At 37.7% G+C, this 144,179-nt stretch overlaps 1 long non-coding RNA gene across 1 annotated transcript; it reads left to right on the top strand.

The window, feature by feature from the left end:
- The first annotated feature begins 35,380 nt into the window (after window positions 1–35,380).
- LOC117086167 lies at window positions 35,381–128,122 on the top strand. The gene is made up of 3 exons (XR_004438225.1): window positions 35,381–35,454; window positions 38,734–38,860; window positions 127,726–128,122. It is a non-coding gene; the product is annotated as an uncharacterized LOC117086167 (long non-coding RNA).
- Window positions 128,123–144,179: the final 16,057 nt, after the last annotated feature.

Here is a 144,179-nt window from a genome sequence, read left to right as displayed (position 1 = left end):
ATATTTGTGGGGTGAATATATAAATAAATGAATATGGATAAGTGTGTTCATATTAGGTCAAATGTAAAGTTGAAAACTTCAAAAACAGTATCAAGCATTAAAATCTTTTTCTCATTCGATCTTTTAGCTTCTTCAAGGGAGGAAAGCAGTGAGAAAATGGCCAAAAAAGGAACTAGAGGAGTAAGCCAGCAAGTACTCAAGATTTGAAGGGAAGAAAGGAGAAAATATACTGTTTGTATTATTTGAATATGAGGCTTTAATGAATTTGAGAGCGTTCTCATTGAATGCACTGTTCTTTTGAAAGAGCAGAAATTTCTGCTTTTCAACTCTGCTTAAAAGATGGGCTTCCTGCCATACTCTAAATATTCCCAGATTAGTTCTTTGTTGGCGAATGGAAGGCAAGGCGTTTCCTAAGTGAGGGCCTTCCTTGGAAGAGTCTCTGCCTCTGGTTCCCTGTAGATGGAAGCTGGGAGCTAGGAGCAGCAGACCTCCAACTGATCTCAATTGCCCTGAGTTGCCCAGGGAGGAAGACTGATCTCTCAGTGGTGAAGGCCCAACCATTTAGTGCTTTATAGACCATAGACTATTGCACTCAGAAGCAAATAGGCAGGCGGTACTGAATGCACAGTACTGATGGAATGTGCTCCCTGCAGCTCCATCCACAGTAGCCAAACGACCCCACATTCTGCCCCGGCTATAGCTTCTGGATATCTTCCAAGGGAGAGCAAGTCGCTTAACCCAAACAACAGCATGAAGTTGTACTAAGCCCAGTGTCACTTTCTAAGTTAGGACCAATTATTGGATGGGAATCATGGAGTCTTACACCATTCAGAAATTATTTTTAATTAGGATGCCTCCCTGCCAAACAGTAAAGTTATTAATAATGCTGTAAGCCTGCCAAACACGTTTGGACAAGTTTGTTTTTTGAAAAATCAGAAATGCTCTTGCTCACGTCTTAACAAAGCTTTCAAAAGAACTTTACAAACACAGTTTTAACAGCTCAGGTGAAGTTATATTTTAAAATTTCCACAAGTACATCATAATTTGCTAATTATACACAATGTCTATAGCTTTCCTATATTATTATTTTTACTACCCTATATGTCAATGAGGATTCATACACATGGTGATGTGGTGATATTTACACGTGAATGTAACAGTGCATTGAAATAGAATCACTTTTCCTTTAATCTTGGAAAAGTTAAAAAATGTATCCTTCAAAAATGGGCAGAAGGCTCTGTTACCATCCATGACCCAATGATCTCTTCATCATGTTTGGCTGTGTTATTATCTAAATGCAGAAATAGGGCTGGGCACAGTGGCTCATGCCTGTAATCCCAGCAATTTGGGAAACAGAGGCAGGAGGATCCTTTGAGGTCAGTGGTTCAAGACCAGCCTGGGCAACACAGTGAAACCTCATCTCTATATAAAAATAATAACAAATATGTACAGTAATAATAGTATCCCCTTGTCTTATGCTTTCAGTTTATGTTACTTCCGCAAGTTAATAATCACAACAGCCTTGGGAATTCTTTTCCTCCATTTGCAAAGGAGACCAAGGCTCAGAGACTTTAAATACTTAGGCCACAAATATTAAATTGGTGGTAGGGACAGGGCTGAACTGCAAGTCATCTGACGAATCTCCTCACTGTTCTGGGCCACCTTCTTCCCAGTGTTCGCTGTGACTCTGTGTCTGTTTCTCTTAGCATTTTTTAAATTTATTTTTCTATTTATTTTTCTATTTATTTATTTATTTATTTATTTATTTATTTAGAGATGCAGTTTCACTCTTGTTGCCCAGGCTGGAGTACAATGGCACGAGCTCGACTCACTGCAACCTCCGCCTCCCAGGTTCAAGCGATTCTCCTGCCTCAGCCTCCCGAGTAGCTGGGATTACAGGCATGCACCACCATGGCCAGCTAATTTTCTATTTTTAGCAGAGACAGTGTTTCTCCATATTGGCCAGGCTGGTCTTGAACTCCTGGCCTCAAATGATCTGCCCACCTTGGTTTCCCAAAGTGCTGGGATTGTAGGCATGAGCCACTGTGCCCTGTCCCACATATGGTTTTTGAGCACTTGAAATTTGGCTGGTCTGAATTGTGGTGTTTTGTGAACATAAAATACATACCACCTTTTGACTGGGTGCCGTGGCTCACGCCTGTAATCCCAGCACTTTTAGAGGCTGAGGCAGGCGGATCACAAGGTCAGGAGATCGAGACCATCCTGGCTAACACGGTGAAACCCTGTCTCTACTAAAAATACAAAAAATTAGCTGTGTGTGGTGGTGGTTGCCTGTAGTCCCAGCTGCTTGGGAGGCTGAGGCTGGAGGGTGGCATGAACCTGGGAGGCGGAGCTTGCAGTGAGCTGAGATCACGCCACTGCACTTCCAGCCTGGGCGACAGACGGAGACTCCGTCTAAAAAAAAAAAAAAAAATACATACTAGCTTTTGAAGACATCATAAAAAACAATGTAAGCTATCTCATTAACAATTTTTATGTTGATTACACTTTAAAATAATATTTTAGAGGTATTAAGTATATATATTAAAATTAATTTCACTTGTTTTTTCTTTACTTGTGAAAATGTGGCTACTAGGAAATTTAAAATTACACATGCAATTTATAGTATATTTCTATAGGGCAATAGTGCTCTAGATATATCAGAGACAAGACATGGTTTTGTCCTCAATAGAGGACAGAAAAGGTTTATGTATGTGAAACAGTGACTGGGGGCAGGTTGTATCTGCTTAAGTGACAAGTGATTGGCAAAAGAAAACAGCATTTCTGAGTAAGCTCTAACAAGGGGGAGACCACTGTGGTTTGCAGCACTTGGGGAAAGTCAGATGTTAAGGGTTGCAAGTGAGCGTTGAATGAGATCAGTAAAGGGAGGTGATACGACCACTGTCAGTGCCCAGCCAAGGAAAGGAAAAGAAGAACAAATGGTAATAGGATGATTAGAACCCTGGCTCCCCAATGATCACAGGAAGGGTAATTACTACTAAGGAATGAGAGGGAATGAGAGGTTTTTTTTTTTTTCCTACTTTTCTCTCTAAATCCCTATTAATCAAATGGTGGCAAGTAAAATATGCAACATTTTAGGAGGCCCTGTGGCACATGCCTTTTATTCCTTAAAAGAAATCACATTTGTTAGCCACAAGTGGCGTACTCTCTGCCTGATTCTCTCTTTCAAATTCAATTTATCCAGTTTTTTTTTATTTACCCCCCACAAAATCACCCTATCTGAAACAGTTTTGCAAGTCGTTATGGGCTCTCAATGTGATATGGCTCATTGCTCCAAGCATTTGTCAAAATTTCTACAAGTAAAGAGATAACCTAAGGACACAAAAATTAACACGTGCTAATTAATCACTGATTCTAGTCTTGGTTATGGAATCAATAAGAAAAATAGCTCAATTTTTAAGCTTAAATTTAAAAAGACATACTCAGAAGAGGTGTAACTGATAATCTGGCTTATTTCAATATGAACATGTGCTGAAACCATATGTCAAAGAGAACACCAGAAACATTTCCCATAAGGAATGTTTTGTTTTTAAATTTGGAATCAAAATGGTAGAGTGAAAGCTATATTTCATTCTACTCTGAGAGAGTCATCTAATTTATAGGAAACACCAAAATAACGAACTTGTTTCTGGGTTATCGGCCTCTTAATCTTGTATATTAATTCAGGTAATGCACCAGTACCACTATCTTCTATTTAATTATTTTTATTTATGTACCATTAAGCTCCATTTTCACTGCTTGGGGAGTATAAAAGAAGGACGAACCCAGGGTATTTGGGCAGCGCCATCACCTCATTTGCAATCCTCAGAAGACCCTTTTCTTGGTGGAGAATACAAATGACAGACGTTGACATTCTTTAAAAGTCGTTTTTACTTTTTTAATTAGGAGTTTCAGGCAGGCCCTTCTGCTTGAACCCTTAACATTTTCAGACACTTCTGCCCCACTTCTCAGCCGACTCTTCCTAAGTTTGTGCTGAATACATACTTGATTTGCAAGAAAGCTGCTTTCAGGCCCTTTCATAGTCGGCGATAATCCCTTGGTAATTACAAAGTCTTTCTCTGTAACAATAGGCAAATCCAGGAGGAATTTGGTAGCTGTGCCTTGTACGGAAAATTGTATTTGGACATCTCTGCTGAATTTGCCTCCCGTGGGCCGCAAACTTAGAAAACAGTCCTGCTAGAAATGCCAAAAGAGAGGAGCTCAAAGACTTTTATGACAATAACTTTATGTCCGTGGAAAACAGTTTAATAAAGTAGGGCAAACCAACTTTAAATGAAATGGCTCATTTACCAGTGGAAAAATTCTAACTATAAAAGGCTCAGTATAGGATAGCAGATTCCAAACTACTCAACCCTCCACAGATAACAATTTCTCACCCTAACAGGTTTCAAGCCACGGGGACTTTGTACTTCTCTCCCGTCCTTTGCTTTCCTGAAATCGTTTGCACACTTTTCCTCTTTTTTCTTCCTGTTTTTCTTTCAGTCACTGACATAAAATCCATATTACAAATTCTGTACTGCTACAATCTCAAGAAGATCAAAATAATATTTATCTACCTGCTCTGTTTGGCTATTGCAATTTATCTTGCTACTATGCATCACTAATTGGTCATAATTACTGATTTAGGTTAGAGTTTTATAACACATGCTTTTCTTTTCTTTTGTTACAAATCAAATAAAATATATGCTTCCCAGTACCTCATTACTTTGCTACTTTAGAAAATTTTTAAGCCCTCACCCAAATAGTGTAAAATGTCTCTGAATCATTTTGTTCTAATGGCAAATACATGGCACATTTCCTACAGATATCATGAGAACGAATGCTTGAGATCTAATATGTAGGTAGTGAAGAATGTGGGGCTTTTGCTCCCCTACATTAAGGTAAATTTAAACAGTTTCAATGATATAATAAAGGACTGGCTCAAATCAAGAGAGTAGAAAGCTAAAAGATGCCATTTCCTGCTTTGGGGCATATGCATTTTTTAAATCTCCCTAATTAGACTGTGAGTTTTTGAGGAACTGATTAATGTACTTTTCTGTCCTAACTTGCACAATATCTATGCACTGAGCACCACACATGAAACTATCCACTTCATGCTTTCTCATTACACTAAGGATTTCATGTCAATATTATTTCTCTGACAATTAGAAATACATACAGAAAAATAACACACTCATTCTTTTTAAAGGATTGCAGATAGGTAGTCAGGAATAAAGTATTTTGTTCCTGCATCATGGTAGGATAAAGTAAATGCCGAGATTTTCAGACAGATGATGTATGAACACATATATTAACTTCACCTTGTAGTCCTAAGAGTCTTTCTTTGACATTCAAGGGGCATGCCAATAATCCTAATAAGAATATTGAACTATATGCACACATACAGCTTTGGGGAACTGGGCCTTGTTTGGTCCTTTGGATCCTCAGAATTTCCAGGGCACCATGGCAGATTTTTCAAGGAATCACAAAACTGTAGGATGGGTACCAAAGTCCCAGGCTGATGATGCTCAGGAACATATCCAGACTCTAGATTGTAAGATTAAAGAAGATCTAAATTCTATATAACAGAGGGTAAGTCAAGGCCATGTGGCATGTCCTTGGTCAGTTGTGTCCCTATTCACCAATTAAGATGATATGAAGAAAACAGTACAGAACTAAATCCAAAGCAAGCATAGAACCAGATAAAGGGTTAAATCTAATTCTTAAACTTTGAGGGATATGATCGGAGTAGCAAAGAAAAACATTTACTATAAGCATTTATATATTCAACCCAATGGGCTTTTCAAAAAACCATTGAAGAGGGGAAAAATGTACAAAAATATGTTTTCATTGGCAAATGCTTGTTAAATCTCCTAAAGCAAGTTTTTGCTTTACCACCTGCTTCCAGTGCTTCCAGAGTGCTCAGTTCAATCCTGTAAATTGGTTGAGGTGGGAAAAAAATCAGTTCCTTAGGTCCTTATAAACTTTTCACTTTTTATTTTTAGAAAAAAAATATTTTTCAAAAACTGCAGGTGTGAGGAAACCAATATTGAAAGTCTCCTGTGAACTGTTTTATACGTTTTCCCATCAGAGTGCCCTTGGTCTAAAACAAATTGGATGAGAAAACACAAACCTTCAGATATTCAAAAGCTTATTACAGCTGAAAATGAGTAAAACATTATAGCAACAGGCCTATTAGAATAGAAAACAGATCTACCTTGTGCTCAAATGTGAAAGTAACACCATCAAAACCTCCAGAAATGAGCAAATGTGTGCCCTAGCCTTCTGCATGGGCTCTCGTTTAACCCACACTTTAATATAGTTTCAGTTTTTAATTTTAATTACTAGTTATGGAGCAATCAAAGTCTTTATTTGTGAGAAAAATTTCTTAAGATAATACAGATGGGATGTTTATCTTATTCCATATTTCCATGCGTAAGGATTGCAGTCTCTCCCAAAATCCTGTTGCAGGTCAGTGTAGACATCCAACATTGTTATTATATTTAACTTTCCAAAATAGAGAGATACACCTTCTGTTTTCTAGAAGTACAATACACATATCTAGTGCAAGATTTTACTCACATGCAACCAGTATTTGTTTCTGATAATCTAAAGGGTAAAAAGTAATTGAAATCTATGTGTATATATGGATTCAGGTATTTGGGAAAGGCAAGGCACCCAGCTAAAATACACATTAGGATCTTTTGTTCTAACTCACATAGAGAAGGAATATTTGACTCCACAAGGATAAAATTTCTAGGTTTCAGAAAGAAATGTATCCTATTGACAGATTTCTCACACACACGTGTGCAGATCCACACCTTGCCTTTCAAATAAGCATATGAATAATAAAAATAGATCATATCATTTGCCATGTAGGTTCGCCCAGACTTGTAGTAGATACTTAGAGGAGAAGACGAGTCACAATGACCCACACTCAAGATTAGAGCTTCAAAACCTAGTGGATTCCAAACAGCCCTCTTGCTTCTTCAGGTTTCTGAGACTCTTCCTTTCATCTTCTCTGTTGAGTTCTTATGGAGTTGGAGGTGGTTATTGTCTACTCTGAATATATTTTAATCACAAAGTAACACTGATTTCTCTAGTCTCCTGCATACAGTTTATTTTCCAATAATTCGGTTTTTCACTGTATTTGTTTTCTGGAACTCTTTCAACGGTTTCCAATCAGTTTTGAGCATGAACATACATAAATGCAACCCTGAGACGAATTTGAAGAATAGTGGGAAGACTTTTCCTAATTATGGCATGCTATATTCTGCATGTGTTTTGTTTGAGACAGGATCTCATTCTGCAGCCCAGTGATATGGTTTAGCTCTGTGTCCCCACCCAAATCTCATTGCAGCTCCCATAATTCCCACATGTTATTGAAGGGACTCAGGGAAGATAATTGAATCATCCGGGCAGTTCTCCCCGTACTGTTCTTGTGGTAGTAAATACATCTCATAAGACGTGATGATTTTATAAGGAGAAACTCCTTTCATTTGGCTCTCTCTCTTTGCCTGCTGCCATCCCTGTAAAACATGAGTTGCTCCTCCTTGCCTTCTGCCATGATTGTAAGGCCTACCCAGCCACATGGAACTGTAAGTTCATTAAACCTATTTTTCTTCCCAGTCTCAGGTATGCCTTTATCAGCAACATGAAAACATACAGTAAACTGGTCCCAGTAGAGTGCGGTCCTGCTGAAATTATACTCAAATATGTGGAAGTAACTTTAGAACTGGGTAACAGGCAGAGGTTGGGAACAGTCTGGAGAGCTCAGAAGAAGATAGGAAAATGTGAAAAAGTTTGGAACTTCCTAGAGACTTGTTGAATGGCTTTGCCCAAAATGTTGATAGTGATATGCAGAGTAAAGTCCAGGCTGAGGTGGTCTCAGATGGAGATGAGGAACTTGTTGGGAACTGGAAGAAAGGTGACTCTTGTTAAGTTTCAGCAAAGAAACTGGTGGCATTTTGCCCCTGCCATGGAGATTTGTGGGACTTTGAACTTGAGAGAGATGACTTAGGGTATCTGGTGGAAGAAATTTCTAAGCAGCAAAGCATTCAAGAGGTGACTTGGGTGCTGTCAAATGCATTCAGTTTTATAAGGGAAGCAGAGCATGAAAGTTCAGAAAATTTGCAGCCTGACAATGCAATAGAAAAGAAAATCCCATTTTCTGAGGGGAAATTCAAGCTGGCTGCAGAAATTTGTGTAAGTAATGAAGAGCTGAATGCTCATCCCCAAGACAATGGGGTAAATGTCTCCAGGGCATGTCAGAGGTCTTCATGGCTGGGCTTCCCAGCACAGGCCTGGAGGCCTAGGAGGGAAAAATCATCTTGTGGACCAAGCCCAGGGTCCTTCTGCTGTGTGCAGTCTAGGGACTTGGTGCCCTCTGTCCCAGCCACTCTAGCCATGACTAAAAGGGGCCAAGGTACAGCTTGGCCATGGCTTCAGAGGATACAAGCCCCAAGCCTTGGCAGCTTCCATATGGTCTAGCATTTCTAGCAGCCTGTGGGTGCACAGATGTCAAGAACTGAGATTTGGAAACCTTTGCCTAGATTTCATAGGATGTATGGTAATGCCTGGAAGTCCAGACAGAAGTTTGCTGCAGGGGTGGGCTCTCATGGAGAACCTCTGCTAGGGCAGTGAGGAAAGGAAATATGGGGTGAGAGCCACCACACAGAGTCCCTATTGGGGCATCGCTTAGTGGTGCTGTGAGAAGAGGGCCACCGCCCTCCAGACCCCAGAATGGTAGATCCAGGTAGATCCATGTGCCTGGAAAAGCCACACTGGAAAAGCCAACACCAGCCTGCGAAAGCAGCCAGGAGGGAGGCTATACCCTGCATAGCCACAGAGTCATGGAGCTCTGTGGGAACCCATCTCTTGCTTCAACATGACCCACATGCAAGACATGGAGTAAAAGAAGATCATTTTGGAGCTTTAAGATTTGACTGCCCTGCTGGATTTCAGACTTGCATGGGGCCTGTAGCTCCTTTGTTTTGGCCAGTTCTCCCATTTGGAATAGATGTATTTATCCAATGCCTGTACTGCCAATGTATCTAGGAACTAACTAACTTGCTTTTGATTTTACAGGCTCATAGGCAGAAGGGAATTGTCTTCTCTCAGATGAGATGTTGGACTATGGACTTTTGAGTTAATGCTGGAATGAATTAAACATGTTTGAAAGGCATGATTGGTTTTGAAATGTGAGGACATGAAATTTGTCAGGGGAGCAGGGGTGGAATGACGTGGTTTAGTTCTATGTCCCCATCCAAATCTCATCTTGTAGTTCCCATAATTCCCATGTGTTGTGGAAGGGACCTGGTGGGAGATAATCAAATCACAGGGGGTGGTTCTCCCCATACTGTTTTCATGGTAGTAAATAAGTCTCTCGAGATCAGATGGTTTTTTAAGGGGTTTCCACTTTCACTTCTTCCTCATTCTCTTCTTTTGTCTGCTGCCATGGTGAGATGTGCCTTTCACCTTCTACCATGATTGTGAGGCCTCCCCACCCACGTGGAACTGTGAGTCCAGTAAACCTCTTTCTTTTGTAAATTGCCCAGTCTCCAGTATGTCTTTATTAGTAGCATAAAAACTGCCCACCCAGGCTAGAGGGCAGTTGCACAATCGCAGCTCACTGCACCCTTGACCTTCTGTGCTCAAGTGATCCTCCCACCTCAGCCTTCTGAATAGGTAAGACCAAAAGCATGTGCTACTGTGCCTGGCTAATGTTTTTGTATTTTTTTGGTAGACATTTGGTTTCACTGTGTTACACAGGCTGGTCTCAAATGACAAGGCTCAAGTGATCCGCTTGCCTCAGCTTCCCAAAATGCTGGGATTACAGGCATAAGCCACCATGCCCAGGCTGTCTTGAAGGTTATTAAAGAACAAAGAATGTTAGAATTGGAAGTAAATTCTAAATATTTCATGTTGAGATGAGAAAACTGAGGCTTAAAGGAACTAAATGATATTCTCAAAGTTAATAGCAACTGAAAATACCATAAAGACTTTTTGAATCATTACTTAATTTTTCTTCTATTATAGCCTCCCTCACTTATAACAGTTCAAATAAATGCAATGCATATATGCATATGATAAATATTTATCATTGGGTAATTTATTGATACTAAATTTCCACCAAATAAATATTGATTCCTTGTGCCAGTGTCGATGTGATGTGCTTTCTGATAAATAAAGCCATTTTCCTGTGAAAGACAAAGCCATGTCTCTCATATATCTGAAAGTGGCCAAAAAGAAAATAGATATTCTCTATTAACATTTACTGAAAACCACAAAGAATATAGTATTATAATCACTATGCATAACTCCTTACAAGTTTTAGTAAAGATACTTGATTTACAAACTTGCTTACCACCAAGTCCCATCCATGTCATTGACAAAATCATGAAGAGTAGGAAACCAGAGACAATCCTGGAGCTGCCCCTTGTATGTTGTTAGCCTCCTACCTTGATCCCTGTGGCTATTTTCCCTCCCACCTGGTAAAATAAGTCATTTGTGTACTATTTTGCATTGGCCTATGTATTTAATGAGGATCCATTTAGCATTTGTTGTGCTGGGTTTACTGCCAGGAAATGGAGAATTAGGGCAGTGACTGGTAGAGCCAGGAGAGCTGTCCTTGCTAATAGGGATGTCAAGGGAGTGGCTTGGGCTGGGAAGGATGAGACGGTGTCAATGTCAGAGCCAGAGACTTGTGTCCCATGTTTCATTAGAATAACATGCTGGAATTCAGAGAACGAGTCAGGAACCAAGAGGCTGAAAAATTAAGATTGGCTTGCGCATAGAAGGATGTCTGAGCAAATCCTTGATACAAATGAACCTGCGGTGAATCTTTTCCACGTTTCTTGAGTAGGTTGGTGGAGCACCTGATCCATTTAAAGACTCCAACTACTGGCCACAAGGGAAACAAGGATGAATAAGACACTGGTTTCAGTTTAGTGTTTGAGGAAGAAACATGTGGGAAGACAACCCACAAACAAGTAGCGGGGACACACTGAGGAAGGCACTCCTTGATGTGTGAAAAATGACACGGATGTGGAGGAAAGGAGTGGAAAATTGTGCCAAGACATCTGTGCCAACTTCCTATTGCTACTGTAACAAACTTAGAAGCTGAAAAGAACACACATTTACAGTTCTGGGTGAGGGGTCAGGAACGGGTCTTCCTGGGCTAAAACCAATGTGTTGGCAGAGCTGTGTTCCTGCCAGAGACTCTGGGTAAGGATCAGTTTCAATGACTTTTCCAGCTTCCAGAGGGTGCCTGCCTCCCTTGCCTCATAGACCTCCTCTGTCTTCAAAGCCAGCAATGACAAATTGAGTCTTTTTTATTCCACATTGCTCTGAATTGGAGCCTCCTGCCTCCTTTTTCACTCATGAGGACCCTTTTGAGTACTTGGGTCCAAGAAGCTAATCCCAGAAAACCTTCCCATGTCAAGATCTTTATTCACACCTGCAAAGTATCTTCCTTTTGCAGTGCAAGGTGGTATATTCATGGGTTCCGGGAATTAGGATGGGGACATCTTGGGGAAGGGGACACTACTCTGTCTACCACAGAACCAGAGGAACTTGAGGTGGCCCAAGAAGACTTCACATGAGATGATGTTGGTGGTATCTTGTATGATAAGGAGATTTCCACACAGATTGCGTATGTGTTAGGGAAGGGAGAAAGGATGGCTTCCATGTAGAGGGAGGCTTACACAAAATAGAGTCAAAGTTTTTCATCCATTGCTTCCTTGTTAAATATACACTCTGCCAAATAAGCAAACTGGTCTGACATTCCTAGTCGTAGTGCTCTTTCTCACATCTGCTACTCTCCTGGAGGTTTTCACAGATTAATATCACATTTCCATACCCAGCCACATACTAAGGTTAAACCAGCTGATCTATTCAAAGGTTTCATTGTTTTCTCTCTCTTTAAAGCCGAATACAGTAATTTTTCTTGTTTAGAGTTCAAACAATCTTTTCATTATTCACAAGGGCTGAATAATGTAATAACTAGAAATAGTCTTGAAATACAATCAGCCTCCTCCTTAAGTCAACAAAGGTTTCCATCCTCTAATCCTGTTGATGTGCATAGGCTATTTTCAAAGTATTCATCTCCTTCAGTGGCCTACTTTGAGTTCGAAACCTCCCATCAGGCCACCATCAAGGAAGGGGTTGACTGAATGCAATCCATTTTTGTTTGCTTTTCATATGAAGGGACAATATTCTCCAGTCTGGGTGAGGAGTATGTGAAGGTGAACCAAAAGCAGAATAGGGAGAATGAGGAGCAAGACTTAAGCCCATGATTATCCATTCAGACTGTCAATAAACTGCTGCCTCCAGCCTGCTTCATCAGACTCCCTTTACAGAGTCCAGGTTTGGGGACATTCATAGCCAACTCCGTACACCCATAGCATGGATTTATGCCAAGGACTATCCTGAAACAGAAATGTCAGGGGGCCTGGAGAGTGTAATCAAAGCTGCCTCCATTGCACAACTCAAAACTAGTCATCCCACTCCAGGCCATAGCTGATTCAAGCTATCTGATGGTTCCAAGTTAGGTTGGATCCATTTTTCCAGGTGTAGGCAGCAGGATGTCTAAATCTGAGAGTGACAAAGAGGTTTCTCACCATTTAAGGTTCTCAGATCAAGCTAGATAATTGCAGTGTTCCCCTGAGAGAGTTGATATTTGGTAGTAGACTTAAACCTGTCTATTCTTAACTATCCCTCAGATACGAGCAAGCCACAAATTTAACTAAACCTCAAAGGTAATGTGACTAACGTCAAGGGAGGTACAGTAACACAATGCGGTTGGGGATGGTTTCCAAATCCTCCCTCTTCAATGTTATTTTACACATATTCCTGTGTTTTTTCATTGCGGAAAAAAAGTCTCCTTGATAGATATTATTTAGGAATATTTTTATGTTGCCTTTCTATAATAACATATTTCTGTTTCTTTTGTGTTTTGTCCCTCTGAATATGTCCCTACACTCTTGTGCTATTTCTTTGGATCCTTTCCTCAGTGACCTAGCCTAATTTCCAAGGATAGTTGCATTCCCACTTGCTTTTCAGAATTCTTATTGCCCTGATTTTTGCAAAGTTTGTATTTTTCTATTGTCTTAGTCTTTTCTATGCATTGGGAATTTGAGCTATCATAAAAGTTTCCCTCGAAAAGCAACAACGCCGAGAGAATTTATTTAACAAATCATCCAGAAAGATTGCAAAATATATCCTATGACTATTTGCATCTCAACATTCATGGCAGTGTCCAAGGATGTCTGCAGAACCCTCAGCATTTAAGCAAAAACTAATATTTAAAGAGTGCCTGTCACCTGCCAAGCCCTGTGATGAGAGCCAGGGATGTAAGTGTGAGATCTGAGTATAAGATGAGAGACTTAAGGATGAGTATGATATGGTCCTTGCTACAAAGAAGAAAGTCCAGAAAGGACACCGATATGCAAATAGTTATAATGCAATGTGATAAGTGCTTTTACAAATGTATGAACTAACTCCTTTGGGAAAGAGATAGAGGAGCAATTAATTCAGCCTGAAGTCATTCAGGGAAGCTTCAGATAAGAGGTCACATTTCAACTGGGCCTTGAAAGAAGAGGGGGACTTCACCAGGGACTTAAGGACATTGAAAGGATGGAAGGGAAAGAGGGAAAGTATATCACAAGTAGAAGGATCAGCATGAACAAGGGTTCAAGAAAGTTCAAGGCTCAGTCCCTGGCACATGATTAACTCTAATAAGTGTCTTTGAATGAGTGAATGAATATGCGTTTGAAGACGTCTGCAATCTCACTCTCACATCTCAAAGTGTGGGTGTTTAGGTGTCAGAAGAGGGAAATCTTGTTGTGGCTGATTGCACGCTACTTCCAGGGATTTTTAGCTTGAGTCCCTCTGCTGTGGTGACCATCATTGCTGTGGAGGTAGAGGTCCTCTAACAAAAACTCACTTTCTTTCCTTTTTGAGGAGTAATGAGGAGGGTACTGCAAAGGAATTACAACCTTCACATTACTTAACTTAGCACCTGTAACCTCTTTCTGTGCTAATGGGAAGCTGAATGCCAATGATGTAAACCCTCAATTTGTAGCCAGATGGTTAATAACTAGCTAAAGTGGAAGGAATGGGTGGGGCATGCCAGGTAGTCAAAACAGCAGAATAAAAAGGCTTCTCCGAGAAAGAGACCTTGCAAAGTGGTCCTGGTGGCTGAACTGCAGAGAATAAGGGAAATACAGTTGTAGTGGCTCTAGACCAAAGAGGCAGTGGCCAGGCCTTGCAATACTGTGGAGAACAAGTCAAAGACAGAGGTCTAACAGAGATGAGACAATTTGAAGTGGGTTAAGTAGGAGTTTACTATGAAAGGGTTCCCATTTCAAAATAAAAATTACTCCGCCCCATGAAAGGCTGCGGATTGGGGGTTGGGACTTCAGTGGATGGTAGGACAGGAGTCTAGGGCACTTATTCCATCAACTGGAGAGGGTAGCTTGAAGTCGGGGATGGCAGTGAAGTTGAAGAGAGATGGACAGATTTGAAAGAGACTTAGAAGATAAAATAGAAAGTGTAAACGCCTACTACATATTTAAATATTTACTAATATTTGTCAAAACATGTAAATAATTATAATTAGGATGTTCAGTGATTCCTCAACCCTTTCAACAAATATTTAGTGAGTACCAATTATTAGTCAACTAAATGTGGCCAAGGTGCTGAGGACACAGCTGAAGCCAGATATAATGGAATTTATATTTATATTCTGGTGGACAGGCAATAAGCAATATAATATAAATTTATGTTTATATCCTGGTGGACAGGCAATAAGCAAATAGGATAGGATGATTTCAGAGAGTGCCGAGAAGTGGAGCAGCAAGACACCACTTCCAATCAGGTGGTTAGGAAAGGCATGTCCCACACCTGAGGCACCTGAGCGGCAGGAAGTCAGCCATTTGGGGGTGCACAGAGATTCTCTCATCTTCAAGTTAGATTTCCTACCAATCTCCTTATCGTCTTGCTGATCTCTCTCTCTTTCTTTTTTTTTCAGGCCTCAAAACAAAATTTTTTTTCCACACTTGTCTATGTTCTCAGGAGTCTCTCTACATTTAACTCCTCTGTGCCATAGCAGTGAAACCACCAGGGACCATAGGACATTTTGCTTCCTTTTACCTCAGGGGCAGAAGGGACTCCTATTAGCCTTGAAAAAATTAAAAAAGAAAAACACAAACTCATCTCAATCTCCACCACACAAATCCTTTTAAAAGCTGTTTGTTTAAACAGATTCGTGTTAAAACTGATAAAAACTTTACAATCTATTTTCTTTAAAAAAAATTCAATTAACAGTTTAGCATACATTGAATTGCTGATTAATATAATGATGTGAACACCTTAGTAGTCTTAGAGTTATTTTATGGGAATACCAACTGTCTGGAGAAGTCATTTTTAAAAGGGTTATAGTTTTAAACTTATAATTCTGACAATTTTTAGAAATTTGTTTTTAGTTACTCATTTATCTCTTTTTAAAAGTTATTCTAAGTTGAAATATTAGAGATGTTGCATATTAGGGGTTAATGATGCTTGAAATTCTTAAGTTTGAAATCTGCAAAAGATAAATGTTTAAATCAGTCTTTGTACACACGTATATCTATATAGATATATCTTCATACATAGATACTATATTTTTATTTAGCAAGTACCATATGGTATCTTAGAATACAGTGAAATTGCTTGGACTACTTCTATTATGGTGTCTGTAGTGTTCATTCTAATTTTCCATGTTCTTGTAGAGAAGGAATCTGAAACCTTGAGGGAAAAGAAAACATACAAATGCTATTAGAGTACACATTTTTGAGCAGCAGGAAGTCAGTGGTAAGTGTCAGAGATTGATCAGGATTGTGTTCTATATATAAACAATTGCCATCAGGTGTACCGTGGTACTAGGTCATCCATGCACCCAAGCGGTAATTTGAGCAATTTAGAATTTCAGGCAGCCTAGAGAGAGAATAAATTATTGAAAAGTTTAACTTCAAGTGTAAAATGTATCTTTCTGGCAGATTTCTCATAGAAACAGATTCTGTCCTCTCATATTAATTTAGATTTGTTTATTGAATCAGATTTTTAAATAATTTACAACACACACACAAATGTGTTGATGTATCATTTGTTAAGCAAAATTACGAGGTGACCCGTCAATGGAGAATAGATGTCCATATATATTTGGTGTTTTCTACCTACAACAGGCCATACAGTAAAAATGAGAAGAGCGGCCGGGCGCGGTCGCTCAAGCCTGTAATCCCAGCACTTTGGGAGGCCGAGACGGGCGGATCACGAGGTCAGGAGATCGAGACCATCCTGGCTAATACGGTGAAACCCCGTCTCTACTAAAAAATACAAAAACTAGCCGGGCGAGGTGGCGGGCGCCTGTAGTCCCAGCTACTCGGGAGGCTGAGGCAGGAGAATGGCGGAAACCCGGGAGGCGGAGCTTGCAGTGAGCTGAGATCCGGCCACTGCACTCCAGTCCGGGCGACAGAGCGAGACTCCGCCTCAAAAAAAAAAAAAAAAAAAAAAATGAGAAGAGCTTTGTTACTGAAGTAATGTTGAGTTTTCACCAAACTTTGCTATATTTTTTATATTGTTGAAATCATATCAAAATCAATAGAGATATAAGCACTGACTAAAACCATGGCTACAAGTTTCTTATTTCTAGATGGCTACTCTAAATCCCACTGACTTTATTACTGAAAAATAGTTAAGAATTCATTCTAGAATCTAGAATCTCAGCTAGATTACATCTTTATTAGCTTGGAATCTACTTGAATCAAATGGAACATTCTTCACATTAGAGAATTCACTATCTGGCAAAGCTTGCTGGATCTCTTCAGACACATTCTTTTCTTTTTTCCTTTATATTAGAGCTCCAAAGTTTTAAACTATATGATTACCTTTCTAAACCTCCCTTGGAAATGTGACCACATGACAAAGTGATGACTAGGACTATCCGAGCGGAAATGATGTGTGTGCTACTCACAGGGTGCACTCCTAAAACGAACAGGCTGTCCTGCACTGGCTCCTTCCCACTGGCTGGGATGCAGATGTCATGTCTGGAGCCGCTGCTGCCATCTTGAACCTAGAGGTGAAAGCCTCTTTTTCCTTGTAGCACATGGCTGTTACATGAGAGACTGATAAATTTCTACTTTTTAAATTCACTCAATTTGGGGATCCATTTAGTCTATATTCTAATATATCCCTCTGTATCTACATCTAGCTCTCTCAGATGTTCCTGACTTCAAAAATCCCACTCTTTATTTTATAATTTATGAAATTATCACTTTGATTAGGAATGAATTTTGATGGCCGGGCATGGTGGCTCATGCCGGTAATCCCAGAACTTAGGAAGGCTGAGATGGGCGGATCACACGAGGTCAGGAGTTCAAGACCAGCCTGGCCCACTTATAGTGAAACGCCATCTCTACTAAAAAATACAAAAATTAACCGGGCATGGTGGAGCATGCCTGTAGTCCCAGCTACTTGGGAATCTGAGGCAGGAGAATCGCTTGAACCTGGGAGGTGGAGGTTGCAGTGAGCCGAGATCACACCACTGCACTCCAGCCTGGGCAACAGAGTAAGACTCTGTCACAAAAATAAATAAATAAATAAAATAAAAAATAAATTAATTTTGAACCATTTACATGAATTGTTAAATTTGTTATATTTTTTTACAGTCTCATGCCCTTCAGATGCAAATGAATGCTCTATTGTTTTTAAAACTGAAATGCACTCTTGCTAAAGTTTTGGGGAAATATGGAGATGCCAGAAGTACACACACGGATTCATTGTGTGACTGAAATTTAGCTTTTCAGGAGGGTGTTTTTGACATTCAGTCTGCCAGTGTGTCATAGGACAGGTATGAAACCACGAATCATCTCAAAGGGATCTTCTGTTTACTACGAGGCCATGACAGGACATTGGAACTAATCAGAGAATGAGCAAGATAGGACAAGAAAAGATGTGCTAATGATTCAAAACTGGAAACAAACATTTCTTCTTCGAAAAATGCTGCCATATCATTTATAGCTTTTGGACATCAAATTGTGATCTAAATCGTATTAATAGACACTCACACCCTTTGTTTGCTTTTAAAATGGAAAACTCTGTGAGGTCAGGGCCCGTGTTTATTCCATTTATATTACCAGCATGTAACAGGAAGTCCAGGTCACAGGGACTTAGAAATGTTTGCTGAATGACTGAGTTAATGTCAGACTTTTTAATGCCACATTTCTCATTGGAAGCATCTTGTCTCTCTTTGTTCTGCAGAATGGCATCATAAGAGACTATGAGAGTGCAGAGCATACCCAGAACATTCTGAGGCTTATGAAGTGAGAAGCTGAATTTGAAAGAATGGGTAGGAAGGGAGATGGAAAGATAACCATAAAAATTACTCATGCATGGGATGTGGAGCAGCAAGGTTTATACTAGTTGATGCAAGGATGACCTAGAATCTGAATAATTAAGTAAACAGATCATCTAATGACTCCACAATTCTACTCTTGTGTATATACCCTCAAACATTGAAAAGAGATATTCAAATAAACCCATGCACATGTGTTTTCAGCGCCACCTCAGTCACAAGAGCCGAAAGGTGGAAACAACTCAAATGCCCATCCATGGAGCAATGGAGAAACCAACCATGGTAGTTCCATGTGGTATATTCCATACATATACAAGGGAATAATATTTAGCCATGAAAAGGAATAAAGTGCTGATAAATGTTACAATGTGAATGAATCTTAAAAACATTATGCTGAGTGAAATATGCCCAACATCGAAGGTCACCTATTATTTCATTTATGTGACAGACTCAGAATAGATGCATCCAAAGGAAAATAATGCCAATTGGTGGTATCTAGGGGCTGGGGGAAATGGGGAGAAACTGTTCAATAAGTAATGGGTTTCACTTTGGTGTGATGGGCACGTTTTGGAACTAAATAGAAGTTGGTCTTGCATGTTGTGAATATGCAAAATGGCCCTCAGTTGTTCACTTCAAAGTGGTTAATGTGATATCATGTGGATTTCATCTCAATAAATTATTTTTTTAAAAGATAACCTATGCCTTGGATTATCTTAGAGTTTCAATCAATAGTTTTTGAAGAAAAAACTTTTTTTCATCCACATCAGAGCAATTCTACCATTATTCCTTTATGTTATTCTGTTTCTTGACTATATTTATATCACAGTTACAATTATCAGTTCATTTCAAAGTGGGGTTCTAGATTTTCTTAATGAAAATATTAAATTTTTTAAAGTATGAGACTGAAAAGAAAATCATTTCGGGTATGATTAACGAGAGGTAGCTGAACTCGGGAGACCTCATAAGCATTTCAGTGGCTCTTTGGGAGATCCTATGGTGCAGACAATGTAACCAGAACCCAGAACGGGGCCTGCCCAGGGCCGCTGGAGATCAGGTGCTGCCTCTCCTGTGAGCAGAGCATCACTGCCCTCCTGCCTTACGCAGGTGGCTGTGTCCTCTACCCCAGACTCCAGGGAAGGTTTCTTCTCACTGTTACTCTCATAAAGGAGTTGGAAGATCCTGCTCACTTTCAAGGAAAGAGGCAGTTCATGAATTTTCATCAGCTGCACAGATGCTGATACGGTCAAGGGGAGTTTCCACACCTCCTACTCCCTGAGAGGCAAAGTCGGAAAAGGGGGCATTTGTGAGTTTTACATTTTCAGTAAAGCTGTCAAAATGAATTAAGCCTAGTAGGGGAAGGGAAGCAATGTTTTTGAGATGAAGGTTACAAATAAACAACTATCTGTGTCATTAATATAATTGTATAACCACAAACATTTTTACCAAATAATAATGGGCATGGGAAAAAGTAAGTTGGTTTCTAAAGAAATTGTTCATACAATTTATCTCTGAATGCCTTGAAATGGAGAATGATTTCTGTTTGGGTGCCCTGAAGACCAGAGCTGCTATGTATACTGATCAAATTATCCAGATAATGGCTTTACGAGAGTATTGGCTAGAGAGTCTACAGTGCAAATATAATGAGAATGATCATAAAAATAATAGATTATACTGCTTGAATGTACACTATGTCAAGTGATTTAACTTCATTATTTAATTAAATAAGCATTCCTTTCTTGTATAATCTAGTAGCTAAATGCACAGAGCCTGGAACCAGGCAGTGTTTACTTTCCAACTTTAACTTTTACTTAATCATAGCTCACTGCAGCCTTTAACTTCTGGGCTCAAGAGATCCTCCCACCTCAACCTCCTGAGTAACTGAGACTACAGGCATGCACCACCACACTTGGCTATTTTATTTTTTTGTAGAAACGGGGTCTTGCTGTGTTCCCCAATCTGATCTCAAACTCCTGTCCTCAAGTCACCCACCAGCCTCAGCCTCCAAATGTGTTGGGATTACAGGCATAAGCCATCATCCAGCCTCTTCCTTAATCTTTATGCCTCAACCTCTTCATCTGTAAAATTGGAATAGCGACTATACAGACCTCATGGGGCTGTTGAGAATTTAATGAGTTAATATAAATAAAGAGCTTAGAAGGGTGCCTGGCACACAGCAAGCGTCACATAAAATGTAGCTATTGCTATTATTCCTTAAAAGAAGCCTTGTCATTGGATTTGCTAAACCTTGCTTGACATATATAAATAAATCAAATTAGACATTAGACATGGGAATTTTTGAGAAACCACGAGTTTTCGTACCCATCCTTTACACTGTACTGTAGTTATGACTCTGAACTTGCTGCTTTGGCGATGCCCCTTGAATGACCCAACCCTTTTCCTGCCTCTTGCAGAGAAAGTTCCCAGGGAAGGAAGCTCACAAGAAGACTGAGAAAGCAGTCATTTTTTATTAAAGGAGCACTGACCAAAGCAACTTCCAGAAACACAAAATCTCCCATGATTTCTTTGAGACATTTTTTTTTCTGCAATTGCAGATGTCATTTCCACAAATTTTCATTTTGGCATTTGGCACATGCCTGTTATTTGAAAGCAATATTGCACATGTGCTGGCTGTTACTGTGACTTTCTTTGGGGACTGCTTCACACAAATTAGGTGAGAACTTATCTTTGTAAAAGAATGTCTGTCACTGACAATTACGGTGATGCCCAGCCAATGCCCACAGTGCAAATACAGAACGTCAACATGTATTTCTCAAGTTTTGTGATACAAGGAGGAAACATCAGGCTTGAATGGAAAAAAACAAGCTCCATCTTCCAACTGCCACAATTGTGCCCCTATTAGAAATGGTGGGGTCTGAATTCCATTAGTTAGCATAAGTCACATTCGAATAAAGAGGTGAACAAGCCACAATCCACCGCCATAAAATGGGTCACCGCTTTAATGAAAGAGGGCCTTGTTCTTAATTTATTTGGATCCCAAATCAAATTATGTAGTATTAGAGCCTTTTTTTCTTTTTTTTGGACTTAGCAGTCTTTTTTTGTTGCCTTGGAAAGGCTTGCTTTTGTGCTGAGCTGTTCAACTGAAGGTCTTTGTTAAGACGATAACCAGGACTTTTAGGCTCACACACAGGCTTTTTGCAAACTTTTCTATGGAATATTTTAACATACATAAGCAACCTTGAAATGTGTGCTTAAGGTTTGAGTTGAAGATGAAAGCCGAAACTCAAAGTGATGTTTAGTTTATTGATATTCACAGTGACAATTTTAACGTGTTTCTGGAAAACTTGGTATGAACCTTGGCCTTTCAAATTTAAGGTTAATATTTTTAAGTCAAAGCCCTAGAAGCAAACATTTAAAATAAGACTTTTTCTCCCATCATATTTGACATTTTCCTTGCAATTTCGTGTACAATTTTTGAAAGCTATAATGTTACATACATAATGTCCCAAGTAAATGTTTACGTAATGTAGAAGGTGATACATGCAACAATATTTTGGAAGGCATTATAAAGTTTTTAAATATTAACTTTAATATTTTAATGTTCATTCATGCAACTCTTTGAAATTCTGGCTAAACCAGTGGATTAGAAGAGACTTCGAGAGAAAATCTTTCTCATTAAGACTATATAGTATATAGTATAAGACTCTATACTATGTAGTATAGAATTTAAGTACTGTTTTGTCTTGTTTTCTCTTTCTGGTTCTGGGGACTAGGATAATTGCTCTGTTGGGCTAAGAGGAAAAAAAAAAAGGAGTTCATCTTCTCTTTTCTCTACCAGCTCCCGTTTCTCTGCCAGTATTATGATCACACCAGTAGCTTGCTTCATAGCAGGTACAAAATAAAGCAATTTCCTCAGCTACCATCAAAGGCTATCTGCAGGGTGTAGAATAACAGCAGCAGCCTCATCCTAGGATAATTTTGTGAATTCCACTCCCACTCATGCAGTAAAAACTCAGCTAGTAGCAGCTAATAGTAGCTAATAGTTATTGAGTGCTTACTATATGCTAAGTGCTTGCTTGGATTATTTCATCCAACTCTTGCACAATTAGCAATTCCACTCCATTGCCACAGTGAAACTAGGCTATATTACGGCTGTCAGCAGCTGATATATATTGAGCATTTACTATGTGCTAAATGCATTCCTTGCATGATCTCATTTAATCTTCACTCCAACCCTCTGGTCTTGTAATCACAGATGATTTTAGTTCTTTGTGATTTTTTGGGAGAACACAGTCCCTTGTATATACTTCTCCACATCATGGAGGTCTGGTTCGTACTGAGATGCAATTTGCAAACAAGATGGCCAAGAACAAGATGAAGAAGAAATAAAAGAAAGAAGAGGGAAGGAGGGAAGAAAGAAGAAAGATAAACTGCTTTATCAACTGCCTTCTAGGAGGGAAGACCCAGGCTTCATTTCTCTTAATTCTCATTGTAACCTTTAAGTGTGGTGTGTTTAGAAGCATGCTAAGGTTACATAATTCCACCAAGTCTCTATGACCTGCAAGTGAATTGTCAAACAATAGCATCCTATGTGCAAATCCCTGGGTTCACAGGCCTGGCAGACCCTTACTGCCATTGCCTGGCACTGGTGGGAATAGGCTGAGCCAAGGACTTTCCTCGAAGACAGGAAGTGTAGCTGATGTCATAAGACCCTATGCTGGAGAGGAGCAACGGGAAGAGGATGGACGTTTACATGTTGAAAGCACTTTTGCCTGCTGGGGTATGGCATGCCCAGGAGAGGACAGCCATAGACACGACCTATGGCAGCTCACTCCACAGGAGCCAGCCCACCGGTTTTACAAAGCTCTGGCACTCAGTTCCTTCATCCCACCCACACATTAGAGAGGGCCAATACCATGTGGACTCTCAGGCACATATCCTTTCCCCTTCCTTTGCCTCTGTTTGCTGTGTTTTTCTCATGCGGTCATTGTAGTACCCATCTTAGCATTGGCAATGCCTCTATTTTCCTTAAAGAAAAAACTGCATTGCCTCTGGACTTTGAGCTTCTTGAGAGAAGGGACTTCCTTTATTTATTAATGAATCCCCAGGACTGTTCACAGAACTTGTTGACCCTGTATAAATATTTGTTGGATTATTAACACCATTCAGGTTGAACACAAATGCTGTATATGAAAAGACAGAGGATAGCCACCAGACTAAGAGATGAGATGGGCTAGAAAAATATATATATACGCTGCTGTTTCTGCATATATTTCGGTGAATGCCTTGGGCTGAACTTTTGTGTGTGTGTGTGTGTGATGAAATCTTGCTCTGTCGCCCAGGCTAGAGTGAAGCAGTATGATCTTGGCTCACTGCAACCTCTGCCTCCTGGGTTCAAGGGATTCTCCCACCTCAGCCTCCCAAGTAGCTGGGATTACAGGCATGTGCCACCAAGCCCGGCTGAGTTTTTTTATTTTTAGTAAAGACAGAGTTTCACCAAGTTGGCCATGCTGGTCTTGAACTCCTGACCTCAAGTGATCTGCCCACCTCAACCTCCCAAAGTGCTGGGATTACAGGTGTGAACCACTGGGCCAGGCCAGCTGAGCTTTTCACAACCTTTCTTCAACCTTCCACATGCTGCTTCCTATTCTTCAAACTCCAACTGTAAGAGGGTGACCTTTGAGTAAGATCCGTCTTTGACGCCATGGCATTGTGTATTTCAGGGGCTAGCTGGGCTCATTGGCATTTGTTCCGTGATTTCCAAGGCCAAGTTGTTAGTCACTTAAAATAGGGCATCCATTTTTATTTTATACCCAAATCATAAAAGATTGCTTAACATTGAGAAGGCTTGCAGTGCTGTCTCCATAATCATCTCAGAAGATTTAAAGCACCAGAGGAAGCTGATAAATTGTGTTTAAAGCTAAGCATAAGCATGATCTAATGTCGACTGAATCAATTCAGTTAAAACATCCACCAGGAAACACTTAAAAAGGTGATGGCTTTCTATCCCTAAGCCCTAAGTAGCAGCCCTGAGTGGTAGGTTAAAATTAGAATTTGTTAAAAGTATGCAGTATGTTTATGAAGGGTAAGGGATATTTGAAAGCAATATTTAAATATTTTAAAAACATGTCTGATGCAGAAGAGAAGATTTCGCTTTCTCTTTAGAGTTACTGAGGCGCAAGATAAGAGTAGGAAAGTTCACCCGGCCATGTATATTTTACTGCAAACATGTCATTTTAGACATCTTTCAAAATGTATCTGCAATATGGAAAACAGTCCCACCGAGCTATTGTTTGGCATAGCTCATTGACATATTTATGTTTGCAAAATCAATCACATCAGGGCAACTATGAGTTTCCGGGCTTTTGTTTTTTTCTTATTTGAGAGAACAGAGTCTGGGAAATTTCAGTAAAGGTAAAAATAAAAGAAACGTGTGATGCATTTTGCCTATTATTTTGCCCTTAAAATTAAAAAAAAAAAAAAAAAAAGACAGAAAAAGTGAGAAAATCGGAGAATAATTTAGGGATCCAAAGATACCGTAATCAATGGCCAAAGTGTAACAATATAAGGATACTGAGGCATACCCCAGAAGCTGGTTCCAGGACCAGACTTTCATCCTACATGCTGTGAATTTCAGAAAGTCAACAGCTATTAGACCCTCCCTCACATGTCTCTTCTAAAATGATGGCAAGAAACACAGTTCTCTGCTTCTCACAACAGTCATGAGGATCCTATAACACACATAACATATATAAAAGCATTGGAAAACACTACAACCACCATCATAAGACTTCCATAGATAAACCGTGTTAAGGTTAACAATGTAAAACAATTATTGCTATTTAATTAGAACAAGCTATTGTCTTGGAAATTCCATGTAACTTGAACTTTTTTTTTCAATGTATTATATTTTTATTTCCCACACTCTGAAGAGAAGAGAAACACTTATTTGAAACGACATTTTTTGGAAAATCCTACTTGAATTTAATGTATCTTATATTCTCGCTCCACTTGGGGTAGAAGGAGGGTGGAGGGGTGAACGGTAAGCTTAACAAAAGCAGGCTTTCTTTTAAAATTAGAATCTCAAAGGAATAGATTTTTACAATAGTTACAATTCTTAGCCAAGATATAAATTTAATAATATAAGGGACAAAGGAAGGGAAGAATATTGGAATCATTATGCAGGAGGACTAGCAGAAGATTTTCTTGGAAAACAATGATAAAATGGAGAATTGTCTCCAGGCAGCAAGGAGTCGTATCAAACTCTACCTTGGGAAAGTTTTCCAAAGTTCTATTTCTTTACTTTCTTAAGCATCTTCTGGTATATCAATTCCAGCAATATTTTGGCAGCCTAAAATTACACCATTCTGACCTTGACATTAGTATTCAACAGCACTGATGAAAGAATGACAGCTTCTCCATCCTAGTGGGTGATCTTGCAAGCTTTTCCCTTCATGACTATGGAGTTTCTGTCAAATGTGCTTCCAGCTGAATGATCACATTCTTTTGAATTATGAAGTGGCTGCAAACTGTGCTAATTGGGTCCATACTGGTGTCACTGATAAGGATTAAACAGCCTTGATTATCGTAAGGTCACAAATATATGTAATTTTGCTATACATGTATATTCCTCTTAGCATAATCCATAACTATAGCCATGCAGAATTGTTTCATTTAATTAAAATGGTCATTAAAGACATTAAGATAAATCAGAGGCAAATCATAAAGAGACGAATGAAATAGCTAAGAGCAACTGTAATGCAAGGTTAGATATCGTGATTATTTTTTATTATTTATGAAGTGTGAACAGTATGCTTGGGAGTGCAGAAAATATTTAAGAGGGTTCCATCTTTGCCCAGAAGAATTGAGCTATAAATGCAGAAGAACAAAGACCAAATATCAAGCCACAGAAATGATGAGAAATAATATCTTGAACTAATGTAGCTTTCTTTCGTGTATTACAAAGCCTTTTCTACATTTAAAGACTTTTTCAATGGTAAGCTTCTAAAAGGCAGGGACAGGACTTGAAGAATTTTGTACTCTAGCCAGAATACTGTAATTTACTCATGGGTACTTATTAATGAATTACGTTAGATATAAATGTAACAGTCTGTATGAGATTTAGAAGACAGGAATGAACTTCTGTGACATAGTTCAGTGCTCTCTAGCCACAAAATTATGCTGATATTTTAAATTGGTAAAATTTGAATAGAATAGTCAAAATTAGTAAATTATTAAAATAAGTTATCCGCTACTGAAAGTCAAAGTGTAATAAATTATCATACTTTGTTAAGAAACAAATTTGCCTACTCAGTTGCTTCATGAATTTAATATGGGTATGTTGAGTACTCTCAGTAAATAAAGTTGTCATTGCATATTTTATGCAAAAAGAGGTACAGAAACCATATTTTAAAAACTTGAGATACTTTGCAATATGCAGGTTTAAAAAAATACTAACACTTGTTGTCTCAGCTTTAGTAGAAAAAAGAAATATGGATAAGACTATGGTTGCCTTTAGGTTCTCTGATCTCATAAACCCTCTGCTCGACCCCAGGGGTAACTGCTTTCCTGAATTTGTCCTTCTTGTCGGGGTTTGATATTTGTATATATTTTTATCTTCTCTATAAGCAACAGAGAGTATTTTATGTGTTTTATAATTTATAGAAATGATTTCTTCGTTACACATCCTTCAACTTGCTTTTCTCACTCAACATTAATTTGGGGATTATCAATATATCAATATTGATACGTGTAACTCTGGTTTATTCATTTTAGATTCTTTATAGTATTTCAATCGTCTCATCATTTGTTTCTTCAGTTAATTAAATATTTATTGAGCAACTACTATATTCCAGGCATTCTTCTAGGTGATGAAGACATAACAGCCAGTAAAACAGACAAAATGGCTGCTATTGGAAAGCTTACTTCTCAGGGAGTAGATTTCAATGGATGCATCTGTTCTTCTGTAGATGCTTTCAAGTTTTTATCATTACAAACAGCACTACCATAAACAACCTTAAACATAATTACTTGTGTGTTATTTAAGAGGGGAAATAAAAGAAGTGGGATACCGAGTTTGTCGGTGAGGACAACTCATAATACAAAGTGAGTAAGCTAAATTTACACACCCACTTGGGATATAAGGGAGCTCCCGCCTATTCACTTGGGATATAAGGGAGCTCCCACCTATTCACACTCCCCCAACAGGGGTCTTGTCAAACCTCTGAACTTTTTCCTCCAGATGGCTCTGTGATGGTACTTCAGTGGCATTTGCATTTTGTTGATTATAGGTGAGGCTGAACATTCACTGTGTAATGATGGTCTCTCCTCATTTCTCTCTCATGGCTTATCTGTTTGTATTTATGGTCTATTTGTATATTAAGTTAGCTGTCTTTTTCATATTGATTTTCAGATGTTTTATGTGCTCTGGGAATTAATTTATTGTTGCCCATATGGGTTGCTTTTGTCTCTGTGTGTGGCTTATATTTTTTCCTTTTTAACAATATACGGTTGTCTTGCAAAAGGTATTTATTTCAATGCAATGATAGTTACTAATATTGTTTGTTATGAGTCTGTATTCTTCATTCTTAAGGAAATTATCATTACCTCAATGTCATAAGACATTTGCTATATTTTCTAAATATATTAAAATTTGATTTTTCATATTGTATCTTTAATTCATCAAAAATATAACTTTTATATTTGAAAAAAGGGGCTAGGTTTATTTCATTTTTCCAGATGTGTAACTATGGTAGTTACTATGATGGTAGTTACTACGATTGTTCATCACTCCTCTCGTTCTCTTCTCTCTGGACCCATGAGAGGAGAGCTCTTTGGAAATGGATGTGTCCACGTGGCTTGCTTTGACCAATGGACTATGAGCAGAAGGATGTGTGTATACATTTAATGTAATGAGACTGGGTCCAGAAAACAAGCAGAGAATTGGCTTTCTGCCAAGGTTCCCTCTGAGCAAATTTGTAAAGTGGGTAAAGCTTTTTTGGATGTACCCATATCATTCTTCTGTCTCTGTCTTCTATTGCCTACCCGTTTGTTATCAGGTACTCTCTCAAGGGAGGGTATTATTAAAGCACTGTCTGTATTGACAAGACTTCATCCTCTGTACTTACCTCTTCACCCTCCACCCAAAAGCAAAGTATAGTAAAACAAACCTATCCTAAAATCCACTCTCCAAAGAACACCACAGTCTCCCAATGATAACTATTGGACAGGAAAATTACTAAGAAATTCACTGCTTCCTTTTTTCCAGCAGTGAGGTCATAGTGATAGGATATTTGCATTCTTATAGGGAATAATAAGTCTTCAAAAATCCACAGAAATGAATTTCAAAAGATTTGAATTTAAGCAGACTTTGTTTTAAAAACCAGTCCTACCACTTACTAGCTGTGTGACTTTGGACAAGCTTCTCAACCACTCTCTACCTCAGCGTTCTCATCTTTGCAACAGAGATAACAATACCTAGATGACAGTGTTGATACAATAATTGAAATCAAACGGACAATTCTGTCTGTTTTGAATGCTTAGTAGAGTGCCTGGCACACAGTAAGTACTCATAAATGAGGCTATATGTATTATCGTGTTATTGTTGCTCTTACAATTGTGGTAGTGATTGTGCTATGCTTTGAGGTTAGGGGAACAGATGTTTTAGGGCAGAGTACTTTCCTGATACCACAAGACATCCCTAATATCACAAGAGGCGGGCAGCTTTCTGCTTTGTCCATTGAGAAAAATTGTTTATTTGAGTATTATCGTTTTTGAAGGTTCAGAAGTAATACAAGGAGTTGAGGAACTGGCTATATATACACACTCACACACACACACACAACATATATATGATATATATGTGTATATATTTGGATTATATATGTGCATATATATGGATATATAGAGAGATATATTTCTGAGACAGGGTCTCACTCTGTTTCCCAGGCTGGAGTGCAGTGGCACAATCCTAGTTCTCTGTAGCTTCAAACTTCTGGGCTCAAGCCTCCTGAGTCAAGCCTCCTGACTCAGCCTCCTGAATAGCTAGGACTATAGGTACAGATCATCAGGCCTGACATATTCTTCAAACATTTCATTATTTGTAGAGAGAGGGTCGTGCTATGTTGCCCAGCCTGGTCTCAAACTCGCAAAGTGCTGGGATGACAGATGTGAGCCACTGTGCCCAGTCCTGGTTATTTATTAAAAGTAATCATTGCTAATTAACCTGGCAAAAGTATATTATTTTTAAAGAAGTAGAGATATTTGCAAACAAGTAACATTTTCACCATCTTTTCATTTTTCATCTACATTGATAACTAAGGCAAAAATAATCTGCTAACTTTCTGGAAAACTTTGTACCATTCTACCTCGGAAAAAAAGGTTTCCTTTCATAGGTCCATTTCACATCTTCCAAAAAAGGTGAACCTAGTTAGAGTTTTACATAATAAGAGGTGAAACCTGAAAGCTTTCATGAAAGTAATGAAATATTTTAGATTCTGATTTTATGTCACCTAAAAGGTTTTTTTAAATCTCAACTTTTTAGAAATAATTCTACCTACTTCAAAATTAGCCAAATAAAATTCCTTGTTTATGTGATTTCTTGTGGAAAGACACTAATCTAATCCTCTCCCTTTTAATTTCAGAGACTCATAGAAGTCAGATTATTTTTAAAGTTTATATTATCAACTGTTAAAGACTAAGCAAGATGTATTTCTAAAAATTGAAACAGGGACAGTTGAAATACAAGTCAATAAAAGATGAAAGTACTTTTAGTGATTAATTTAAATGACTAAGGGATTAAATTCATCCTAAGAACCAGTTAATGGTGCTGATTGTTCAGGTCTCATTATGCCATAAATTATTAATTTATTTTCAAATAAGGAACATGTGAGACTTAATTAATTTTTACAAAATATTTGATGATGTTATTATTAGAGGAAGTGTGGATCAATATTATTATCACTTTAATTATTCAGTGTGATTACAGCTTTCCTTAAATCTGCTTAGTTTGGCCTTAAGTTTTTCTTTTTTGTCTTTTTTTTTTAATGGAGTTTCACTCTTGTTGCCCAGGCTGGAGTGCAATGGCTCGATCTTGGCTCACTGCAACCTCTACCTCCTGGGTTCAAGTGATTCTCCTGCCTTAGCCTCCTGAGTAGCTGGGATTACAGGAGCGCACCATCACGCCTGGCTAATTTTGTATTTTTAGTAGGGACAGGGTTTCACCATGTTGGCCAAGCTGGTCTCGAACTCCTGACCTCAGGTGATCTGCCCACCTCGGCCTCCCAAAGTGCTGGGATTACAGGTGTGAGCCACTGTGCCCGGCATCATAACTTTTATGATAAGTTTTTATAATTTGGTCTGTATTGATAAGAAATAAGCAAGACCCGAAATCATCAATATCTTTATATTAATTCTATGCAAAAATTAATTTCAAGACCAAATACGTTAGCCTGAACTTGACTCACAAGTACTTTTGTGTTAATGCTTTACCTGTAAAACTTTCTCAGCTGACTAACATAATAAACCTAGGAATAATACTGTATATTGCTATACTACTTTTCAGTTTACAAAGTGCATTCTTGGGCATTAGTGTATTTAATCTTGGCAAAGTCTTTTGAGGTAAGGAGGAAGACAGGGCACCCCATTTCATAGATGAGATAACTGAGGCTCAGTGAATTCTCCTATAAACCAGGTTTATGAGCATTTCCAGGATGAGAGGTCATTTTTTTCTGATGCCCTGGAGCCCAGATCCCTGTGCATATTACTATGACAACTTAACACAGGAGTCTGTAAATGTGTGTATGTTTATGTGTGTGTGTGTGTGTGTGTGTATGTGTACATATTTCTTTCACCTATGACCAAAAAGGATAACCATAGTAAATACTTAAAGCATGCTTTTGCATGGTTTAAGGCATTTTATAGTCATTCATTAAGACTTTAATTTGGAGACATCAGCAAAGACAATAAAACTCACAAGACTAATTGCTAAATTAGAAGGAAGATGGACTTAAAGTTAAGTTTTACTTCTAATTCTTACTTGAATATACTCTTTTGTAATTTTAAGATACAAATTGGGAAAAGGCTGGCATATGATTCTTTTTACCCTGGAGTCTGCACTTTACACTTTGGGATGTGTGGAAACTAACTTTGTTTTTCGACAGGGCAAAAGAGAGTCCAGGAATCTTTATGTTGAGCCAAAGTCCCTTCAAGTTAATAATTATTATTTGTGTTTATACCAGAACAAAATAAAACAATAGTTTACTATATCTGAAAGATCGGCGAAGCTTAATATAGCACCAAGTCAGCCCTTGCTAAGAGATTCCAGATGGCCAGGGACTAGAGGCTGCAGAGGAAGCTCGGGGAAGCGTATTGCCCTGAATGCTACCACAGTTAATACGAACAGCATGACGGTGACATTACTTTCACTAAAAATGCTAATAATCTGGAAGGTTTGCATCACTATACCATGTGGACTTTCTTTAATATAATCTCCACTTCTGTTGGAAACGTTTTGATCACGATGAACATTAATTCTACTGCTTCTCATTTTTTTCATTTATGTTAAATGATTAGAAATACAAAATTATATGACTATAGTTGCAAAGGATATGTTTATAAGGTTCACTTAAATTATGAAAATATCTTTCATATAATACTAGCTTCTTTCCCTAAAAAGAATCAGCATTGAGTCTTCCTCCTTATTATCTTGACGAGTCAGCTTGTTAAATGGGTAATTTGCTAATGACATAATTGCACCTTGAAAAACTTCTATCACATATGCAATTGGTAAAGGATGCTTTTAATACTTGACTTTAAAAATTGGCCCCATCAGAGGTTGATTGATACAGAAAGTGAGGCAGGTATACTTATCATTGCAATGATACAGAGAAAACTGTATCATTGCATAGATGAGCATGCAAATAGCGTAAGAACTATGTTGGAGATGTTCAATTTATAAATATGGTGCTTAAAGTTTATTTTAAAATGTAATAATGCTTCTGCATCCCAGTCATCAAAGAATATCAGTTAAGTTTCCAGTAATTGAAAACAAACTAAATACATTAAATCAAAAGAACAATTGTGATCGGTGTAAGTAATAATTTTTCAGTTGTACCCTGTGAAACCTCAGGGATTTGATATTTTGAAAACAATCCACTTTTGTGAATAATGCTTATGCATTAATTTGATAGTGTATGGGCCCATTTAAAAGACTATGTTCTCTAACTGTGCTGACTCTCATCCATGACATAGACCACTCATGTCTGCACAAGACTTGGTGTTGACTTTACTTCCTGGAGCCTTTCAGTGACTAATGGTGACTCTCCTTAATGTGTTATTCTCCCTCCTGTAGTACAAACATGCGTAATCTTATTACCATTGGCATTTGCTCTTTGTAAGACTGTAATTATAACACCAGTCAAAGCCTCGTTCAAAATATTTCTGTTCAGTGCAGTTTTTCCAAGGTTAAGTTGTGATAAGTGGGGTAGAAGATGTTGGATCAATTTGAACACTATTGAGAGGGCTGCCGCATTTAGAGTTAAAATTAACGAGGATCCTATTTATGCTACTTCATCACAGCAACTCAAGAACACTCCTGAAAACGCATCTCTGGTTTTTGTTTTTTAATGAAATGAAGAGCTTCATATTTGCTAAGAGACATGCTGTTCAAGCCGCAGGGCCGGTGAGAGAGATGCCCTCACGATGAAGATAAGGAAAGGGAGAATCCGACTGGCAGCCTGGACAGAGCAAGGGAAAATAGAATTAACGGAGGTTTTTGAACCAGAGGAGATGTTTCAAGGTACAAGAAGGTCATATCAAAAAGGACAAGCAATGAAGAGATTCAAGGAGGCGGAAAGGCAGCATTAGGAAAGCAAGAACAGAAAATCATCGCAGCAGCCACATCCTGGAGCGAGATGATGGAAGGGGAAGCCAGGGAGCAGGTAAGATCGGTATCCAACTGCCATTCAATAATTCTTACAAGGAAGAATTCACTAAAGTGGAAGCAACATGGGGTGTGCCACCGGAGCCTGGAAATTTCGTGGTTTCTTTTTATTTATAGAGTATTTCCAAATTCCTTCTGGATGGACGCAAATTTTATCATGAGCCTTGGCAGGAAGTTTAACCCACAGATTGAATGTGTTACAAATTCATGAACAGAATATTTCAAAGGAACACCTCCCTCAGCTTTAGAACTATGAAAAAAAAGATCATGGGGATATCTTTTTCTTTCAGTGTTTCTCAAAAAATAATTTGTAAAAAATATTTTTTAAGAAACTTCTGATTAAAGGAGAAAAGAAAACAAAACGCAGGACATGGTTTTGGCTACATCAAGGCCAATTCAGTTTATAATTTTTGAGGTAGAACCAGGCAGCAGAGTGTCAAAGTTCAGAGCATGGACCACCCTAAAGTTGGAGGTAAATCTTGGCCCCATCAATTTCTAGTTGGTGGCTTGAAGCCACTTAAATTACTCACTGCTTCAGTTGTTCAGTTGTAAAATGAGGATAGTATTCTGCATTATTTAGTCATTATGAGAATTAAAGAAGTTAATACCAACAAAACCCTTGGAGTTGCACTCAGCTCATAGTAACACTTAATATCATCTATTAGTCATTAATAACTTTGTCATTCAAACCACGATTCAGCATCAACTCTGATTTTTATTCCTATTAGCAGCAACAATGAAGAAAGTTAGCACGTGTGTATATATATGTTGTGTGTACATGCATACAGCACAGCAATAAAATGTACATTGATAATGTATAAAACTCTTATTCTGACAGCTTTTTAAAAAATGCCATGGTTTGATTGGGGCTTGCACGTGTATTTTCATGTCATGATTGAATGTATCACACTTTTCTTTTAATTACAAAAAATCTAAAAACCCCTGTTCAAGTTGCTCATTATCAGTTTTCAGAGCAATATTAAAGGCCACAGTCCCAGTCGCTAAGCAAGTTCTAGGTATGAGAATAGTAAATTTAAATAGCACAATGTGGATAGGCTAGATAAAAGGGAGAACATTGCCACAGGCCATCTTAATTCACTTTTTCCTTTGAATTAAATCCTTGAGTCAGAGAGTAGAAGATGGAATGGTTGGGAAATTCTCAGTTATAATGTCAACGAGTTAAAAGGCTCACATATAGAATTCCCACCTGAAACTGTAGAAATCTTTATCAATGCTACCCCAGACTGGTTCCTAGAACTCTGATTAAAGTCATTTCATGTGCTGAGGTGGTGTTTGATAAAATCTAGGGGTTTCTGATGGCTAGCATCTATTTTATTTTGAACATAACTACTTTCCTAGTGACCTTATATAGGCCTGTTCAGTGAATTGTCAGAAGCTGTTGATATTAATCTTCTGGACCTACTGTAGTATCTGATATTGGTGCTGGACACATGAGTAGGGGCATAATACTTACATAGTACTAACCCGTGCCATGGCAAGGTAAATAGCCACTCCAGGAATCTTGGTAATTTTTCATTACCTGGTAGATGATTTGCCATAATTACATAAGACACAACAAAACGAGATGAGGAAACTTAGTGTGAATTATAAGAGATCTTGTAAATCTCAAGTGGAGAAATGAAGTATATTGGTAGAATCTAAAAGACAGCCCAAAGAGAATGTGGAAAGAAAACAAAATTTGGGAAAAATGAACAAAGGAACTCATGGAAATAGTATGTAATAATGTCATGAAAAATGAACCAGAGCCAATTAGCAGTCAGGCAGAGTTGTATTCCATTTAAAACATCACCACCAATATCACAATCTCAATGCAGCTATGTTTTCAAGACATAAGGCAAGTAGAGCCAGGACTATTAGTGTGCATCAGAAGGAAAACATACAGAACACTCCATTTATAATTCCAGAGATTGACAAGGTATTTAATGAAGCAACCAAGAGTTTTCAGTAGCTACAACCTCCCATGCCCTCCTCCTTCTGTCTGCAGGCTTTCATCTAGCTACCAAGGCTGAAGCAGTGCCTGTCCCACAGAACCATCACCCCTCAGAACTGAGCCTGGGTGTCAGCCGTGGCCATGATGGCTCCGTCTCTTTCTGTCACAGATCGTCTTTATAAGCCAGACATGTCAGTGCTATAAACTGATGAGGTAAGTAGTGATTAAGGCTAAGTGGATCTTGTTAATTCAGCAACACTTTAAAATAATTGAACATGAATAAAATGGCAAATTATAATCAAAGTCCTTTGGGAATATATTTGAAAGCTACATAATGCAACAGGAGTTCATCATGACTAATACTATTATAATTAATATTAAGTGATAAAATAATGACTGGCTTCTTATTCTTAGCTCAAATTGTCATGCTAGCAAAAGGATGCTTTCGCTTTGACATTGGAGTGAAGGGTGGGGACAAAGGCGACGGAGAACGAAAGCAATCATTTTGTATCACATTTTTTAAAGCTCGGCGTTTTTCCTTTTGAATTGCTTTGTTGGCTGATTCGGTATTTGGACCAGGACATTTTCCATCATGCTATGATGTTCAAAAAGAACAGAGATGAGGGTAATAACCTCCTGAAGTGAATTCTGAGGTTTTAAAGCCCAAATGTACAGGAGGCAATAACATGTTTGCTTTAAGAGCTTTTGAGATGTAAGTAGTGACCTTTGTGTTTCCAATAATGTCTGATAATTGAATGTAGACACTGCATATTGGAAAATAAGGTACTTGTAAGGCAAGGATCATATTCAGCTAGCCCTTATAATTGAGGGGCACAGTTTATCTGAGATTGTGAGCCCTGCCTCAAAGAACCTCAATAATCATAAGCAGTAGGGGACTGCCACTTTCCAGAGCGAGGGCAGTGCAATTCTTGCTGCAGGTCACTCGGAACAGAAATAGAGAAACAAACTGAAGTAGAAGGCGTTTTGCATGACATTGCCCCTGGGAAAATGGGGGGCCACATCAGATTCCTGAAGATGGAGTGAAAATCTGTGATGATGTTTTTAGTGTACTTTTGAAACTGATTATAAGCTAAGAATTAGGTGTTAGAAAAGAGAGGCAGAGTAGCACAGAATAAAAACATAAATTTTACAAAAAATTTTAAAATCACTTATAAAAGTAAAGCCTCTGAGAAATAGATGACTTGGAAGCAGGGAGCCTGTGCAGTTTTTCAAAGGGATGGATGCTTTTTGGCTATATAATACTGAAGATGGCTTCAGTTCTTCAAAGTAGGAAGTGACAGTACGCAATGATTTGTTTGTTTAATGACTATGATTTACCACTTCCCTGCAAGTTGTTTGTTGCCATGACACATTCAGGTCAAGAGAAATGAGCCCTCAGTTCAAATACAGGTCTCTGTCCTTTAGTGAACCACAGCAATGCAGCTTATCCATTCAGCAATTTTTAACCTCAAGGTATTAATAGTAGTTTCAGCCATGTGTCTCATATTCCATCCACAACCTTTTTGCTGAATGTACTTTAGGTATTACCTTTACTATGGTGTGTTGAATGGTTCAGCTTTCATTTAAACGGAATGGCTGTAGTTGCATGTGGGTTCACTTTAAAGCAACTGAAAAAAGAACTACAATCTCTGTTTTCCAATTTCAGAAGATAACCAACAGAAACACGCCATCTGAAACTCCCATTTACCTGGCTTCTGAAAAAAGAAATATTTCCTACAGATAAAGAACAAAATGTTGTGGTAGATTTTACAAGTCTAAATTCTTCTTTGTAACTAGACTGGGTGAGATGCTTTATACACGACAATTTAAACTTTAGCGTATTCCTTCCTTTTTGTTTTTTTTTTGTTTTGTTTTGTTTTGTTTTTTTGAAAGAGTGTCATTGTATCACCCAGGTGGGAACGCAGTGGCATGATCTTGGTTCGTTGCAATCTCCGCCTCCCGAGTAGCTGCGACTACAGGCATGCGTCACCATGCCCAGCTAATTTTTGTATTTTTAGTAGAGACAGGGTTTCTCCATGTTGGCCAGGCTGATCTCGAACTCCTGACCTCAGGTGATCCACTCGCCTCGGCCTCCCATAGTGTTGGGATTACAGGCATGAGCCACTGTGCCCAGTAATTATCCTCTTGAGTGCTCTCTTCAGCCCTGCAGGTAATCATTATGACCACAGATCATTTCTCCAGATTATTTTGATTGTCTAAAATCTAATGTCTTTACTAACTTTTTATGGGATCTTTGACCTCCTCGGCAGTGTCCTCAATTAATTGGAATATAGTTTTGAGCTGCTGGCTTGATCCCGTAAGGGGTTGTGCTTTTAAGAAACAATGTCAGCCAGGCATGGTGGCTCATGCCTGTAATCCCAGCACTTTGGGAGGCCGAGGCGGGCGGATCAAGAGGTCAGGAGATCGAGACCATCCTGGCTAACATGGTGAAACCCCGTCTCTACTAAAAATACAAAAAAATTAGCCAGGCATGGTGGTGGGTGCCTGTAGTCCCAGCTACTCAGGAGGCTCAGGCAGAAGAAAGGTGTGAACCCGGGTGGCGGAGCTTACAGTAAGCCAAGATCACGTCACTGCACTCCAGCCTGGGTGACAGAGCGAGACTCCATCTCAAAAAAATAAAAATAAAAATAAGAATAAAGAAACACAGTGTCATGTTCCATGTAGGTAAAGTTAGCAATTCATATTCTGCCTTAGTAAAACATCAAATGTTTCTTTTGTTTGTTTTTGCCTGATAAAACACTGTGCACAGAATGGCTAGTTAAGTATAATGATGAACTTTCTATGGTCATAAAGAGTGCGACCTTTCATGAGAACTCATTTAAAATAAACTAAAATGCAACACACACTTGGCATGGAACATCATATCTTTATATTAAATTTCAAAGACATAATACAAAAGAAACCCACCATCTCCAGTATGTTGAAATATTTCAACATATTGGAAAATATTGCTGAGCATGGGTTTGTGTTTCTTAAATAATTTTACTAATCACTAAATTAAAATCTCCATAAGTGGTACACAAACATGAATAAATCTTCTTCGAATAATACATTAAAATGTTTAGAGGAGAAAGGTATTGTGTCATTTTAAGAAAACTCAGATCAGTTTTTATTTTAGTAATTACCTACAAATGAATAATTACATTCAATATGGCCTGTAAAGACCCCAAGCTCCAACTATGATGTACAGAAAACAGAGCTCCAGGTCTGGACTAAAGATGTAAGCAAGCATCAGGCCCCAAACACAGAAATGTGGAACTTCGTGTAAATCGAGTATTCTTTTAGAATGCTTAGATGCCCAATTACAAAACTAAGTTCTATGTAGTGCAGTCATGCCAAAATGATCTCTTCCATGCAATGTTCTTTATACTGCAAGTTATCTCCTTCTTTCTATCTCTTAGCAGGTATATGAATAATCAAAAGACTGTCTTCCTCCCTTTTACCTCCCTCCCTATCTCCATCTTTCCTCAGACACCCACAGAAATTAACAGAAATCGAAGGTGTGGAAAGGATCTCAGACAAGCGAATCCATCACTGTTACTGTACAGATAAGAAATGGAGGCCAAATAGGATTAGGAACTTGCTCAGGACTCCACAGGTAATAAGACTCAGAATCCAAATACATATCTTCTGCTTGCTGGTGCATTGTTCTTTCTTTCTTTTATACCACATCATCTGATAGCCTTGCGTTCTCAAGGGCTTTCAATGTTTATTACTACAAGAATCAGGCCGGGCCACACTGTGTGCCATTAGAGCCCCACAGATTTTCCTCGGAGGGTCTTTTGTCATGTGTGCTTCACAACTGGACTCCCCACTGCAAGACTTGGTGGGGGCGGGGGGGACCTGTCACAGGACGGTGTCTGTGGCAAGGCTGGTAACCAGATTTTGATTTCAAGTATCCATTTAATCATTCTTTCAATAAATATTTATTGATCACCTATGGTTTACCAGACACTGTTCTAAATATCAGGCATATAGCAATGGACAAGAACACTTCATGGATTTGACATTTTCACAGGGAGAGACAGACAGTACACAAGCTAACAGAGAAAGAGAGAGAGACATACATACATACATACATACATACATATACACATACATACATAGATGCGAGAGATGGATGATTTATAGATAATAGGTATATAGGTAGAAAATAAATAATGAAAGATAAGAGAGAGATGGATGATAGATAATAGATAATTAGATGAAACAGAGATGAGAAGAGATGGATGATAGATAAGAGATAGAGATAGATGATAGAGAGATTAAAAATGTCAAATGGTGGTAACTTGACAACTCTATGGAGAAAAATAAAGCCAGGCAGGGAATTAGGGAGCTTAAGGAGTGGGGTTGCTATTTCTTATGGGTGCTCAGAAAAGGCTTCAGTGGTAGGGACTCTCCAAGAAGATGACGGAGGAAAAAGTAAACGAGTCATGCAACACACGGGCTTCTGGGGAGAGATGCAAACCATAACACCTACATTTTAAAGGTATCCCGCTGGCTATGGTGAGATAGACTGTAGAAATGCAAACAAAGAAGGAAAACATCTAATTAAAATGCTATTGCAATTCAGGCAAAAGTTGATGGTAGCTTGGGCCAGCGAGGTAGTGATGGCAATGTTTAGCAGTGGTAGAGTGTTAGATTCATTTTTTTTTTTTTTTTTTTTTTTTGAGATGGAGTCTCGCTCTGTCACCCGGGCTGGAGTGCAGCGCCTGGATCTCAGCTCACTGCAAGCTCCGCCTCCCAGGTTTATGCCATTCTCCTGCCTCAGCCACCCGCGTAGCTGGGACCACAGGCGCCCGCCACCTCGCCCGGCTAGATTTTTGTATTTTTTAGTAGAGACGGGGTTTCACCATGTTAGGCAGGTTGGTCTCGATCTCCTGACCTTGTGATCCGCCCGTCTCGGCCTCCCAAAGTGCTGGGATTACAGGCTTGAGCCACCGCGCCCGGCCGTTAGATTCATTTTGAAGGGAGGGGCAACAGAACTGGCTGGTGACAAGGATTTGGGATGTGAGTGAGAACAGCCAAAGAGATGCAGACTGGCCTTCCAATAGGATATGTCAGATAGGCCACTGGATATAAGAATCTGGAGTTCAGGAAAGACTTTCAGATTACAGCTGTAATGTTGGTTCTCATCAAATTTAAATGTAATTTAGCCATGAAACTGGACACTGTCACCTGGAAAGTCATGCAATACAGAGAAGGAATCCATGGATTGAGCTCTGGGACAATCTACAGTGTAGACATCAGGGAGATGAGGAAGAAACAGCAAAGTAGACTGGGAAGAAGAGGCTATGAGGTAAGAGGGGGAAAATCATGCATGAGTGGCACTCAAAATGCCAAGTGCAGAAAATATCGAGAGAAGGAGAAATTGATCACCTGTGTCGAAAGTTGCTCATAAAGTGAGTAAGGCGAGAACTGTGGGTTGCACAATCCATTTTGCAAAGAAATGGCTATTAGAGACTTGGCTTAGAAGGGCCTGGGGAGTGGTGGGAGCAACATCTGGTGTTTCCTGTGTTCTACAGAAAAAGGAAGCATAGGAGTTGGAGACAGAGATGGGATAAATGTCTTCTGATATTACTTCTGATACTACTAGCCATCCTACTAGGATGGCTAAGGAAGGCTTCTTAGAGGAGATGAGACCAAACTGGTCCTAAGCTTTGAACAGAACTTTGACAGGTAGATGTCCTAGAAGGAGCAGTGTTTCCAGTGAATTGAATTTTTTTGAGAAAAAAAATTACTGGTTGAAAGGTCAAGATGTGCTAGCATGAAGGACAGCACCTAGAGCAATGGTGTTAGATGACAAAAGGAGAGGTGTCCTTGGAGGAGTGGAAACACTGGGTGAGAGAGGAGGTCACACTATGGAGTCTGGGTGTTTTTCCTGCATCTGGAGGTATGGTATGGACAGTTTAGAACAGGATAGTGACACCATCTGATCTCAGGAAGATATCTCTAGTTCCAGTTCACTGGCTGGAGTTTCAGAAGAGAGGATGACTGCAGAGAAGCCAGCTGAGTTGCTGTCATAACAGCTCAGGGGAGAGATAAAGAAAGGATGAACTAAGGCCTTGGCTGTTGACATAAATCATAAAAAGCAAAGATTGAACAAAGTATTTTGGAGGTTTGAGAGGATTTGTTAACTTCTTGGATATACAGTAGGAAATGGGAAGACATTTGCAACCAAGGTGAGTGGAGATTTTGGTGATGTCGTTAACCGATGCAGCAAAGAGGACCCAATGAACAATGAATTTGAGGTCAGAACATTATAGCCCGACCTGTGCTGCTAAGGAGGTTTGTGCCATTTATTCATTATCTCTTCTCTCTGACCCTCACTCTTGACTTCAGTTTATTCACACACAAAAGAACGAAGAATTAGAGTCTGAGACCCATTTAGCTGCAGTAACCCATGATTTCAGCTCTAACAATAAAATTTTAGTCTTAGCCTACCAAGTTTGAAGTATCATTAAGAAATGGTACATAAACATCATTAAATACTGCATAGCCATAAAAAAGAATGAAATGTCATTTGTAGCAACATGGATGCAGCTGGAAACCATTATACTGAGCAAACTAATGCAGGAACAGAAAACCAATTAGCACAGGTTCTCACTTATAAGTGGGAGCTAAGCACTGCGTACTCCTAGACACAAAGATGGGAACAATAGATCCTGGGGACTGCTTGAGAGGGGAGGAAGGAGAGGGTTGGAAGGCTACCCATTGGGCACTACGCTCACTACCTTACTGACGAGGTCATTTTGTACACCAAGCCTCAGCAGCATGCGATGCACCACGTGATATGGTTTGGCTTTGTCCCCACCCAAATCTCATCTCCAATTGTAATCCTCAAGCGCCAAGGGTGGGAGCCGGTGGGAGGTGATTGGATCATAGCAGTTTCCCCCATGCTGTTCTCATGATAGTGAGTGAGTTCTCATGAGATGTGATGGTTTCATAAGGGGTTCTTCCCCTTTCATGCTCTCTCACTCCTGCCACCTTGTGAGGAAAGTGCTTGCTGCTTCTTCACCTTCCACCATCATTGTAAGTTTCCTGAGGCTTCCCCAGCCATGCAGAACTGTGAGTCAATTAAACCTCTTTCCTTTATAAATTACCCAGTCTCGGGTAGTTCTTTATAGCGCGTGAAAACAGACCAATACACCATGCAACAAACCTGCATATGTACCCATTGAACCTAAAAGTAGAAAAACATTTTACAAATAAAGATTTTTTCTCTTTGCACTTAAAAAAAAAAAAGAAATCAGTATGCAAATATTCAAAGGACATATAGAAAAGGGCTGAAGGAGAACGTCGAAGGGTGGCCAAGACTTAAAGATTTGAGGATCAAGTAGCTGGAGTATAGAAGGATCTAATTTAGGTCCCAGCTGTAGAGGAGAAGCCTGTCACAGTGTCGGCTTTCCGGAGCTGGAAAGGGGGTTATCTCTGGCAACTAGAAACAGCCTGAGTCTCCAGTGGCACTGGGTCACGCTTCCCTTCCACGGTTCGCAGTCCCTGCCAGTGTACACAGAGTTGCACGGCTTTACTTTGAGAAGCAGAGCCTTGGTTCCTTTAGGTATGCTGCTATGAAAGCCTAAGCCCATACGTATTTCAAGAGAGAATTAGGCTGAAGGACTTAAAAAGGAAGCTTTCTCATCAGATTTGCAGATCCAGTGATCTTCTGTCTTACTCATTTTTCAATCTGTTTGAATCCATGCCAGATCTTTCTGCTAACTCTAGCAGGGAACATACCCTTGGGGACATGATGCCTGGAACATAGTAGGTGACCAACAAATATTTGTAGTCTCCTGGTCAGATTGCTTAGAGGAGAATACTGAGATTAGAGAAATTGCTACTGCATCACCTCCTTTTTGCAGGAGGCTGGAAATAAACAAATAAAAAAGGCAACTAGATAGAGGCAAGTCCACACTTCCGCATAATGCTTTCTAGAATACATACATGAAAGATAAACAATAGATCAATAGATTCACAGACTAGAAAGGGAGTTCTTTTTCAGTAAAGTTAAACACACACACACACACACACACACACACACACACACAAGTAGATTTATTTCCCAATTCAATCTCTCCTTTAAATCTAATTCCAATATGGAAACACACACACACACACACACACACACTTATTTCCTAATTTGATCTCACTTTTAGATCTAACTCCAATATTGATCTAGTATCTTGTATATTCTCTCCAATGTAGTTCCACCCAACCTGTAATTCACATTGAGCCCTCATTAGTCCAATGAGAGGCTGACTCAGAGTTTCCTGCTAGAAACACACCTACACATTTCTGTTTATTGTGTTGTGCTTATAAACACAGACATTCCTGTTGCTAGTCTCTGCTTTCTTATTTCAGCTTTCCACTCCTACTTCTTAAATAAGGACAAAAATCTAACTCAATCTTCAAGTAATTTTACAAACAGGAACTGCTGTAGAGCTAAGTATGGGTGTGTTGATGAAACGGAACTGGTGGCTGGCAAGAGCAAGCAAGTGGTATTTGGAATGATTGTTAATCATTTCAGGAACCAAATCCCAAATATGCACAAGAAATGCAGCTTAGAGTTGTAAGGTCTAATGGGCAAAAGTGCTCGAAAGGTGAAGTGTGAAAGTTTGGATTGTCTTGTCAAATATGTGTGGCCTTTATAAACCTTATTGTTGAGAAGTTACAAGATTGGAGCAGGGTACAAACATTTGTCGCACACTTAACTGTGCAGCAAGCATTGTATATATTGACTATACGTGTGTGTGTATATATATGTATGTGATATCATTTATTATTTTCACTAATCTTATGTTGAGGTATTATGATTTTCAGTTTTCAAATGAGAAAACTGAGGTTCAAAGACATTAGTAACTTGCTCGAGTCACAGAATCAAGCCATGTAAATGCGGGGTCCAGTCCTCGTTCAGGGGCGCTGGCCACTGCAGGGCATTTGGGTAATCTACAGCATCACCTGAAAGCAATACAAGCTTGCTCCAGGACTTCTTGTCTTCAGGCACTTTGATCCTTGGGATCTTGTCACGCTACAGTGATTTCCTGGCAGGGAAGAACAATTAGGTTCCTGTGAAATATCCTGGCATCTGTCCATCCTCCATGAATGCAGCCTGACATAACCCCCCCTCCCACACACACACACACACAGCCATCACAGAAGACACACTGGGTTTAAGGCTAGTATCTTCTTTTAATAGTTAATTCTGGAAGCCTACCAAGAACTGCCATCATTTGATTTTGGCATGATTTCATTGATGCTTGTTGCTCATAATTTCATTATTCTCCAGATGTTAACATATTTTTGTGTGCAGCTAATTTTTCTTTTGCCAATTATCTCTGTCAGAATTGTAAGGCAATTATATTTCTGGTTATTTATTTGTATGTATATTTTACTAAAAAGGTACGCTCTGCGAGGGTAGGGAATGTGTTTTTGTTCAGTGATTACAAATTCATAGCACCAAAACAGTGCCTGAGGTGGGTGTGTGCCCAACAAATACTTGTCATTTGAATAAATAAGCAAAAAATGTACCTATAATTTTCTTGTTTTATGGAGGCTATGAAAACCGAATGCTTAAAAAGATTACGAATGGGCTGGGCACGGAGGCTCACGCCTGTAATCCCAGCACTTTGGGAGGCCAAGGCAAGTGCGTGGCTCGAGCCCAGGAGTTCGAGAACAGCCTGGGCAATAAGGTGAAACCCCATCTCTACAAAACAAATACAAAAATTAGCTGGGCATGGTGGCAGGCGCCTGTAGCCCCAGCTACTTGGGAGGCTGAGGTGAGAAGATCCCCTGACCCCAGGAGGCGGAGGGTGTAGTCAGCCGAGATCACGCCACTGCACTACAGCCTAGGTGACAGAGAAAGATCCTGTCTTAAAATATATATGTTATACCTATAATATTGTATATAATATATATAATATTGTATATATTGTAACACATATTATATACAATATATTTGTGTGTATATATACAAATATATATAATATATCTATAAAAATAGAGATAACAAATTGTCAGTTAATGAAGCATACAGACTAGAGAGGTGATGTAGATAAGAAAACATGGATTATTCAGCATACTATTTTTAATTGAAATATATATAGGAAGAATGTTAGCATAAGTCATTTTGTACTAATATTGTTATATATAATATATTTTATATATACAGTTTATATATAAATATATCTTATATATACATTATATATAATAAATATTATATATAAATATACAAATATAAAGTATATAATTATATATACAATATAACATATATTGTATATATGTTATATTATACACATTATACATTATATGACATATCATATACTATATATTATATATATTATATATTATGTATAACATAGTATCATATTATATATATATAATAAGAGATATATATATATAATATATATATATATCTCCAGCCACCAGCATGGAGGATGCCATGTCGAGGCCTGACATCCAGATTAGAGGACTGGGCCACAGCACACAGCAGCTGCTGCTAAGGTTAACAAGTAAATCTTCTGCGCTTGCAGCCTCTCCTCTAAATAAACCCAAATGCAGAGGTTTCAGTGTCCTGGATCAAGAAGTGGTCAGCTCAGTGCAGATCTCAGACTGAAGCAAGGCTCTAGAGAAGTTCCAATCAGTGCTTCCTGAGGAGGGAGGGGGCTGATAACATAACCCCGGGGTGTCCTTTTACTCCTGCGGGTGTGGATTCCTAGGATAAATGCTATGGACTCACTTATTATTAACAACAACCAAAAAAACTTTATTTGGGGAATAAGTTTATGAGTAAAAAATCTCTGTAAGCCTTCAATACAAATTCCTAGATGGCATAATATATATATATATATAAAATGTATTATGTATCTATGATTAGATGGTAATCGTATATATAGATGATTAGGTGGTATAAAAAAAAAAAGTCAGTGTTCATGCTTCTACCTGTAGACCATCAAGTGCAAAGTTTGAATCCAGAGGGATTTACTCCTTGGGTTGTACTCCTTGGGTTATACTTCAGGACTCTCATGTGTGATCAACTCAAAGAAAGCAAATCACTTCGTTTTTTCATTTAGCAACAATATTAGTAGAAAATGACTTATGCTAACATTCTTCCTATATATATTTCAATTAAAAATAGTATGCTGAATAATCCACATTTTATTATCTACATCACCTCTCCAGGCTGTATGCTTCATTAACTGACAATTTGTTATCTCTATTTTTCATCGCTCCGTAAGAGATGGAATTAATTTTTCCTACGTCTTCTTTCATTTTCTTGGCTAAACACATCCATTTTTAATGATTTCAAAATATGGTCTCTGTTAGTGATTTTTCTGCCTTAAAAGCTGAATCTTAGGTGGACATTTTGGACGCCTAGGAGGCATTTTTGTTCTTCTTGTTCAAGCTTTAAACTGTCCTTTTCTTTTCCATATGAGTGACTGCAACTCACATGATATTGGGCATAAAGTGTTTAAGAAGTACTGTCCAGAAATACTCCTGCCTGGGGACAGTAAATGATATTATGCGAAGTGTCATGGTACTGTGCAAATAGGGACTTCATTTTCAATCCAAACTGCAAGCAGGAAGAGACTCTTCCCTGTCAAAGGGGGTTTCAAACCCCTCATTAATAGAGTCCACAGCAGACTGGGCCAGCAGGAGAAGAAAAGGCAGCCACCAGCGTGGAGGACGCTGTGCCCAGGCCTGACACCCAGATTAGAGGACTGGGCCACAGCACACAGCAGCTGCTGATAAGGTTAACAAGTAAATCTTCTGCGCTTGCAGCCTCTCCTCTAAATAAACCCAAATGCAGAGGTTTCAGTGTCCTGGATCAAGAAGTGGTCAGCTCAGTGCAGATCTCAGACTGAAGCAAGGCTCTAGAGAAGTTCCAATCAGTGCTTCCTGAGGAGGGAGGGGGCTGATAACATAACCCCGGGGTGTCCTTTTACTCCTGCGGGTGTGGATTCCTAGGATAAATACTGTGGACTCACTTATCATCATCATTATTATTAACAACAACAACAACAAACAACTTTTTTTGGGGAATAAGTTTATGAGTAAAAAAAGTCTCTGTGAGCATTCTATACAAATTCCTAGATGGCATAGTAATCCTACTTCATTCATTACATCAAGATCATTTTTCCCAGAATCTTCAAAACGACCTGGGCAGAAGTTTTTCTGAGTATCCTCTTCCAGATCAGTATATTACAAGCTATAATGTGTCTGCGAATCACTTGGGGGCATTGTGAAACTACGGCTTCTGATTCAGAGAATCTCAGTGGGTCTTAGATTCTGAATTTTTAACAAGCTCCCAGGCGACGCAGAATCTTCTGGTCCATGGACCCGTGTTGAGTCTCAAGGCTTTAGGCGACGCAATCTTGTACACAACTACAAAAAGTAGTGATGCTGATCATAACTTCACAGAAACCCTTACTATACCCGGGAACCACTCCTCCCGAGTCACCCAAGGGTGCTCAACATTAGTTGGCATTTTTTGCGGGGGGTGAGGAGAACGGGAATTCCCTCTCCCATACTCTGAGGCTAACTAGGAAGGTAATAACACCTTCACAGGGTTTTTGTTCAGACTGACTGGCTGTGTATTTTTGCCCTTTTAAAATAAATGTTGGTATCTTTGGTCTGCAGGAGACAAAGGAAGTCACGTGACTTGGAGTTCCTGGTGGTGTCTTGAAGATGGCTGTTCTGTTTCTCAAGCAAGGAGGAGGAGAATAACATATGGATATATTGCCGGCTGCCCGTGCCATCTCCTGAATTGCCAGACCACGTTGTAAGGTTCAGCAGATGGCCGGAGCAGCGGGACGTGCCAAATGCTGCACTCCAGAGCCCTTCCGCAAGGTGCTTGTTCTGGGAGCAGTAGCGGAGCTCAAGAATATGCTTACGGCCCTTCACAAAGACAAATTATCTGGTTGCTCTTCAGATGGTGCTAGCAAAGTCATCGTATAGGGTAGATGATTTACCTCCGCTATGCACTGGCAATTCAACATTGTATTAGGAAAGGGAAAAAATAACTTATTGAAAGTTTTCAAAATATAAACTTTTTCCCCCGGAACTTGGGCAAAACGTGCTGATCTCTGATTAGTTCATTCCTTGCAACAACAGAGGAAATGAGCGCAATTTCCTGTCATGGATGAGGCCCTCACCTCGTCTCCTGCCTCCTCTCCCTCTGACGTTCTCTAGGCCCTTCTGCTTTGGACAATACGGCGGTGCCCTTCCATCTTGACCCGCCTTTCTGGCCACCATGTTTTTCCTCCGAGGTTTTGTGCCTTCCCACAATGCTCTGCCCTTCCCACAATGCTCTGCCCTACCTGGTTATTTAAATTTGACTCATTCTTGAAGACACACGTCTCCTAACTCTGCCTAGTAGTCTTTCCAACCTACAGTAATACCACCTTCCTCCACCCTTGTCAGATCCCATCATTTGGCAGGCAAGAGTGTCTCTTTGTGACAGTTCTTAATTTTATTTTCCCTCTGTAACTTCTCAAATGGACACGAGTTCTCCCTTCATTTAGCTTATAAGCTTCTTCAAAGTGACGAATATTCTTAGAATTTTCAAAAGCATGGCAGTCGATAAATACATTCTTACTTAGGTTTTGAAGTGAATCACAAGGCAGGTATAGACCGTGGCCTTCCTCCCAAGGCCCAGGGTCCCTGAGCCCTGTGTTCAGAACTTCAGCGCTCATGAACACAACACCAAAGACAGCAGCAAGGATGCCAAGACCGGGGCCCTGTTTCTCTTTCCTCCCAGCAATGGGATGAGGACAAACTTTTCTCCTTCTATAGTAGCTGTCTTGTTTTGCTTCTTGTTCTCTAAGGAGTGGAGTATGTGAACTGGGGGCAGCCATGCTTACACCTGAGGGTAGCAGATGCTGTTAATTGCCATGTCTTATTCTCCCATCATTACTCGGGAGACTTCTTTCTCTAAGAACTCCATGACCTGAGTCTGGATTTGTGTAGCACACACTAGATTCAAAAATATATTGTTAGTTGTCATAATAATGCTACAGAAAGCCATTATTTTGTTTTGAATCAAATTTGAAATCCTTCCTTGGAAAGAGCCCCCACTCAGTTCAAGCCAATTGGCTTAATATCTCCATCACCTAGTCATTCCACACAAGCCTTTTCCAAACTGTGCCATATTCTTGGAATGCTCTCTCTTTCTGTCTGCCAAGCTATCTCTCTTCTCTCATCCAAATAGCTCATGAAATCCCAGCTCCTGTACACAGTCTTCCAGAACTATTTGGAAAAGGTCTTATAGCTTCCCTCTGCACCATCCGGTGTGAGCATTAGCCACTTAAGGCTCTCTCACTCCTCACTGCTCTGCTAATGCACTTGAAATGGACACCAAGTTACATTGACCAATGTTTTGCATGACTCAGTTGTCTGCATCTTTTGCCCTTATAAACACTGTCTTTACATTCAGATTTGTTTAGGTGCATGGTCTACTTTTGCTGATTCTACAGAAATAAGACTATAACTAAATCTCTTCATACAGTGTTGAGTGTAATATCATGTAGACACAGATACTTAATGCATAAGGAGATTTCTCAGATTTGACTTTTTAATGTACAAAGAATATGGAACATATTTAATATTTCACAAGTCCACCAGGACCTGCCAGAGAACTCTGTTAGCCTTGGGCAAGGATGGCAATTTCCATGGGGGTTCATTTCTCAGATGGCTGTGCAGTAGCTGCCGTTGGTAGTAATTGTAGGCAGTGCAAAGGGGAATTAATAGGATGTCTTCAGCGCTGAGGAACAAGATCAGGAAAGGTCATTCTCTGAGAGGGAAATCTAGTAGGAGCATAGCATGGCTTAGAGTAGTAAGCTATGAGAGCTTCTCTTCCATTACAGAAGGATGAAGAAAGCAGTGCTAGTAACAACTGGAAAACCACCTTTGACTTGGCAAGTGCCTGGCACATAGTGGGTGCTCAGTGTGGATTTGTCAGTTGCAAAAAGGGAGCAGCTATTTCAAAAACAGCAACGTAAGCTACAACCTAATTGTTGCCTTCCACCCGATCTGTCTGAGGAAATAACTTGCTAACAGAATTTTCTGGGGGCTGTCTGAAAGGTTCCAGAGTGAGTCAAGGAGGAACAGGAAGTATCTATGTTTATCCAGCAATGGTCAAAAGAGAAAAATGCCCTCAGCAGAACCAGCTACATAATTCGCAGCACCCTGTACAATAAGAAAATATAGGGTCTCTTGTTTAAAAATTATTAAGAATTTCAAGACAGTGACAGCACAGCATTAAGCCAAGCACAGGGCCCCTGTAAGTCCAGCAACTGCCCAGGTTTCATGCCCTTAGAGATGCTCTGTCGGGCAGATGTGATTATTGTCACTACTTCTTGTCAGCCCTTGTCTTGATAATGCATTTATAGATAGAAGATTGAAAGATTAAATATAGAGATAAGCCATTATATTGAAAGACTAAATGATGGAACAAATCACAATTTTCCAAGATGTATAACTTATCTTGCCTCTCAGACTGCTATCTACCCATTCTTCGCTACCTCTACTACCTTCGTTTAGATCACTGGCCTAATCGGAAACCTGGACAAAATATCCTTCTTCCCAATAAATCTTTTCTGAAATAAGATCCATATGGGTCACAAACTCTGGTACCTTTTTACCAGAAGGGTGATTGTTGGAAAGGAAGAGCTCAATTTTATTCAATCTTCTTTCAGTTTCTACATTAGTCATTTGAGATTTTAATTCGCATGCACATTTGGTCTCTGCCTGCTTGTAGCTGTACATCTTGTGTAAATCCCTTGAATCTCTGTCCTTTCATTTTTGTCATCTGTAAAATGGGGATACTAAACTTCATCTCTGAGGTTGATTAGTATTAGGTTGGTGCAAAAGTAATTGGGGTAATATTTGCTGATGTCCTGTGTGTGAATCTTCTGGTGTAAACGATTCACTTCCTGGGAATGCCCCACACTCATAGTTGTGTGCATAAATCCTCCTTCTGATACTGAGTCAGTTAGCAGGTCTCCAGGTGTGCAATACTGAGAACAAGGTCCCTAATATCAATCTATGGAAGAGGCAGCTTGGGCAATTATCTGGCCTCCTCGCTCTCCCTATAACAGAATTTACCCATGAACGTCTGCAGACCTTGTCGCTGAGGAAGAAGGTGGGAGAAAGAACAAGGGCCTAAGACATTTCTGTCTCATTGCTCATTATCTGCAGTTGGGTGCTATCAACTGCAGTCTACTAACAGCCTATTTCATTTCAGGGAGGAGACCTGGATGAAAGAATGGTGGGGATTGGGTGAAGGTAGAAATAAAGAGAGATGGAAAACAGATTCCGCACTTTGACAAGCTGGATGCAAAGATGCTCTGGTCTATTTGACCAAAGTGGGGGGAAACACTTTTGTCAAACTGTCTGCTTTATTTACAGGCAGTGCCATTCTTGCACATCATTTGCCTCTTTGCATAAATGCTCTGTCTACATTTTTCTTTTTCACCGTTGGATGATCAGTGTCCAAGGCATATTTTTTTCTGCAACAGATTTATTTAAATTTACTGAACTCTTAAGCAGTCAGCTTACAGCAACTACTATAATCTCTTCTTCTTTACTCAAAACCAAAGACACATATCACACAAAGAATAATAAAAGTATACGGAGGATTAGGAGAATTTTGTGTCACAGTGAACAAAGCTCAGCTAGCATTATGCTTTAAAAATAATGGCTTTTCTGTCTCACGGGCAAGGAGAAATAACTTTTCCACCACATAATAAATTTATTAGCCTTTTTGACCTCATCATTCCTACCTTAACTTAGATACAGCATCAAAGACAAGAACATCTTTCGACAGTCATATTTCCAATTCAGCGTCTTTAACATTCACTGCTTGTTGCAGCTCCAAAGTTACTGCGTGAGCGTCACCTGGTGGTAGCTTTGTAGGTTGCGCAATGTAATATCACATAAAAGTAAAGGATGGGAGTTGGATTCTTTTTTTCACCACGCAAAGAACTTCCTAATAGGCAAACATGTCTTGAAATAATTGCCGTAAGTCAGGAGCCTGTAATACACCTTAAAAACAGTAAATAGTACATTCTTCCCTTTTATTGTTACCTAAATCCAGCCGTTTCCCTTTTTTTCACACCTTGCTGTTTCTGAGTGAAATCTCATTTTTCCTTTGCATCTTATTCCAGCGGATTCTCCCATACACTCCTAACCCCTTCAAGATGTAACTCTTCGTGTATTTCCTTCAGAAAGCCTTCCTGGTCTTGTGTCATTCAAGATCCCAAGCGAAACAGATAGCACACTAAAACTGGATTATTGGACAAGAGTTTAATTCTAAAAAGCACTGACAGAAGTGTGGGCAGTATAGAAGGAACCCACAAATGATATTGAAGAATTCCAAGAGTAGTAACCAGTGCCCCTACTACCTAGTTCTGAAGGCGCAGAGGGACAGTGGGCTGTGGGGAGTGGGTGGTCTGACAGGCAGGTGACCTCTGTAGAGGGTCCAGGTCTTCCCATCTCCTGTGGATATTCCTCACTGGCCAATCCCAACAGCAAACCTGAGATCAAGGGAAGCCAGTCCCCTTCGCCCATGGAGGCGTGGGCCATGGAGAGAAAGGCATCGACAGGAGGTGTGGGTGGGCTAACAGAAGGCATCCACCACTGTCCCCAGCCTGAACCCCTCCCCCCATCATCATGGGCATCCATGGATGATAATGCATTTATAGATAGAAGATTGAAAGATTAAATAGGGAGATAAACCATTATATTAAAAGACTAAATGATGGAACAACTCACAATTTTCCAAGATTTATGACTTATCTTGCCTTTCAGATCGCTATCTACCCATTCCTAGCTACCTCTACTACCTTCATTCAGTGCTGCTCTACCTCAGCATTTGTCTAGGTTAAAGGTGTGCTAAGGGTATGTTAATAGCATCTATGCTTCGGGTTCTGCTAGTAGGCACCCATTGTCATTTATCACTTATCATGGACCAGAAACTTGAGGATTCAATATAATAAATTAATGCTAATGAATATCTGCCATGTTCATGTCCCATCTTGTTTTTTTTTTTTTTTTTTTGAAGGGCATCTCAGACTTTACTGAGTACATTCTTTCTCTCTAACTCACTCTCTCTTGCATCTCTCCGTCTCTTGAAATTGGGATATCTTTGAAACGTGCACTCACTGTCTATTTAAGTAGGGGAAACATAGCAACAACTTTTTAAGTTCAAAACAGCAATGAGCAGCCTGGTCTTTGGGGGAGGTTTCATACGCAGGTTGGTAGATCAGTCCCAAAGTGAGGGGAATTTGCAAAATTAACATGCAGTCTTCATAGATATGCTGACACGGATCTGCAGGAATTTGCCCAAGTGGAAGGAAAGGGCCACTTCCAAGCATTTGAGAAAGTGTGTGTTGACTTTCACATATGTCTTGGAGCAGCTCACGATTTTTGACATACAGTGCAGTAACCTGAACAATGAAATTTTATCCTAATTATGGTCTTTCTTTGAAGAGACCACATATCCTATTCATTATCCCTAGATCTTTAAGTTTTCCAAAAGGTCTTATGAAATTCCTTTATTCATCTGTTACTTGCTGATTTGGTTTTGTTAAGAAGAAAACCAAATATTCATGATTACCATCAAAATAACAAATAATATTGATTATGCCACATTCAAATTTTTGTGTGATAATTAAAACTCTCTATATATGAAAACAAAACTGAACATGGGAAGTAACTCAGAAATTATTAGGCTATATTATAAGTGTCTCATAATTTGAGATTTTTAGGTGGGAAGAAATTTTGTAGAATACACATCATTCTATTTTTATAGAATTAGATCATTCATGCCTTGCACTTTATAAATGAAGAACATTAGATCAGGAATTCAATCACACAGTCCAAGACAGGGGCTAAGTAGTTGCACATTTAAAACCATACGCCACATAGCATGAGTCCTCACCCAGTGCTGAGAATATTAAAGTAAAATAGGACTTGATTATGTACAAGGGTGATTCTATTAATACAAAACATGTATTGGTGTTTTTTTTTCCTGAAGTAGAAAAAAATAGGAAGATTGAAATAATTTCCTACCTCTTTCTTCTCAACACATTTAATAACAGTGGGGGTGGGGGAGGGAAGAATGGTTTTGTGGTTCAGAGTCAGAGGAGAATAAACTCATATACTCCAAAACTCACCATCTATCAAAGTATTGCTCGTTTCTTGCAGACTGGAAACTGGGTAAAGAGGAAATTAGGGGCAGGGGGTAAGAAAGATGTTTTGGATGTGAAAGAGGTGTGTATGGATGTGTGGGTGCGTGCTAGTGTTTTGGGATCCTTGAGGGTCAGGGACCTCCAACGTGGTTGGCATTGGAAGCATTGTAAACTATGGAGCCTTCTCAAAGAGCCCATTACCAAGCTTGGCACGGATGGCAAAGGTGGCAGTGATATTGCAAATAAAACAAGCTGCCTGGGCAAGGATCAAAGGCAAGCATGCACCTAGCTCTGCGCCCTTTACTCTTTTTCTGGACTGCATAAGCCCTAGCGTGCTACCACAGCCCAAGGGCAGGAGAGGGCACTCCAAATTGACTGTTATTGGACTTCTTGTCAACCTTGATGACAGTGACCTCACGCTGGATTTAATCTGACTTAGAAAAATAAGAAAAAGGTGACTTTTCATGCACCCTGAGCACCATGGAGCAAGTTGTACCTGTTTAAGTGTAAATTTTCCATTGTTTCAATATAAAAGTTATTTTGACGGTTGAGGGGTGATGATAGCTCAGTACTAAACAGACCATTTCATTCACCAACTTTTATTTTTAGAAAGTGTCTTTTTTATTTTTAAGAATAATGTTTCTTACTGTACCATTTTTCTGGCCTACCTAAAAAGACAAAAAATGGATTTTTACAATTGTTTTTGTAGTAACATAAGCTCTTCAGGGCATAGGGTTTGTGCAGTGAATTGCAGCCCAGCATGAAATTTTACAGCTGAATTATGAACCCCTGCCAATAAAAGTTTACAACAGAACAGCCTGGCTCTTCTGGCTTTAGGAGCAGAGGTGGAGAAAATATACGTAAGCTCACAGATACTATTATCCTGGAAATATGATATTAATGATTGCACAATTTGAGAATAAAGAATTAAAATGTGTGAATGAATTAGAAATACTTGAGAGGTATGTCATTTATCAGCCAAGTCGTGTGCACATTATTTACTTTATACAAATGTAAACTCAAAATGATTTGACATCTCTTTCAATTTCATAATTAAATTAGAAGATTTGAGAATTCACAGGTTTTAAAATGAAACTACTATTGACTTTAAATTATCCCTGTTAAGAAGGAAAGTAATAGAATGAATAAATTAAACTCACACAACATACGGCAATGTTGTATCATTAATTTCCCTCCTAAAGAAAATTCTTTGCCTATTGAATACATTTATACCACAATTACCCGTGCAGTCAATATTTTAAAGAATCAAGGAGGTACATTTTTTGAACACAGAGATATGATTGGCTATACTCTATTTTGGAATAGGGTGGGGTGGAGCAGGGTAGGGGACTCAGGCAATCAAACAGAGCCATTAATACTTGCCAAATAGATTTAAAATAAATAAATAAGGTGCTCTTTTTTTTTTTTTTTTTTTTGGAGATGGAGTCTCACTCTGTCGCCCAGTCTGCAGTGCAGTGGTGGGATCGTGGCTCACTGCAAGCTCTGCCTCCCAGGTTCACACCACTCTCCTGCCTCAGCCTCCTGAGTAGCTGGGACTACAGGTGCCCGCCACCATGCCTGGCTAATGTTTTTTATTTTTAGTAGAGACGGGGTTTCACCATGTTAGCCAGGATGGTCTCGATCTCATCACCTTGTGGTCCGCCCGCCTCGGCCTCCCAAAGTTCTGGGATTACAGGCGTGAGCCACGACGCCTGGCCATGGTGCTCTATTTATTAAGTAACTAAAAATTCCTTGAAAGGTCCTAAATACAAACCTCCATAAATATAGCCGACTTTCTATGAGAATCACATCAACAGAATTGTGCTTCGATCTGCCTGACCTCCCCCGCCCCCAATCTTTTTCTTACCTGATGGTGATGTATGAGGACCAGGAATATTCTGGTGAGTAGGAAACATTCATATCATTAGTTCTCATTGCCTAACATCCAGGGCTTGTAGGAAAATGATGACCCAGCAGGTAGAGTAGGGAGGACTACTGGGGGTCATGAACTCCACGGACTCTGCCGTTTGCAATGATGGTGCTTATGCAGAAAGTCACCTAACTGCCGTCTGCCTCAGTGTCCTCCCCAGCACAGTAGGAACCACCACTCATCCTGACAGGGGAGCTTGGACTCACAGGGTCTCAGCTGGAAGAGGTGTTTAAGTCATCAAAGGGACGCTGGGAGGATTTGGATGGAATGTTATGGCAAAGCATTTTATAGAAATAAAGTGCTGCATGGTATATCCACATTGTTTCTAAGAAAGAGCCACTCTTACTATAAGCTATTAATAGCCAGAATAACTTATTTCACAGACAAAATCGGAATCACCACCATCACTAAATGATATATTTTCCCTACGTTCCCTGCAACAATGTCTCGTCTTCTCAAACTGCAGAGGAGTGTGCATGTACATGTTCATTCCTACGTTTAGTCGTCATCCAGTAGTTTAGTGCTTACCATGTTTCAAACACTGCTGGGTGCTGGAAATCCTGGTAAATACAACCTATCTTTACTGTCAAGGAGCTCACAGTCTTAGGTGAGGGAACACCAGCTAAGCCAACAGACACATCTGGGAAGTAATTACAGGGTGATGCAGAAATGCATAGAAAAGAACCTGATTAAAAGAAGAATGAGAAGAATGGAGGTGGGGGCTGCAGAGAAGAACAGAAGCCTTCTTAAAGGAGGTGTCAGCTGTTTAAACCGTTTGACATTTCAAGGATGAGAAACCCATTGATACAGGAAATGGGAGAGTAAAGGAACTGGATACGGCAACTTCTGGCAAAGGGAAGGGCCAAAGGCAGGAGAGAAAGCAGCAATCTAGGAGTTTTTCTTGAAGACAGTGGTATCTGAAAAATGATTAGCTTTGCATTCTACAAAGATAATTCGGAGGTGAATAGATGAGAGGGAAGGAAGAAATGAAGGAAACATATTGTTTACTTGTATGTTTCTGATTTCCTACAATGAGCATCCATTATCTAGACTTTTTAAATTTTAATGTTCAGGACCTGGTTGCAGTGGCGGTGAGAATGCACCTCTTAGATCAACTACAATGTAATTGACAAAGGGCTCCAGCTGCTGAGCTCTGAAATTCATCACAGCCTCAGCTCCAAGGCCAGGCTTCCCACTGGTGACTCCCGGTCAATGACTGAGCATGGCAGCATACAGAGACAAGTCAGTTCCTGGGAGCCCTAGCTTCCCCTCTTGGAGGACCATAACTCCCAGCAGCCTCTCTGCTTTTTTTTTTTTTTTTTTTTTGAGACTGCATTTTGCTCTTGTTGCCCAGGCTGGAGTGCAATGGCACGATCTTGGTTCACTGCAACCTCTGCCTCCCAAGTAAAACAATTCTCCTGCCTCAGTCTCCCGAGTAGCTGGGATTACAGGCATGTGCTACCACGCCCAGTAATTTTGTATTTTTAGTAGAGATGGGGTTTCTCCATGTTGGTCAGGCTGGTCTCGAACTCCGGACCTCAGGTGATCCGCTTGCCTCAGCCTTCCAAAGTGTTGTGATTACAGGCGTGAGCCACAACGTCTGGCTCGCTGTACCTTCTTTACACTGCAAGATGCCGTCTCCTCTCCCTTCTTCACTTTGAGTTAGACCAAAATACCACAGTCTGAAACTCTCCCAACCTCTCTGCTCCCTCCCCATTTTCAATCACATGTATTCCCCCAATAAAGTCCTTGCACATATCACTGCATATTGGCATCTACTTCTCAGAAGACATGTGCCACTATACTGGCATAGTATGGTTTATCAAATAAATACTCCCTATATAAATACAAAATTTTGGACGACTCGATATTAAAGTTGTCTTATTAATTCTCATTTTTATCCCAGTACCTGGCAAAACAAGATATCCCCGTGGTTTTGGAAGAATGACAAAAAGAATAAATGAGCCTAGTGTTGATCACGTGACAATGTTTTCCCTTTATAGTTCAAGGTGATATATTAACCATGCTAATTTTTTATGAATGCAACAAACAACTTGAGAAGCGATGAACTTTTTGATCGCTGAGAAGCTGTCTTGTCCAATGTGATTGGAACCAGTAGTGAGGCTGTTTAACTTTAGAAAGTCAGTTAAAAAGGATAAATCATAAAAGTGATTCACATCTTAATATTTTATTACCACTCAAAACATATTCATATGCATCTATTTGCCAACGTTTCATAGAGTCAAGAGCTTTTCTTGGAGTGGAGTTCACTGAATTGGCTTCTAGTGTTCTTCTTTTCCTGCATTAAACACACTCCTCATAAGTTGCCTGTAATTTGTGGTTGTGATTCCTTTAAAGTTGAATTGGAACTTCAGTCTGAGTCTCAATTCCATCCAGATTTCAATAATTTTCCCTAAGTATTTGGTAGTTTTCTTGCCTATACCTAATGTTAGAGTTTATATATGTCTGTGCATGTGACTTGGATTTACCAGCAGGGTCTCAATTTCCATGGCCATGTTCCCATGTGAAATAAGTTATAGTTAACCCTACTGATGACTTTAACCACTAGGCAGCAGAAGGAAAGGCATGGCTGAACTGGGGAGAAGCAGCTGAACTGACTCAGACAAGATAATTTCTTTCTTTCTTGTGAACCCAACCTGTCCACAGGATAGACACGTCTCCTGTCTCTTCACAGGCATACATTTTCCAACTCTGTGGTGAAGGCTACCAGTTGCCCAGAGCTATCTATTATTCCACAAGCATGCCTCTGAAATTCTGGAATGAAGTACCACTGTTATGACGAATAAAACCAAGATAGGTGTATGGAACCCAATGGTGTCACCACTGGGTTCCATACGCCTATCTCGGTCTTATTAGTAGTAACACTGACATTTTAATCCCCATCTGCCTAACTCCTGTGTCCTAATTTGGGAAGTCAAGAATCCACAACTCCAATAATCTTTATCAAGTCCTCCAAATTGACTTTATTGGAAACAATTGTTTTCACATGCATACTTAGTCTGTTACATAATAGTTAACTAAATGACACAGTTGCAGTAGAGAACGTCTGATAGAGACAGATTTGAGAAATTCGCAACTCACTGTTGCTAAATATTTCATCCAACATGTGGAAGTTCCAGTGAGAGGGCGTACTTGAAGGTCGCCTACGAGCCCGGAACATTCAAGAAGAATGAGCATCAGTCACTGTGCATTTTCAGAGGAAATAGAGAGTGCTTGTTCACTTAATGAGCTTAAGTGGAGGTTGCGTAGGAGAGTTTCTGCTGGACTTACATGGATGCATTACTGGCTGGCATAGTAAAATCCAGGGCTACCTGAGATCCAGCATCTTCCATCTGAGGCTCTCAGGCAGACTAGGCTATTCATATCTGGGTATTGTTTACGTGGAAGTCAGTGGTTCCAGTTTGGTTTTCTTTCCGTGAGAACTTGCTTTTGATATAGCTTTTTTCTTAAGGTTACCCTTGTGTGAACCAATTGAACTTGTTTTTAATGTATCCTAAGAGTTTTTACACAGTTTCTTCCAATGTCCATCAACACTTAGGATTCTACCACACCCTTCAAAGGTCCCTTTGGGGACTTTTGGGATTAAAAGTCCCATGTGGGCATTAAAATGTCAGTGTTACTATTAATAAGACCGAGATAGGGACCACGGGTCCCTTCAAAGACCAGTCCCTTCAACTACTTTTTTCGCCTTTAGCATTTTGAATCTTTTCTTCCCTGTAGACCCCATTTCTGGAAATTTCAAACATATTTTATTTCACAAATCTAAACATCCCCCCTTCATTCTGCCATACCTTTTGGACAGAACCTTCCAATCTCCCTACTTCTCTTCAAGGATGAACAGTGCACAGTCTCAAAAATCCCACCCTCTCTCCCAGAATTGCTGACGTGGTTCTTCTGACTGACCTTCCTGACACAGCAGGTCTTTTTCTTGTTATTCGTTTTCTCTAAGCTTCTTTGAACATGCGACTTGAATCCTCTCATCATTTATTCCTTTCAACTCCCAGTGAACATGATTGAATTATTCCATGTTTTCCTTCTGCTGTGACTGGGCCTTCCCCACCTCTTACTTACTTCTTCCACCTGCCAAGTGTGGCCAAGTTCAGTCAAACTGGCTGGGGCCGAACATTACTAGTCATATGACCTGGGAAAAAATACTGCCTTATTTGAACACGGGGGATAATATTCATCATTACTACACATTTATTATGAGGGTAAAATTAGCCAGTGTATTTAAAGAGCATTACACACTGATGCACAGCGAATGTTCAATGCACACAGCTAGACAAATAAAAGCTGACTTTTTTCTTAGCTTTTTGTTCTTTTTTCTTTAGGCTCAATCTTTAATAACATTTTTTTTTTAATCCTGAGTTCAAGGACTTCTGTATTCATGTCTCCTCGGTCTTCGTATTTAAGCCTGAATTATCTCATTTATAATCTAATCACGTTTCTACCTATAAAACATACCTGCTTCAATATTGTCTGCGCTATTTCTATTTCTGTCATAAACTCTTACATTAATCTTCCTTCCCAACTTTCTTTGAATAGCATAAGTATTTGAAGAATGAAACTATTTCTATGCTTCAATTGCTTCTCCAATATTCCTCCAATCTTGCTTTGAGAGCTTCAACACTTGCCCCTTGAATCCTGTCATAGCCTTTTAATTAATGTTCATGCCTCCAGCCTCCAGACCTGAAATCCATTCACTTTAATACAATCAATATTCATTGAATATCTATTATTTTCTATGCATGGTTCAAGGTCCCTGGGAGACGTCTGCAAACAAGACAGACAAAGTCCCCACTTCAAGGCTCTCTTGGTCCCATACCATGCCTCTCATCAAGGGTGCACCTCACAGCAGTCACCTGAAGCTCTTTCACTTGGAGCCTTTTTCATATCTGCTTTTTTTTAAGAGTCTGCTGGAATGCTGTGGCACAATCTTGGCTCATTGCAACCCCTGCCTCCTGTGTTCAAACAATGCTCCTGCCTCAGCCTCCCAAGTAGTTGGGATTACAGTCGCCCAGGCACATGTCACCATGCCCAGCTAACTTTTGTACTTTTAGTAGAGATGGGGTTTCACCATGTTGGCCAGGCTGGTCTCGAACTCCTGACCTTGTGATCCACCTGCCTCGACCTCCCAAAGTGCTGGGATTACAGGCGTGAACCACCACGCCTGGCCTCATATCTGCTTTTAAACATTGCACAAGTGATTGTGATGAGGTGCAGGGTGAGAAACATCAGTCTCTATCTTCCCTTGCATAGCTTTCCATCATCCTCCTAAGCCACTGTTGCTCTTGTGTTACTTTCCTGCCAAATAAAGTGCAGCGGCCCTTCCCTTGACACTAGCCATCCTGTCTTGGCCTTCCAGAATTCTCTTTCTTCTGTCCTCACTACATCCATTCCATCTTCTCAGCCCATTCATGTATCTGTGCCATTTCTCAAGCTAGATCCCACGCACCACACACCCTCCCTTCACATCTCCACGTACCGTGATTCGACTTGTAAGTTTAAGTTTCGCCCCTTCCACGAAGCCCTCGGAGGCTGTGAGCTGTGCTCATCTTTCCCTTCTGTGCACGCCATATGTGTTTGACAACAGAGCAGAAAAATACATAGAGGTGGCCTTTTCGTTCTCGGGAATTTTGGCTAAAGATCCAAAGCTGAGTATGCAATGATCTGGCGACCCAGTCCACCTCTCACTTCAGGCTAAAGCAGGAGAGGGACTGGAGATGGCAGGAAGAGGGGACTTCTCTGCAGAGAGTTGCTAGAGTGTGCATCACTGCCATTCACACACGGAGAGAAGATGGGGTTGGGGAAATATGTTATATATCTGGCTTCACCTCCCATCAAATGAGAGGGACTTCGAGACTAGGAGCACTTGTCAGAAGAGGAAGTTGCTCCTTCCCCCGGCAGGACCCTTGCTGCCCTGGATGCGTTTTCTGCTTTCCCACTTCAAAAAGCCCCACACAGAGCTCAGGAGAGAGCAATTGGAGGTGCTGGCCTGTTTTTCCAGAAGTCTATAAGGCCCAGGGGCTGGTGCTTCCTAGAAAAGCTTGCATGGGCAAAGGGCATGCTGGTGTTCCCTACCTTAGCACAATGAAAACAGTACCGGAGTGGCAGCAGCTCACATTCCCCAAATATGTCAAGGTCAAGTGGATACCAAGGGAGGAGGCTGGATTTGTTCTGCCCTGAGAGGAAGCTGTTCAAAAAGACTCCCCCTCCTCCAGAAGTTGGAGACTCCAATGGCAAGAGCTGACACGGGGTGAGCCACGTGCAAAAAGACTGAGGAAGGGGCCACAGCCAGCCCGCCCGAGTGGGCATTGTCCAAACCAGGGGACAGCGCAGTGGAAGGGCACCACTGCTTCTTTCCTCTCCCACCTCCAGCCCAGAAATTGTCCCAGGCAGAGGAAGGAGGAGAAAGTGTTGAAGAACGTGATGGAGAAAACTCCACTGTGGTACCCATGTCCACTACACATCCCTGAGAGCCTCAGTTGGGCCAGAGCTGGGGATGGGAGAAATTTTAAACTGAAGGAGAAGTTAAACTTTGCTTTAGATCGGACACAACACTGTTTGTTTATAACCCAAATGTGACCAGAAGAACCAAAAGACTTGGCTCAGGTTCTGTCCAGGGATGAGGAAGAATGAGTCAATAGAGTGGGTTTACAGGGTCAGTGATGAGTATAATTCAGGGATTTCTTGCTTTGTACCCTACCAAGTCCGGCTCTTCCAGTAAAATAGGCACAGATGTTCACGGATTATTTGATCATTTTATTTCACCAACAGAACAAAGACTGTCAAAGAAAAGGAACAGACACTCCTTATCTTCTTTTGAATTCTCCCTACCCCAGCACTCAGGCAGGGGGGCCCTCTCTTAGCCACTCTGGATTTATTGAAAGCTCACTCCCAGAACTCTCTTTGGGGTGGAGTCTATTTTTCATTAGCTCTACTTAATGTGAGGACCACAAGTCCCCTCTCCCAGGAATGCTCTTCCCAAATGGCACTTCACCATTGCCAAAAGAATATCAATAGCCCTTTCCTCTGGCCCTTCAGAAGATGCCTTCATTGAACCCTCAACACAGAGCCGGACCCCACTTGGGGATACAGAACACCATGGCCCCTGGTTGCCATTGGAGCACTTCCTGCAAAAAGCATATTCACCCTAAAGGCTTCCATGTTGTGTTATTGTGCTTTTTTAAAAAAAAAAAAAAAAAAAAAAAAAAAAAAAAGTTAAATTCTCGACTGAGAGAAAATGTATTCCTTAACAAGGTGCCAAAAAGGTTTCGTTAGACCACAAATCTACTCAAGTCAGAAGAGAGAGGCTGTCCTTCTCCATGACTCTTTGGCCCCTCCTTGGAAACGGGTGCATTCAGCGTCTCGCACACGCCTGTGAGGACGCTTTTAGGTTTGCCTTTCCCCAGCTTCTGCTTTTAGGTTGTGGAGCTCTCCATAGAGTTTCACACTTTATACATATTTTCTAATTTCCATTTTTATTTTTATAAATGATTCCCTAGAAGTTTGTCCCCACCCCCGTTCATTTCCCTTTCCTTCTTTTTATTACAGTTTGCCTTTTTTTTCCCCAGAAGAAAGGCTCAAAATAAATTATTCCTACTTATACTCCTTTAATTCTGAACAAAGTTGCTTAAATGAATGCAGGCATGCCTGTTCCAATTTATCAGCTGGGCTCAGGCAAAGGGAGGCCACGTTCTTGCTGTGTATTCCCCACAGCATTAGGTCAAGAGCAAGACATACCTACTATGTACCCAAAAAATTAAACATTAAAAAAATTAACAGGAGCAGCTGTGACTTTCTGTCCATTGGTTCTTCTCTTGACCACTGTCTGGAAAGACATCATCTGCTTTTAGATTGTGCTACATGCACTGTGAGAGAGTCTTTATAATAATTAGTCTCTCTCTGCCTCCCTCTGGCCACACACACAAGTTTTAGGGCAACTCTGAAACAGTGGTTGCTTATTGTCTTTCCAACCTACGCTGTCAGAAAAAACAAGGTCAGTCAAGATGAGGAAAGTGATGTGATCCAAGATCCAATATTATTATGTCCTCAGTTTTTGTTATTTTGGAGATAAAGTAATGCATATATTAGAGAAATAAGCAAGAGACTTAAGGCCTATGGAAATCAACTGAGTCGAGAGAGAGGTTTTTGGAACTGTCTCTTTCTCAGGTGAGTGAAGACAAATGATTACTTCTGTGGCTTTTGAGAGTCTCATGATACTTTTCGGTGCTTCTCAGAATTCTACTGAAAACTTGGTTAACAGGACAATCAGTTTTTCTAAAATGCACACACACACAGACACACACTCTCTCTCTTAACAAACACTTATTATGGTTGTAATAGAAGGGCCTTTTAAACAAATTAACACCATTTTATTGAGGTACTGAATAATAGGTAAGACCTGTATTTTCAGATTCTGCTCCAAATGAAGGCACCCTAGCAAGTGATGTAGCAGATGAGATGTGGACAGTATGTCAAGGCCCCATGAGATTAATGGGGCAATACATCGGATGGGATATGGTTTGGCTTTGTGTCCCCATGCAAATCTCATCTCGAATTGTAATCCCCACATGTGAAGGGAAAGAACTAGTGGGAGGTGATTGGATCATAGGGACCGTTTCCCCTGTTGGGAAACGCTGAGTGTTGGGAGAAGCTGAGGCAGGGCTTGCATGTCTGACATAATGTAAAAGAGTCTTGGAACATGGCTGGGATTGAGGGTCTAAAACCCCTCATGGCCTTAGGAACACCAAGCTCTGTGCTAAAGGGTGGAAGCCACCCTGACGCACCATAATCTAAGCGCAGGGCATAAACCCCTCGTGGCTTGGATGGAATCCAGGGCTCGTGGCTCTGGAATGTGTCTAGACTCGCTGGCTCCTTAATTCTAGCCCTTCCAGACTCCTAGACTGATTGTGTCTTAGAATGGGCCACATACAGGCTAAACCGTCACAGCTGTAAATCATGTGCTTAATGTAATGCTCCCTTTCGACCCCCACATTCTCACCACCTGTTTGTTTGTTTGTTAGATCACCAATAAATAGTCTGGGCTTCCAGAGCTCATGCCTCCATACTTAGTGATGGCCCCCTGGTCCCACTTTCTCTCTCAAACTGTCTTTTCTCATTCCTTTGATTCCACTGGACTTCATCGCCCCCATGACCTGGTGTTGGGTCTGATCACCCCAACATTCCCCCATGCTGTTCTCATGATTGTGAGTTCTCATGAGATGTGATGGGTTTATAAGGGGCTCTTCCCCCTTTGCTCCCGCTGTCTTTCCTGCCGCCTTGTGAAGAAAGTGCCTTCTTCTCCTTCCACCATGACTATCCTCCCCAGCCATGGGAAACTGTGAGACAATTAAATCTCCTTGGTTTATAAATTACCCAGTCTTGGGTAGTATTTTTTATAGCAGTGTGAAAACAGACTAATACACTGTGGTTCCAATTTCTATGCAAAATGGTCCACAGAAGATATCTGTAAGGTGGGTTATGTTACCCTTGGCAGGCTGTGGAGATGGATTAGGATGGGTGGAGGGAATAAAGGAGGCTGCTCCAGCTGTGTGGGTGTGTGGGCTCGGTAGGGATCACAGGCATAAGGTCAAGGAACTGAAATGGAACATGGGCTGTGTGGAGAACAGTGAGCAAGGGTTTGAACAAGTCACATTAAATAGCATGTGATGTGTAAACATGTCACTACCTCCCTCAACTCACACCAGACAAACACACACCTGAATGCCCAGCAGAAGGGTCTCCTAAGCTATGGAAGGAATAGAGAAAGATGTCAGAAACTGAAAGGATCCTATTGGTGAAGAAAACAGACGAACTTCCCTGTACTGGTAGAGGTTAGATTCTAGTTGAGCAGATATTACATAAGCAACAAACAGTATAACTATTATGAATTATATCTAGTTAATTATATCACAGATTGTCATAAATACAATGAGAAAGAAGATTAAAAAACAGATCAAGGTGAGAGCCTGGAAATCTTGAGGAGAGCAGCTGGGAATTTTACATAAGGTGACTTTCCTGAGAAGAAAAAGTTTGGATAAGGATTGGAAGGTGAGGAAAGAATTAGCCCTGCAGGTGTCTGTGAGAGAAAAGCCTGCCAGGTCACAGACATGATCAGTACACAAGTCTGAGGCAAGATCATATGTGGCCTTTGGAAGTCATAGAAGTTTCCTGAGTCAGGTAACAACCAGATTAAAGGTCAGTCTCTCTGCAAGTGTTCTGCATTATTTATTTCCATTTTCTCCCTTCCCCATATGGCATCTTCAACCTCTTCCTCTCAACTGGATTCTTTCCATTGATGTTAAAACTAGTATATTGAATGTTCTAATGTTTATCCTTCAACCCTATTCCCTTTTCCAGTTTCTGACATAACTCTTCTACTTCTTTCATAGCTAGGTTTCTCAAAGATGTATCTTCTCAAGCTGCTGCTTCTTCCCCAACCATCAGTCTCTCACCTACTCCATTCTCTACCAAATTCAGTTTAGCTTCTTGAAACATGATTGAATGTGTCAGAATTTCTCCATTACCCTACTAAAGCTGCTCTTTCAAAAGTTTCCCATGAACTTCATATTCCTAAATATGGTGGACACGCCTGCTTTCAATTTACTTGACCCATCAGAAGCAACTCCTATATTTCTGAAATTTTTTTCCTTGGCTTTCACTAAATCATACTCTTCTAGTTCTTCTCGCCCTCTCAGATCATTACTTCTGGGTTCACTTATTTTTTTCTTCCTCCTTCTCAACTTAATCAACAGTAAATGGAGTTCTACAGGTCTTGAGCTTGAATTCTCTTTGATTTGTACTCTACACACTCCACTAGGGCATTACTTCAGCTCCAGAGCTTTAAATACCATTTTCACCACAGACCTCTTCCCTGAGCCACAGAAAAATCCATCCAACTGCCTTTTTGACGTCTCCACTTGATATCTGACCGACATCTCAAATAAATGTAGCAAGTCTACAGCTCAACCCAGAATCATCCTCCTGACAAAACTTATCCCAAATCTATTCTATTTCAGGGCCTTGCCTTTCAATAAGTGCTACCTTTAGGCAACTATTTGCTCACATGAGAAATTAGGGAGTCATCATTGACACTTCTCGCTTGCTCTCATCACCTGTATTCAATTATTTTTAAAAAACACATACTTGATTACTTCTGCAAAACATCTGTTTCGCATCTGTCTACTTCACTCCACCTGAACAGCTCTAACCCCATGCCAAGGCACTGTCATCTCCCACCTTAAATACTGCAATATCCTTTTTACTTGTCTATTTTTACCCTTGGCCCCCTTCCATCCATTCTCCACACAGTAAGAACTAAAGTCATATCTTTAAAATGCAAAATGCATTACATTCCTTCCTGTGCTTAAGACCCTTCAGTTGCTCGTGAATTCAAAATCCATCACACGGTCTACAGAACCCTTCATGATCTAGCCCCTGTTTCCCCAGCTTGATCTTGAGCCACTCTGCTTCTCACTACAATTTGCTTGTTCTTGTGGTGTATTCTCTCTTTTTCCTTCTTCTCTCTCTCCCCTCATTCCCTTACTCTTCCCCCCTCTGCCTCCCTCCCTTCCTTTCTCATTTACTGAAGCACACAGGTATCTTTTCTTACCCAGGAATGATGGATAAATTGTTTCCTTTGAATAAAGTGGAATGTCCTTGTCTTTAATTCCCACAACCCCTCAGCTATCTCCTCATCCGTCAAGTCTTTCTTAAGACTCGTTAGGAGTATCTACTGATGCATAACAAACCATGCCAAAACTTAGTGGCTTAAAACAAAATTCAATTTATTTCATTACAAATCATTAATCTGTGCTGAACTCAGCCAGGTGATTCTTCTGCTGAACGTGCAGGTGACGGCTCATGGGTCCATATTTAGCTAATGAGTCCGCTGGCATGTGAAACCTTTTCCTTTCTATCCTATGCCTTTCCATGTGCTACTTCCACATGGTTTCTCCAAGCGGTCTCTCCAGCAAGACAGTAGGACGTTTGATATGCCAGTTTAGGGAGCCCAAGAGGGCAAAAGCAGAAGCTACCAGAACTTTTTAAGGCTAGCATCAGAAGTGGCACAGTCATGTCTGGCTTATTCAGTTGGTAAAGGCATGTTGTAGAGACTATACAAGGATGGGGATACGTAGAAGTGTGGCTCATTGGAGTCACCAATGTACCTGATTCTTGCAGTTCACCCTAATGGAATTAGCTGTTATTTAAGGGTTTGGAAGGATTACCTAGCCTGACAATACAGAAAGTAATAGGAACAAATTTGAAATTGATTTATGGACTTATTATCGTTTCCATACAGGAGAAAAAAGATAAGGAAATCCAATAATCACAGCATGTGTTTTGATCTTGGGGAATAAAGATTTGATTTCAAGGGAAGAAATGAGTCACTTTATTGTCTTGTTTACCAACGTTTCTACAAAATCTATAAAGTTAGAGATATTGACATTGTCCACATAATTAGCAAATGGTCACATTTCCAAAGGAAAGTTTATTAGACTGTTTTCAACTACAATTTAAACAAACACTAAAATGTTTGATTAAAGATAGTCTCTTAAACATTTTCAACTATACCTATTAAAATCTTCACCGTAATATTGAGGGATGATCAGTGTCCATTTCTAGGAAACACAAGGTATGCTATTATCATCATTATTATTATTATTGGTGTCTTCATCATTATTATTATCATGCCAGTTAGCAAGAGCAACCAGTGCAATAAGAAGGAAAATAAACCGGCCGGGGGTGGAGGCTCAGGCCTGTAATCCCAGGACTTTGGGAGGCCGAGGCTGGCGGATCACCTGAGATCAGGAGTTCCAGACCAGCCTGGTCAATGTGGTGAAACTCTGTTTCTACTAAAAATATAAAAAACATTAGCCAGGCTTGGTGGTGCATGCCTGTAATCCCAGCTACTCGGGAGGCTGAGGCAGGAGAATCGCTCGAACCAGGGAGACAGAGGTTGTGGTGAGCCAAGATCATGCCACTGCACTGCAGTCTGGGTGACAAAAGTGAAACTCCATCTCAAAAAAAAAAAAAAAAAAGAAAAAGAAAAAAGAAAGAAAGAAAAAGAAAAAGAAACAAGCAAACACACAACCCTGCAGTTCTCCTGGAATCGAGTTCGGGTTTCAGCCTCCTTGAGAAAAAATTAAATGCCTCAACATATCACGAAGGATGCTTATCTGTTGTTCTTTCATTCATTCACTCTGTGGCAAGTGGTTTGATGGTAGTTTTGTGCCTGGCACAGTGAGAAACAAGTCTCACATTTGTGTGAGACACGGAGCCCTACTTGCAGATGAGCAGGTCATGGGCTCATTTTCCAAGGAACTGTCTCTTTTAATTCTTCTTTGACACTTGTCTCGAATCCAACCTTATACAATTAAATAAACCTATCAGAGAAGCATGAAGAATGAAAATATAGAGGAGATAAAACCTATTGAGAGGTTTTTTAAAAACAGCTAGATAAATGCTTTATATATTTCAAGTCATAAAAGATTTCGTCATGGGTATTTAGCTCTATTTCTCACAATTTTTATGGAACTTGCAAGTTGCTGGGGAAATGCTTAAAGACCAAAAATGCCACTTGTAACTTTCTGTTTTTTTTTGTTTTTTTTTTTTTCCAAAGCCAATTTGGCTTCTTGAGTGTGTCAGAATTTCTGGACAATGTAGAGACATTTAGAGAATTATTAGCATTCTATTGTCACAACTAGAAACATCTCAAGGTGGTTACTGGACAGTCAATAGGTTAATAAAACAATCTTTGTAAAGAAAACACTATGTTTGAAACAAGTGTCTTTGTTAACAGTCTGAATCAAATATTTGATCTAAAGTGGCAAATATGTGAAAAATGGAATAAGATACATTTCTGTCATAGAAACAAATGTGGCATTGATATTTCATTATATGTTTGTACTTTACACATATATGATCTTTGAGAACATTCTCTTCTTAACTGAAAGGAAAATACTTATCATGGAAATGTAGATTTCAACTTCTTTTGATTAATCAACACTCGTTACTTTACCAATTCGTTTCTCTTCTTCAGTACCTGCCTAAAAGAAGCTCTAACTATATTGTGAAATAATAAAGTATGGAACACAAGGGAAAAACTGCTAACAGGAAATTCCCTTTAAGTCTCACATTTGGTTTTAGTAACACCTCTAAATATCTACAGACACTATCTTTAATCAAACATTTTTATCTGCAAAATTGAACTGGAAATTGCTTGTTAATGCCTAGTTAATTGCCCTTTTCTGTCCTAACAGCTAAGAAAAATCTCATTTCAGAATAGAATTAACTGGAAAATGATAATTCTTGGAATGTATGGCTCTTTTCTTAGTTTGTATCCAAACTCATCAAAGTTATTTCTGATCAAATTGAATAAAAGCGTGTGCTTTAAAGTCAGTCTTACTTCACTCAAGGCATGTATTTAGGCCAGCTTGTACATTATAAAAGGAAAAAGGCATTTTCTTGTCTTCTTTTCCATTTCTTTAATTATGGAAATCAGATTTTTCTTGATTCTGTCAAGAAATAGTGCTTCCTTTTCAGTGTGTCAGCTGAAGACAGTATATTAAAACACCATCTAACTCTTACAGAAAATAAATATTTACAAATCACTTCGTTCTTTACTGCATTTTTTAGGCTTTGTATTTCATTTAACTATATTTTGAAATAAAATCTTACCTAGCAGTTGGAAAAGAGATCACAGAGAATTTGGATGCTATAAAAAGGCATTTAGTCTCTCAGAGGTAGGACCAATCAGTGCACATAAAGGCGTTTTTTAGATTCAGAGTTAAAAGAAAGTAAAATTAAACAGAAACAAGCACACTTACACCTGCATATCTTTATGCTTATAAAACACACTTAATTATTCATGGAGGGAAAAAAGTATATTTTTTCTAGTATATTAACTCTGCTGCGAGCCATAAGATACTTATTTTTCTCTTTTTACCTCGAGCCTGTAAATCGCTTATTGCTCTGCCTTATAGCAATACATAAATCACATCCCAGACACCAGGGCTCAAGGTCCATTCTAAAATAACCAACGGGATTCTGTCCCTCCATGAAGTTTGCTTTGTGATATATTACATGTATAGAAGCTGGTGGTTTGGGATATAACAAATGTGTTTTAGAAAGTTTCCTGTGAACATTCCCTCATGAATCCATTCCTGGTCTTTGTTAGCTCAAGAAATCATAAAGGTTTGCCAAAGATAGGTTTAAATTTTTATTTGACCTTATAAACGTAAGTCCAAAAGAGTTTATGATGGATTGCAAACTCCTAAGAGAAAAGAGATTATGTTTCCATATGTCTCTGTGTTTCACAATGAGGCAGTGTGGTAAGATTGAAAGGAGATAAGGTTTTGGAATTAGAGTTGCATTGACTGGAATCTGAACTGAACCACTGGGTAAGTCACTTGGTTTCCTTGAGCATTAATTACCTCAAGGGTTAGGCATTCACTTCTGGCAATAGGGCTATCGAGATCTTCTTAAAAACTGTCCTCTACCCCAACTACTTCCCACTTATCATCTAGATATTTTCCACTAATCTTGCCCTATATGTCACTCATCAGTAAAAATTTCACTAGCTACCCCCTTGCTTATTCTAGAGGAAAATTTGTTTATACTCTCCTGGGACTCTCTATCTCCTATTTAGAGCAGGGACTGGCAAACTACAACCTATGGACCAAGTCTAGACTGTCACCTGTTTTTGGTAAACAAAATTGTATGAGAACACAGTCATACTCATTCATTCTATGACTGCTTTTGCCCTACCACTGCAGAGATGAACAGACGCAGCAGAGATTGTATGACTGATATCACCTAAAATATTTATTATCTGGCTCGTTACAGAAAACATGTGTTGTCTCCTGCTTAGATCATTATTTATTTTTCAATGTTGCGCTCTGTGTGAGGCTATTTATGAAATGACTCTCTCCCCTGTTGGGACGTAAGCTCCACTCTACGAGGAACCATGTGTCTTCTTGATCTTTACTGGTTCTTCACCGCCAATCAAGCACAACATCTGGAATCTAGTTACCATTCAACAAACGATGAACAAAGTAAATACATATGCAAAATAATGAATGAGTGAACCAATAGGTACATTTACTAAATTTTGAAATTACCCTAGCTATATGGTAATGAGCACAACATAAAGCGGATCACATTTTCATCCATCGTCAGAATATTAATACACAATCACTACAGATCTAAGCAGTTTAAGTGTTATAAATTACATAATTGTACATTCAGCATTGTGTAACCTACACACTACAGCTTGAAAGAGATCTTGTTATGAATGAGCTTTTCATGAAGCTCATACATTATGGACTTCATAAAGCATGCATAAATTATAATCATTTGTCCCATATTAAAAGTACTTTAGTGACATATGAATAATATGTAGGCAAAGGGTAAAGAACTAATTATGAAGGAATTCTTTATTTTTTATTCAATTCCTTTTGGTATCACCTCTGCTGTGTATCTGCTTCGCTGTATATGATGGCTCCCCCTCCCATATCTCTGCTTTGCATAAACAATAGATCAGAAAGCATTTTACAGTGAATGCCCAGCAGCTCCTGGCCTTGAAGAGCTTACTCGCCTAATTGTGCATCCCTTGTGGATTTTTCATAATACTTTACAGATCTAATTTAAATACTTTTACAAATTCATCAAATACATTCTCCGAGGCACATTTACTCAGCTTACTTTTGAAACTTCTAATGAATTCTCTCGATATGTAATTTTATACTCGGCATCATGATTTGAATTAAATATTATTGAACAAGGTGTTCATTATTGGATGTGAATTATAATTAGAATGATAGGCAACCTTAACTATGATAATAGTTTTAGTCAATTTCCTATGGGACTTCCAGTTTTCAATCCAGCACAAAGACCAATACCCTCTGCTAAAAGTCTGTTATAAGGGGTTACAAGTAAATTAAGCAATGTCAGTTTTAGCTGCTTAAAAGCTAGGATTAGCAGATACAATTTAACTCTTAAAAGGCAAATAGCAGGCTGTCATGGTGCTATAAATCAGCAGTGCAGGATAGCTGACCTGCTTTATACGCAATTTAGCATCCTGAAATTGAGAGATGACCTAGATTTTCCAAGAACCACATGTGAACCTTGTAAACGACTGCTGTACTGGTCGATTTCACACATACATCAATGCAAGAGACAAAGGTGGACTTAAAAAAATAACTGACTATCTGATACATGTTCTACTAAAATATGTTCATGTCTTTAATATTAGAAAGATATATCTCATGTAGATAAACCAAACTTCTTTCATAGTAGTGTTAGTGTGATGGAATTATGACATTGTTTTCAAATATTTTAAGTGTAATTACTGCACATAATATGCTAGATACATATGAATAAACGCGTCAATAAGCAAAAGGGTGCAAAATCTACTATAATCAGATGTCTTTGATTTACTTTTATCCAGTGGGTATTTCAACAGAAGATGACAGGAATCTCCAAAACATAGCGTTTCTCAGATCATTGAGGCCAGATTGTGAGGGGAGACTCTATCTTTCTAAGTACTACTTAGAAGGTAGTTTGTTATAAATGACCTATCTTGCTATAAATGACCTAGGGTGATGCCTTACACGTAATAGTTGTACATTAAATGCCATTTTCCTTTTCCCTTTGTGAATAATTACACATCAGTCACAATTGGAGGGTATATTAATGTCTCTACATTTTCTATACTACGCATTTTCATTTATAATGCAATCACCCTGTGTTAGATGTATCTTTGGCAGGCTGTGGTGGCTCACATCTGTAATCCCTGCACTTTGGGAGGCTGAGGCAGGTGGATCAACAGAGGTCAAGAGATCGAGACCATCCTGGCCAAAATGGCAAAACTCCATCTCTACAAAAAAAGAAAAAAATTAGCTAGGCGTGGTGGCATGCACCTGTAATCCCAGCTACTCGGGAGGCTGAGCAGGAGAATCACTTGAACCCAGGAGGCAGAGGGTGCGGTGAACTGAGATTGTGCCATTGCACTCCAGCCTAGGCGACAGAGTGAGACTCTCAAAAAATTAAAAACAAAAAATTGTATCTTTAACTGGACGGTATCTCAAAGCCATGTTCACTGGAAATGCACTTCAGGAATTAAAAAAACAAAAAACAGCTTCTGTCAATATGCTACTTTACTTTTCTAAAATCAGTATGTAATGACATGCTGGGGGCACTCAGGGGTTCGCTACATTGTAGTGGACCTTGGTCATGATATGTGTGGGGCACAGCCTATCAAAATGGTTTTAAAAACTAAAGCTGGGTCAGTTTATTTCACATCACTTATTTTCTGTATTTTTCCCAATGCATCATCAGGTCTATTCTTTTCTACCAGGAGCTTCCCTCTATGAGACACTGTGAGTCCAATCCAGAATTATGTCTGTCCCTTTCTCTCTTTCATTCCCTATCTTCATGCTCCCCCATCTCCTATAATCTCAATTTTATACCAGAATTCAGATGAAAACAAAATTACTCCCCCCATTTCAACAATATAGAAATGCTCTTTCCTTTTCTCACTGTGCGTGTGCTTGCTTGTATGTCCAAGTCTACATGTGTGTACGTGAATGTAGGCTACTGTGAGTTTGAAGAGACTAGAGGAGTCTTTTTTGGCGGGAGGAAAATCTGGGACTAGGTAAAAATGCCCCAAAGCCAACAATTGAATAAGCCATACGTAGTAATCTTCTAAACTAGTGAGGATTCATCGTGCACCGCTTAGCAGTAGATCAGGACATGTTTATCACTGTTTCTCACATTTAGAGGAAAAGGTTTCCCCCATTTGAAAGATGTAGGCTAATTAGCACAGGGAAAAATAGGAAGATTTTCTTTTAGCACATATTATATTAGATATGATGAGTGTGCTTATTTTCCACATTGCTTTTGTTGAAGCAAGAGAAAGGGATGCAGCGTCTGTGACCTGGGTTCATTTCTTTCACCCAGGGCGCTGGTGTCTCATATTTGGCCCCTGAAATTAAGGATTTTTCAGAATCACAAAAACACAAGATGCTTCCATTCTCACTCTCTTTTTAAAACTCCGTAAAGAGAGAAAAGAAATTCTGAAAATTCTAGCATAACTTCTGTTACCTGAGTTACCAGAAAAAATAAAACCTCTGCCTTTCTCTTCACAGCAGGGCCTCCAGATATGTGGCAGACAGCCCTAAAAAATTGTTTTAGAACTTACAGAAACATGGCAGACTGAGCTGAGGCCGACTCACTCACAATACATAGACGTGTTAGAAAAAATACAATAAACGCTTATTTTCTATACATAGATATAATCAAAGAAAGAATGAAAAATGTCTAGGTGCTGAAAATGAAGGAATAAACTCTAAGGCAGAGCTGTAAACATATCAATTGATGCTTCAGGGGTAAGGCTACAAATGGTATAGACTCCAATATGGCCCCTACTAGCTGAGAGCTAGGTGTTAATGTCCACACAGAGATAAAACTGGTCTCGCTCTGCACCAGACAGGGAGCTGGAAGAAAGACCCCTGTACAGACCCGAAATCCTTAGCGGTCTCTTTTTAAGGGGGAAATAGAAGCTCTCCTCCATCAGACTCTGGGAGGCGACAGGGAGGACTTTCATCTGCCCTGCCTCTGGCTGGAAACTGAAACCTCAGCTGTGCACAGATTAAAATCTGCTTTATAGGAACTATGGAGTAATAGATGCTAAATTGACAAATTAACATATAAAACTTGTCCCAGATTGGTGAAATCACTGGGATCTGGAGAGCAACAAGTGCAGAATTTCTCTGTATGTACTTTTACAGCTGAAAGAGTATGGGACTTCCACAAGACGGGGGAAGAAAACCTCACTAAAGATTAGGTCACAAAAACCATTTAACCATACAAGTAAACAAATCACTGTGAGGTCCAGTATACCAACAGACAGTCAAACAAATTCAACCCCAAGTGAACCTGAGATGGCAGCATAATCCTTTAGGACTTACACAATATTTGTGCTTAAAATGACTGCATATATAGAACAACAGATTCAATAAAGACAATTATAAATTTAAATAGGCAAATGTGAAAAAGAAAATTTATAAATAGGAAAAATATTTAAATTCACAACTCAATGAATAAGTTTTAAAGACATAAAATAGAACTTTGGAGAAAGTAATGAATTCGAAGACAGCTCTGATAAGAGTCCTTAGAATGGAGCCCATTTTGATAAGGAAATGGAAAATATGAGCTAGAGCCATGTAAGTGAAAGGAAGAGTCCAATGTGTATCTAATAAGCGTTCCAGACACAGACTATTATCAGTCTACAGAGAAGTAATATCCTAGGATATATTCACTGAGAATTTCTTATAACTAAGGGAAAACTGGATTCTAGGTACTGATCTAGATTAAACTTAATTCTTAGACCTTTTTAACAAAACTGTACATCGTTTAAAATGAAGAGAAAATGTTTAAAGCAACCAGAAGTTTAAAGAGGCTACACACAAAGGAATAAAAAATTAACCGACAGTAGACCTATCAACAACAACTACAGAGACCAGAAGACAAAGATATTCAATCTCCAAAAGACTGAGATATTTTTAAAACTTCATGAAACAGAAGGATAGGATCAAAATCAAAGCATCTTAAGACCTTTGCCTTGTTGAGGAAAATAATAGAAATAATGGTTAACACTTTACTCAAGTCAAGGGAGAATGCTACAATTTTAAGAGAAACCACTAAAGATTAATGATAATACTGATAACTTCCAGAATTAGAAAAAGAGAACTGAATAATTAAATCAATGAAATAACTGATATATAATAGAAAAGACAAAAAGTACAGTAAATAAAAATCTGTAATAAAATGGTAAAATCGGTAATAGAAACAAGTGAAAGAAGATTATGTCACTTATTTAAGAAACATATATTTTGAGGTTGAATTTTTTAAAAAGCATCAAGGATAAAGTTAAAATATATGTTACCTATAAGAAACAAACTGCAAAATAATGACACAGGCAAAATGAATCTAAAGACATACACAAAAATATGTGAGAGAAACACCAACTAAAAGAAAAAGGTGTGACGATATTAATAAAAGGCAAACTGACTTATGAAAAAATGCATGTTTAGACTAGAGAAAGTCTTTATTGATCATTTAAAAAAACAGTTCACAGGGAAAATATAACAACCTAGATCTTAAAAGCAGCCTCTCAAAGTCTGTGGAGCCAAATTTGTCACAAAGAAATTGACACAGAGAAATTGATTAAACCACAAACATAAAAATTTAGGAATTTCCAGCCGATAAGTACAGCATAGTAAAAGTGAAACTCATGAAGCTATGGAAGGTTTGAAAAAAGTTGGCAAATTGAACTACTGAACATACATAGAGTCTTGCAAGCAACAGTTAGATTATTCACAGATTTGTCAAAAGACCATTCACATACTACATATATATATATATATATTTTTTTTTTTTTTAAAGAATCTCTATATTTACCAAATAACCACAAAGAGATCACACTACTGGGCTACAATATGATGGTACTTGAAATCAATACCAAAAAGTAATACCCAAATAATCATTTATACGGAAATTTAAAAATCCCTACTATATAATTCATGGTTCAAAGAAGCAACTATAATGAAAATTAAAGAACATATAGAAATGAAAATAATGAATTGCTGCATATCAAAAATCACAGAAATGCAGCTAAAGAAAATTTATAGCTTATAATTCACCCAATAAAAGTATGATAGATTGAAAATTACCAAGCCACAAATTGACGTGTAGAGGAAGGTAGATAATAAAAAATAAACTCATGAAGGTACAGGAGAAAACCAACCAATAAGATCATAAATTACTTTTTTTAAAATTTGGGAAAGCACACAAAAATAGACAGTAAATAAGCAAAAGGAAAAACTACAGATATAAAAATACTGTTTTATTAGAGAAACATTCTGACATATGTATGGAAACTAAATAGAAATAAGACAAAATCAGTTTTCTTAGGAAATGCCAAGAGGTCAAAATTATTGAATTGGTAGAAATGAATAAACACTGAATAAATAGTATAAATAATTTTATCCCAATAATTAAAACTTAGAGAAAATAAAGAATGTTTTAGAAAAAGATGTTGTATTTACTGAATTTTAAAAATAACTATAATATTCAAGAACTACAACTATTACTTTAGTTGAACCATTTCTGAATATTTTGAAACCAAAAGCATATTTACATAATTTTAAAAATTTCAAAAACCAAATGATATACATCATCTTTTGCACATTATTCCAGAAAATAAAAAGACAGTATTACTCAACTGTTTTTGAATCTGAAATAATGTTATATATCAGCCAAGAACATTCGAGCAAAGGAAAATTATTAGTCATGGCTTTAAAAATTCTGATTAGCAAGCGAAATAAAAAAGACATTAAACTTATGCTACGACAAAGTAAAGATTTTCCCAGGAAGTCAAGAACTCTTTGACATTCAAAAATACATTAATGCATGTAAACACATTAACAGATAAAAGGAGAAAAACATGCAATCATCTAAAGAAATGGAGATAAAAATGTTTATAATATTAATGATTTCCATAGCAACTATTAGTAAACAAGGAAAATAAATAAGCTTTGAAAATTTGTTACAGGGAGTCCAGCAAAAGTCAATATGAAAACCATAATAAATGGAGATGATTTTAAAATATCTACTATTAACTCTCTGTTTAATATTGGGTTAGAAATAATATATATTTATAGTAAGCCAAGAAAATATATACTATGAGGATAAAATGCAAGAAAAATGTTTATTAATTACAGTTCATATGATTATCTTTAATGAAAGTCCAAGAAAATCTACACTCTCTACTAATAATAGAATTTAGTACAGTTGTCAGGCATAAAACCACTCCTTTAGACCAAGAAAAACCCAATAGATAATTTACTATGAAAATCTCATTAGCAAGAGTGGAAAGCCTTCTAAAATAAGCAGGAATCAATTTTAAAATAAGAAGTAAACAATAGTTACAAAGCAAAACATGATTATGAAAAACATAAAAAAAGGAAACTTTTATATTGGATGAGAGGGCCCTTACTGTTTATAATTAACATAAGTGCAATAAAAAATTTAAGTGTGTATGTGTGTGCAGATGTGACTGGTCAAGCTGATCCTAAAATTCATCCTTGGAAAATATAATCAGGAAAATACTGTAAAAGAGGGAGGAAAAGCAGTGGTCAGCTTTACATACATTTTCTGATTTTTTCTGTGCTTGAATTGTTTCATTATTTAAACTTTCAATTGTAAGAATATATTAACTAAAATCTGTGGAATTGGTAAAAGATTAGAAAAAATAGACCAAAAGAACAGATCCAAGGGCTTAGAAACATATCCATACATGTGTATGGAAAGTTTGTTTGTTTCAGAAATGGAACTGCATGGCCAGGGAAGAAGAAAAACTATTCAGTAAGTAACTCTAAAACCTGACTTATCCATATAAAAACGGTAACATTTGATCCCCATTTCACAAAATACATAAAAATGAATTTCAAATATCTTAGCAGATGCCATGGGTGCCCCATCCATATTCCCTTGGCATCAGATTTCAATCCATGCCAATGCATCCTATTCAAGCACCTGGTCTCTGCCTGTGGGCTTTTGTTCACCTAACTGGGCCAGACCAGAAGTGCCTGGAAGTTAATATCCCTGAGAGCAGCCCTCAGTCAATGACAGATGGACACGAGGCATTCCATTTTCTGCCCCTCAGGAAAGATAACTCTGATTCTACACTTTCTTCCAGGATTTCCCAGCGAGATTGAACCTCAGTGGCCCACAACGATAACTGGCTTGATAATGCCTCTTTCGTTGGTTTCTTTCCTTTCCTTGTTTAGCATTCTCATTTCTCTATCAGTGTTTTCTGGCTTCAGCTCCCATATAAACTTATTTTAATCTAATCATCACCTCGGGCATTGCTTTTAGGAGAATCCAACCTAAAACAGGTGGATTAAAGAGTTATAATACTTTCTGAAGAAATAAGACAAAATATAGTATTGTGGATGGGAATGAGTTTGTTAACTAGATATGAATGGAATTGTTAACTAGATATAAAAGGAAATACTTATAAACTTAGTCAAATTTGTAAATTAAATAAGTATAATTGAAAATATATATAAAAATTACAAAGGTAAAAAAATCTAAACACAAGATATTTTCTACGCACATAACTAAGAAATGATAAGCACAGAAAAAAAGATAGTATATAAATCAGCAGGAAAACCAATCACGACATAGAAATATTGGCAAAGGATATGAGCAGGTAATTCATAGCAAGGGCTTACAATCTACAGATGAAAATAGAAATTTCTCATTTTTTCAGGTAGGTCTACTGAAATTTAGAGGGGTAAAATAATTTCCACAAGGTCACATAGCTAGTAAATGGCAGAGGAAGCATTCACACCTAGATATATTTAAATCCTAAGCTTATACCTTTTCTACTCATTTCATTATAGCTTGTTAAATGTCTTCCCATTTCTTCTGCAACTTTAGGAGTGTCCAAGCTGAGAGATTAGGTTATATACTTAGGATTCAAGCAATCATACAAGGTATTTTTCTCCCTCAATCTTCCTACTTATGAAAAATCATAGGGATTATAATTATTCGGAACAAAAGTTGGTCACCTGTACTAACAAAGAAGCTTGACTAAATGGAATTAAACAATGGTTCCCAAGTGACACTTAAAGTCAATGTTTTAAGTGTCTTCGAATCTCCTGACCATTTCTCAAAAGATTTTCAAGTAAAAAAATCATTCATTTGAATTACATCCTTTTTTCTTATCTTGGATATTTCTTGGGATGAGGACAACCACCCAAACAAATACAAGGTAGGGGACATGCAGAAGTCAAAGGCTCAACAATCCAGAAATCTATCAAATTCAATAAGAGCTGATGGTTGCCTGGCTTTTAAAGAGCAGAATCTTACTAAAATTATAGGTAATATACATTTAATTCAACAAATACTAAATCATGTTCCGTATTTAAACATGTATAAGAGTTATTACTGGTCTAGAGGAAAACTCCTTACATATTATTTATTTATATTTTGAGTTCTGGGATATATGCACAGAACGTGCAGGTTTATTACATAGGTATACATGTGCCATGGTGATTTGCTGAACCTATGAACCGGTTACCTAGGTTTTAAGTCCCGCATGCATTAGGTATTTGTCCTAATGCTCTCCCTTCCCTTGTCCCCCAGCCCCCCGACAGGCCCCAGTGTGTGATGTTCCCCTCCCTGTGTCCATATGATAGTGAGACAATATAATAAAGACATATTTTATTTAGGAATAAAAAAATTAGAGTACATTTAATAAGAAATATACATAGCTTATTTAATAAAATTATGAAGACATACAGGGTAAAATTTTAAAAGCTATTAGTAAATGAGAAGACATCCCTTGTCATGTGATAAAAAATGTAATATGTTAACATGTTGATTCTCCCAAAATTAATCTATAAATTTAACAAAATCTCTTTAAAGTAAAAAAAAAAAAAAAAAAAAAAAAAAAAAAAAAAACAAAATGTATAAGAGGTAGTCCCCAATCCCCAATTGGGATTTAGCAGTTTCTTTTCTGCTAAGCCAGTAGTTAGAATAACATAAGTGCACAATAACTATAGGAAAAGGTAAAACGTGAGAATTATCAAATGAACGCACAAATCAAATGTGTTTGCAGTTTAGAGGACGAGTTTTTCATTTTGCTACTGATGTGATATTTTTTCAAGAATAAAAGTCAGATATTCATACACAGTGTTGCTGCAATCAGTTATGTTAAATACAGGCCAGCATCAGTAAGTGAAAAAACATCTGGCCCATACAAAATCCACGCAGTGGCATAACCTGCAGCCACTGGAAATATTATAGCAATGTAATTGGTTGACGTGAAGAATTATGAATTTCACATTAAAACTCATAGTGCCTTTCTGCTAATGAACATGTGTTTTCCATAGCACAGAGGTCTATGGCAAACCCAAAACTTGAGGTTAACACTTTCCTCTGTGAAATAGTCACAGAGTCACTTCTCCCTCTGCAAAAGAGATACCTGGAATAAGTCAGTGTACTTGTGATAGCTTATTGCTTTAGTTAATTATTGACCCAATCTCTTCTACTTTTAATTTATTCATTTCTTAATCCAATCAATGTTTATTGAGTATCTGCTCTATGCCAAGCTCCATTCTAAATGCTAGAGAGAAAGTATAGAATAGAATAGTATAGAAGAAAAGAACAGGATAGGATAGGATAGGATAGAGTAGAATAGAAGAAGAGAAGAGAAGAACAGAATAGGAATGTTTTCTTCATGGGGTATATAGTATATTATATCATCAGATACATGTATCCAAGTGCATATTGGTATATTCAGTAATGGAAAAAGACAAAATACTATGAAAAGGGATAATGGTGATTTATTATATATTAGATATTTAGAAGATGCCTGACAAATATCCAACTATTAACAAAAAGGAAGACAGATTGGTCCAAGCAAACGATGCACTAGGGTGTGTGTGAAGGTACAGAGGCAGAGCGGCTCTTGGAAAGAGTTTGGGAAGAGTGAGGTATAAAAGGAAGGAAGTATGGCTGGATGACAGGGTAGGTCAGCAGGGGTCCCCTGTGAAGGCCTTGCAACCAGGTTATAACTTATAAGTGCAATCAAAAGTCAAGAAAAGATTTTAATCAGAACATGATTGGCTAAAAGAGATCCTTCCATAGTGGGTTGGACAATGGGTTGGAGGGAGGCTAGAACTGAAGTGAGAAGCCAAATTAGAAAATTACAATACTTCATGGAAGAGAGGATGGTGGGTTAGCTTGCGGTCATGGCAGTAGATATGGAGAAGAAAAAAAAAAAAAATGATGGATTTGGGACCAAATAATTTGGAAATGGAATTGACTGGACATCACATTAGAAGTTCTCATGAAAGTGAGCTCAAGAATGGCTTAAACTATTTTCTAAGAATATGCCATCGTCTACTCCTCATACAATTTTAGTCCAATATAAACACTTTTTAATTAGAAATAGGCTACACATTTATTATGATCCTTACTCTACCATTCTTCTAGAATCAGCAGTAAGCCATTGTTAACAATGCTAATGACAACTTCTTTCTGAACTTTTCCTATGAGACCATAATCAAACTTTTTTGCCTTGCTATGTCTGCGGTGAAGCTTCTTCCTGATTGTCTTCCAAGAGGTCAGTCCAGGCAATGTTCTCTTTGACTACATTGACTCTCTCTCTATTCCTGCTTTCCAAGGTTCCTTGCCTTCCATACTACACCTTCTAGTTCTTTCTGTCTTTACTGACCATGCAATTCTCAATGGGGTGGCCATTAAATCAGCCTAAATCTAAAGCAAGTCCTGTTACAGTCATTTTTGAATAACTAATAATCGATTTCAGAAATACTTTTGCTGTTAGCCCCCAATAGACTCTTTAAATTCTATTGTTTAATGATAACAGAAGGAGCTCTAAGTCAATTGGGTACTAAGTTTAAAAAACCCTTCTTTCAATACCAATTACATTTCTAACTTTCTTTCAATGCATTTCCTTTATTCATCTGTTTTACTGAGACTGGCCCTGACATCAAGTGTTCAATAATTCACACAAAATATTTTTTTGCCATTTACTTTCTTGGTGGATGTATTGAATGGCTACTCTGTTAGCATATAGTCCCTCATTTTCATATTCTTGATTGAGTAATTACGTTAGACTTCCCCCAATAAAATGCATTTGATGTCTTCTGCTAAAATCACGTAAACAGTGGATTGGTTTCACATTCTGCACCTGACACCTCTCTTCTCACTCTAGGAAAAAGCATGTTAGCAACAGTCTTCAAAATTTATTTCAAATTTCTCATATGCTTATATGCCAAGCACCCTAAGTCTTTTATTGACTAATTTTTGTTCCCTAGCCAATCAGTAATATTTAATACATCCCAGACATTTTTCCTGAAAAGTATTTAATATATTCCAGATTTTTTCCTGAAACAATGAGTCAGTTCCTTGGGGTTGGTAATTTGTCTGAAATCCTAATAAACTGTATTTACTTAAAAAGTTTATTTACGGCCGGGCACAGTGGCTCATGCCTATAATCCCAGCACTCTGATAGGCCAAGGCAGGTAGAACACGATGTCAGGAGATCGAGACCACCCTGGCTAAAAGGTGAAACCCTGTCTCTACTAAAACAAAAAAATACAAAAAATTAGCCGGACATGGTGGCACACGCCTGTAGTCCCAGCTACTTGGGAGGCTGAGGCAGGAGAATCACTTGAACCCGGGAGGCGGAGGTTGCAGTGAGCTGAGATCACGCCACTGCACTCCAGCCTGGGCAACAGAGGAAGACTCCATCTCAAAAAAAAAAAAAAAGCTTATTTAGTTGACTGGTGAATCTACTTACATAAACATTTAAAGCTATTTAAATAAGCGAAATATAAAGAACAGATTCTGAAACAAGATCAACCATTTTATTAACTCATAAATTACCACGCTTTTGTATTCTAAGAGTTTTCAAAAATTATAACTCAAATATCCTTCTTTCCTAGAAATGACCTAGAAATTTTTAACAAGTCTGTAAACACCATATCAGCAAACACCAATCAGCAAAGCAGGTTGTTCTGTTGGGAAAATGATCTTGATGAATCTTTCATAGCATTTTCAAAATTGGAGTTCATTAAGAGCACCAGTTAAAAATATCAGTGTACATGCCTGTGAAGTCATGTTCACAGAGTTTGGACAGGGGCCTATCAGTCCATCTTTATAACAACTTTTCCAAGAGATGCTTCATACCAACATTTGGGAGCCACTGATTTAGCCTATGCCACTGGACAGATAAAATGACCCTGTAATAGATCACTAGAAACAAAGTAGGATTGATGTATTAATTCAAGAGAGGATTATACTGCCAATGCAAAGGAGATTTCTACATAAATCACATTTTTCTATATTCCAGCCCTTATAGAAAAACAGAAAGTGAACCTGTGGAATTATAGTAAAAATAAAAATCTTGTAAAAACCAACTCAAGAGTTATCTTAAAATTTTTGAAATACAGCATCAAACACTGAATTTCACACACTTATTTCATCAAAAAGATTAAAACATGGAAACTCGAACGATAGCTGCCTCTTGAAACCAAATGGCATTGTCTGTGATGGCGTGAAATTCCCCATCACCTAAAGAAGGACGGAGCCACAGAGCCGCTTGCTGAGAATATTGCCTGTAATTCTACCTCTCTCCCTTGCCCAGGTTTTATTATTGTGTAATCAAAAACATATCAAGTTATTCCACTGGTGTTTCTTTTCTATTTTTCTGAAATTTTCCTTTTCTTGTACAGGGTGATGAGCAAAATTCTAAGTGCAATCTCACTACATCTGGTAACCACACTTTCATAGAAGTAAAAGAACAGTTCTCCGCAATGAAACAGCTCCCTTTTCCCTATGTGCATTTGCAAGTAGCAATTTATTTGAAGGAGACTGGGGGTAACTACAGGTATTCTTTCGGGCCTTAAATTTGAGAGTTATCACCTACACTCAAAATGATAGCACCAACTTATGAAGAAGAAGGACCAATCTGACGCACAGTATATGTTTAATAAATGTTTGCAGAATTAATGGATGGGTCAGTGAATGAGATTTGATAGAAATTTATGAATTACAAAAATAAATTGAAGTTATAACGCCATAAATATGAAAACAAGCAAAGGATATCTAACGATCAAAGTCTCCAAAGCATTTGTGTATTAACTCAATGTGAGGAAAATGATAAGGGGGCAAAATTAAATTGCTTTTAGTCAAATGGCAAAAAATGAAAGTACCAGATAAACAGCAAACCAAAGTAAGTTGATTTCTGGTAAAGCTGAAAATGTATGTCCTGATTTTGAGATGGTGAGGTGGCAATACAAAGTTGAAGTTTATAGAAAGGTCAGAGTCGGAAAAAACACTTAAAATTTGTGTTCAATGTTTGTGTCCCCTGCGAGTCATATGTTGAAACCTAATCCCCAATGTGAAGGTATTTGGAGGCAGGGCCTTTGGCAAGGGCACAGCCTTCCTGAATGGGATTAGTGCCTTTAGAAAGGAGATCCCAGAGAGCTCTCTTGTTCCTTCTGACATGTGAAAACACAGCCAGAAGAGGGACCTCTGAGAACCAGGAGATGGGCCTTCGCTAGACACCAAATCTGCTATCACCTTGGTCTTGGACTGCGCAGATTCAAGAACTATAAGAAATATAAGCCACTCAGTCAATGACAATTTTGTGATAGCAGCTTAAATGGACTAAGACATGTATTAGTACGTGAGAAACTGCCATGTGCAAGATGCTGTGTGAAGCGGATTAATTAATCAACCCTCTTCATTATGCAAACCTTTGAACTGTGCCTGTTTTTCTCCCCATTTTACACGTAAGAAACTGAGGCTTGCTCAGGGTCATGTGGTGATTAGAACACACATATCACACGCAGGCAGTTAAGAACTTCTTTCTGAACATTTTTTAATAGACAACATAAAACAAGTCTGTTTGACACCAACATCCACTCTTCATCAATTTTTCGATTTTTCCACACTACCACTGCTTTTCTGGTAGAATATTTTGCAGAGTGGAGTTCAATGGAGTCCAGTGAAGAGAGAACTGTCTCTCAGGAGGCCAGGGTTTGGTTCTGTGTAGGCACCTTACAGGGGGCAACACCTTTCTAACATATATTCCACTGATAATTATGCCATGTGAATTGCTGGGAAATAAACATGAGTAGCTATAGGTTGTCTAAGTCTGTAGAAAAAAAGATCATAGTACAAATTCAAGGTAATTAATGTATGTTTCATGTGTATTTTTTTGCATTAAAAATAAATAAACCAAGGAGAGCTAATTTAATTATCTCTGTGGTCCCAGCATCCAGGATCTACAAAAGGGAGGGAGCGAGAGTTAATCCCATTTTCTGCTTTTCAAAGTCATATAAATTTTAATGTGATTTCCTACAGGGAAACACTGTTTAGAATACATTGAATATGTCTCTCTGAAAAAGCTTTCCTGTGTGTTTTCCTTTCACCCACTCCACTTAGCACTCCTACACTCTCTTTTGGAGTCTTTGTATCATTCTATGTTTGGACTTTAAAAGCTATACTGTTCCTAGATATTTAAATTTTCTCCGTGTCCATTCTATTTATTTAATATATAGAAATTTCTTTGATGTTTGGGAAACTTCCACCTTATATCTGAATATGTCATTAATAGTATATTCTCAGAAATATAATTATGTTCAAGTATTATTTTTTAATTAAAATGCATTGAGCAACAATTCTATGTACATAAACAGAAACAAGAAAATTTCAAAGCCTATGATTCAGATAGTAACAACAGTAGGCCAAGTGTTCTATAGCCCAGATCTGTTATACATATAAAATATCTTTTAATATCGAGTGCTGTCAAAGATATGGGGAAAGTAGCACTCACATCCACTGTAAGTGTGAACTTCAATGAGAAGAGTCACAACTACTTGGAGAACAATCTGACACTACTCATCCACATCACCTTGAAAATGTGTATATTCTTTGACCAGGTAATTCCACTTGTAGAAATTATTTAATCATTATTCTAAATATATAAAGATATGTATACTCAGATTTCCACTAAAGAACACTTTAAAATAGCAAAATATCCACAAGAACCATTGAATAAAATACAGTCATGTAAAATATATAACTGAAAAGAATGTCAGAAGTAAGGAAGATCAAATTAGATGAAACACTATACACAATATATTGGAAAGTGAAAAAAAAGCCAATTAGAGCATACATTGTACAGCATATTAAAAATTAGATCAGTACATGTTTGCGTGAGCATATGTGTATACAGTCATGTCCCACATAGTGACAGTTTCTCTCTCTTGGTGACAGAGCATGGAGCATTACAACTGCAGAGGGGATGGACCTCATTGTGTTGGTTGGAAGGGCGTGTTCTAGTGACTCTGTGTTATGTTTCTGTTGCCATGACACAACAGTACACTGTCCTACTTTCTTTCTCTTTTTTTATCAAAATAATGAGTTTTCCAAAAGAGAGTATTAGAACACTACTCATGTATTTTCTTCAGAACTGAAAAGTAATAAAATCACTTCTGAACCTTGCATATTTAATACCATGTAGAAATCGTTACATAGAAAAATATTATAAAATGGCCATCAGCCTTATAAACAGCTTCCTTCTACAAATTTTGATGTAGATTTGTCTACATTGGAGAACTTACTTGACACCATGATTTTCTATTGGTATATACACATGTAAACATATGATTTGACAACAAATAAATTATTCTGATACATTTCCCACTTTCCATTGATTATCTCACTTCTGGTCCAGGGCCATGAATCTAGGGTTATTTATTAGTTTTAACTGATCGATTGACTCTTAATTACTTAAAGGCTACATCTTGCTGTTGCTTTTTAAGTCAGGTAATGATGACTTAACTTTTCAAATAAAGCTTGCAAAGAAGGCAATGAGAAAAATGGTTTTTAATAAAAAGGCTCAAGCTTTTAAAAGACACAATTCAACAGAATTAGAGCATGCAATTACAAAATGTCTACTTCTTGAAACTGAATAGATTCCCCATCATCGCATTAATGTGGTTGTAACGTAGACTTAAAGCAGGGTTGAGATTGAAGATTTAACAAGGGTTCTCACACCAAATCAGCCACAGACTATCTTTTTAACAATGGAACCAGGAATAAATGCCTTTGTAATTTCGCTCTTGTTTTTCTGCTTCAGTTTCTACATCATTAAGAGTTTCTAGGCAGGGGGTATTATTGTCTCATGCTGGAGGCTTTTAAAGATTTCTTTCTAGAACAGCATCACACCTGGCAACTGCTGGGAGTTGGGTTATGACTTCCAGGTTTTATTCTCATCACTTCAGGTCTAACAGGACAACTAATAGGTCAAGTGGGACATTTGAAATGTAATTTTTTTAATTGCTTTAAGTACTTCTGACCAAAACCCATTAACCTTCCTACATCACTACCAGAAAAACAGGAAAAGACTCTTTAGAGGCTTGGCCATCCTGTGCCAGCCAAGTGCTCTGGCCTGTGTGGTACACCTGGTGGATCTGTGATAACGAGGAAAATGCCCTTTGTGGATGCTCACATTTTCCAGATTAGCAAGTGAGAGAATAACTTGATGTAAAAGGCAAGCATATTTTTGTTTGCTTTATTTTTTAACAAATTAAGTTTATATCTGGTTTAATTAGCTTATGTAATAAAAATATTTGAGGTTATTTTTGTCATGATTTTCCATTATCTCAGTTTACGAAGTAAATAGCTCTGGTTGAAATTCTAAAAGTAAGCATAATTATTTCAGCAAATACAAACGTGAGATTTAAACATATGTGAATATGATAGATAATTTGCATATGTGTCATATCCTTTCGTAGAAATTAATATATACATGTGACAGACATGAAAATCTGTACCTTGTTACAAAGTACCTAGGAAGGTGAAATTATTCTCTGTCTTTTCTTGAAGTCTCCTAAATAAAGACACTGAAGCACCACCCTCATGTGATTTAATGCCCTTCTTATGTTAGCCCCAGTCGCTATTTGGCTAAAGGTTCTGAACTAATTCATGGTAATCACAGTATAGATAGAGACATGGTGATCTTTGATGAACAGTTAAAAAAGAAAAGACTTAATTCAAACATATAAGAAACAGAACGTAGATAAAGTGTCCAATTATATGTAACTTTGAAAGTTTTACTAATTTTTCCTTGCATGACAAAGTTAATAACCTCAAAGTCTAAAGTGGCAATATCCTAACTAAAGCAATTTATAGACTGAAAATTTTGTGTGGAAACATAACATAGACCTCTAAATTATCCATTATGATTTTTAAAATGTTGGTGTGATCCTCAGTCTTTTGAATTGAACGTGCTGCTTAACATAAGCTTCTTTAATTAGCTAAGTAGATTTGCAGTCTCTCTTTTATTGGGAGAATTCCAGTTTTATGTCAGTTGTAACACTGCCTGTATCTAAAATCATTTGAAATAGCTGAGTTTGAGTTAGTCTCAAATAGTTTGAGTTAGTCTCAAAAATATTAATAGGTACTCTAATACTGCATGCATTATTAATACTGCCTAATGCTACATGCCGTCTTTAATACTTTTTGTGAACAATTAATGAATATTCATAAAACTGAATTGATATGGATAAACATGGATAAGGATCCTGTAAATGGATAGCGCCACCTATAAAATAAACATACTAAACATTAAAGTTAGAATATTTTAATCACAAACTACATTGACATAGTATTTTTTAAATCAAAGAACACTTCAAAACTTTGTAGCTGCAAGGTAATCTCTTAGTATTTAGTATAAATATGTATAACTGCTGATGAAAGAGAATTTCAACATAAATAATGAAAGGGATTCCATATTTATTTTTAGTAGCACCAAATTGATTTTAAATTTCAGGTTAAGTAATGAGAAGCAACAAGACTTTTTAAGACTAGGGGCTGTACACTGATACACCAAATTATTCTGATTCAGTAATTTTCAAATAGCTTAATTTTTTAAACCCTGACAATTTCCTGTGATTAAGTTGACATGTTTAACTGGACAATTAAATGTTTTTCTCTGCAATATAAAATGCCTCCTTTTCAAGGGAAATCTTGGTAGGTGTATATAGCACTTATGGTATTTTTTTTAAAAAAACTGAAAAAAGCACAGACTAAATACTAACTCAAAGACTAACCTTACCATAAATGCAGTATTTGTTTGCCAGGTGAGTATTGGATTCAAACCAATATGAAACCAGCTTCCAATGAAGTTCTATCATTTTAAAATAGCTGCCATTTACTTTTAAACAGTTTTGTGGAATTGGTCCAATTTTTTAACTGGGCATAATGGTTATAAGCTAAGTATCACCCTAAAATGTAAAGATAATATCCCAAAACATAAATGAAGATTTTCAAGGTAAATATAAAGATTGATTATTTAAGCTTTGTTGGTGCCTCCTAACACCTAGGCTACACCTGCTCTTCTGAAACAAGCAGGGGCATCCCACTATTATGTTTACCAAGAAACACTATTTTTTTTTTTTTTTTTTTTTGAGATGGAGTCTCGCTCTGTCGCCCAGGCTGGAGTGCAGTGGCAGGATCTGGACTCACTGCAAGCTCCGCCTCCCAGGTTCAGGCCATTCTCCTGCCTCAGCCTCACGAGTAGCTGGGACTACAGGCGCCGCCACCTCGCCTGGTTATTTTTTTGTATTTTTAGTAGAGACGGGGTTTCACCGTGTTAGCCAGGATGGTCTCGATCTCCTAACCTCGTGATCCGCCCGTCTCGGCCTCCCAAAGTGCTGGGATTACAGGCATGAGCCACCGCGTCCAGCCGAAACACTAATTCTTTACAATTTTTTTTTTTGTAATCAAATGTGTTAGTGTCCAGTGGTGTTAAGAGAAAGGATGTCATTTAAGTCCTCTTTTGTAGATTCATAAGGCCAAAAACATGAGTCCTGAGAAATCCGCCAATAAAAACAAAACAAATCCCTAAAACAAAACAAAACAAACAAAACAAGAAAATAAATAACCCCCATAAAATCTGCTCACATTATATGTTTTACCACAATTCCCAAATTTTTGACTAGATATAGTATCTGTCAGCTAACAGTTCAATATTTGAGGCCATACAATTCACAAATAATTTTTGAAAACTCTACAATCCGTTTGTAAGGCTTGCTGACATTTCCTATCTCATGAAAAAGGCTTATATGTCTTTGCTTTCTTTGATGCCATCCAGAATCCATACCCTGAGCATGTTACACGTGGTTCACGGAAATAACCTTTCCTACAATCTGTTTCAATGCTGCAGCCCTTGAATTCACCAAACATGCACGCATCTAGCTTCATGTATATAAAGTGCTAGTTTATACAGCTCCTTCATTTTCAAAGACTTTCACACATGTAGGAGCAAATACAAATTTGCAAATCTGGAACTCTAGACATCGGCAAACGAGTCAGTTCTTAGTATTTTAATTCACTGGCTCCCACACTAAAGCCCTGCTCTGGTAAACCGAGACCACACCCTATGCCTTCTTCAAGCTTCTGCACCTTTGCTAATCCCACCATGTTTCCTGGCATGGATGGTTTGTTCCCATCTATTTCACCAGGTCTGTGTCTTTTCCTCAAGCTCTATTTAAGGAAGCCTCACTAATTATACAAGCTTGGGGTGCTCTCTCCTTCCTCTTTATTCTACTAGTCCTTACACACTTTATCACTACTCTTAACTGTTTCTCTCAATCATCCATGAATATATGTTGACTATTGCTAGCTCTTTATTTGCATGCCTTTCTTCTGCCAATCACATCTCTTCTTTGAGACCAGAAACATTAATTTTTTTTAAGGGAGGACGGCTTCAAACATGATACCATATATACAGCAGACACCTAATAAATGTGGACTGCTGCTTATACTATTCATTTATTTATTCAATCACTTATTCCTTGAGAGAGTTAAACCCAATATTTATTGTCTATTTTCTTTTGCCAGGGGTCAGCACACTTTAGTTTAATGGCACAGCTAGTGTTCAAGCTCTAGTCTTCTGTTAGTCTTGCTGAAATGTATGGCATACCCTGCTGTTGCAGAGGAGAGGAAGGAGAAGTGGTAGCAAGCAGGTAAGTGTTTTGAAGGGATGAGGGCAACAGTTACTAAAGAAAAATATGAGAGAGAGATGCAGTAGCAGCCTTCAGCCTGTGCACAGAGTGTGGATCACAATTCTCTAATTCTCTGCTAACAGTCATCATTAATTGTTGACCAAACGAGACTCAAACTTTCCAGCTAATTTAGATAAGAAACTGGAATTCAGATGCAAATCTGTTGCAAACTGTGCTATCATTCTATAACAACCTAATGTTCTTCAAATGATTTTACATGTATTATTTAATAAAAATTTTATTTACATCAACAAATCAGAAGGAACAAGGGTATATGCTTGATCCAATCTTCCAGTGAAGAACTTAAGGAGAGTCTAGTAAAAGAGAGGAGAGTCTAATGAAGAACCTAAAATACAACCCTGCTATAATTAGACTCTCCATCTAGTGTCAGTTTCCTTTGAACAGTTTTATGCAGACCCACATTGTTGGTGTGAAATCCATCAAGCTCAAGGCTACCATTTATCTAGTCTATGGAAGTCATATCTTACTGAACAGAAGTCAGGCAATGTAAAGACTTAATGGACACTCCCCGGGTGTCCACTGTGCATTTGTAGAGATGCTTGGGAACCCACAGGATGTGCCCATGGGTTGTGAGTTATAAATTTCAACAGACTGAGATGGTATTTGAAATCCATTCTTCTGGTTATACTATACTTTGGAGAACAAGGAGAATGTTCCTTAAACAATGCAGACTAAAAGAATATCTGGATGTGTGTGTTTCTTTAAAGGTAATAACAATAATAACAATACGAGAGCAGGATTGGGAATCAGAGACACTAGTTTACAAACACCAGTTTACTGAGGCTGCTTCATACTAATAACTAAGTTCCAAAATGAGTCAAACTGAAATGGAATGCTGAACAATTAAGATTCTCTCCCCCTAAGCCCATCTCTATCATTTTATTAAAGGCTACTGGGAAAACCCTTACTGAATAACTAATTCTAAATTATATTTGATGAAAACAAATTAATGTAATAATTTTCTTTCTGAAATTAATTTAAATCTCTGTGGATGCTGCAACAAATTTAGTCTTTACTATGCATACAAAAAGTTATGAAAAGCCTTATTGCTCTCACTGCTTTAGGCAAAGATTCATTGTTTCACAGTCACTGGTAATGGCCATTATTTCAATTTAGCAAATGTGCTTCCATCAATCATTTTTGCCTATTTGCTTAAATATTTAAAATTACTTTGTATGTTGTCAGTAAAGATGACGCACTTGCTGAGATGCTATTGGTTACGATGTGTATTGTTTCCAAAAGGCCGTATTTTATTTCTAGAAATTCTTTCCCCTGTATTTTTTCTCCAACTTTATTCTTGCCATTGAATTCAATCACAGGAAACACAATCCTCATACATATTGTGAGGTTCAAATGTTGCTTTTAGTTGATAAGTGCAAAATGAATCATTTGCATTTATAATATGGCTATTTCATTTAAGTGACTACCCATATTTTGCTCTAGAAATATTTTGAATATAAGTTTGTCTACACTAAAATTGTCCTTGTCTTCCAGTTAATCAAAATAATGCAATTAGTAAGATTTAAAAATATATTCAATAAAAGCACTTTTTCAGGGTTAAAAATCCATTTATATTTCATCTAACAATAACACGGTAATATGTAAAATACAAAATAAACTGGAAAAATTAATTAAAAAGTCACAAATATCTTTGGTGGTGTGAGAAAAGCAACTATTGGAAATAAATACATTTGAATGTTAATTTCAGGGAAAAGGGGAATGCCTTGCGGTCAGCACAGTGGCCCTAACAGTCATGTGTCCTATAAATATATACTCAGGGCAGGGCCTTACAGTTGGGGAAGAGAAGAGTGGCCCCCCTCAATTCAACAACCCAGGACAACTTGTATAACCACAAGTTGAGTCCTTCAAGCTTTCTTGTTCTCTGTTTATAAGTTCCTGAAATGTTCTGTTGAAAAGACTGCAGATGAGCCTAATTTCAGATAAAGATAAAGGCATGGATGACCTTCATTAGGATTTCGGATGCAGTACCACACCTGGCCCCTCTAGGTAGAGAGGGCACCAGCGATTCCCTTAAGATCCCAAACATGGACACTTTTTTCCAACTTTTAAAACCAGCTGGACCAGAGGAATGGCCTTCACCCAGAGATGGAGACAGTCTGCTACAACGTCCTGTGAATACAGGTCCTCAAAACCTGCCCTGTTGAGGATGTGTGAGGGGTCCCCACCTTACAAAGGCAGGCTTCTCCTAGCTTTCCCCTGTTATTTTTGCCACTATTGACACAGGTGACCTCAACTGACTAAAGGCCCCCCAAAATGTGTGGAACAAGCACTGCTTACACACTCTTTCCTCCCTCCCTCCCCTGTTTCTTTCCTTCTTTCTTCCTGAAAATTCTACATTCTTGTGATCCTGGGTTGTGGGTTATGATCACACTGAAGCCATAAAGATCCATTTAGTGTCAAAAAGAACACATGACCTATTCAGAAAGGGGTAAGAAGGAAGATCAGGGAGACTTTTTAATGGCACCCCCTGGCTCACCATTATGTGCAGTTATCTACTCAATTTCATTCTGCTTCTCTTTTTCTCTCTTTTCTTCTCTCTTTCTTATTTCTTTCTTGCCAATGTTCCTTTTTACTTAGCCTCCCATTTTTCTTTTCTGGTTCTGATCATAAAGCCTAATACTGTGAGGTGGTTTTGTGTAGGCCCATTGTGTCAACAGAAAGGGAGGAAAATGTCTGGCTTCTGACCTGACCCCACAGTAAGCAGGAAAAAGTTAATATAGTAGTCAAAGTATCCAATTTCTCTAAGAGAATAATTTAAGCATGAAACCCAAAGGAGAAGGAAATTCTAAACAAGTATGAAACATTATGTTAAAATAGAAAAAATAGTGTTGAGATTCAAAGATTGAGTGAGTCATTGGAAAATGCTATAAATATGTACTTTATGGTTAGTATGGTAAAAAATAATACATTGAGTAAATCCATGTCATTTAATCTATGTTTTGTATTTGTAGTAATCAACACTGTATAACTAATTCCATTTACCCGAAGGGACATTTTCTAGATTTAGGTCTAGATCTAGCCCACCATATAAATAAAATTCTTATAAATTTGCCTTGCTTTGTGTTAAATGGTATGCATAGAGGACATTCATTTTAGTGTATGAGTGTGATTGGAACTTTATCCAAATGTTCAATGATTGTCTCTATGACTTTACCTTCAAAAGTGTCTGACCGATGTGCCCTAATTAAGAACTCAGAATAGCTTGCAAATCACATATTGAGATAAAAAGGTAAGCTTTTGTAGATGGATGGATGGATGGATGGACAGATGGGTAGATAGATAATACTGTTCTGCACATGATATAATGTTAATTTTATTTGAGGAAGGTCTGAATGAGAAAGATTAGTATATTTCATTTATTCTAGCTGTGAGTGCTTTCTCCAGTTTCCTGGATATTGATGAAATTATTAGTTCATTTCATGAACCTGTGTTTATATTTGATGGACATACGGAAACTACCATAGTATCTCCTGCTTCAGAGTGCTAATGGTGGCACTGGACACATGCTGGGTTTGTGTCTAGACTCAGGGGTGTTCAGCACGTTATCTGAGGCATTGACTTTCCTAGGCCTCAGCTTCATTTTCTACAGCCTGATAATCGCCTCCTTTCACCTGCTGAAAGAGCTATTTATAAAGGTTAAAATATGATGGAATTAGTATGCTTTCATAAAATCAAGAGTGCTACAAAAAAGCATTTCTTTTCATTTACTATAGCTTATTTATGTATTTGGCATGTTTTCACTGTAATTACAGGGAGTTTGCAAATGAAATAAATACTAATACATTGTTATTTTCTCAGTCACATGAGAAATGTCATATAGATTTTGAAAAAAATTAATAAGTTTCCAAATGTGAAAGAGAATGATGTAGTCTAAATATACTCTCTGATCATCATGATAAAGGATGTAATTCCCACACAGACTCTAGTAAACTCTACCAAACAATAGGGACATTTACTATTATTATTATCATTATGATTATCATTATGGTTCAGGTAATTGATGAAATGTTTTGTCACTGGTGATATACTAATGATAATTTAGTCAATTGAAATACATATAAAATAATTAAATTAATATGAATATATAATATAATTTTTAATATGATAGACTTCACGTGGTAGGAAAAAAATCATTGTATTATATATTTTATATTCTGACATGCAATTTTTCTAAATATTTTTAAATGACACAATATAACCAAAGGATACAATTGAAACATTCTAGGTAACATTTCCAAACCCATACTTTGTGGCACAGTTCTTGAGACATGATCTTTGTGGTATTTTACTGTATTGTCAGCACTTGGACAAGGGTCCTTGGAGAGGGCTGGGAGTATCCCTAGGCCCACAAGAGAGACACGGCCCCTAGACAGAAATGATCACACTTGGATATGTCACTTAGAATACCACAAATTATTCAAGCATCTAGACATGACAGGAGAGTATTTAACAAAGGTAGCTCCTTTTCCTTAGTCAATCTAGACTAACTTTGGGAGATAATTTTAGATGTAATGAAATGATAAACTCTTCATACTAAGGCTGAATTGTAAATTTTTCTTAGTCTTGATCTGTAGCCAGATGGAAAGTGGATTTTTTTTTTTTTTAAATAACAAAGCTGTTAAAGAGCCCAAGTGAGAAATAATCACACTTAACTATGGAGAGCTGGGTGCAAGATACATTATGCTTATGTGGTGTGTGAAGGTGAGGATATTGATACAGACAGAAAACACTCACAGGCCCTCTTTCGTCTAGGAGACATTTATATCCATTAAACTCTCAAGGCAACCGATGAGAAGTAATATTTTTGTTAACCATCAGTTCTAAAGTTATTTCTAACTATGAAATGAACCAATTTACAACTCTGTATATCTCAGTAATGACTATGTGCTTATTTAACCATAAAATCTATAAAACACACCCACAGAGACAAGCAATTCAACAGCAATAAAGTCCTAGAAATTAACGGAGGTGGTCGATGGAGTAAGGCTGAACTGGATCCCATTCTGATTCAGGTGAATACTGCACCCATTTGTCTGCAAAGTAACTTTTTCAGGCTCTCTTACAATTATCGCTCAGTGAAAGGGGACAAATTCCTTTGCCTTCAACCTTGGCTTTAATGACAGCATTAATTCGAATTCTCAGAACGTTGGTTTATTAGACAATAATGCACAGAGTCACTTCATCAACCCAAGTTAATATTCTTTGTATATTTACTTAGATTTGAGAAGAAAAGAAAAAGCAGGTAGGAAGTGTTAGATTTACTCCAAAAATAGTTTCACACCTGGCCTAGATAAAATGTGGATAGGGAATAAATTGTTGATGGAGTGTACTGTGGAGAGGCTGGATCATTAAGGTATGCTAGTGAACACTGTATTGCCAGGCTTAAAATTTTATGTTACACCATGGTAAAGCCGTGACACTGAAGAAGTTCCTTTAATTGTAGATTATTACAGTTTTACACACGATAGACACTCAGCTGAATAGCCCATTGAGACAACCCAAGGATGCTCTCAGAGGTTTCATGAATACATATGAAAGAAATGACCAAAAAATGACACGATGTAGAATTTGGAAAATGATGATGACTATTCTAGTAATACAATATTTAAACTGCGGGCTTTCAAAGATAATTTCTTACATGATGGTGTCCTTTTGTCATCTGAAATGCCATCAACAGAGTTTTTAATGAGCAATATCCAAGTCAAAGTGTGAAGGTGTTGCTTACCAACACTCCAGCCACTGCAGACACTGCTCATGTTACAGAGTAAAATTAATCAATTAAATGCTGTTTGATCTGATATAAAATAACACCAACTTCTCATTAAGTGTTGCCAAAGCTAAAAATAAAACTTCCTTTCCTCTAAGGTATCACTGTGCTACGGTAGATGTTACAGACTCAGCTCTATGGAGAGGAATTTTCTGATCTCCCTATCACAGGTTTTCTACAGGATGGGCTTCCTGTGCAGAGCATTTCAGTTTGGGGTTTGCTTTCTTCTATATGAAACCTCAGAGCTGAATTTGGTCACCACGCTGGCTTTTGTTTTGCTTGACGATTAATTGTCATAAAATTAATATTTTAGGCAGTAGTTTCTTTTGAACCATATAAACTTATTTTCTGGGAGAAAAGGTCAAAATTATTTCAAGGAACTCATTAATAACATGTCAGGTATATGAGACCCTTGGTCTTACTTCTTAAACGCCAATGGTCCATTTACCAGCTGAACACTGACAGTTTCTAATATTTCAAAACGTTGTCCAAAGTGTTGTTACTAATACTGTTACTGTTACTACAACTACTACTTCTAAAATTTCCACAAAATACAGAAAAATATTGCTTGAGAACTTAATCGATGAGTACTTTTCAAAATGTTTACAGGTAGAAGGACCTTCAATCCTCACAAGAATATTATGAAGTTAAGAATATCATCTGCATTTTACAGGTGAAAACATTGAAGCAAAATGCTAAGTCACTTGCAGGCAGTCAGTACTTGCCAGAGCTGTCAAGACAATCCAGTCTTATTACTTTGCGTGGGCACTCTTCATACCCAAGCTACTAGGACATTCATAAACCATGAGATAAGTTGTGTAGGTAAACAGACAATTGATTATGTAATATTATTTATTTTATATAATATTATTTATTTAATATTAATTATTAATATTTATTAATAAATTTTATTACTATTTATTAATATTAAATATAAATATTGAATATTAAAACTGAAAATGTACAATTAAAAACTTATGACCTAAACAACATATTATCACAGAGCAGGTTATATGTGATCACTGCCATCTTATTACATAAACAAAAAAATGAACACAGGCATACCTTGTTTTATTGCATTTTGCAGATACGCTGTTTTTTACAAATTGAAGGTTTGTGGCAATCTTGCATCCAGTAAGTCAGGGCCACTTTTCCAACAACAAGTGCTCACTCCGCATCTCTGTTATATTTCGGTAATTCTTGCACTATTTCAAGTGTTTTCATTATTATTATGTCTGTTACGGTGGTTTGTGATCAGTGATCTTTGATGTTCCTATTGTAATTGTTATGAGGCACCATGAACTGCTTCCAAATAACACGGCAAACTTCATCAACAAATGTGTGTGTTGTGACTGTCCCACTGACTGGCCAATCCACCATCTCCCTCTACTCCTATTTCCTGAGACACAATAATATTGAAATTGGCCAGGCACAGTGGCTCAAGCCTGTAATCCCAGCACTTTGGGAGGCCGAGGCAGGCGGATCACGAGGTCAAGAGACCAAGACCATCCTGGCCAACATGGTGAAACCCCATCTCTACTAAAAATACAAAAATTAGCCAGGTGTGGTGGTGGGCACCTGTAGTCCCAGCTACTCAGGAGGCTGAGGCAGGAGAATCACTTGAACTCGGGAGGTGGAGGTTGTGGTGAGCCGAGATCATGCCACTGCACTCCAGCCCGGTGACAGAATGAGACTCTAAATATATATATATTTCTATATATGTATATCTCTATATATAGAAATTAACCACTTAATAACTCTACAATGACTTCTAAGTGTTTAAGTACAAGAAAAAGTTGCATGTGTCTCACTTTGAATCAAGAGCTTGAAATGATTAAGCTTAGTAAGGAAGGCATGTCAAAAGCCAGATAATTTGAAAGGTAGGCTTCTTGTGCCAGTTAGCCAAGTTGTGAATGCAAATAAAAAAACATTTGAAATAAAAGTACTACTCCAGTGAAAATATGAATAATATAGTGAAACACCTTTATTGCTGATGAGAAAGTTTTACTGGTCAGGATAGAAGATCAAACCAACCTCAACATTCCCTAAAGCCGAGACCTAATCCAGAGCAAGGTCCTCTCTTAATTCTGTGTAGTCTGAGAGAGGTGAAGAAGCAAAGGAAGGAAAGTCGGAAAGTAGCAGAAGTTGGTTCATGAGACTTAAGAAAAAGAGCCTTCTCCTTAACATAACAGTGCAAGGTGAAGCCACAGTTGCTATTAGAAACTGCAGCATTTTATCTAGAAAAATCTAGCTAAGAGTATTGATGAAGGTGATGACACTAAACAACAGATTCTCAATGTAGATGAAAAAGGCTTATATTGAAGAAGATGCCATCCAGGACTTCCGTAGCTAGAGAGGAGAAGTCAACGCCTGATTTAAAACTTCAAAGGCAGGCCGACTCTCTTGCTAGGGGCTAACACAGTTGGTGACTTTATTTATTTCTTTATTTATTTATTCGTTGATTTATTTAGAGATAGAGTCTCACTCTGTCACTCAGACTGTAGTGCAGTGGCCCGATCTCAGCTCACTGCAACCTCTGCCTCCCGGGGTCAAGCAATTCTCCTGCTTCAAACTCCCTAGTAGCTGGAATTACAGGCACCTGCCACCACACCTGGCTAATTTTTGTATTTTTAGTAGAGACGGGGTTTTGTCGTGTTGGCCAGACTGGTCTCGAACTCCTGATCTCAGGTGATCCACCCGCCTCGGCCTCCCAAAGTGCTGGGATTACAGGCGTGAGCCACCGTGCCAAGTCAGTTGGTGACTTTAAAATGAAGCTAATGCTCAGATCATTCTAAAATCCCAGAGCCTTTAATAATTATGCTAACTCTACTCTGTCTGTGCTCTATAAATGGAGCAACAAAGCCTGGATAATAGCATGTCTATTTACAGCATAGTTTACTGAATCTTTTAAGCCCAGTGTTGAAACCTTCTACTCAGAAAAATACAATCCTTTCCAAACATTACTGCTCATTGACAATGCACCTGGTCAAGATCCCTGATGGAGATATACAAGGACATTAATGTTATTTTCATGCCTGCTAATACAACATCCATCTGCAGCCCGTGGACCAAAGAATAATTTTGACTTTCAAGTCCTCCAATGTAAGAAATACATTTCTTAAGGCTATAGCTTCCACAAATAGTGATTCCTCTGATAGATGCTGGCAAAGTAAATTGAAACCTGGAAAGGATTGACCATTGTAGATGCCATTAAAAACATTCATGAATCATGGGAGGAAGTCAAAATATGAACATTAACAGGTGTTTGGAAGAAGTTGTTTCCTACCCTCCTGGATGCCTTTGAGGGGTTCAAGACTTCAGCAGAGGAAGTTACTGCAGATATGATGGAAACAGCAAGAGAACTAAAATTAGAAGTGGAGCCTGAAGATATGCCTGAATTGCTGCAATCTCATGATCAAACTTGAACAGGCGAGAAGTTGCTTCTTGTGGATGAGCAAAGAAAGTGGTTTCTTGAGATGGAATCTATTCCTTGTGAAGATGGTTACATTGTTGAAATGACAGCAAGGATTTAGAACATTACGTAAACTTAAGTTGTTAAAGCAGAGGCAGGGTGTGAAAGGATCGATTCCAATTTTGAAAGAAGTTCTACTGTGGGTAAAATGCTATCAAACAGCATCTCATGGTACAGAGAAATATTCCATGAAAGGAAGAGTCAACTGATGTGACAAACCTCATTGTTGTCTTATTGTAAGACATTGCCACAGCCACCCCAACCTCGAGCAACATCACTGAGACCAGTCAGCAGCCATCAACATGAAGGCGAGACCTTCTGCCAAAAGATTACCACTTGCTGAAGGCTTAGGTGATTGTTAGCATTTTTTAGCAATAAAGCATTTTTGATTAAGGTATACAATGTATACTATTATATTTAGAAGTAATGCTATTACATACTTAATAGACTGCAGTATAGTGTAAACGTAACTATTATGTGCACTGGTAAACCAAAAAAATTCATGTTACTCGCTTTATTTCCATATTCACTTTATTGTAGTGGTCTGAAACCGAACCACCAATAGCTCCCAAGTATGTCTGTATTTAGCTGAGGCCCCAAAAAGTGAAACTATTTTCATACTGTCAAATATTTAATTAGCAGAAGGAACAATATTAAACCCTCACTCTCAATGATTGATTTATCTTCATTGAATTATATTACTATTATTAATGTGTTTCAGGAAATTTAATTCATCTCCAGCAAGTTTTGATCATGTGAGACAAGCAGCCTCTAAATGGCTCCCAGTGATCCCCCATCTCTTGCTATTCATGCCTTTATGTGATCTCCCCCTGAGTGTGAACTGGGTTTATTTACTCGTTTCTAATAATAAAATATGGTAGAAGTGCTGGAATGTCATTTCCAATATTATATTGATAAAGAACCATGGCTCCCATTTTAGGTATGCATATTCTCTCTCTCTCTCCTCTCTCTCCTCTCTCTCCTCTCTCTCTCTCTCTCTCTCTCTCTCTCCCTGCTCCCTCCCTCCCTCCCTCCGTCTCAGCCCTCGCTCTGGAGGAAGCCTGATGTCATGTTGTGACTACCCAATGGAAAGACTCAAGTAGCAAGGAATGATTCCCATCCCATACACCCATTAGTGAGTGTGAACCTGAAGATGACCAATAGGCATGGGGTGGGCATGGAAGAGGATCCTCTCCTGCTCAAACCTTGAGATGACTGCAGCCCTGGCCAACGTTGTGATTGCAGCCTCACAATAATTTTGAGCCAGAAACACAGAACTAAGCTGCACCCAGATTCCTGACTCATGGAAACCCAAGTTTTGGCATCCTTTTTCTAAATGTAGCAATATAGAACTAATACACCATGCACATATTCCAAGTATAGTACAGAGACAGGCATAGAAACATAAATCAAGTGCAAATACACTTAAAACAGCACGCAGTCAAGAATAGAACACTACTACACTAAAGTCAACACAAATTTTTATCCCAAACGATTTCAACTCCTGCCAAATCAGACCAAAAATAATCTTTATTTAAAAAGTATGTCTAATGAAAGATTAATACACAAAAAGTGTTCTTCAAGAAGATGGTACAATGCTTAAAGGAGAGATTCTATTTATTACAACTTGGAAACAGCCAAACTACGCCCCGCCACCAATGTAAGAATAAATTCCTTCCTATAACATTCAAAAATTGGCCAAGTACATGTTCCTGCCTTTATGAAAATATAGCCAGGGTTAAAGAAGTATGGTTTTTACAATTCAATATAGGCTGCACTCCTCTTCTACAGTAAATGTTATATGATTGTCTTGTTACATTGAAAAAATATATTTAGTTGGCAAGATATTTTGATAAGGAATCACTGCTCCCATCCCAACAAAATTAATCCCTTTTTTTTTTTTTTTTTTTTTTTTTTGAGACAGAGTCTTGCTCTGTCACCCAGGCTAGAGTACAGTAGTGCGATCTCGGCTCACTGCAACCTCCAACTGTTGAGTTCAAGCAATTCTCCTGCCTCAGCCTCCCTAGTAACTGGGTGTGCCACCATGCCTGCTTAATTTCTGTATTTTTGGTAGAGATGGGGCTTTCACCATGTTGGTCAGGCTGGTCTTGAACTCCTGACCTCAGGTGATCCGTCCACCTCAGCCTCCCAAAGTGCTGGGATTACAGGTGTGAGCCACGGCGCCCAGCCAATCCCTAATAATTTGTACTATATATCTCTTCATTATTATTATGAATCCAGCATCATTTTTCTTGTTTTTGATCATTTGCTTTTAACATTTAACATTCAAAGTAGAAATATAAAGTAGATCTCTGTAAACTAAATGACATCTAAAAGGTGCTTGTTCAATCCTTCATCATTTCTTATCACACTTGTGGATTCATAGACAGACAATGGATTTCATCCCTAGGGACTGTCTTCCAAAAATTACTGCATTGTAAGTAATTTAAAAAAACACCCAAACCATAGTAAAAGTTTTTGCCTATATCCTAGACAAATAACATTTCAGAAGAAGGGAAAAGTATTTATCCACAGCATCTAAGTTTGACTTTTTGGGAACTTTGTTGGTAAAGTTCAACATATGTTTTGAGCTGAAGTTATGAAGAAATCCTGTTATTCTTGATCAAGGTTATTACTAGACAGACTTTTAAAAATAAAACATTTATTTTTGTTCTTCTATAAAATCATAGTAACAATATGGAGATGGTATAGTGAATGCGATGAAACAGTTTTGGATCCATTTACACTTTGTCTGCTGGAGTCTAGAGTCCTACACTTTCAAGATGCCTAGCCAGGGTCTGAGTGCAGTTGGCCAGACAGGAATTGCACAACAAACTGGTTCAGAATGTCATTGCAATGTCTCAGACACTATCAATCTTTCTCATTACACAGGTATCTGGTTCTTTAAACTTACAGACTGAAATCCTTAAAATGAGAATGGTAATTGTTTCTTTTAGATCATCTTATAGAAGGAGGAGATAATGACAATGCGCTTAAGAGAATGACCAAGGAAGGTACCCTCAATGAGGAGAAGACATTAGAACGAGGAAAGAGTAACTTTCAACACATCTTAAAATTGCATGTAATGGTATCAATATGAAGAACAGGGAACACTTAAAATGATGTAAATACAACTACTTTTCTATAAATTACAAGGAAATGCGTGAAGTTGATTATGGAAAACCTACATTGCATGTGAGTACACAAGAGTATTGAGGTCTGGAATAAGTTAAAAACCAAAAAACAAGTTAAACCAAAGATAAATTTGTTATTGCTTCTTGAGCTATTTAAAAAATAACCTGGTAACCATATTTCAAACTTATCCATTTTATTATTTGTTTATTTTCTAGATGGAGTCTTACTGTGTTGCCCAGGCTGGAGTGCAGTGGCGTGATCTCGGCTCACTGCATCATCCACCTCCTGGATTCAAGTGATTCTCCTGCCGCAGCTGGGATTACAGGCATCCGCCATTTGCACCCACCTAATTTTTGTATTTTTCATAGAGACAGGGTTTCACGATGTTGGCCAGGCTGGTCTTGAACTCCTGACCTCAAGTGATCTGCCCACCGCAGCCTTCTAAACTGTTGGGATTACAGGCATGAGCCACCGTGCCTGGCCTCAACCCCATCCATTTTAAAATTCAGAATTCAGCTATTTATATGACCAGCTAAATCTGTAATAACCAATTATTGTAGAAGGTAACAACAAAGGAATTTATTTGGCTTCTAACATAGCATGTAATTCTACAATCTTGTTGGGTGAGTGGTGCTCCTGTGCCTTAACAATAACAATAAATAGAGACAATTTCATTTTGGGATATTTTTAACTATGCTGTCATGATGTTGATATTATTCTTTAAATATATACTTCTTAGGACAGGGAGGTTATCTTTTCAGCTTCCTCTAAATTTTTCTTTACTCTTGGAAAATAAGCATTATTTATACATAAAATGTTAAACAACATTCACCAATAAAAGAATGTTTTGAAATTATCATTCACTAATCCATTACTTCTTCAGGATCATATATTATATCTGTGCAAGATTTCTGAGGATCTCTTAGAATGGTGCACACTTATTCTTCTAACAGGCTGCTTAATGATTTGCAGTCATATCACAGAATGTCACAATTCTCAGAAGTTTGTAATAACAGAGCAGATGGCCCTAATTATGTAAGTAACATGCAGCAAGCATTCAAAAGGAATTCAGAATATTTCCTATACAGCATATATACGTGTGTGTGTGTGAATGTGTGTGTGCATGCAGAAAATAGTGTAGAAAAAGATATGTATATATATAAATGTACCTATGTAATATATATGCAAATAAGTGCAATAAATACACATACACAATTACATACACATATTTGTTCTAGACTGTTTTCTGTATAACAAATTCTTCAGGTTTGAAATATATTAAATAGAACAGTATGCTCTGTAATGTAGGAATAGATTGCAAAAATAATTTTTTAAATTTAACGTTCCCCTGTTTGGATGGTGCTCTGATATTTTGGGTGTATCACATCAAGAGAGAAAGGAGGTCTTATTTGCATTCTTTCTATAGCTACTCATTTGCCATTTTAGGAGAAGACAATGTCATACACTTAATACACATTTTCACTTCCCAATTAATTATTTAATATACACTTCCATTTCCCAATTTTATAGAATGAAAACACTTGAACCTTTTGAAATTAACTTTTACCCCAAGATCCTTTTCTTGCAGAAGCTGTTGTTAATACTGTTTGTAATGAATGCATTACGTTTTATACTATCTCTGGATTTTTAACTATAATAGCTCAAAAATTTACTCCCACATACTCATTCTAGCAGCCCCAAAATATTTTAAAGACTGGTATTTTTTAATTAAAGCAAACGAAGAGACATAAAATCAGAGTGGCAAATCCTACTGCAATCAGGCACTTAACAGTTTCACTTCAGTTTCTCCTGCTTAAACCCTGTTCCTGCAAGTAGTATCCCCAAATGCCCAGTACAATGAGGAGATTATTTAGATTTGTAGCAGATGAATCAGGCACTGAAGAAGCTGTATGAAGTAATATTCAAATTGTAATTTATACGTATTTAAAACAGCTTAAGGTGTATTAAGGTGTATGAACTACAATAAATGTTAATAAATTATTAATGGTGTATTCCGACAAGAATTAAAGATGGGCTTGATTCAAACAGAATTCCTGCAGGGAAAATATGCACATTTTATTCGATGATTTAAATTCTGTAGAGAACACAGTTTGATAGGCAACACTTCAGAGAATTACAAGCTCTAGAAACAATCAACTTTCATCCTAAATGATAAAAATTAATACAAATGTTATTTTAAATTAAATTTGAAGCATTTTTACAGGCAGGAAAAATGATTATGGAAATTATGAACCTTAAAATACTTGTAATCCACAGAAGATGATGTTTTAAATTGCAATCAACCTGTCATAGTAATTCCCCTCTTTAAAAATATATGTTAAGAAAGCAATTTTGGTTCAGAAAGTCAGTTTTCAACTCTTTGTAATTTTTTCCCGAATTAAAGCTTGTAAGATTGATGATTTACAGGTCAAAATGTGAAGGTTCATAGAATACTAAAACTCTTTGGGGAAGAATTAAAACAACACAACTGAATAAAAAGTTAAGGAAAAAAACTTAACACCACGGAAAGCAAATAGTTGGCTAGACAAGAAAATTAAAAACACACACTCCTATCAATGGTGAACTACGACATTCTGACTCACAGAGAACATCAAAATGCTGTGTTATCACAGACTTCATGTGGAAATGCACTTATTTACCACGTGGATTGTATAAAAATTTGCATACAAAAATGTTGTCTTACAAACACCTCTAAAACATTTACAGTAGTTACCAGGCAAATGTACCTAAAATACCGTAACATTTGCTTCCGATTCTATTAAAACTGAGGCTAAAACAAAGCCATACACAACAGACAGTGCGTTTCAGCCATGAGGGAGGGCTGCGCACCTTTAACGAGATGAAGGTTCAACAAGCTCACATCATAGAATCCTGTGGTCTCCATTCTCCAGAACAAGACAATAAAAAAACCTCATATTCATTTCCAGTTCCCAGCAGCTGAACCTCAACGTGGAGTCTGAAACTTAGCATGGGGAAAATTAAATACTGATGTCTGGCCAGATTTTCACTGACTGTTTTTGAAATAGTGGGCGAAATGTGCATGAACCATAGGTATTTAGAGACAGCATGCAGGCTTCATAGTAAAGGATGTTATTACCTTTTATACCAAACTGGATTGTTTTATACTTTAAATTTATTGGAAGTTATCTTCAGGTACTAAGACATACAACACATGGGGTGTTTAATATCTAAGCCAAGCATGCCAGGGCTTTGGAACAAATGCTCTGAAATGCAACGTAAGTCGGAGATGTTTTAGCAGGTGGGCCATTGTGCCTCATTTAACTTCCCTTAAATCCCTGAAATAGGCAAACAATAAAACAGTAATTGCCTTAATTACTTTATTGTGTATGGCAAATTAAAATGAAATAGATAAATTTGGATGCTCAACAAAAAAATCTCTGGGTGTTTGGTTGTTGGCCATCTTTGGAGGCTTGCTAGAGCAAACAATAAAAAATTCATTTCACTAAGTAGCTAATTTCATTTGACCTACATACATCTATATTTGTATATGCCCATTTGAATTTACTTTTCTGAAAAGTTTTTTTAGGGAGCTATTCTTCTCTCAGTGTTTTACATTTTCTGTCTCCATAGAATGATCAAAATAATCTGGAAATGCAAAACAAGAATATTACATAGTATTATTTCATTTATTTCATTTCCATACCGTTCTTAATGTTTGTGGAGAGGACCTGTATGTAGTAATACTATTGATGTACAGATATTCTGTAAACAAGGCTTTGTGTGATTGTCAGTGACTCGGTTTATAGTCATATTATAAGACAGAAACTGGAATACAAAAGTAAGTTGCTGCTTTAGATCTCTAGACCTTGGCCTTGGTGGAGCTGTGGCCATGAAAGGTCCATGAATGGAGAAGACTGTTGTGAGCTGGTGTGCATTGTGTATACGTCACTACATCGTTTACAATTGGCCCCTCGCTAGATATTCTGAATGGCCAATATGTTCCTTAATCTATATTTAAAGTTTATAAAACCTATTTAGGCTTCTTGCTTCATGCCAGTATTGCTCTTCTATGAGGCTACATAAGGTAAAAACTGTTTCAGAAATAGAATCTTTCAGCACAGAATGCAATAAAACTTACAAAAGAATTTGCCTTAATAATAAACTTATATTTTCAACTACTTTTGTTTAACTACAGAGCTTATGTATTACTTTTTATTGGAAGATAAAAAATATTCTAGGCTGGGAGCAGGGCTCACACTTCTTATCTCACATTTTGGGAGGCTGAGGTGGGAGAATTGCTTAAGGCCAGGAGTTTGAGATCAGCCTGGGCAACATAGTGATTCTCTCTCTCTCTATATATATATATGTATATATATGTGTATATACATATATAGAGAGAGATACATGTCTATATATAGATATAGAGACAGATATACATGTCTATAATATATGTCTCTCTCTCTATATATGTCTATATCCACACACATCTATCTATCTATAGAGAGAGAGAGAGAGAGAGAGAGAAACCAAAGATCTCTCTCTCTGTATTTAGAAAACCCCAAAGGTAGCTGTCACAAGCAAACAAATATCTATGTCCTGAAACAGGTCGCTATTAGGGAAAGCCCTGTGCTAGCTGGAATGAGGTCTGATGGACCACCCAGTTTCAATGCTGTGTGAGTCATTCTTTCAAAAACAAACTCTTAAAAATAAATTACATTTGTATAAGGGCCTTGCGCCACCTAACTGTAGAAATTTAAAATGCAATCACTATTAGGGAAAGCCCTGTGCTAGAAGTAAACGTTTATTTACTTTTATTATGATCCATTATCTTCATCAAATGGCTTTTTATTATAAAGAGCCCATGTAAAGCACAGATTTACTGGAAAGTAAATTACAAAAGTATGAGCAGAATAAAATGTCAGATAGAAAAGTACCAAACTCCCTCATTTTCAGTTATTGTATAGGTTATATATTATATAAAATGTCATGTATATTATATATATAATGTAAAATGTCAGATTGAAAATTACCAAACTCAATCCTTTTCAGTTATTCTATAGGTTATATATTATATACAGTTATATGTCATACAGTTAGATATATAGGAATATATTTATTTATTTTTCATCATCACTCCAGTGACTTATCCTTCTATGATTCTACTGTCTTTCACAATGAGTACAGGTCTGTATTTCTTGGCTTCCTTACTATCAGTGTTTTCAACAAGTCATTATCAAATGAATGAATGAACCAATGTATACCAAAATACTAGAATATATATATTCTATCTCTCTGTATTTAGGATCTCTCTCTCTATATGTATGTGTATACACACACACACACACATATGTCTGTATCTATATCTATCTATTCTTTCTCTCTGTGTATATATATCCACCATGCCCAGCTAATTATGGTAGGGCAATGCATATCTATAAATATATGTGTGTATATATACGTTTATATATTTTATACATTTATATTCATCTTTATATATTTTCTCTATAGAGACAGAGAATATTCTAGTATAATGCATTTTATAATATTGTGCTTAAAAGCGATCATTGTATTTATTTATTTATTTATTTAATTTATTTTTTTTGAGACGGAGTCTGGCTCTGTCGCCCAGGCTGGAGTGCAGTGGCCGGATCTTCGCTCACTGCAAGCTCCGCCTCGCGTGTTCCTGCCATTCTCCTGCCTCAGCCTCCCGAGTAGCTGGGACTACGGGCGCCGCCACCTCGCCCGGATAGTTTTTTGTATTTTTTAGTAGAGACAGGGTTTCACCATGTTAGCCAAGATGGTCTCGATCTCCTGACCTCGTGATCCGCCCGTCTCGGCCTCCCAAAGTGCTGGGATTACAGGCTTGAGCCACCGCGCCCGGCCTATTGTATATATTTATAGGTATCTGAAAGTTACCTTAAACAGGACGATCTAGTTGAAAAGAAAAACAATAGATGAATATTGCGTTTGTTGGTGCTAAAAGAGTTGTTATTATTTATATATGTTGTAGTGATTTGTGAAACAGACATATAGGCATGTAATGTTGATGAGTTTTTTGTCTTTAAATTATGCCATCCTGAATTATTTGAATAACCATAAAAGAACAAATGAAATGCAGTATAACTTACTAATGGAGCTCTCCCACTTAATACACCTCATTAACCCACTGGGGATAAAATAAAAAATATCTAAGTCTGCTAAAATAGGAAAAGTCACAACAGAAACTGATAAATGTCTGAATGAAACTAAGTTTCATCTTTCCAGCTGGAGAGACCTATTCTGTGTTCACTTGGACAATGTGTAGAACCAGAGATCAATTAGGTCTATATCATAACTGAAAATGATGAAGTCTGGTAATTTTCTACCTAACATTTTGTTCTGCTGGTACATTTTGTAATTTACTTTCCAATAAATCTATGTTTTACATGGGCTCTTTATAATAACAGCCATTTGGTAAAGATAATGGGTCATAATAAAAGTAAATAGACATTTACATCTTCTAGCAATCTAAATAATACTGAATATCTTCATTTGTTTATGATCTTTCCTGTGACTTATCCTTCTAACCATGATTCTGGTGTCTGTCACAGTCAGTGCAGGTCTGTATGTCTTGGGTTTCTTACTGTCTATCAGCCTTTTCAACAAGTCGTTATAAAATGAATGAACGAATCAGTGTATACCAGATAGACTGTTACATTCGAAACACAAACATTTGTTTTAAATTGTTAATCTTTAGTAATTCCAAGAGTGGACATTTTAACTTCTGCCTTTTTCACAATAATCATCAAAATTAAAATAATTTTGAACTTAGAGGCCAACGCAGGCAGCTCACTTGAGGTTAAGAGTTTGAGACCAGCCTGGCAAACATGGTGAAACCCCATCTCTGCTAAAAAATACAAAATTAGCTAGGCATGGTGGCATGCACCTGTAATCCTAGCTACTTGGGAGGCTGTGGCATGAGAATCACTTGAACTCAGGAAGTGCAGGTTGCTGTGGGCCGAGATCGTGCCACTGCACTCCAGCCTGGGCAACAGAGCGAGACTCCATCTCAAAAAAAAAAAGGATACAGTGGAAAGTACTTTGAACTGTGAGTAGAGGATCCTGCATTCTAGTTTGTACTTTCTGTGGCCCTGTGATCTTGGACAGATCACTAAACTTGTCTAACCTTTAGTATCTTTACCCATTTTTAGAAAAGAAAGAAACAAAAAATACAGCAAATAATTATTAATGTACTTCTGTTTCTTAAACTCTAGTAAATTAACTAAAATTTTACCTAACGAATTATTCAGAGGCCCTTTTCAGAAATAAAGCTATTAGTTAATTCATTGCTTTATTGGTTCAGCAAGAATTTAGAAGGCCTACCTTACCCTGGGTCCTGGTTTTATATCTCTTCTAAATCAAAAGTAGGGGAAAGGGCTAGACACTGACTCCTCTGCACCTGTTGTATTCATGTTACTCCAAATCCTAAGGAACATGTCATTCCACTAGGTATTGCTACCATTGTCACCTTACTTGAGGGAAGCCAGGTGAGAGCCGCATGTACTGCACCACACGTTCTGGTTTCAGGGATGAAGTATGTTCTATGCAGACTTGTGAAACAAGTGATTTAACTGTGACACAGGTAAGTCAGGGTTTGCAGTTGCCGACCCTGTCAATAAGTCATTCAAATTAAAACTGATGTTGCATTCCTTCTTTCATTTTATACAGCCAATCTGATTTTAATAATTGGCCGGGACTCCAAAAATATTAAAATACCATCACAAAATGGTAAACGTTTAGAAGACTTTCAGGTTGAAATGAAACGTTGTTTTACTAAAATTAAAAAAAAAAAAAGATGTAATTAATGCTGAAGTAGTAAACAATCAGCCTTAAAGGCTCCGATTGTTTGGTATGGGATGACAGACTTGTTCTCTTTGGTCAGGTTAAACCCTCTGATGTCCTGCAGATGAGCGATTGGATAATTCTAATACTTCAGATTTCATTAACATGAGTATACCAGGAATAGACAATAAATTGGGTGGGGAGGAATTAGGAATCTTGACAAGTTTGGTTTTAAGACAGAGAATAAACTTATCTCACACAGATTTGCTGTACATTTATTCTTCAATGGCTTTGCAATGTGTAATGAACTTTTAAACCCTTAAAAGAAATGATTACAAAATCATGAAGTTACATAGCTCAGTAAGGTCACCTCACTTCACCGCATGGCTAGAAGATGTCATGTATCATTGCCCTTAATCACAAACCAGACTCCATTGGATTCTGTGGTTTGCTCAGAGGTCAGGTCTGTCATACACCTGATGTGGGATTCTTCTCCAGCACAGATGCATTCTATTTTATATTAATAATGAAATAACCCTGCCTAATAATAATAATGTAATACACAGATGCTCTAAGGAATTAAATGAACTGCTTACTGGTATACTCAGAACTCAAAGCATTTCAATGTACAGCTTTTCATTTGCCCTGTACCTATTTGTTATTTCCAAACACCTCATTCTCTGCAGTAGCACTTTAAAACACATTTATAATGAAATCCTGAGAAAGTAATTCATCAAATTGCAGTGTGAATTGGAAGAGGTTTTATAGCAGTTTTATTGGAAAGAAGAAGTTCAAAAAATCAGAATAAGTAGTACGTTCCAAAAAAAGAAAATCAACTTTCCTGCAAAAGAAATCTCAAAGCTCTTTAAAAACAATTGACTTAGCAAATGAGAAGGACATTGTCTGACGAGCTGTGGCTCACTCCAGGCCCCCGATGGTCAAAACGGCTCCACTGTGAGAATTGCAGCCTGCTGGTGTGGACATCAGGGTATAAATAAAATCCAAGGATTCTGAAAGGGTTTGGTCTCTTTCTTATGTTTCATTATTTATTTAACAAATGTTCAAATGTAGACTACACATCCCTTGGCCACAATTTTCCATAGATTAGCTTTTAATTTTCAGCCAGTGGTCTTACCTACTGCTGGTCTTAATATTGAAAGTAAACAGTGATTCTGATTGGAATGAAATGTTATGGCAATAGTTCATACTGGGATCACTTTCTGCAGATGTTTTCATTTTATTTTCTGTTTACTCAACCTTGCAGAGAAGCCAATATTAGTAACATACATGATATAATTCAGGATTTTTTTGACTGCAGAAACCATTTGAAAGGGTATCAACTTACATTGAAGGTTACATTTATGTAGCAAAATTGCATGGCCAATTTATGCAAAATGAAGGAAAATGATTAGCTTATATGTTTCACGAGGTATTTGTGTAACCACTCTCCATGTTTTGTGAAAATAACACTATGACTGTATTTCTACATATGCTTACAATGGAATTTAATGTTAATGACTAAATCTGTACTTATTTTAAATTCTAGAACTCACATTCTACCATTTGCAGAATAATCTCATTTAAGGTATGTGTTACTGGCAGATTTATAAACACTTATATTTTTTCTGACATGTTATTTTTCCACACTGTAATATTTCCACAAATTTCAAAATACAATGTCTATAGCAACTCTTTGACTCTCTACCAAAAAAGTCCAAAGTCCAAAATACAGTATTCCACAGCATACAACACCAATGTGCAATAATATAGAAGAAAAAAATCAATGCTTTAGTAAGCATATAGAGTTTGATTTCATTCATATTTTGCTCCCATTATGGAGGTGCTTTTATGATTTTATGGAAATGAAATGGAATAGTTTCATGCCACTAAGAATCTTTAAAATCATATTTTGTTATTTGTGTGAAATTTTTATCTAAACCAATAAACTCTCCAGTTAAGAGAAACTATATATGTATGTGTGTGTGAGAGACAGAGAGAGAAACAAAGCAAGAATAAAATATTTTCTTCTGTGACTAGCTATGAGTATTAACATTCACCTAAATATTTTTTTCTAAAGATCCACAACCAAGACGATAATACCATACAATTCATACTGACTTCTTAAAGATGCTCATTATTAAACCTACTATTTAAGCTGATTTGCAAAGTTATATTTTCACAAATATGTTTAAAAAAAAGTAAAAGCAAGACTATTTTCATATTCTCTGTTAGAAACACAAGTAGTAAGATTTTTTTCTTAAGTGTCTTTTTAATGAATGATTTTCTTTCATTTTTTTATTTTTTAGCAGACAGAATTTACGTGAATTTTATTCTGCAGTTCAGATAATTTTCTCTTTCTTAATAGGTAATTAGTCAAAAGTCATTTGAAACACTAGCGAATGAATAATGTTCCTTCTAAATCTCTCTTTTGAGATTATTAACTGTTTACTTACGAGTATAGATTACCTTTGTAATATTTCAGACCTCATTTAGCCTGCTATTTAACAACATCCATCATTGTTTTCAGAGTACTATTATAGCATTGTGATTCAATTTACAATTTTAAATAGTGTTATTTTCACACTTTTTCACCAAAGGCACTCAAAGACATAAAGAGAACTAAACAATTCATCAATTGCCTATGTCCATAATGATACAGTGATTATTCCAACTTTCTCATTTTTTCCTAGTTGATATCATTGTACACTAGTTCAGCTGTGTACAGAAAAAACGCACATCATATCTTTCTCCATTAGCAAACACTGCACAAAAAGGGTTACAGTTTATCTTTGTGAAGATTTCTCTTAGGAGCTTTTAAAAAAGTGTGAGCCTAGGCAGAAATGCATATAGCTATGATGTCTACTTTCATATTTGTAGCAAGATTCTGTTTAATGTACCTATTAGTGGGAGCTAAACAGTTTGAATGTTGAAAGGAAGGGGCATGCAATTGATGTATAGTTCAACAGTCAATGGAATGCAGAGCTCATTAAATAGAATACATTTTATATCACATCTTGAGTTGCAGATAATTCTGGAACCTTGCTGCTTACATATTTCCAACATAACTATGCCAGTTAAAAATAAAGAATTAAGTCTAAGTGCACAAAATCTTTAATCTCCTTCACGTAACTTACCACTCATTAAAACGTGGGCAACGGAAACTTTGAATTCGGCCTCAATATAATGTGATGATTTTATTTAAGGGAGAAATTGACTGATTTACAGTAGTTACGAATTATAGTCATTTTTAATGAGTTCAAATTATCTTCCAAAAGATGCGACATTACTGCAGATTCTGTGGTGCCAACATTTCTGCCCAAACACAGAGGAAAGGGATTGTTCAAAGTTGGCCCCAGGGGGAGTAAATTGGGTTCTTGCCTAGGGCACATATTTTGGAGAAGGCATGGAATTCAAGCACTTACTATAGGTATTGCTGTCCGTTTCATCTAATCACCTGCGGCTGTCTTTGCAGAGCTTCCAGGAGGCTGGAAGCTTCCAGGAGGCTGGAAGCTTAGAAGCTGCATCAAGACATCCTGACATGAGCTGGATACAGGGCGCCTCAGGGCAGCCTTGAAGCGGAGTGAAGGTTATTGTGGCTACATGAATAAAACTAGACAGAAAAACTGTCGGCAGCTTATATAAGGTGCAAGGTGATTCTTGGTGGTTTCAGGCATAAAATTTTTAGGGGAAGTGGTCGCACAGACATAGGATTAGATGTCTATCAAATCTAAGCTGACTTTTTCTCCCACAATTGCTATATTTATCTTTGCACTTAACAGTGTGGCAATGTTCATCTGTAAATTAATCTATTACTTATTACATATTCATGGATATTACATATCTACTGAAACAGGAAATTTCCTCTGACTCCTTCGCGGGCAGGAACTGGAATGTGAGCGCTGGAGCTAGCCAGCTGCTTTGGCACTGGCAGAGGCAAACTCCATTCACTTGAGCCCTCTGTGCTCAACCCCTAGCAGGAGGGAGTATGCAGGTGAGCAGGTACAGGAGCCGGGGAGAGCGCTTTTGGATGCTGGCAGAAATGAACTCCATAGTGGCCTCGTGGCAGCATCCAGGGGGGTGTCCATGACCCCTGAAGCCCCAGAATGCACATGTTATAGTGCTCTTTTAGCTCTGCCATGTCCGTGGACAGCTAAAGTGTTAACAGCTCAGCGAGCCCTCTGCCTTTTTGTGTGAGGTGGCTACTTTCTGCCAGCAAGGGCAGAGGGTCCGTGTGACAGCCTTTTGCATCCGCACCCGTGGTACTCGAGCTCTTGTTTGGTGTCCAGAAAAACTCAGGTTGCACAAATGAATTGAAGGGTGGTGAATGCAGAGGATTTTATTGCTGATGAAAGTGGCTCTCAGCAGGAAGGGGAGCTGGAAAGGAGATGGAGTGGGAAGGTGATCTTCCTCTGAAGTTTAGCGGTTTCCTGCCAGACTCTTATCTGAAGTCATGCTGTCAAGCTGTCCCTCTGAAGGCAAACTACTTCTCTCCAACATCCAACTGTAGTCTCTGACATCCAACTGCTTCTCCTCTTCTCTCTCTGCCAGCAGAGCCTGGGGTTTTTATGGACACCGGATGGGGAATAGGCTGGGCCATGGGTGGTTTTGGAAAAGGCAACATTCAAGTGGAAAACAGGAATGTATGTTCTCACTTTGGGCTGTGGTCCCGGGCTTGAGGTTGGGGCCCAGAATTTCCCAGTCTCCTGTCCCTATCACTGTTACATCTTACATATTCATGGATCCTAGGATCATGTATCCAGGTAATCCAGTACAGAACCAATCTAATCCAGAATGTTCACTGAAATTATTACCCTGTTATTGCTTTCAGTCTTCAAACAGGGTGCAGGTAACACATGTCATTTTTAAGTGGTTATTTTAATGGAAACATGCACTACATTGGAAATTACTATGTCAATTTCTGTTACTTTTAGAATTCATACGAATACAATAAATACAACACAACAACCTAATGTTATAATATCACTATAAGTTATCATAGGGAAGTAACTAATACTCAAAATCAAAGAAAACTTGATTTTTTTTTCAATGGTTTTTCTTCTGACTTTTAGTACCAATGTAATAGGTTCAAAGTAACACACACACACACACATACACACATAAGATATGGTGAGTTATTTCTTATCCCATAGCTCAGGGACCAGCTTTTGTAAACTTGGAGAAGGAAACTCTCTGTGGGTTTATGCAGAGTTAAAGGGCTTGTAAAGCTATCTTAAAAGGAACTTTGAAACTAACCATTCACATACCCAAGAAATGCAAGAATTTTCTCTGTAACATAGGTGTCGAAGTGTATTGGAGATGACAGTTGTACAGGCTTCCGGCTTGAGGAAAGCAGTTCTCCCCTGGAGCTAAGCATACATTTTTGTTGCTTTTGGGAAACAAAAAAAGAGAGATGGGGATAAAAGAGGTACTACTGTACCTGAGCTACACTGACTGAGCTGTTTCAGGGCTCAAGAGAAAGTTAAACGTACTACGGTGTGTTTCCCCTGCTGACCCTTTTATTTCTCTTTCTTAGGTAAATTAGAAATACAGAGTCATCTTTTCTTTCTGTTCCCTCTACCACCTAATTACTCTTTCTTTTTTTCTTTTTTTTTTCTTTTTTTTGAGACGGAGTCTCGCTCTGTTGCCCAGGCTGGAGTGCAATGGAGCTCACTGCAAGCTCCGCCTCTCGGGTTCCCGCCATTCTCCTGCCTCAGCCTCCCAAGTAGCTGGGACTACAGGCGCCCGGCTACACGCCCAGCTAATTTTTTGTATTTTTAGTACAGACGGGGTTTCACCATGTTAGCTAGATGGTCTCGATCTCCTGACCTTGTGATCTGCCCGCCTCGGCCTCCCAACACCTAATTACTCTAATAATTACTATGGTTTAATAGAAGGAATTAATTAGACCAGAGAAAACAACCAATTTCAGAGGTTATCATTTTTTTTTTTTTTTGACATGAGGAAAGAGATTGGTAAGGCATTGAAAATACAAATGTTTAACATCATAGTTTCTTGAAATAAAAACTCACATATCTAAAATTACTCACAAATATTCCAGGAAAAAATATATTACTATTCACTGTTTCAATCAAGCAGAAAGATCTGAATTTTGACAAATGCCAATGGCCTTAAGTGTCAGACTATGGCTTTTTGTTGAAAATTACTTATGTATTTGAAAAATTATAGATCCTAACAATCATACAGAAAAATAGTATAAACTAAATGTTTGCTACAGGCTAGGCACTTTATTAGGTATTTTCCACATATGACTTTATCAAATTCTCATAACAACCCTTTGAGATAGGCAATATTACAGTGTCTGCTTTTTAAAGATGAAAAATCTTGATCTCAATGAAGCGGAATACTTGCAAGTGGCTTTGAAGAAATGTACATTGTACAAACTTTTTGTGAAATTTCAAATGGCAGAACACTATCACCAGATTATGCATCAAGTTAAAATAAAACAACAGCAACAACAGAAAGACTCACTGGGATTTAAATATTCTTAAACATGGGAGGGAGGGAAAAGGCAAGTATCACTTTTGGAAAATGTAAGCAGAAATTAGGTAAAGAATGTAATAAGCATTACAATTAGCAACACTGGATTCAACACGCCAGTGCCATAAAAAAACAAACAAACAATTTCTTAAACAAAAATTATATTTATCAGAATATTTAAAAAATGATGTCAAAAAGCAGCAAGTATTTTGTAATAGGTTCATAATGTAGATGGGTAACAAACATGTTTACAAATACAACAAAGCTCAGGTTATTAATGTTAACCAATTACAGGGCCAAGCACTGCACATACCAGTACCACTTCATACGTTAGCAAAACATCCCAGGGAGAAATACTAAATGCAATCAGCAACTAATAATGAGCAAGGGAGAAAGAGAAACAAGCAGAGGAGAAGAAAGAGAAAACATGGCAGTTATGCTCTGCGTATGCACACACACGTGCCTGTGTGACCAGGGTGCTTTTAGAGATAAAGCAAAACTAATCCTCCAAAAAGGGCAGAACAACTCTACCAGAATTAATGGGTAGTAATAAAAGCTAATCTGTAGAAAGACAGCTGCATAACATGAACTAAAGGACTAAAGTATTCTTTAGTGGCTATATAAAAGTATTCGTGAGGGCTGGGAGTGGTGGCTCACACCTGTAATCCTAGCACTTTGGAGGCCGAGGTGGGCAGATCACAAGGTCAGGAGATCAAGACCATCCTGGCTAACACAGTGAAACCCCATCGCTACTAGAAATACAAAAAATTAGCCAGGCATGGTGGCGGGTGCCTGTAGTCCCACCGACTCGGGAGACTGAGGCAGGAGAATCACTTGAGGGGGAGGTTGCAGTTAGCCGAGATTGCACAACTGCGCTCCAGCCTGGGTGACAGAGCGAGACTCCATCTCAAAAAAAAAAAAAAAAAAAAGTATTTGTGAGACATTAGACGTAGACAACAAATGAAAATATAACTTTTATTAGAGAAATGAGGAAGTGTACAAGAAATGTTTTGAGTGCATACATTCACCTCTCTGTTTTACCTCTTCTGCTTCGTTTTAATAAAACAGCAGCCACATTAACTGTGAAACTGATTTTTTAAATTGTGAAAATTATAAATATATTTATATGATCACTACTAAATTAGAATGATCCCCAAAATTTCAGTGGCAAATATAAGTAAACAGAAAAAGAAAGGTGTTAGAAGCTCAGTTCACGTCTTATGTGCAAAATACATTAACTATGATTCATTGTATTGATTCCTCGGAGCTGTCTTAATATACACAACAGTGATCTCAACATTCATTCTGCTAAAGTCATTACTACCAATCAGGAGTCTGACAAAAATAAGATGATTATATATCGATGCATCTGGGCATCCCTTTTTGTGATTATCAAAAGAGCTCATAACTTAATGATATTCATCAGCCTGTGTTAAGTCCACAGGAGCTGTGTTCATTCTCTAACATCCAAACGGAGCCAGCTAAGTTCTTTTACTTTGGTGTTACTCGTGAAAAAGAGATAATTAATAAACTGATTTGCCCGGTATGTTAAAAACAATGACCATAAAAAGTCCTCAGATCTCTGCTTCTTACCACTTGATTATGTTTTATCATGAAAATGAAAATGATAATAAATAAGGTTGGCTTCATGGGAATTCAAAATTCACTAATTGTTTTCTACAACCATTAAAGTATAACAAAATGTTTGGTGCAAATAGACATATTATATTACAACTTTAAAATAGAGTATTATTTATATCATCGTTTGTCACAAAGTGAAAAGATGCATATTGTCAATCTTCAAGAATCCGTTCTTCTTTGATAAAGCTGCTGTGAAACATGAACTTAATCTTTAAAGACGTTTCAGTGGCAATCTGCTACAGTCTCAATGTTTGCCCCCTCCCTGGAACCTCCCAGATTTCAGGTGTTGAAATCCTAACTCTCAAGGTGATTGTGTTAAGAGGTGGGGCATTTGGGAGGTGATTAGGTCTTTAGGACCCCTTGTAAATGAGATTACTGCTTTCATAAAAGAACCTCAAGAAGCTCTATCACCCCTTCTACTGAGGACACAGCTAAAAGGCACTCTCTGTGAACTGGGAAGCAGACCCAGTACTAGACACTGAAGTTGGATTTCCAGAACTGTGAGAAATAAATTTATGCTTATTTATAAACCACACAGTTTATGGTATTTTGTTATAGCAGTCACAAATGGACTAAGAAATACACCATCATATCTCCTTTTCATTTTTAAAATTTTATTTATCATTTGTTATAGAGACAGAGTCTAGCTCTGTTTCCCAAGCTGGAGTGCAGTGGCACCATCATAGCTCACTACAATCTCCTAGGCTCAAGTGAACCTCCAGCCTCAGCCTTCCAAGTAGCTGGCACTAAAGGTGGGCGTCACCACCATGCCTATATAATTCACCATCATCCTTCTTCATGTTTTATATATCACACAAAATCCAATCAGGTAAATTAAAGAAAAGTCTTATGGGAGATGGTTCTTTAACATCTCAAAAGGCAGTGCTTATACAGCAAAAGATATGGACGTTAGACCCATTGAAGTTGGGTTCAAAATGTGTCTCCACACTTTGGAGATCTTGCGCAAATGAACATCAGTTTATTCAGTATTTCTTAAATTTTAAGAAATACTATGTGATTTCTTAATTATAAAATAAAAAGAAATAATATTTACATCTCATTCATTTAGCATTCAATGAATACTAATATCTAGAATGTGCCAAGACACAATTTTTGGTGCTAAGAGGACACAGTTTTGAACACGGCAAAATCCAGCCTCATGGAACTTATGATGTGGAGAAGAGGGACTGCATGTGTGTATGTGTATGTATGTATCTATATATACACACACACGTATATATACAAATATATACATATATATGTATGTGTATATATACATGCAGTATATGTGTGCGTACATGTATCTACATATACGTATATACGTATATATGTATACATACATATATACGTATATACGTATATGTAGATACATACACATGCACACGCATATACAGATATACACATATATACACACATGCGCACACACACATATACTGCATGTATATATATACACACACACAATTTGCATATTTATAATGTTAGAGATGAATGTAATGAAGAAGTCAGTGATGAGAGTATGCACAGGTGTTACATACTATGTTTAAATTCTCTACAAATATTAATACTGTTGTGTTCTTTTATCCTTTCCTTTTCATTTCTCTCTTCCAAGGCTCATAATTGAGATCACATGCACACCCACAAGCTGGATGCTGACTGTGACTATTTCAGTGGGTTGCACTGTATTTTAAGAGTATTTTCCTTAGGCTAATTTTGTTCCTCTGTAAATATTTTGCCATTCTATTTATTGTTGCTCAAGTATATTGAGTTTAAAAGCATACTGTGGTTTTATATCCTCCTTTCCATGTTTACGGATATTCCTCCCTCAATACCTTAGTGTGTGTATGTGAAGGTGTGTAGTTTGTGATTTTCATAAATTAGTTGAATTTTGCACAAGAGAATTAACTTTTACTTCCTAAACAATATTTCCTGTTCTATTAATGTCATTTTCTTTCTCTTAAACAATGATGCTTATCTTTCACAATGGTCCTCTTAATTTTTTTCCCAAATTTTATCTTTGCTTTTTTAAAATTGTTATTGATGACAGCAACCACAATTCTTAATCGCCTGAGTTTGCAACGTTAGAAGCCAACATAGAGTTGATATAATTATAAGAAAAATTCAAACATTATCACTCATTTTAAACTTCATTATTGTGAAGATTAAATTATATATGTGTGTGTGTGTGTATGTGTGTGTGTGTGTATATATATATATATATATATAAAATTAGAACAGAGAGGGAGACATAATAGGTGCTCAATAAATCTTAATTGCCATCTTTTCTCTACTATCTGAGCTCTTGCAATAGCTTTCCAACTTGGTTTTCTATCTTCTAACTATCACAGGTCACCTTTCTAAAATATGGATGTAGTCTTATTACTTCCTTTAATGTTTCTTTATCATTTTATCTTAGACCACAAAGTTTTTAGCTGGAGAGTCACTTCCAGGTGAAATTATTACCACCCTCACTGCCCATTTCCTGTGTTCCTATCGTGATAATGCTGTATTACAAATTATCTATTCATTTTATTTCCCTCATTACATTGTGAGCTGCTCATAACAGGGAACAAAATTAACTCACTTAGTAGGTACTCAGTAAACATTTGGTAAATGAGGGGCCAGTTGATTGATTGGAATGAGTCATATGTGTGCCATGAATTTAAAAAAAAAAAAAAGTTTTGAATAACCTGTTTGGTCGAAAGTCTCTTTTTGCCCAAAATTACTTGTTTAAACAGCATATTTTCAGGAAATACTTTGATAGTTTAAGATGTGTTTGCTCTAACATACTATCTTTCATATCTTCGTGCAGGAGTAATTTTTTTTTTTTAGACGGAGTCTTGCTCTGTCGCCCAAGCTGAAGTGGAGTGTGTCAGTCATGACTCACTGAAGCCTCCGCCTCCTGGGTTCAAATGAGTCTACTGCCTTAGCCTCTCAAGTAGCTGGAATTACAGTTGCACACCACCACACCTGGCCAATTTTTATATTTTTAGTAGAGACAGGGTTTCACCATGTTAGCCAGGCTGGTCTCAAACTCCTGACCTCAAGTGGTCTGCCTGTCTCGGACTTCCAAAGTGCTAGGATTACAGGTGTGAGCCACCATGCTCGGCAGCAGAAGTCATTTTTAACAAGCGTTATCATCCTGCTTTCCTAACCTCTCCCTATTTTCCTAATAGATACACGGCCTTCAAAAGCACATACAAAATCTTTCCCAAGTGCTGCTTTGCCACATTCTCATTTAATTTACACTTCTTCCCCTATAAAGAGCAAAATCCTCACACCAGCATTTAAGTACCTTCCCAGCACGGTGCTCTGTTTTCTTGAGATCGTGATCTGCTATGACCCTCAACTCCAGGATTTCCTCACTAGTGACTGTCCACCCAAAATACACCCTGCTTATGTCTTCCTCCAACGTCTGATGTATGCTCTTCCTCATGCATTAGTATGGCAGATGTGAGGCTGGGCCACCCATGTCTTCCTTCAAGTAAGGACTTGCTGTCTATCCGTGGTGTGGTCAGCAACAGTCTCAAAAACTTCATGGACAGCCTCAGTGCAGAAGGCCACCTAGACCAAGGTCAAGTCCTTTACACTCCTGGTGATCAACCCAGGAAGAGTCTAAAGATCCATTTTGGCCTAATGCAAGATGCTGTGATGGGACATGCAGGTTCCTGAAATCCTGCTGGATTGGCTGAGGCTTTGTCAGGCTCATACCATGGTTTGACTCCTCCCACTGTCCAATGCTGCTTAAGTGTGCATTCCAAATAAACATCCTGAGCCCCCAAATCCATCTAAGCCTCTGCTTCCAGAGAACCCAACTGACAACAAATGGTCTTCTGTACCTTCTCTTCTGCCTGCATCATCCATCAGTTCACAGCCAAATCACATTTTCCAGGTCTCACTTGACCAACATGGCCCGAGTCTGACCTATTCTAGTCTACCCTTTACAAGCACTTCCTACCTTCCAATTAATTTTGAAAAACAGTTTATTTTATGGTTAGTAACCTTTATCTCTCTCTCTCTCTCTCTCTCTCTGTGTGTGTGTGTGTGTGTGTGTGTGTGTGTGTGTGTGTGTCTTTCCCTTATCAATTGAAGCTGTTCTACTAACTTCTTAGAGTTGGAATCAACTCATTCTTTTCCTTTCTATCCATAGCATGATAGGTACTTCTAAGGAAGAAGTACCTAACATTTACTGAATGGAAAGTACCATATTTTAGAAAACACATACGTTCATGATTGCTATTTGGTTCCCCCCACTTTCGTATCAGTCATTTCTAAGATAATTTGGTTAATCTTAATTTGAAAAAGAAAATAGAGCAACTTTCTCTCTATATTTTTTACTCTATACAATTTGAGTGATGCACTTTTCTGGAACTCTGGTAAGGGAAAACATTTAGAGTTTAGAACTATTTTACATTCTTGTTTCAATATTTGCATATAATCTAAAGCATGATTTTTAAAATCCCAGAACCAGGGGTAAAATGAAATGCCTATGAATGTGAAATCAGCAGTAAATAATGTACTAAAATGAAGTCTAAACAAAACACCAGCAAACACACCAATATCTCCAAATTATATTTAACGGAATCGATTCTGTTTGGTTGTGATGTGGCAAGTCAAATTCAGGGCTATACTCAAAGTATGTGTTAAGTTACTAGATAAAGATATTTCAGGTGGCTGTTATTATGAATAAGAAAGAGACACTTAACTCCCAAGTAATAAATCTCACCCTCAAAGAGATGAGATGGTTCACTAATTGCTTCTAACAGAAACCAGCAACTTTTTTCTTTGCTGTTTCTATGAAAACATGGAAGATCAAGGGAAATCTTTATTTAGATGTTTGATTCTCACTCAATTCCTTTAAAGCTTTCAGTTAAATATAGAAATTGTGATGTAAGTTGGTATACATTGAAACCTTAAAAATGTTTGCAAGAATCCTGGCTTCTACATATATACATGAAATTAAATTAAAAACCTCTTGAAAATAATACAAATGTGTGTACTCAGAAATGAAAATCTACTTCAACTCCTTGCATGTCCTTCTGTTGAGTAGAACACTACTGTGCTCCAGCTGTGGGAAGTTTCTTTTATTCTTTTTAGAGTTGAAATGCACACACACATGCTTTTTGTCCTTGAAACTCTGTCTCTGATTGCATGTTGTTGAGGAAATAGGAAGTTTTTGGCATTTTTAAAACTGTTGCCTTTTTTCTTCCTTGCTATTTAGAATAGTGTGATATTTGCATTAAACCTTTCTCCTTTTAAGATTAGAAAACTAATATATAATTTTAATCCTTTGGATACCACTTTCTTGCATGGAAAAATAGGTTTTTGTATGAGATCTATAGTTTGCAGATAACCTGTGTGTTCATTTCTTTCTATAAAATACTCTTACTTCAAGGCAAGATAAGCTTAAAAATGTGCTTAATGGGATAACTGATCAGCTGTTGGTCGTTTTATGGCAGAACTGCATTTGTATTGGCAATCACTTATTCACACACAAAATTAAAGCTTAAACTAGAATCTGAAAGCTGTGATGAAAAGCCCACCTCAATCTTTTGAGCATATAGAAGAAAAATTTATTTGTTCTCCATTGACACTTTGTCTTTGGAAAAGGAGTAAGGGTCCAGAAATAAGCTAAAATAATAAATATATTTGATATAGTATTCTATGTAAGAGACTCTCAAAAGATAGATATTTTTGTTACCGTCACAAACAGTATACCATGTTTTCTAAAATACTTTATCTGAATGTTGTAGTCCAGAGGAAGGGGAATTTCCCCTGAGATAAGAGCAAACACACTCTTTGAAAGTAATCCCAGGTAGGAGGATTAGAAAGATAACTTGAAGCTTCATTTCTTTTTTCTTATCGCATCTTTGCTCCCTCACAGGAGTATGTGATAAGTTCTGTTTAAAATAACACCATACTGGAGCTGCACAAACTAAAGCAAAATTTCTGCCCAACTTGTTTTGGGCAATAGGGAAAGAGAGACTGTCCCTCACTCACTCTTGGAAAGTTTGTTATATAGGAGACTGACATGCCCTGTTTTTTTTTTTTGTTTTGTTTTTTGACTATGTGTTTGAAGCCGGAAAGAGTGGGGCGCAGTCATTTTGAAGTGGGTGATTTGAATGCTTTAGCAGAGCAAAGGTGTGTTTTGTTGTAAATCATACCAGGAAAGGTACAATAATTCCACAATAGCCAGGATTTTTCAGTATGTAAGACATAGCATTAAGGTAGGAGAGGGTGGGTAAAAGATACATCTCATCCTTCATGCTCAATATTCTCTTCTTTAGAAAGAGCAGCAACTGGATGGCACAGAATGAGTTCTGAGGTTTACATCAGAAAATGGCCCTGAACCAGAGCCAAGGCTGGCCTGGGAGCTGGCGGAGATCCTGAGCCTCACACTTTTATTTGTGAAGTAGGATGCTGACTCTATTGTTGGTTTTGTTTTGAGGTTTGTTGCTCAAATCAAGCAATACACATGAGGGAATTTACTGACATTGTTTTAAAAAGCAAAGTTAATGTATGATGATGCAGTGGAGTGACGCATGAATGGTATTATAAATATTTTAAAAATACAAAAGTAATTAGAGTATACGTGGATGTTAATGAAAATAAAATTTCACTGAGAATAAGAATCTTCGTAAACATCAGTTGATATTAAAACTTTATTGCTTTTAAAGGAGTCTGAAGTGTTCTTTTGTTAAGGTTAATGCATTAAAATGGGGTACAGCATAACATTAATCTAGACAACACAAATTTTAGTATGTGTGATTATTTTATAAGCTCTTGGTTGAAATAAATGTTTTTATCTACATGGGAAAACTGAATAGATTACAAGAAAGAGAAATTTCAGATGTCAAATATGTGGGAAACTTAATGTCATTTTATTAACTAGAGATAGAAAATGAGGTACATTAGTCTTAGACACTATTTACAGCAGTTAATTGCTAAGTCGCCAAAACAATCTATTCTGCAATGACCTTACTTTTAAAGTAGTTCCATGGCATGAACTCAAGGACATTACTGCAGCAAGGTTCTTAACAAATCAGTCATATTCATTGCATTTAATAATCTATTAGGCGCCTTCACTAGAGCAAACAACCAGCATTTCTTTTAAATTCTTCCATAATTCAGATTTTATCAATGTGGACTAACCCTGTGGTCAATTAAATCTGAAGTAGTGCAGTTTTTATGTTTTCTGAATATACTGGGCCTGAAAGCAAATATTATTTTATGATATGTTAATAACGCAAGGAATTTTACTAGTAATATTTAGTGGAGCATAAAGGTACCTAAGGCTTTATCTATTTGCACAGTAGCAGAACGGATCTGAGAATGATTCCAACCATAACTCTTAGTCAAACACATTAGCACAGTCCATTTACACAGAATGCTCAGTACAGACCTAAGAATGTTCTTTAAAGTTACAGTTGGAATATTTCTCCAAAATGTCCTTATAAATGTGTATATACATGCCAAGTCTGAACTACGAATTACAAATCATAATATGTGGCTCTAATTTGTTATCATCTGAAAAAAAAGTCTAATTTGTAACAGAACCAAAGTTTTGTTTCAACCCAAACTCCTGAGGGCCAGTTCAAAAGAATGGGAAGCTCAGTGTTTCCCTGAAATTATTGACCATCCATTTTAAAACATCAAAATATTCTGAAAAATGTCTGTAGTGGTCTCAACATCTTATTTAGTTTAGAATCTTGGTAGGCAAACATAAGTGCCAAAATGCTCCAGTTAGAATGCAGGGCATAAATAGAATTACTCTTAATGATGCAAAGTACAAATAAATCCCTACAAAATAAAAAGAAATTTATGCCTTTTATTTGTAGCTTATGGATACCTGAAAGCTATTTTACTTTGCTTCCTAGTTTCTTTTTCCTTCTGTAACTTCATACATTCCGTATATAAAATGGTTTTCTATTACCTGTGTGATTCTTTCATTAAGATCAAGATCTCTCTTTTTTGTTGTTGTTCAAAACTTGCATGCTGCTATCCATAGTGAAGCAACTGATAAATGTAGCTTTTACATAAGATTATTATAGTATCAAAAATGTAAATCAATTTTTGTTCTAAATTATTATAAATATACTCACTTAGTCTCTGGTAATCTTCTGCCCTCATGTTTACAGAGACCAGGATATAAAAACTTTTAAGAGTTTTGATGAATTTATGAAATTTAAGTTACTTTAATTTAATCTATTTTAATTTAAATGTCATCATGGACATAGCCATTTGGTTTATTTCTGGCAGTGAGTTCAAAATGAAAAAGCTTTGAGAAAATAATATTTAAAGGAGAAGTATCATGCTCCATGAATTTAAAGATCAAACTGTATTGCACCCAATGTTGTTTTAGATATTAAGTATATAATGTGGGATTATACCACATATTGCATTACTCAAATCTTAAGGAAAAAAAAGGTTGCCATCTAAAATGTGAATATAACATAAGTACATTTTTCTTGGAGGAGAGGATAAACTTGTAAGATCAGCATTACATTGAATCTAAAAAAATAGAAAAATTTACTTAGAGATTATTTGAATCTTATTTTAAGCATGTCTTTCCATGCTTATAACAAGCATCTTTTTCATTATATAGTTTCATTATTTAAAAAAAAAAAAAAAAAAGCCTAAGTCCCTGGCAATCGCCTTTTGTTTAAAGAAAATTCCCTGGGAGGTGTGGACAGAACTTAAAAATCAGAGTCAATTTCTTCTTAATTCAGAGGTAGAGAGAGGATAGGGCATAGTGAGGAACAGGCTTCAAAAGGAACCAAAGCATGAAAGAAAGTCACCTTGTTAGCTGACAGAGAAGTGTGCTTGCCTTGGGGATGGAAGCTTTCTTGAATATTCCTGTTTTAAATGGACAGTATAAACCACACCATCATTACCTATAGGCAGGTCCTTGATGAATCTATCCAAGATATGTCAGACAAACGACACGACTGCTGGACTTGCTTCTTCTTTGGTCACAAAAACCAGATAAGTGAAACATGCACATTTTTGGTGATTCGAATATTACGATGGAAACTGGCCTTAAAGGGGTCAGGAAACAAACAGAGGACCTTAAGTGACAAATACACTCCTGCTTGCTTTTCCAGCTTCTCTGTATGCTCCCATGTTACAACAGAAATCAAAACCTGTTCACTGATTTTTCTTTTAAAAGTACATGAGGAAGACATGTGGATATTTGTCTTCAAGGCTCAATTAAACATTCAGATTCCTCCAAATTAAAACCATCTCACATATCAACCTCACCTTTAAACAATTAAACAATGTTAATTGTTAATATACTGTACTTGTTTGAGAACTGTGTAGTTTATTTTGTAAGTTATATATAACCTTCTTGCTTTTTGAAAATTTCCATTATGCTGGACTAAATAGTCATAATGTTCTAAGAAAGGAAACTTTGAGTTGCATATTACTTGCCCTTCAAGTAGCATCTTTAATTACATGATTTACCAAGTCATACCAACATTTTTCTACGTGGTTCATATATGCTCTGGTCTATGTCGATCAAGGTTACTCAAGGGCCTCATCTTTTTTTCTCCTGTACTGTTACCATTATTTTCTTATCTGACTTTCCTTACTTTTCCCCATTGCCCTCCTTCCCTACAAGTTTCTACCAAACTTTACCTTACCACGTGGTTTCAGCATCTTGAAGACTGTTTGCTCAAGACATGGTTATTCCTCCAAATAACTTACAAGGAGACACAGGCACAGAGGCACAGAGACACAGTCAGACAGACAGACAGACAGACAGAGACCAAAAAGAACATCCTAATTTAAGTCCTGCTACAAGACAGGCAAGCATGGTGGTGAGGAAGAGCCTACATGGCGGGTCGGGGCAGGGGCAATTAACTTTGTTTTGCTTTGAAAATTTGTGAGAAGTAACAGCTAAATTATGATTTGAGTAACAGGGTAGATTTAGCAAGATATTCCCTCCTTTGGCAATATGTAGTGATGTGGAAGAAAGCTTGTCTAGACCCTGGAAGGCTCAGATGAGAGAGAACATATATGTTTGTGGATTTCGAAGAGTTTCATGTGGCCACACCTAAGAGAGTGCAAGGGAGAATGGATCAGGGCTGGCCAGGCTGGAGTCAAAGCAAGGGAGCAGATGATGACACCCCGTTCTGAAATGGTGGAAAGGGGTAAGAGAAAATTGGATGAATTCAAGGGAGATAAATTGTCTCGGCATGACTTTCTGAATATGTAGTGTTAGGTGGGTGAGGGTGCCTCCCAGGGCTCTGCCCAGGACACTTACGTGAATGAATAGTAAGTAGCACCTTTCCCTGATTCAGATAAGCCAGAGGGAAGAAAAGGATGGGGGTGGGGTGGGGAAGATGCTTGTTCAAACTCAAACAGTATCTCTTTATCACTTCTGAGTTTGCCTGTCTTTTCCTTAAAATTATTTCAGGCAGAGAGCTTCCCATTATCCTGCCAAAATACCCATGTTCTTCAAGTTGCTTGCTACTTCTGCTATTGTTAGACATATATTCTTAGTCTCTCTCCTGTGAAGAAATAAGCAAGAGAGACCCAGTTCCTTAGAGAAAGTAACTTTCAACTTGAAACCTGGAAACTCTTATCATTTTAGTTTGATTTCATCTTCAAGCCTTCACTTCATTTAAAGATGGAATCCAGTGAAAAGTGGGAAGAGGTCGTAAGCTGCATTCTTAGCAAGTTCTACTCCCAATGGTTTTCACATCTCAGCCTGAAAGTTGGAAACTATAGACCAGAGCTGTGGCCGGGACATGCATAATAGGTGCTGGACAAGTATTTCAAAATTAGCCAGGCTTGGTGGCGGCACACACCTGTAGTCCCAGCCTCCTACTTAGGAGGCTGAGGTGGAAGGATCACTTGAGGCCAGGAGTTCAAGACCAGCTTGGGCAACATAGCATACCCAGTGTCTACCAAATAAAAAAAAAAAAATTAGCCAGTCATGGTGGCACACACCTGTAGTCCCAGCTACTCAGGAGGCTGAGGCAGGAAGATCACTGGAGCCTAGGAGGTGGAGGCTGCAGTGAGCTATGATCACTTCACTGCACTCCAGTCTGGGTAACAAAGTGAGAAAAATAATACATGTTAAATATTTTAAAATTATTAAAATATTAAATATGTGTCCAGCAACTATTAAAAATATTAAGTATTTGCCCAAAAGACTTAATATATGATTAATTTATATATGTATTATTAAAATAATAATGATTAAAATAAATACATAAATTTATTTTAAAATAACAAATCTTTTTTTGTTGTTGTTGTTGTTGTTGTTGTTGTTGTTGTTGTTGAGACGGAGTCTCGCTCTGTCGCCCAGGCTGGAGTGCAGTGGCCGGATCTCAGCTCACTGCAAGCTCCGCCTCTCGGGTTCCCGCCATTCTCCCGCCTCAGCCTCCCGAGTAGCTGGGACTACAGGCGCCCGCCATCTCGCCCGGCTAGTTTTTTGTATTTTTTTAGTAGAGACGGGGTTTCACCGTGTTAGCCAGGAGGGTCTCGATCTCCTGACCTCGTGATCCGCCCGTCTCGGCCTCCCAAAGTGCTGGGATTACAGGCTTGAGCCACCGCGCCCGGCCTTAAAATAACAAATCTTAAAAATAGGGTTGGACAAATATTTCTTTAGTCAATGAAAGAATAATCTATTGTTGGTTGAATACTGTTTAAATCAAATTACACAGTACTGAAGAAAAATAGACATAGATGTTTATCCGATTAAAATAAATTCTTGTTCTCAAAAATTTAATCTATACAATTTACACCTTGCATATTTTGCCAAAAAAAAAGTCCTATCTTGTAGCTAGTACTCAAAGGGTCATTGAAATGGGATCACTACAGAGATTGCTCCTATATACTAGAAGCTCCCCTGTAAGTTTTTTGATCTTTACTAGCTTTTTTGCCCAAAGAATTTGTGAGCTTTTGTCGACACAGGTTAAAACAAAGAGCTGTCCTAGTGGTTGATAGTTCTTTGATATATGATTGTGCTTTTTTGTAGAAAGAACTCAGACATCTTTGTCAGAATCATGTATTAACATATATGCTATTATCTAAATGTTTGATATAAATTGGATTTTATGTTTCCCACATTAAAACATTAAAGAAAGAGAAACTCCTGCAGTCAAAATTTAATATTATATGTCATTAATTTTTCAATCCTCTAATTCAGTCTGTTAATATGACAAAAGCCAACAGGAGAGTTCTCTGATATTTTTGTGACTTTTTGGTGAAAGTATTTTGTCATTTTCAATCATAGGATTGATATAGCAACAATCTAACTAGACAAAAATTCCAAAACTTATAATCGCTGACTCAGTTTTATTCCTTACTTCAAACCAATATAATCACTGGATGGAAAAATTCAATTAGGAAAAATGCAAAAAAGATAGAAAATAAACATGACAATAAATTATTAGTATTATGCAATGCAACTTTTACTTTGAAAAACAAGTATTACATTGAAAATACTGAAGTATTTGAGATTTTGCTAAGACAGTTATAAAATATTCTGATATGAATACAAATATATGGAAGGTATTATTTTAAATTATTTCTGCTAATTTCTTTCATTATATCAGCAACAGATAATTAATTTTTCAAATTAAAGCTAATTTAAAACTTTTTGAAGAGTAGTATGAGACAATACTACTTAGTACTCAGCACAGACGATGAAACAAGTAAAAAAATGCAAGCTAATGATTCTACTATCAACATTTTACAGAATATTCTACATTTTGCATTAAATTAATATTCATATAGGTAATGTTAAGACTTATATTTTCAAGTATTATTTTTCCACGTAGTGCTTTTATATACAACTGCTTTTTCCCCAGACTAAAAAACAAAAAAGTATCTTCCCATAATTTAAAGAAGTAAACTTTCATCTTTTTCATGAAGCCCTTTCAAACTGACCAGAGGAAAGCTATTAGGTTCTCAGGTGTGTGTGTGTGTGTGTGTGTGTGTGTGTGTGTGTGTGTGTGTTCTTTCTTAAGAATTACAGCCCTAGTAATTCATCTGCTTGTATCTGTACATACTTTCTCATTCTATAAAACACTGACATCTAAATTTACCATCCTTTTATATTGTAGTTTAACGTTGCTCTATAAGGTGTATATATATTGTGAGATTCTACTGGTCTTCCTGTTTTAAATAACACCTTCCTAACAGGTAAGGATGCCTTCCCCAGTAAAGCCTAGCACAATGCACAACGTCCTAGGAAACCAAATACCCATTCTCCCTGTCCCATTTTAATGATATGGCCACAAACAAACAAACAAAAAAGGATATCCCTATACATTCTATATTCATTTTGTTTATTCTTCCTTTCCCAGTGTGATAGATTGTGAACCTCCTTACTTAAAGATAAGAGATATGGGATCTCTGAAATGAAACATCCGTGGATCAATTAAGGCTATTTAGCTTAATGGTGAAAAAGTAGTAAATGAGCTCAGGGACATTTAAGGGGCAGTTTCATGGCTTAGATTCTACTTAGATTGCCTCATTTCAATCGTCCTGGCTAGCACTAAGAATTATGTGACAAGGAAGGATTTTCTTAACTTCATCACATGTTGTAATAAGAACTTACAACTTTTGCAGGTTTTAGATACTTTATAATAATGTGTCTTGCCTATATTAGGTATTCAATATTTGTTGAATTGCATTAAATATTGCACACAGACAACATCTGTTGATGGCTTCATTCAAGTTCCTAAATTCTAAAGTGAGTATTCATCATTAACAATTTTGCTGGATATATTTTTTGAAGATATATAAAATTATACTTTTTAAAGATTACACATATAAATGGAAACTATTCTTTCATATTTGAGATACTGATTTTATACTTTTTATAACCCCTAAAATAACCTGTTTGACAAAATAATTTTGTAGTTTTAGCCAGTGAGGATCTAAAACTGGGATCAGAACACATGATATAAAATGTATAATGGAGTAGAATATTAAGATAAGCCTATTTGGGTATAAATTTTTTAAGTTAAGCAAAGACAATCAAACTTACAGATAAATGAATTATGTATCAAACAATTTCACTCTCTGACCTTACCAAACTGAATGAAAAAGTAAACTGTCTCCTTTTCACTAGTTAAAATAAGCAAGATTATACTTCTAAAATGTATTAAAGCCTAAGAGTTTTTCATATATTGGAAAAAATTAAATGCTTAAAGTGTTCAAATGGCTTGAAGTGATGAGTGTAATTTGAAATGATAAAAAATGTAAGTATATTTTTGATGCATAGCAATAAATACTTAATAGTTCTCTCAAGGAATACGCATTTTGGGTTTCTTTTTCTTTTTCTTTCTTTCTTTTTTTTTTTTTTGAGACGGAGTCTCGCTCTGTCGCCCGGGCTGGAGTGCAGTGGCGCTATCTCGGGTCACTGCAAGCTCTGCCTCCCGGGTTCATGTCATTCTCCTGCCTCAGCCTCCCGAGTAGCTGGGACTACAGGCACCCACCACCACACCCGGCTAATTTTTTTGTTTGTTTGTTTGTTTGTTTTTTAAGTAGAGATGGGGTTTCACCGTGTTAACCAGGATGGTCTCAATCTCCTGACCTCGTGATCCACCCACCTCAGCTTCCCAAAGTGCTGGGATTACAGGCGTGAGCCACTGCGCCCAGCCTAATCTTTTTTTTTTTTTTTTTTTTTGTGTGTGTGTGTGTGAGACGGAGTCTTGCTCTGCCACCCAGGCTGGAGTGCAGTGGCCGGATCTCAGCTCACTGCAAGCTCCGCCTCCCGGGTTCACGCCATTCTCCTGCCTCAGCCTCCGGAGTAGCTGGGACTACAGGCGCCCGCCACCTCGCCCGGCTAGTTTTTTGTATTTTTAGTGGAGAGGGGGTTTCACTGTGTTAGCCAGGATAGTCTCGATCTCCTGACCTCGTGATCCGCCCGTCTCAGCCTCCCAAAGTGCTGGGATTACAGGCTTGAGCCACCGCGCCCAGCTTAGGTTTCTTTTTCTTTTTTTTTGTATACTTTAAGTTCTAGGGTACATGTGCATAACGTGCAGGTTTGTTACATATGTATACTTGTGCCATGTTGGTGTGCTGCACCCATCAACTCGTCAGCACCCATCAAGTCATCATTTATATCATGTATAACTCCCCAATGCAATCCCTCCCCCCTCCCCCCTCCCCACCATAGGCCCCAGTGTGTGATGTTCCCCTTCCTGAGTCCAAGTGATCTCATTGTTCAGTTCCCACCTATGAGTGAGAACATGCAGTGTTTGGTTTTCTCTTCTTGTGATAGTTTGCTAAGAATGATGGTTTCCAGCTGCATCCATGTCCCTACAAAGGACGCAAACTCTTCCTTTTTTATGGCTGCATAGTATTCCATGGTGTATATGTGCCACATTTTCTTAATCCAGTCTGTCACAGATGGACATTTGGGTTGATTCCAAGTCTTTGCTATTGTGAATAGTGCCACAATAAACATACGTGTGCATGTGTCTTTGTAGTAGAGTAATTTATAATCCTTTGGGTATATACCCAGTAGTGGGATGGCTGGGTCATATGGTACAGCTTAGGTTTCTTTTTCTAAGAAAATTTAGGTAGGGACCATACATTTCTCCTAAGTTAAAAATCAACCAATTCATGATAAATTAAATTCATCTTTCCTAGAAATGATATACCAATAATGTGGAAATATAAACGCTTTATCAAGTTAAGGCATGCAATTTGAATGTAGTTCAGACTTAATAGCGTATATTTTACATATCGTTACAGATATCAGGATAAATGCACAAAAGCCAGCCGTACTACAACAAAACAAATTGGGGAAGAGCAGGATCTTTTGATGAAATTAAAATGATTTATAAAAATGTGAAGCTGGCCGGGTGCGGTGGCTCATGCCAAGCACTTTGGGAGGCTGAGGCGGGCAGATCACGAGGTCAGGAGACAGAGACCATCCTGGCCAACATGGTGAAATCCCATCTATACTAAAAATACAAAAATTAGCCAGGCGCGGTGGCGGGTGCCTGTAGTCCCAGCTACTCAGGAGGCTGAGGCAGCAGAATTGCTTGAACCTGCGAGGCGGAGGTTGCAGTGAGCCGAGATTGTGCCACTGCACTCCAGCCTGGTGACAGAAAGAGACTCCATCTCAAACAACAACAACAACAACAACAACAACAAAGTTCGTTTATATTTCACAATCCCCTCATATTACAACATAACTGTTTGGCTGGTTTTCTCACATGTAAAGCTAGCCTGATATTTTAGTAACTATGTTATATCTATTATTCGATTTAACTTCTTGTTTAAGTGGATAGGTAGCTCCCCACCCTTCAGCAATGTGAGGGACAGAGGAGCAAAGTGGGAGAAAAGGATATGACGTGTATAGCCAGATTCACTCTCAACTCCATCTAAGAAAGAATGTTAACATCACAGAAAACAGGAAAAAAAGTATGTTTGGATCAAATGCTGTATTGGCCAAGTTCAGTTCAGTTATTGTTTGTATGAATCAGTTTATGGTTTGCAGGAGGAGGTCTCAGATATTCAAAGATCTTTCTGGCAGATGCCTCAGCTTTGGAGGTTTGGCTGGTGTATCTATGCCGTGCTAATATGTCCTGTAAAACTTCTCACATCATCTCCTAATTAATTACAGAGGCATTGTTCTTTCACTTCTCTACCTGACTAGAATACCTTTAAGAACTAATCTTTGGATCTAGCCCATACTGGTTGTTGGGCAAATATTTGCTGGATTAATTATAGTTATACTCTCAATGTGGGCTTGTTTATGAACTTTGATACGTGTTAAGGCACATTTCATAGAAGTATGCATGCACACACAAACACAAATATATATGTCAATCTAAGTGATGGTGAGACTGTAATATAAAAAACTTCTTTGTCTTTCATTCTGCATCTCCTTTATTCTAAACTTTAAAAAAAAAATTTTCCCTGTAGACCTGGCTGCTTCACAGAGTGGTTTACGTTCAAACGTGAAAGCAATGTTTTGAAAAATCAATTACTCTAACACAAAAGATTACTATATATTTCCTAGAATCATCCAGCACATTGTTACCTTTTTTATTTTTTGTTTATACTTTAAGCTGTTCTTTTAGATTCAGGAGGCACATGTGCAGGTTTATTACCTGGGTATATTGTGTGATGCTGAGGTTTTGGATGCCACGGACCTCATCACTCAGGTACTGAACATAGTATCCAATAGTTAGTTTTTCAACTCTTTTCCCCTTCCTTCTCACTTTGCTCTAATAGTTCCCAAAGTCCATTGCTGTCACCTTTACGTCAATGAGTAACCATTGTTTAGCTCCCACTTATAAGTGACAACACGCAATATTTGGTTTTATGTTTCTGCATTAATTCATTTAAAATAATGGCCTGTAGCTGCATTCATGTTGTTGCAAATAAAGTGATTTTGTTCTTTTTTTTTTTTTCATGGCTGTGTATATTCCATGGTATATATGTGCCACATTTTCTTTATCCAATCCACCATTGTTAGGCAACTAAGTTAATTCCATGTCTTTGTTATTGTGATAGCACTGCAATGAACACACGAGTGCATGTGTTTTTTTGGTAGAGTGATTTATTTTCTTTTGGATATATACCCAGTAATGGTATTACTGAGTCAAATGGTAGTTCTCTTTTATTTGAGAAATCTTCAAACTGCTTTCTACGGAGGCTGAATTAGTTTGCATTCCTTTCAACGTTGTGTGTTTCCTTTTCTCTACTGCCTCACCAGTGTCTACTGTTTGTTGACTTTTTCAAAGCCATTGTGACTGGTGTGAGATGGTATCTCATTGTGGTTTTGTTTTGCATTTCTCTAATGATTAATGATGTGCAACATCTTTTCACATTTGTTGCACACTTGTATGTCTTCTTTCAAGAAGTGTCTATTCATGTCTTTTGCCCATTTTTAATGACATTATTTTTTACTTGTTCAATTGTTTAGCTTTCTTATAGATTCTGGATATTAGTCTTTTGTTGGATACATAGTTTGCCAATATTCTCTCCCATTCTGTAGGTTGTCTGTTTACTCTGATAGTTTACTTTTCTATGCAGAAGCTCTTTAGTTTAATTAGGTCCCACTTGTCAATTTTTGTTTATGTTGCAATGTATTTTGAGTACTTAGTCATAAATTCTTTCTCAAGGCCAATGTCCAGAATGGTATTTCCTAGGTCTACTTCTGGAATTCTTGTAGTTCGAGGACTTGCATTTAAATCTTTAATCCATCTTGAGTAGATTTTTATATATGGTGAAAGGTAGGGGTCCAGTTTTATTCTTCTGCATATGGCTAGCCTGTTGTTCCAGTACCATTTATTGCATAGAAAATTGTTTCCCCTTTGCTTATTTTTGTCAACTTTGTCAAAGATCAGATGCCTGTAGTTGTGCAGCTTTATTTCTGAGCTCTCTATCTGATTCCATTGGTCTGTGCCTGTTTTTATATAGTGCCATCTTTTTTGGTTACTGTAGCCTTACAGTACAGTTTGAAGTCAGGTCATATGATGCCTCTGGCCTTGTTAGTTTATAATTGCTTTGGTTATTCTGGCTCTTATTTTGGTTTCATATACATTTTTAAATTATTTTTTCTAATTCTGAGAAGAATGACATTGGTAGCTTGATAGGAATAATGTGGCATCTGTACATTGCTTTGGGCGGTATGTCCGTTTTAACAACACTGATTCTTCCAGTCCATGAGCATGGAATGTTCTTCCATTTATTTGTGTAGTCTATGACTTCTTTCAGCAGTGTTCTGCAACTCTTCAGTGTCATCATTTTTACATGAGAAAATTGAGGATATATAATGTTACTGGAATTTACACAGATAACAAATGGCAAAACCTTATGTTTCTCGGTATTGTTATATTTTCCATATCTTCCATTTGAGGAAAGAAGGAATTTCTCTTATAACAATAAACGTCTATTACAATAAGCACTCCACTAATTTTATATTACTTATTTCCATGTGACAATTAGCAAGTCATCTTTCATGATTAGATTTTGTCATTTCATTATTATTTTCTTATTATTTTGAATTTTTTATTTTGTACAGAGGGCTCCATTGACAATTTTGCTGGAAAAATGTATTGCTTTATTTTCTATCTTTTGATAGTTTGGGAAGGATATGGTAATAGTGGCTTTTTTAAGCTAAAATGGAGTAGAGTCAGCAGGTTTGCTGTTTATATGGAACTTAGACACATCGCTTACCAAGTGGCGGATGGTGTTAAGACTAGGCATAAGGTCTTCTGCTTTCTAGTCCAGTAGCCTTTTTATATCATCATATTACTTTTCACATTGTGTACCAAACTCCACATTATATTAACAGAGAAGGCATTGAAAGGTCATAAACGCCCAGCTGTGTCATAAATGGTGCCCTGAATGAAGCAGAATGCATTTTATTGTAATCAATTGAGTCCAGAAACTTTCAAATAACATGTGAGTTTTAATGCTATATATGTCTATGAAAGAATAATAAAGAACAATGCTCGTTCTTATTTCACTGGGGTTAGAGTGGGGCCCTTTTTGTCCCTTAATTTCCCTAATTAGTCTCAATTGTGTTCTCCCTCTACGTTAGCAGGCCAAGATAGTATCTGCTTTATTGCCATGGGAGGAAAACTTGCTCTTATTGAGCTTTATTAGATACTCCATTCTCTCATTTAGAATCCTATTAAGTTTCCCCTTGGCATTTTCTAAATCAATTAGTTTTAGCCTTACCCTTCTTAATATGCTCCTTTTGGAGGCTCCTAATTTTAGTCCCTAACTCTGGTATTTGTAGTTGCCTTTCCCTTTTCTTTTGGGCAAAGATTTCAATCAATTTTCCCTGCAATACTGCTTTGCTAGCATCCCACAGAGTCATATCTGTGACCTCACCGTTATCACTGTCTGCTAAATATTCAGCCCATATGTCTTTGAGCTTTTCCCTAAACTATTGCTGCTGAAGGAAGTAATTATTACTTTACCATCTTAGCACTCCCCTGTTGCTTTTCAAGGGAAATAATTCCACACCCCAGCGAATCATTGCAGGGTCCGAAACTAGAATCTTGTCAATAGAACAGCAACTTTGCCCTCAGTCTCTAGTGGGAATAGAAGAAAATGGTTCTGGAAAAGGAAGAAGACTTTATAGAATAAAATGTGAGTTGTGGCCATGAGCATGCTTATTTGTTTTAAAAATCAATATAGATGGTTAATAGATTGTGTGGTTGCAAAGAATTAGAGAATGATTACATTTTAGCATCATGAAGTGCACTGCCACCACTATTAGGGGATTGTTTTGATAATTTACTTAGATATTTATTTGTTTTTATACACACACAGATAAATTACATGCACAGTAAGCCATTAAGTCTATTATTATTATTATTATTATTATTACTAGTTTTTGTTTTTGAGACGGAGTCTCGCTCTTATTGCCCAGGCTAGAGTGCAATGGTGCAATCTCGTCTCACTGCAACATCCACCTCTTGAGTTCAAGCAATTCTCCTGCCCCAGCCTCCCAAGTAGCTGAGATTACAGGTGGCTGCCATCACACCTGGGTAATTTTTTGTATTTTTAGTAGAGACAGGGTTTCACCATGTTGGCGAACTCCTGACCTCAGGTGATCCACCCACCTCAGCCTCCCAAAGTGCTGGGATTACAGGCATGAGCCACTGCACCCGGTCTAAAATAAATTTATTAAAAAACTAGAGGGAAATATATAAAACATTAGTTTTAATTTTAATTTTTAAATACATAGGATTAGTTATGGGCAATTTTAATTTTTAAGTTAGTAATTTTCTAAATTCTCTGCCACAATCAAATATTTATAATCAGAAAGGAAGTTTAAAAAGCATTAATACCTAAGTACTGAAGTGTTATAATAGTTTGTGTTTTGTGGGGGATGTACAAACTAAAAATTTGGTTATCTTATGGAGCTAAGAAAATTTAGTCAAAATCTTTGCAACAATATCAACTGTATCTACTGTGTTTCCAGTCAATACACTGTCTTATAAGTGTGTTTTCTTGTTAAAAATAATGCCTTTTCCCCATATAAGTTAAAGTAGTTTTACGTAAATAAATTAAGACAAGTATATGGCAATAGCAGCTATTGTCATGGGACTAGAGAAACGACCACAAAAAATTCTACAAAAGACAAGCCTAAAAATATACATACAAACATATGTGCTTAAAAATCAATGAAGACAAGAATGTAATTATTGCTTTCTAAACAGTTTTCAACATAGCATGTAAAAGTTGAAGAAAATAATTCGTTTTTCCATAACTCATTAAATACTAAGTGCCAGGTTCTTGTAGGAATGTGACATTTGAGATGTAAATTTGCAGGACATGCCATGGACTGTCTGTATTCTGATATTTCAGCGGCTACTACAAACATTGCTGGCCTCTGTAGGGAGCATTCTCTACATGCACCATTCCCCTAGAGCATACTTAGCATAATAAGAAAGGATCCAATACAATCAGAAGTAAGTATATTTCTTTTCTAATTGTTTGGAATGTTGAATCATAAGCCCTGCAGGTTAGATGGTCTTCAGCTGGCGATAGGACTGTGAAGCACTATAATGTTCTCTATGCCTAAGTTGCTTCCATGTGTCATATTCACCAAGGCCACTTCTACTCATTCTCAATTCTCCTGTTACCATTTTATTGGCATCCTGAAAGTCTTTTACCTACGGGGCTTTAGAATCCAAAAATGATGTTGGTTTATAAGTCTCAGGGACACTGAGAACACAATTATGTGAAAGTTCTAGGAGCATGTAGCTTTTCCATTGGGTTCTCATGTCAGCTTCAGGGCAGAATGATAGGTGAGGACAGCTGTCATCTGATTAGTGTCTGATGAGAGGTACCACATTTCTAGTACTACCTCTTGCAAAATTATGATCTTCATTGGTCTTGACAAGAACCTAAAATTTGTGTCCTCATTACTTATGAGGGAAACCATTAAGGACAATGGAACTTATTTTTAATAAGGTACAAAGTAAAGAAAATAAATTAGCATTTTTCTACCACAGTATATAACAGGTATTTTTCACTTCATATGTACCACGTTTGTTCAAGCTTTATCAAGGCATGACGAACTGGATAGACACGGTATTTATTAGCCTTTATCTTAAGTCACAGATTTTAATATTTAGAGATAACAGGAAAATGGTACAAGGACCATAGAGCTATTAGTATCAGAGCTAGGATTTATAATCTATGGCTGACCTCTCAATGCTATAATATTTCCATATGTAACATGAAACAAGCTATTCATTTAGGTTATCTCTCAACATTCATTTCATATTTAATTAATATTTACTCAATAAGTATTTAATGTGCAAATATTGCATAGGCTGCTTTTAGAGATAACGATGATTATATCAGATAATGTTAAGAGCTTACTATAAATCCATACTCAAGTACTTTGCATATATTATCTCATTAACTTTTCAGCAACCACCTCAGCGATGAGGTAGATGTGATTATTATTCCTATTTTTTAGGTAAAGAAACTGAGGTATGCATTAAAGAACTTGGCCAATGTCCTACAGCTGGTAGTCCAGTCCATGTAGCCTAATTCTAGAATCCAAATCTTAATCATAATAGTGTATTATCTTTAAAAATTAAATGACATAGCTTCAAAATATATAAAGTGAAATTTGGCAGGAGTATAAGAAAAATGGACAAAATTATCACCACAATGAAAGATTTTAATATTCAAAAACTTATAAATCAAGCACAACAGAAATCAATAAATGTACAGAAGATTTAAATTATAGTAAGTTTCATCAAATTGATAAATACAGAAC

The sequence above is a fragment of the Trachypithecus francoisi genome, unplaced genomic scaffold (assembly GCF_009764315.1).
Source record: "Trachypithecus francoisi isolate TF-2019V2 unplaced genomic scaffold, Tfra_2.0 Lachesis_group1, whole genome shotgun sequence".
Classification (NCBI taxonomy): domain Eukaryota; kingdom Metazoa; phylum Chordata; class Mammalia; order Primates; family Cercopithecidae; genus Trachypithecus; species Trachypithecus francoisi.
Note: the sequence above shows the minus strand (reverse complement) of the source record. Positions and strands in the feature narration are given on the sequence as shown.